At 37.1% G+C, this 105,376-nt stretch overlaps 3 protein-coding genes across 6 annotated transcripts; 1 reads left to right on the top strand and 2 right to left on the bottom strand.

Moving 5' to 3' along the window:
- Nucleotides 1-4,353: 4,353 nt before the first annotated feature.
- On the bottom strand, nucleotides 4,354-46,322 carry LOC121429450 (centromere protein I-like). 4 transcript variants are annotated; one of them, XR_005971935.1, is made up of 18 exons: nucleotides 46,227-46,322; nucleotides 41,024-41,217; nucleotides 39,305-39,442; nucleotides 24,750-24,868; nucleotides 23,554-23,661; nucleotides 22,248-22,343; nucleotides 19,796-20,020; nucleotides 18,025-18,171; nucleotides 17,531-17,651; nucleotides 15,250-15,329; nucleotides 13,015-13,132; nucleotides 12,213-12,429; nucleotides 11,606-11,759; nucleotides 10,168-10,292; nucleotides 7,460-7,514; nucleotides 6,505-6,714; nucleotides 5,680-6,037; nucleotides 4,354-5,502 (listed from the first exon to the last, which is right to left on the bottom strand). XR_005971935.1 is itself a non-coding variant. In XM_041626458.1 (17 exons), exons 2-17 carry the CDS (start codon nucleotides 41,139-41,141, stop codon nucleotides 5,852-5,854), a joined length of 2,217 nt encoding a protein of 738 aa, XP_041482392.1. In that variant the 5' UTR covers nucleotides 41,142-41,217; nucleotides 46,227-46,322; the 3' UTR covers nucleotides 4,354-5,851. The 4 variants fall into 4 exon arrangements, 1 of the variants encoding a protein (XP_041482392.1); XR_005971936.1 differs by having other exon boundaries at nucleotides 4,354-5,428; XR_005971937.1 differs by having other exon boundaries at nucleotides 4,354-5,325.
- A 3,933-nt stretch (nucleotides 46,323-50,255) lies between these two features.
- On the top strand, nucleotides 50,256-74,657 carry LOC121429989. Its single transcript, XM_041627259.1, has 11 exons — nucleotides 50,256-50,421; nucleotides 59,203-59,902; nucleotides 60,910-61,111; nucleotides 62,211-62,287; nucleotides 62,953-63,041; nucleotides 65,103-65,186; nucleotides 67,529-67,680; nucleotides 68,020-68,100; nucleotides 71,294-71,441; nucleotides 72,640-72,731; nucleotides 74,029-74,657. Exons 1-11 carry the CDS (start codon nucleotides 50,392-50,394, stop codon nucleotides 74,237-74,239), a joined length of 1,866 nt encoding a protein of 621 aa, XP_041483193.1. The 5' UTR covers nucleotides 50,256-50,391; the 3' UTR covers nucleotides 74,240-74,657.
- Nucleotides 74,658-80,299: 5,642 nt separating this feature from the next.
- On the bottom strand, nucleotides 80,300-104,854 carry LOC121429730 (arylacetamide deacetylase-like). The gene is made up of 6 exons (XM_041626928.1): nucleotides 104,465-104,854; nucleotides 103,594-103,825; nucleotides 101,835-101,898; nucleotides 95,571-95,787; nucleotides 94,144-94,736; nucleotides 80,300-80,484 (listed from the first exon to the last, which is right to left on the bottom strand). Exons 1-5 carry the CDS (start codon nucleotides 104,627-104,629, stop codon nucleotides 94,146-94,148), a joined length of 1,269 nt encoding a protein of 422 aa, XP_041482862.1. The 5' UTR covers nucleotides 104,630-104,854; the 3' UTR covers nucleotides 80,300-80,484; nucleotides 94,144-94,145.
- Nucleotides 104,855-105,376: the final 522 nt, after the last annotated feature.

The following is a 105,376-nucleotide window of genomic DNA, read 5'->3' as shown; positions in this document are numbered from 1 at the left end:
AGTCCATCAACAAATAGCTAAGAGAAAAATCCAACAAGCACAACACTAAAAATTTTATTAAAATTAGATGTAAAATAAGAAAATTATGACATCCCGGTCGGTATGCAAATGAGGGAAGTGATGACATCACTCACTATTTCTTTTGTATATATGAAATATGAAATATTCTAATTTTCTCCTCATTTTCCTGTGAAACAAAGTTTTAATTTGCCCCGAACATTGTGGAATTACCATTATTCAACATTTTATGGTTCAGTTGGTCCTTATTAAGTTGGTCCTTATTGTCAAATCTGTAAAAATTGAAATATTGTATGAAATTTAAAACAATAAAAAAAACAAAAGAAAGTGAATGAGGGACATCATCGATTCTCTCATTTGCATGTGACTAAAAAGTGCATGTATTTTTTGAAATATAAGCGAAATTTAAAAATGTCATAAATTTCTTTTCATCCGATTTTGATGAAATTTTCACCATGATGCTTTTCTAATTTTCCTCTATATTTTATTCGAATCAACATTTTTCTGAGGGGACTTGACCTTTAAGAAAAGAAGCTGAGGGTAAAAACACTCATTTAATGTACAAGGTTACAAACATTGTTCTCCGTGACTCCCTGTGTGGGGGAAATAAGGTTGGCAATGTCTGGCTCATTCTCTTTTGTTCTTGGCGACAAATGCTTGATTTTTTTAAAACTGTTTCCATTACAACTATTCATATTATAATTTGGCTCTTAAAGGTCAAGTCCACCTCAGAAAAATGTTGATTTGAATCAAAAGAGAAAAATCAGACAAGCACAATGCTGAAAATTTCATCAAAATCGGATGTTAAATAAGAAAGTTATGATATTTCAAAGTTTCGCTTACTTTTAACAAAATAGTTATATGAACAAGCCAGTTACATCCAAATGAGAGAGTCGATTTTCACTATTTCTTTTTTTATTGTATGAATTATACAATATTTCAATTTTTACGAATTTGACGATTAGGACCTCCTAGCCTGAAGCATAAAATGTTAAAATAATGGAATTCCAGGTGTTAAGGAGGAATGAAACTTCATTTCACATGATAATAACGAGAAAATAGAAATATTTCATATTTCATATAATAAAATGCAAAATAAATAGTGAGCGAGTGATGTCATCAGTTCCTCATTTGCACACCGACGGAGATGTGCATATAAATGTTTGTGAAATGAAACAAAACCTTAAGATGCCATAACTTTCTTATTTTACATCTGATTTTGATGAAATTTTCAGTGTTATGCTTGTTGAATTTTTCTTTTATTCAAATCAAGTTTTTGTTGGGGTAGACTTGTCCTTTAAGTAAATTGAATTCCTTTAATTAATTTTTCTAAATTAGAGGGGGAATCCACTCAACCCAAATCAAAACTTGATTTTAAAGGAAAGGGAAAAATCAGATGGAGTTGATAAGTGAAATTTGAACAATATCAGACAAACAATGAGAAAGTTATGAATTTTTTATAAGTTGTAAATATTGGAAATAATAATAGTATGCAACATTTATATAGCACTTAATACAAATGTTTCTAAGTGCTGCATACTATTACCCCGGCTTTAGCACGGCTACCCTGATCGGGCGCAACAAACATTTAAGGAATTCCTTCCTACAGGATACCCATTTACTACACCTGGGTTGAGAGTGGCAAATATAGATAAACGCCTTGCCAAAAGACGTTAGTGCTGCGGTGGGATTTGAACCCCAGACCTTGTGGTTCAACACCTACCATATCAATATCAATATCAAATTAATATACCCATGGAAAATTCAGATTGGCCGCATATGTGATGTCATAGTGATGTAAGGCAAGGACTACTCTTCCAAGTACTCCATTACATAAAATGGCTAAAATGTCATTTTTCAAAAGTTTTACTTTAAATTATATTTCTTCTTTCATGAGGACATAAAACAATATGATTACTGCCCCAGGGGAATGGGTACTTCAGAGAAAACCACAAACCCTGCATGGCCTATGGGAAAGTTGTGCTTTCTCCTTGTCATAGTAAAACCCAGTTGCCAATTTGAAATCTCACAGTCCTAGGGATCTCAATTTTAAAGCAGCCATAACTTTCTTATTGCTTGTCAAATTTCCTTCAAACTTTCACAATTCTGATTTATTAATTGTTCTCCTCTGCAACACAACATTTTATGACCAAGGCTGGCTTCCCCTTTAAAAATAGAGATTGTGGAATGACAATTTTCTTGCAATTTTCTTTCCCACCAATAAAGAGCCTACCCAAAAATATGCACAAAATTCAAGTTTTTGAGCGCTCTAATGACTACAAAAATGATCCCCAAGTTAATATTGAAAAATAAATTGCAACTTTACGGAAATGAGTATTTTGGGTTACAAAAGTGGTATTTTAATGAATTTTTTAAATGTAGATTCCCAACAGGCAGGGTGGTTGCTGTGAAAAAGTGTGTAAAAGGCAGGTAATGATGAGGAAAAGGGTAAAATAATGCAATGAGGTTCTACCAAATACCCTTTCATACAACAGGTCGAATTATACCTCAATATCTTCTGGCTTTATCTCTCTCTCCCTTGCATCCTTTCTCTGGTACGGATCAAGGTCTATGACGTCACCTCAACTGAAGACAGTTATGAGTTGTTAGAGCTAGAGATGTTGCCGAGGTCTCATTTTCTTCACTTGGCCAAATTTATTTTGAAATATTCATAAATTGAATTTTTCCAAGTATAGAGAGAAAACAGATCAATAAAGCAGTTAAAGGCCTACTTTACAGTGGTGTATGGATGGGGGAGCCCCCCCCAAAAAAAAAAAATCACGAGCACGAAAAAAAGACAGAAGGAAAAAAGTATGATTGATTTTTCTGAATATTTTGTTAAAATCTATCACAAAATTTATTTTTTTTGTATAAAAATGTATAAAATTTTGTTCGCTTCCTTAACTCGCTCGCAATACCCTTTTTTAAAGCCTTAATGGAAATCAGACAAAGTAGTAAATGGGTTAAATGACAATTAGGCCAAACATGTATAAGGGGGCAATTTACCTCAAAAGGAAACACTAAAAGGTAAAATGTATGTCTGTTAAAAAGCATAATAAAGATATTAATTTTATTGTTGCATATACATATTCACAATACTTACATTGAATATACAAAAAAAAGAAAAAACTTAAATAAACCATCTTGACATCACATCATATAGGTCTCATGTACTATATGGAAGATAATTATCCCATGAATTCCCATACATATATATATCCTAAGCAAAACACTAATTAAAAAAAAGACCTTTAAGTGTTATAACTTTTTAACTAAAATCAACAATTATGAATATACTATGACCTGCAGTATTCACCCAAAATATTTTCATAAGATATTCAATGACACTTGAATAGTACTTGTCAATATTGGTTTGTTGAATATGAAAATGGAAATGGAAATGAAGATGAAATTAAATAAAAATGGAAATGAAAATTAGCTTAAATGAAAATGATAATGAAATTAAATGAAAATGAAATTGAGAGTGAAAATGAAAATGAACTTAAATGAAAAAGAAAGCAAAAATGAAAATAAAAGTGAAAATGAAAATGGAAAAGAAAATGAAAGTGCAAATGAAATGAAAAGAGAATGAAAGTGAAAATAAAAATAAAAGTGATGAAACGATAAAGTGATACATATGAACCTTTTGGTGTTAGTACATAAAATACTATAACCCATGGGGGCCATATAAGAAAGCTTTTCATAAGAATGTAAAAATTATGTAGGGCATGACAGATGGCTCTTTTCTGTACAATCTGAGATTATACAAATTTTCAGCTTTATACTACCAAAAGTGACCTTTTCAAAACTCTCATTACCGGTAAATCTTGACAAAGAACACATTTTGCCCTCAAACGATTATTATCAACATACATTTTTCAAAATGCTTCTTGATAAAAACTTGTAATTAAAAAATTAAGATTTAAACTTCGACTGATAGGGACAAAATTATTGAGAATCTTCTTTTGCACAAGAAATAGTGACCAGTCATTAGTAATAGAGAGTAGCTTCCAAAAAGTTTTATGAAACACCTGGGGGTGTTTCACAAAGATTTAAGTATGACTTAAGTCGCACTTAAATGTCGACGCGTACATGATATGCAACGCGCAATCTTATTGATCAATACGCAGTAGTGCGCGTCCTCTTGGCATGATCTGACCAATGCTGTCATGCCTTTCATACTGCGCGCAACTCTAAGACTTAAATCTTTGTGAAACACCCCCCAGATATAAAAAGGCAAGATGGATCACTCACAAAAACCCAACAAGAAATCAAGTTCTGAAAACAGACACCTCATCGCAAACTTTTAGGTGCTCTGAATGTTTTTCACATAAATGGTATGTTCAACTAATTACAGAATTGAGGAAATAAACTTTCTAACTATAATACAATATCCCTTTTTCTCTAAATCAGCATTAACATCACCTACAATTTATAATAGATAGTGTTTTAGCAATACATTAAAAACGCGTATTTTGGTCTGCATCAACTGCCCGTGCATTATCAGAGCGCATCCCTAGATTTACTGTACAATTCCTGTACAGTTATCAAATACATGTAAGTCATTCACTACACCGGCCAGCATAATTTGGTATACAATCATATAGAAGACTCAAATTATAAAGGTTGAATGACAAGAACAGATATAAAGTAGTATAGTTCTTAACAAGTGAACCATTCAGCTGAGCATTGCAAGAACTTATAATAGGGTCAGAGTCCCTCCAATTTGTCATGTAAACGTCTGGATAAAGTTGATTCAGTCCGCTCTTCCTTAGTTCGTGTTAACCTTGTACCTAAGATTGATCAAGATTACCAAACATTTCAATCAATCCTATAAAGCTCTAATCCTTGGGAGGGAGTCATTGATCTTGACTATTGTCCCTTAGTTCTTGTTAACCTTACATGCTAGATTGATCAAGTTTACTGAATGTGGTCTAACTTCCTCTAGTCCGTCGGATGAATGTCTCGATACCGTCCACTCTTCTTAAGTTCTTTTAACCTTGCATGCTAGACTGATCAAGTTTACTGAATGTGGTCTGACTTTCTCCTGTACGTTGGATGAACGTCTTGATACTGTCCACTCTTCTTAAGTTCTTGTTAACCTTGCATGCAAGACTGATCAAGTTTACTAAACATAGTCTGACTTCCTCTAGTCCGTCGGATGAATGTCTCGATACCGTCCACTCTTCTTAAGTTCTTTTAACCTTGCATGCTAGACTGATCAAGTTTACTGAATGTGGTCTGACTTTCTCCTGTCCATCGGCTGAACGTCTCGATACTGTCCACTCTTCTTAAGTTCTTGTTAACCTTGCATGCTAGATTGATCAATATTACTGATTGTGGTCTGACTTCCTCTAGTCCGTCGGAAGAATGTCTCGATACTGTCATTCCTTCTTAAGTTTTTGTAAACCTTACATGCTAGATTGATCGCGTCCATCGGATGAACGTCTCAATACTGTCCACTCTTCTTAAGTTCTTGTTAACCTTGCATGCTAGACTGATCAAGTTTACTGAACATAGTCTGACTTCCTCTAGTCCGTCGGAAGAATGTCTCGATACTGTCATTTCTTCTTAAGTTTTTGTAAACTTTACATGCTAGATTGATCGCGTCCATCGGATGAACGTCTCGATACTGTCCACTCTTCTTAAGTTTTTGTCAACCTTGCATGCTAGATTGATCAAGTTTACCGAATGTGGTCTGACTTCCTCTAGTCCGTCGGAAGAATGTCTCGATACTGTCATTTCTTCTTAAGTTTTTGTAAACTTTACATGCTAGATTGATCGCGTCCATCGGATGAACGTCTCAATACTGTCCACTCTTCTTAAGTTCTTATTAACCTTGCATGCTGGATTGATCAATATTACTGATTGTGGTCTGACTTCCTCCTGTCCGTCGGATGAACGTCTGGATGAAGTTGACAATCCCATCCATCCTCTCCCTTTGTAAGAATTCCATGTAGACTGATTTGTGAGCACTCTTGATCATCTTCGGGTCTACTTTCTTACCTTCTGGTTGAGTCTGCAAGAGAAGGGAAATAGAACATGGAAATCCATACATCTATAAAAAAAAATATATCAAAATACCTATTAAGAATTACACTTGTTACACAAAACTTTTTGCACATCATCCCCTCAAATTAGGGTTCCCAGCTTTTCAAGAAAACAAAATTCCCTGATTTTTCCCTGATGAAATTTGAAAATTCCCTGATAATTATTCAAACCCATTCCCAGTTGTTGCAGTGAATAACATGCATTGTCAGTATCAAAATAATAATGTAAAACTAATAACCATTACCACTACCATTACAATCACTACCATAACCAAGGGAATATTTTATAAATTAAACGGTCAGTGACTTTCACCGACTGTTATAATCTACCAAATCCCTTGCTCCTGATTGGCTCTCAACAAATCCGTCGGTGAAAATCACTTTTTGTTTCATGAAACTATTCATTGCGAATCACTTTCCAGGTCAGCTGACTCACCTCCTCAAAGAACTTCTTACAGAAGCAAACCAGGGCCAGGCTGCCTTGCATGGAGAATATCTTATTGGGGTAGGGTAACCCAGTGGCTTCTATGGTCTCCATGGTAACGCCATGATCCATGTTGGTTTCAAAGGCCTTGGTCCTCCATAAACAGTTACAGAGCGTTAGGATGATGCTGTTCAGTTCGTTGATGCCCTTCTTAATCTCGCCCTATGAGGAAATGTGATTAAGGAAGTTTGAAGCGTTAAACAGTGCAATTTCAGGTGCATTATACATAAAGTTAGCTTATGAAATTAGAAAATAGACAACTGGGGGGTGTTTCACAAAGATTTAAGTATGACTTAAGTTGCACTTAAATGCCGACGCGTACATGATATGCAACGCGCGATCTTATTGATAGATACGCAGTAGTGTGTGTCCTCATGACACGATCTGACCAATGTGGTCAAGCCTTTCATACCGTATGCAACTCGGCATTTAAGTGCGACTCTAAGTCATACTTAAATCTTTGTGAAACACCCACCTGGAGACTTTACCTTATACCCAAAAACAATAATAATAAGAGCCAAATGAGCATCAAATCATATGACTGATCTGACTTCACTATTCAAAGCCAATAAGGCCTTTTATCAAACATGAATACTTAAATGCTAGAATTTTAATATCTGTGCATGAACTCGAGCAATCTTCTGTTCGAGGTCTATGTGTATATATGCAGTAATGCTACATTTATTGCAGACTTTTGCACTTAATTTCAAAAATCGGATCATAGCAAATTACATAGAGTGAGGCAAGCTTAAGTTGCATAAGACTTTATTCGAGCAGTCAGATAGCACCATTTCAGTAGCTTAAAAAGGTTTTTAACTTGACAATGTCATGACATCAAAGCTTTTGAAAGAAGAACACAATTTAGGAAATTTCACAGAGAATTTCAAAGAAGCCTTCATATGCTTACCCACTGCTGGTGGACATCATCATCTGCATGCAATGCAGTATATACTGTCTTGTAACTAGATAAAGAAATATCAAAATATAAGATAAAACAAATAAACAAATCTATAAACTTGCTGATGTGGTTTACGGTACACCATGTGGAGTGTTATAGAAGCAGTGGATAGAAGAAGAGAGGAAGTGGATAGGCGAGAAAGTGGAGATTTTGAGAATAGAGTATTCTTTCTTGAGAATAGTCCTGAAAAGGACTGTAAACCAGAAGGAATGTTGAGTGAGAACAGCTTGAGTAGTAGAGCTGATGAGGAGATGCTGGCTTGCGTCGGCGAGTAGAGATGATGAGTAGTAGAGAGACTCGACGTTTCGGACAGGTTGACTGTCCGTCTTCAGGAGTGAGTGTTCGCTCGGCGTGCGGCGGTACTTATGGCGTGCGTGCGGACGTGGGGAAAGCTCTAGGCCGGCGGTCACGGCGGGTTGACGTCGTAGGTGGCGCTCTGTGTGTGGGTCGGCGGTTTTGGCGGGAAACGAGTGGGCGTCGTATGCGGACGTGGTGAGTAGACGGCGGCGTGAGTTACGGCGGCGTGTGTGTGTGTCGGCGGTGTGTACATCAATGGTGGCGTTCTGTGCGTGTTGGTCGGCGGACTCGTCGGGTGAGCTTCGGCGGGAGTGAGTGGGTGGCCTGGTGTACGGATGAGGTGTTGGGTCGTCGGCGGAGGTTGTAGCGAGGTGTCGGTGGCGGTGGTGTGTGTGTCGGCGGAGTCCCTGGTTGAGTTGGTGATGCAATCAGACTGCTGTGTTGGGTGGGAGGGCTCGGTGGAGTGACGGTGGACGGCTGGTTGTTTGTGGATTGGTTAGAAGTTTGATGGTGACGTAGGATTGGGTGCCAGATGCTGTTGATGTGGAGGCCAGGGTCTTGAGGCACAGTGTTGTGTTGATGTATCTCAATGGCTTCCCTGACCCTTCTGGTATTCCAGTGCCGGATGTTGGTGATTAGGTGGCTCCTTTCCCATTCTATGCGGTGATTCTCTTGTTGTGCGTGCTTGACGATGGCGGATCGGTCCCAGTCGCTGCGTCGGTGGTGGGTCTTGTGTTCCTTGAGTCTGGTGTCGAAGTCTCGGCCGGTTTCCCCAATGTAGACTTTACCGCAGTCGCAGGGGATCTTGTAGACGCCTGGTTGTTTGTTGGATGGGTGCTTGTCCTTATGAGAGTGAAGGATGGAGTGTAGTTTTCGAGAGGATTGGTGTCTGACGAGGATGTTGGCAGAGTGAAGGATGCGTTGTAGTCGGTGTGAAGTCTTGCCGATGTAGGGTAGTACTATGGTGGCGACGGGCTTGGTTTCGGATGGGTTTTCGGTGTTGTCGGTGCTGGGTTGATGGTTGGGTGGTTGAGTCTTGATCCTTCTTCTGGGGTAGTGGTTGATGGTGGTGAGTGCATTGGTCACGTGCTTGAGTTCTTGATGTAAGTGTGCCTTGTCGCTGAGTTGGTGGGCTCGTCTGATGAGTGTGTTGGCGACTGATTGGTGGATGGACGGGTGGTGGTGTGAGCGGAAGTTGAGGTAGCGGTCTGTGTGGGTAGGTTTCCGGTACACCTGGTGAGATGGGAATCCAGACGGTGTCTTAGTGATGAGAACGTCTAGAAATGGAATTGAGTTGTCGCGTTGGGTCTCCATGGTGAACTTGATGCTGGGGTGCTGGTTGTTGAGGTGGTTGAGAAACTGGTGAAGGTCGGGTGTGCTGTGCGGCCAGATGACAAAGGTGTCGTCGACGTAGCGGAGCCAGAGTGAAGGAGGTTTGTCCGCAGGTTTGTCCGTCGAGTCTCTCTACTACTCATCATCTCTACTCGCCGACGCAAGCCAGCATCTCCTCATCAGCTCTACTACTCAAGCTGTTCTCACTCAACATTCCTTCTGGTTTACAGTCCTTTTCAGGACTATTCTCAAGAAAGAATACTCTATTCTCAAAATCTCCACTTTCTCGCCTATCCACTTCCTCTCTTCTTCTATCCACTGCTTCTATAACACTCCACATGGTGTACCGTAAACCACATCAGCAATTGTACATGCCACCATGCAAACCTTCAAACAACATCCAAATCTATAAAAATCTTTGAATTGCCAGTACTTTGGAAACATGGAGCTTTGTTTTCTATGCAACATTTACTTTCTCATTAAGCCAACCTGAAAAAAAACATTTTGATATTTTTAAAGCTGAAAATCAGTATTTTTGTGAGGAAATCAGTATTATCAAAGAAATATTATATGACAGCACATAATATATATATATATATATAAATCGTCGCTAGCACCATGAACTGTCCTCTCTGCGCACTTCGATGCGAAAGTTAAGCGCACTGTATCTATTCCACGAGCCGTCCACTCTGTTATGTTGCCCACTGTGGCGTAAATAATTAACTTCAAGAAAATATAAAGATACGGGATGAATCTTTGGAACGTGAACTTTTAACGAAGACACAGGTAAATAATTTGCTCTCCTTGTAGGTGCACTTATTGCTGGTTTAAAAACTTTTCTTTCCCATCGAAGTGCGCAGAGAGGACGGTTCGTGGTGCGTGCGACGAAATCAATATTTTGTATGAAACTTTCAGTTTTCTTCTCATTTTTCAGTACTTAATACTGAAAATCAATACTAGATGGCCGCCTCGTATACATATATTGAATACACTGAACCTCAAATAGAAAATGCAGAAATGAAACTTACTCGCAGATTATTTGGCATATTCTGGAGCATGCTGTTGGGTCAATACCAAACATGGCCCAATAGAAGATTATCTTGGATGGAATCTGGGAAAAGACGACACCGTGCTTTGTGTACACAGATGACACCTACGAAATGAAAAAGAAGACTGAATTACAATCAATGACAGTATGAGGGAGCATTTCATGAAACAGAGTGTAATTTCCACTAGTAACTGTTATAAGCTACTGAAATCCTTGCATCTCATTGGTCCAGAGTGAATGAGTTAGTGAAAATCACCAATAATCCTGTTCATGAAATGCTCCCGAGTATAGTGTCAATGGCAAAGGCATCAAGACTTTGATTTGAGGTAACGTTTGTATTTCTGTGGCACAGGGGTCACATTGATACTAAAACAATGAGACATTCAGAATTTGACAAAGTCTTCAGATTAACAGACAGCTTCCTTACTCATATTGTCTTAATCTTAGAGAAGGTATGTTGATTTATATTTTAATCTTAAAACCTGCAACATTTTGTACCTGCACTTCAGACCCACTGCAAAATGCTTCAAAACGAGACTGTGTGTATAAAACAATCTCACCATATTAATGAAAATAATCATTGCCCCCCCCCAAAAAAAAGTAAACAATTGCTTTAAATGACCTTTGATCTTGGTCATGTGACCTGAAACACGCAGAGGATGTCCAGGGATACGTGCTTACTCTTATTTCCAGGTTTCAAGAACGATATCCATAAATTGACAATTCCACAGATACCCCCAACATTATCAAAGTTATTGACCTAATATGACCTTTGACTTGGTCATGTGACCTGAAATATGCACAGGATGTTCAGGAATACTTGATTGCTCTTATGTGCAAGTGTCATGAACCAGATCCATAAAAGTTCAAAGTTATGACAATTCCACAAATACCCCCAACATGGCCAAAGATTGTTTACCCTAAGGTACCTTTGACATTGGTCATGTGACCTGAAACTCAGGCAGGATCTTCAGTGATACACTATTACCCTTATATCTAAGTTTCATGAACTAGATCCATAAACTTTCTAAGTTATGACATTTCAAAAAGTTAACCTTGGTTAAAATTTCGATATTGATTCCCCCAACATGGTCAAAGTTCATTGACCCTAAATGACCTTTGACCTGGAACATGTGACCTGAAACTCAGTCAAGATCTTTAGTGATACACTATTACCCTTAATTCCAAGTATTATGAACTGGGTCCATATACTTTCTAAGTAATGATGACATTTCAAAAACTTAACCTTGGTCAAGATTGCAATGTTGACGACGCCGCCACCGACTTTTGAAAAGTGGCGCCTTTAGTCTTGCTCTGCAATGCAGGCGAGACACACAAAAAAACAGAGAAAATAAATATAATTTTTTTTCACTCATCTAAGATTACTACCACAGCTGGCATTTCTGTTTAATACTCACTAGTTCAAAGAAGGTTAGTGTATGATGTAATAGAAGAGAATGATGATGATGGATCTGAAGAGCTACCGAACAGAGTCCATCAACAAACTCTACCAGCTTCTTCACTGTGATAACTGGGTCAAAATACGCCACTCGAACAGAGAACACAGAAGAACTGCATGGATTAAAAGGTTACATAGCCATTATTAGTCTTGTTTTATGTAATCCAATGGAGACTGAACCTTTATTTATGCGGGCTGGTGTTTATCGAAATAATGTGTTATAGCGATAACATAATGGCCCGATTTCACAAAGTGTTTTTTTTTAAATATCGGTTGAACCCATGGTTTCTGCAGATTTTTAGAATAGATTACACTTATTTCCCGCGTATTTTTAAAAAAAATGTCCAATGCTGATACGCGCTTTTGTCAGTGCGCCAAATTGATGCCTGTTGCCATCGTTAAGTACGCTATTTTATTCATGAGTCCACTGTTTGAAGTTCTTGTATTCTTATATTTTACGCAATCTACATTTATTTTGAACATCATCGAATGACAAGGAATTCACATTTTTTAAAGCAGAGACCACTTATCATTATTTTATTGTTGTGCCAAGTCCAAATACGTACCTTGAATGAAGAGAGGTTGCATCTACTTCATCGTCCAACAAGACCTTCTCCGTCTCTTGGACCTTCTGTCTCTGTGCCGTGTCCTGGTAGCGACTTATCTCATGGGTTACATAATTCCTTAGCAGTTCTGTCAAGGTGTGAAGGATCTGGCATTTGAAGTAGACGGAAGAACTGAAGAATAGAGTCCTGAGAGGTTCAAGGACCAGGTCATTGATAACTGGAATGAAAGATAATAATAATATCATAATAATAATAATATATAGCATTTATGAGGTGCCGACTATCTAGTTGCCTATTCAATGGCGCACTATATATTACCCTGGCTTTGGAGGTTCCAGGACCAGGTCGTTGATAACTGGAATGAAAGATAATAAGAATATCATAATAATAATAATATATAGCATTTATGAGGTGCCAACTATCAAGTTGCCTATTCAATGGCGCACTATGTATTACAATGGCTTTGGCCCCAGCTGCTAAAGACACCTGTTGCAATAATATTTAAACATCTTTGGCTTTCCATAATTTTAACACAGAGTTAGACAATGGTCTATTAATATTATTAGACCTGGGGGGCGTTTCATGAACATTTTTGTCTGACAAGTTGTCAGATCTGACATCTTTCCTTGATTCTGATTGGCTGAGAGGCACTGTTACTATAGTAACTGTCGGATAAAATGGGACTTGTCGGATAAAACGTCCGACAAGTCCTTTCATGAAACGCTCCCCAGACTTCAGAAAGGGGTCTGTGACTCACCCACACTAACAAATTCTCATGTTCATATCCTGATAAACAGCTTACCATGGAAAGGGTATATCCTAAATCTGCTGATCATCTTGAGTATGTAAGGCCTGTAATCTTGACCATTCCAAGTCAGTAGATACCTTGTCAAGAACTGTTCACAAACCGGGACACTCTCCTAGAGGAACAACAGGCAAGTAAGACAATCAGGGGCCTATTGCATCAAAGCATAATATCTCCAACTCGATGCCATGCTATGAAAAGTCAAGGTCAATAATAATCATTTGTGAATAGGTGTATGCTTTGCACCTGAAACTTCCTTGTATCTCAAAGACTTTTGTCTTAAAGGTATTGTTTAACTTTGTGAGCAGCCGATTAAAAAAATTCTCAAACCAAGATGAAACATGTGTACAAGTGCATGTATTAGAACTAATAAACCCTGAAAACAACCATTATTGAGAATGAAAAGCTAAAACTACAAGGCAAACCCCGATTTTGTAAATAGGCATCTTATAGACGCCAAAAGAGTACACATAACTGTATGGGATGAAATTAAGATGGTGTTTCCGGTCACTTTATAATTCAATTTTTGAAGCACTAAATAATGATTTTCGAACGCAATTTTTTCAGGGCTTCATTTTTTAAACATATCACAGACACAGGTGACAAGTGTGACCTTCTAGCTCAGATTTTTTAAAAGTCAAACCAATGTTAATCAATCACTTTAAGTAACCAATGATTTATTGTGTCATAAGCTACAGAGAGGTCAATAAAGGCTGCTCCAGTTATCAGCCCCTTCTCGAAATTAACTTCGATGTACTGTGTCAGATTCAGCCTAAAACTTAAAATTACATATTCTATGACTGTGATCAAACAGAACTATTCAGTAACGTATTCAGCACCTAACTCATGAGAAGCTAATTTACAACAGAGCATTGTATTCATAAAGACATTCATCTGTTTCACCAAAATAAGGCAAATTTTAAAATGCCCTTACTATGTTATTCCTTGTGCGATTATGAAAAAAAATTATGTTTGTTTGGGGTTTTTTTTAGTCTGATTTTCTTTTGTCTGTTTACATCACATCACGTTGCATTTTCAGCTTGGAGTATGCTTACTGATTTAAAGGGGAAGTTCACCCAGACAAAAAGTTTATTGTAAAAATAGCAGAAAAAATAATAAAAAATATTGCCGAATGTTTGAGAAAAATTCATCAAATAATTAAAAAGTTATTAGAAATTCAATTATTTGATTTGTGACGTCATATGCGAGCAGCATTCCTACATAGCGAATGGGAAAAAATCAATGAAATGTCATTTTCTCAGAAAATTGAAAATGGTTTTCACTGTAACTTTTGTATATCAATAGACAAATCATTTCACACCCGATCATGAAAAGAAAACAAAATTAAGTCATCAGGAACCATACAAAATTTGAAATTCATACATTTTATATTACATAACACATGGGGTAGCTGCTCGTTTATGACGTCACAAATCCAAAATTTTGAACTCTAATAACTTTCTTACCCTTTAACGGATTTTCCTCAAACCTTCACCAATATTTTTTCTGCTATTTTTGCTACAAAGTTTTCTTCAGGGTGAACTTCCCCTTTAAAGGGGAATCCAGCCTTGGCCATAAAATGGTGTGTTGGGAAGGAGAAAAATAAATTAAACAGAATGGTGAAAGTTTGAAAGAAATCGGTCAAGCAATAAGAAAGTTATTGCTGTTTTAAAATTGAGATCACTAATACTATGTAGATTTCAAATTGGCAACTGGGTAAGTAAATTATGACAAGGGGCAAGGACAACTTTCCCATAGGCCATGTACTTTATTATCAGGGATTTGTGGTTTTCTCCTAAGTACCCATTCCCCTGGGGCAGTAATCTAAATATAACCCAGATAGTATATTGTTTTATGTCCTCATGAAAGAAAAATATAATTTTGAATAAAACTTTTTGGAAAAATGACAATTTAGCCATAATATGTATTGGAGTACATGGAAGAGTAGTCCTTGCCTTACATCACTATGACATCCCATATGTGGCCAATTTGAAGTCTCCATGGGTATAGTGATTACCAATATTTACAACTTTTAAAAATTCTTAACTTTCTTGTTGTTTGTCCAATATTGTTCAAATTTTCAGCTATAAACTTGTCTGATTTTTCTTTTCCTTATAAAAGCAAGTTTTTATTTGGGTTGGATTCCCCTTTAAGCAATGACACAGTCAAGGAATACAGTAACAGTTTTTTGGGGGGAGGGTGGAGAGGGGGATTGTAAATGAATTATGATACCTGAATAAAATCCATGAAATTGATAAGGAGCTGGAGGAGCTGCTCTGTTCTCTCATTGCAACCTCCAGAGTCCATTAGTTCTACGGGAAAACAATTTAAAAAAAAACACAAAAAACATGTTATTCTTTGCCAAATTAAATATATTCTACAAGCTATTCTCAGCTCAAACTTGTCATATTATATTTCTTTATGTAAAAATTGTAATATATCACCTAATTGATTGGTTTGAATAAATTGAAATTGCACTTGACATACATGTACATCATGCTACCTAAAAGTCCAGATTCTGTCTTCCATAGCTTATATAATTTTTGAATAATTGATTGCAAGAGAGGAACATTAGGATAAAAGGCAAAAAGATCTGAAAATTACCCTGAGTTACTGTAGTAAACTTAAGTCTATCTAGGCCGGGGTATTTTGGGAGTTCATATGGTCGGGGGGGCCTCCCAGGTCCCCCCCTAAGATCTCGGCCGTCGACCGCGCGATCGCGCCGAAAATTGGCACGCGGGTTGCCTGGGACATAATGTACAAGATTGTATAGTTATTTATTTCATGCGAATTGCTATTAAGTGAATATGCTAATTTATGCGCAATTAGTATGCGAAATCATACTTTTTCCTATAACTCCCTAAATAAAGCTCCAAATATACTAATTCTTGGTATAGAAACTCTTTGTGGTGTTCTTAGCAAGTGTACATGAAAAAATTGCGATATCATATCATTTTCTTATGTATTATATTGTTTTTTGCAATTTCTTATGTATTTCTTTGTTTTTTATCTTTTGTTTTTCATTGTTTCTTCAATAAAATTTGTTGGGGACTCTTCTGTGATCATAAAAAGCATAAAATAAATACATTTAGACCACCAAAACTAAAAATAATCATGCATTTATGAATTTTGGTTGAAAACACATTTTGCATTGACTTTGTACACAAAATCACGTTTTTGAGCAATTTTTGGTCTGACATGCACTTACATAATGTTGCGTAATTTCGGAACCACGTACCCGGGTGACGCAAAATTGGTCTCAAAAGTTGCGCAAGACTTGAAAGTAAAAAGTCAGCCAGCAGCGCAGTCAAAAACTTTCGCGCTGCGAAAATATCGCGCGATTTGTTGAGGGGGGCCTCCGAGGCCCCCGGCCTAGATAGGGTTAAGTCTAGTATAAATCAAAGCAAAGATATTCGCATCTGAAAATTTCATTAAGCAGTAAACTTCAGTGTAGTACAAATCAATATGGTATTAATCAGGATTAAAATACTCTCCATAAAAACAGTTTCAATCTTCGAGTATAATCCCACATAATTATTGATGCCTTTGAGAATTCTTCTTATACACATTGTAAGGCAATTTAGTCAATATGGTGACTTAACCCTAAAAAGACTGGGGGGGGGGCTGATTCAGCCCCCCCCTCGACATTTTTCGCGATAAATCTGCCGCGCGAAATTTTTTGACCGCGTCGCTCGCTGACTTTTTAATTTCAAGTCTCGCGCAACTTTTGAGACCAAAATTGTGACCCCGGGGTACGCGGTTCCAAAATTACGCAACATTTCGTAAGTGCATGCAGACCAAAAATTACTCAAAAACGTGAATTTGTGTACAAATCCAATGCAAATAGTGTTCTTAGCCAAAATTCATAAATGTATCATTATTTTTCCTTTTACTGCTTAAAATCAATTAATTTTATCTTGTTTATGGTCAAAATAAAGTCCCCGACAATTTCCATCGAAAAAACAATAAAAAACAAAAAGTCGAAAAACAAAGAAATACATAAGAAATTTAGAAAACAATAGAATACATAAGAAAATAAATGTGATTTTGAAATTTTTTTTTAATCAATTTGATCAGATGCCTATCTAGAGTATATGAAACAAAAATTAGCATTTCAGGGGCATTATTTATTTAATTAGAGCAAACTTATGATTTTACGCATAAATTAGCATAATTAATGAGACTGAGATTTTTTTGCAGAATTTGATGTTATAGTTTTGTAGATAATGCCATGGGTAACGCGTGTGCCAATTTTCGTCGCGATCGCGCGATCAACGGCCGAGATCATGGGGGGGGGGCTGAATCAGCCCCCCCCCAGTCTTCTTAGGCGTCGAAATAGCCCAGTCTATTTAGGGTTTAAAAAAAAGTCCTTCTTCAATAAAAATATAAATTATGCTGGATAATATATTCGAAAAGCATGATTATATGCTTCCAACATATATTGTCTGTGTTCCTTGTAACAATTATCCAACATTCAATACAAAGCAAATATTTCAAGAGTTATTAAATGTACCTGTTTGTAACTTCTGAGAGAGCCAGAAATTGAGTCTTTGGGTAGTGGCTTGATCTCTTCGACAAGTAAGAAGATATTGCAAGACTGGCGACCTTAACACAGCTGCAGCCTGGCTTGGGAGCTGGGTCAAAGGTCAAAGATTAGAGATCCACTAAATTGCATTACTTTTACAGTAGATTAATCAAAGAAAGAAAGATGGATGGATGGGTGGGTGGTGGATGGATGGAATGATGGATGGATAGATAGATGGGTGTTTCACAAAGATTTAAGTTTGACGTAGAGTCGCACAACAAGTTGCGTACGGTATGAAAGGCTTGACCGCATCAGTAAGATCGTGTCACAAGGACACGCACTAATGCTTATCTATCAACAAGATTGCGCGATGCATATCATGCATGCGGCAACATTTAAGTGTGACTTAAATCGTACTTAAATCTTTGTGAAACACTCCCCTGAATACATAACGACAAAAGAGATAAGCATGTGTCCCTCACCTCAAGATGATCAAAGTTGTCTAGAAATTCTTCAAAAGACTTGACCTGCTCCAGGGGTACTTTGGTCATGACCTCTGCCCTGGGGTCAAGGGTCGTGTAAGCAGAGCGCAGGTCGGGTACAGGGTTCAGCTTCCTTCTCTTCCGCACCTGCGAGTAAGTATGATGATCACTCATAGATAAGTTAGCATAATGAATTAAATTTTAAAAATCTTATTTCAGAAAACAATACAGATATGATAATTGTACTGTACCATATCCACTTGAACATAATACCTGGTGGGTGTTTCATAAAGCTGTTCGTAAGTCAAGAGCGACTTTAAGAACGACTGGTGATCATTTCTTGTGGAAAATGGTGTATTCATTGGCGATGGTTTAGCGCGTAAGAAAGGATCACCAGTCGTTCTTAAAGTCACTCTTAACTTACGAACAGCTTTATGAAATAGCCCCCTGGCAGCCTTTACTGAGTTGACTATCAATAACTAGGGGACGTGGATCTAGGACACCCTACAGCATCAGTCGGCCCTACGTTTCTTTCTTCGTCCCAAGAACCTGCTAGGACTGGAATAACCTCTAGCAGGATCCAGTCCATTACCCCTCTGTTGATGTCTTCAATGCCTTCTTGAGTGGGATGCGGAAGTAAAACACCACAAACAAGAACGTCTACTTAAACGCACCTGCACTACAAGAACATAGCTTTTAATACCATATAGTTGTGAGAAAAGTTCCAAACATACACACAACCAGTGTGTTTTTTTCAGAATCTTACAGCAACACTCAAACTGTAGTGCCCCCCCCCCTCTGGGTCACATGCTTTACATGTTTTGTATACAGACCACTTCGTAGTTACATCATGGACAATACTGGTCAAATGACCTTTCATTTCTTTCATTATGATAGGCAGATTTCAAAGCAAGATAAAACATATGCATGCCTTACATAGCAGGGTGACTAGAATAACACATCAACGAAGACTCCATGAAGGTATTTGTTGCATTTCTACTTTGAACGCATATTATTGCATGCTGTGCAATGTACTTGGCATACTGCGAAACACCAGTCGTTCGTGAACACTTTTTTTATCTTTGTGGATGTAAATGAAAAACACTATTGTAAAGAACATATGAATAATCAACACACCAAAGTTGGTGCTTATCTCATTGAATTTTAAACCACCGAATCACTCTAGTACCAGTCACTTTCCTCTGATCATGCGCAGAATCTTCTGACCATGTGTAGAGTGCAACTAGGAACAGGCTTATTAAAGGGGAAGTTCACCCGGACAAAAAGTTTATTGTAAAAACAGCAGGAAAAATAATAAAAAATATTGCCGAAGGTTTGAGAAAAATTCATCAAGTGATTAAAAAGTTATTAGAATTTCAATAATTTGATTTGTGACGTCATATGCGAGCAGCATTCCTACATAGCGAATGGTAAAAAATCAATGAAATGTTTTTTTTCCCAGAAAATTAAAAATGATTTTCACTCTACCTTTTGTATATCAATAGGCAAATCATTTCACACCAGATCATGAATAGAAATCAAAATTAAGGCATCAGGAACCATAAAAAAATTGAATTTCAAGCATTTTATATTACATAACACATGGGGCAGCTGCTCGTTTATGACATCACAAATCCAAAACTTTGAACTCTAATAACTTTCGTACTCTTTAACGGATTTTCCTCCAACCTTCACCAATATTTCTTACTATTTTTTCTGCTATTTTTACAACAAAGTTTTCTTCAGGGTGAACTTCCCCTTTAAACCATACCATTGTTGTATCTGTAATAGTTCTGTGTGCTGTATTCCTGTGCATGCTCGTATTGGCAGGTCTCCTCTCTTGGATCCTCTCTCTCGCCTTGCGAACCTCCGACGTCCAGTTGCGATCCGTCAACCTGAAGTACACCCTCTGGGTTGACGGCAGGGACAGTGAAACCAGATGAGGAGCGAAAACCTTGTAGATTGATAGAAGACCTGTTATGTGAGGTTGGGTACCCTGAAATTGAATGGAAAATAGTAAAAGATAAAAGCTAGCTGTGTTTTCGACCTCAAAAGGAGTACGCCCTCTGGGTTGATGGCAGGGACAGTGAAACCTGATGAGGAGCGAAAACCTTGTAGATTGATAGAAGACCTGTAATATGAGGTTGTGTACCCTGAAATTGAAAGGAGCATAGGAAAATATAAAGCTAGCTTCGATATCTATCTCAAAATGAGTTTTTTATGTCAAATGATCTCAAATAAAATGCCCACCCAAGTGTTGGTATGTATACATGAAAAATTATGTGCCAAAGGATTTGGAAAGAAATTTCGAAATTGCTGTGAAACTAGCAAAATAAGCAGAGGAAAACCTAAAACAGTTACATTCATTTGGTGCATTTATTCAAATTCCATATTCACAAAGACATAATAACAATTTGCAGATATATACAAGGCAGATACAAGAACAATAGTTGGAATAGTGAAAAATACAATTAGTGGTGGGATCTACTGATAAACTAGGCTAGTGTGAAATGAAATCAAATCAAATGTTATGTTTGTAATTGTAGAAATATTTCCAATCAAATGCAAATTTCTGTTGGGAGTTTACAATTGATAGATGGATTTCAACTGTAGTAAATCAGTTTACACTCCTTGTTACAAGCAGCATACTCGCAATCAATCACAAATTTTCAATTAATTTTACAACATATGATTGATAAATCATGATAAATCCATAATTTATTGTTCGAAATACACATGAAATGAAATACTCCGAAAATTTGCTTTGCCCAATTGATCGTGGGCCCGGCAGCCACTGTGCAGCGCCGTATCGACGAGGCTCTATCCCTTTAATCATTGAACGCCAAACAGGGTAGCAGCAACTCCCATCTTTTAACGTCTTTTGGTCTGACGCGGCCGGGGTTTGAACCCCCGACCTCCCGGTTGTGAGACGGACGCTCTGCCAACTGAGCCAACACACCGGTCATGATTGATTGGGGACCCCCAAATAGACCTTGCAACTATATTACTTGCAACGATAACCAAAGTGAGTTACTTAATGAAAACCTTTATGAAACACCAATCTGGGCCCCATAACACAAAGCATAGCAATGATCATAGAAGAATATATTTATAATTGAATGCATTGACTACAATGTACAATCGATCATGAAAATCAAACATGTGATTGATCACTAACCTTTGTGTAATGGGACCAAGGACCCTTGCAGAAATATTTGTGATCAAACCCAACTCAAAAAATCAAACTTCAATGTCAAGTTCATGTCACATGATCAAGGTCAAAGGTCATGTAAGGTCAATGAACTTTGGCCATGTTGGGTTTTTTTTGTTGAATAACCATCATATCTCTGTAAGTTTATTGGTCTAGTTCATAAAAAGTGGACATAAGAGTAACCATGTATCACTGAACATCTTGTGCGAGTTAGAGTAGTATTCAAAGTCAGCACTGCTGCTATATTGAACCGCGTGATGCAGGTGAGACGGCCAGAGGCATTCCACTTGTTTTCTATCTCGGCGCTTCCCTCTTGAAAACTTTTAGATAATTATAATCTTATATCTGCCTTTTTCTTATTGTAATGTTTCATGATTTTATGCTTATTTATCTTGCTAATCATTTGTATATATTGTGATTGTTATGATTTATTTCAATAAAAACTTAAATTAAAAAAAAAAAAAAAAAAACTTCAATGTCAAGCAGTGAAACATGAGTATTGGGGACTTGGCATTTGATTTCTTGAGTTCTGTGTCTCTTCCAGGAATGGGTGATTTCAAGTCCGGTGTTGGCCTTGGTGTTGAAAGTTGGAGTGCTTTCCCTAGCTCCAAAACTTATTCAGAGTTTGTAAAACTGATCCAGATCACATTACTGACATCTCAACAACTAGTGGATAGCTCAGTCGGTAGAGCGGGGGATTCGTATTCCGGTGACCCGGGTTCGATTCTCACTTGGTGCGCTAGTGCCCTTTGGTAAGGCATTAATCCTCAGTACCAGGTCCTTCGGAGAGGACCTTAAGCCGTCGGTCCTCTGGTTGCTTGCTTACAAGCATTCATGCTTTCTTAGCAGTCAGGTAAAAAATCACCACCACTCATATCCAACTCATATTTTTGGGACCATCTTCATTCTATGTTTGGTGTTATACTCATGTAAAACTTTACCTAACACCAACATCAAAAGGTCAACACTGAACTTGAAATCACCCAATGTGCCCCTCGTGATAACAACTTACCACTCTCCTTTGTACACTAAGGAGTTTCCTTACTCGATGATCAATCACATCCTCTTTTCTTGTCAATAGATACAACAGATGGCAGGCATGCGGACACTGGAAATGAAGACAAACCAAAATGAGTTTTTCAGGATCCAATTTGCAGAATCAAATTCACTCTATTCACATCCATTAAAAAATATATCAAAATACATAAATTGCATAATACATCAAATATTACAATTGCTACATAGTAAATCAAACAACAGAGCATCATGGCCCAGTGGATTAGTCTCCAGACTTTGAAACAGTGGGTCGTGGATTCAAATCCCAGCCATGGTGTAATTTCCTTCAGCAAGGAATCCATCCACAGTGTGCTGCACTCGACCCAGGTGAGGTAAATGGGTACCGGCAGGAAGTAATTCCTTCAAAAAGCTGTGTGCACCTTAATAGGTAGCCTAGCTTAGCCAGGTAATAATAATAGCAGGGCCTGCTGGGAGAACAGTTTTCGGAACCGAAGTGGCTCCCCTGGGTAAACATACCGTTATTATTTTTATCATTATCATTATTACTGATAAAAGAAAGAAACTAGAAAATATCACCGAAGGTGATCAATACCCCATCCTATGCGTTTCCAAAACATTTAGATATTAGTATTAGTATAGTCTATTAAACAGAAAAACAAGTAGAAAAATAGCTTAATGCAGATCACAAAAAAAAAAAAAGAATTATATCACTTTAAGCTTTAAAAGTGGAAAATGTATCTATTTTCTGAGTTGGAAAGTGTGTACATCATTTGGTTTTCACAGACACGTAATTCTGCATGTTTGAAGCATTCAGAGAGAGAACTTTAAACTATCAATTAACTGAGTTTCATCGGTCTCCATGATAAATGATGTACACCATCGTGTTCTTATTTTCTCCTTTATTTAATTTGATATATGATTCTCCATTTTTATGATTTTCAATGTATTTCTACTTTAACACTTTCTTTACCAGAAGTCTCAAAGCGCTCTACAGTAATGCAGCATTATTACCCTGGCTTGAGCAGAGTAGCTGTTACGCGCGCTGCATTTCAAGGAATAAATTCATACCAGGGTCCGTTAACACAAAGGTTAGCGATTGATCGTACGCTTGATTTTCACGATTGATTTTACATTGTAGTCAATGGAATCATTTGTAGAAAAATGTTCTACGATCATTGCTAAGTTTTGTGTTAAGGGCCCCAGGTATAGGGAAAGGTAAGTCGCAACACAAGGCTTCTCCTGGTAATGATTGTTGGCAGTAGATGTCTAATGAAATGTACAAAGAAATAAAAGAAACTTACCAATGTATCATTCTCAATAAAGTAAAAGATCATGCCATATAAGGCATGTAGCTTCTCTGTTCCATCTAAAAGGTCAAAGGTCAATATAATCCACTTCAGGAGCAATGCCTGTAGAAAATAATAATGAAATTGCAAACAACTTTACTTCATCGCATGGTATACAATTTCATACGTTAATTTAGGAATGGAAAATATATTTTTTATTTTTATGAGAGGAGTTCAGATTTGGAAGTAGTAAATGATAATATCCAAAGATTCTTTCAAAGAGCATAGAGACATTTCAAGATAAAATGTGATTTGCACAATTCCAGAACTGATGATGATGATAATTATGATGGCGATAACGATGATGATGGCGATGATGAGGAGGGTGATGATGATGATGATGATAGTGATGGTGGTGGTGGTGATGATGACGATGGTAACGATGATGATGGTGATAATGATAATGGCCGATGATGTTGATGATGATGATGACTGTGATGATGATGATGAAGAAGATTACAAGGATGACAATTATGATTACAATGTTATAATCAATATTATTATCAAAATCAATGTCATCATCATCATTTATAATCATCGCCAACACTGCCACTACCATCATAAACATCACAATTATTATCATCATCATCATTACCATTATTATTATTATTATAAACAGAGATATTACAGTAAAACATAGCTGAACTTAATAAGCCAGTTCGTAGTTCCTTTCTGCGCATGATCAAAAGATTCCACGCATGATCAGAAGAAGGTCATATGTACTAAAGTGACATGGTGCTTTTAAATCTAATGAGATAAGCACCAATTTTGATGTCTTGATTATTCATATATTCTTTTGAATTGTCGTTTTCATTTACATCCACAAAAACAACAATGCTTCCATGAAAGACTGGTATTTCACAGTTTGTCAAGTACATTGTGCAACATGCTAAGATATGCATTCAAGGTAGGAATGCAACAAATACCTTCATCAAGTGTTCATTGGTGTGCTATTCTAGTCACCTGGTCTATTCAATTTCTTCATCCTGCTATGTAAGGCAAGCTTACGTAATATCTTGCTTTGAAATCTGCCTATCATGATGAAAGAAATGAAAGGTCATGTGACCAAAATTGCCCATGAAGTACTGACGAACTGGTCTATACATCTCTGTGACTATGGGACAGTGAGTGTGGACTCTAATTGTTCCTACCTGAATTTCATGAGATGGTTTATTGGTGCACATCCATGATATGCTCTGTATGGCTGCATCCTCAGGGATGCTATCCGATGGTAGTAGGTGTTTGATCAGACGGGAACTTGTTGAGTCAGCTGGAACGGCAAGTATAATAATAATAATAATAATAATAATGGTGGCTACTTATATAGCGCACAGGTCCACCTTTCGGTGCTCATGGCACTTTAAAAAGGCACTGCTATTATTATTACCCGGCTAAGCTAGGCAACCGATTACGGCGCACACAGCTTCTTTAGGAATTACTTCCTGCCGGTACCCATTTACATCACCTGGGTCGAGTGCAGCACACATTGGATGAATTTCTTGCTGAAGGAAATTACACGCCATGGCTGGGATTTGAACCCAGGACCCTCTGTTTCAAAGTCCGGAGACAAATCCACTGGGCCACAACGCTCCACATTATAGAAATTATATTACAAAATGGTGATATTGATCAACAATAGTCTCTCTTACACAACTCCAAAGAATGTTCTGTAATCTGATTTGTCTAAATCGGATCACATGATATTTAGCGAATTGCACTATTGCATCCAAAATGCACTATCCAGCACTCTGACGTCATACCAAATGCACCATCTTGCACTCTGACGTCAGAGTGCAGGATAGTGCGAGTTCTGGAATTATCTAGAATTTAGATCAAATATAGCATTCAAGGCAACTCAGTAACATGGGTGACGGGGGTGTATAAACCAAACGAGACACGCATTCTTGTGCTTAGAGGACCTAAATAATGAACTCTGTACTCGACCCGCCAAATGGATATACCGCTCTCGGTCCTGCGGACCTCGGTGCCGTATATCCTTCTCACACATTGTTCATTATTTTGCTCTGCATGCACGTCACGTACGTGAACCACCTATAGGCTATGTATCAACTCAGCGGAGCCCGCCATTATAAAAGCCCTCTCGCGGTAGGTCGCCTAGCAATCTTGTTAGCGACGCATGTGAGCACCGTCTTGCTCACTCTCCAAAATGTATGCGATATTAAAATCCTAACAAGTGGAATGCCTCTGGCCGTCTCACCTGCATCACGCGGTTCAATATAGCAGCAGTGCTGACTTTGAATACTACTCTAACTCGCACAAGATGTTCAGTGATACATGGTTACTCTTATGTCCACTTTTTATGAACTAGACCAATAAACTTACAGAGATATGATGGTTATTCACCAAAAAACCCCAACATGGCCAAAGTTCATTGACCTTACATGACCTTTGACCTTGATCATGTGACCTGAAACTCAAACAGGATATTCAGTGATACTTGATTACTCTTATGTACAAGTTTCATGAATCAGATCCATAAACTTTCAAAGTTATGATGGTAATTCAACAGATACACCCAATTCGGCCAAAGTTCATTGACCTTTGACCTTGGTCATGTGACCTGAAACGTGCACAGGATGTTCAGTGATACTTGATTACTCTAATGTCCAAGTTTAATGAACTAGCCCAATAAACTTCCAAAGTTATGATGGTAATTCAACAGATACCCCCGATTCAGCCAAAGTTCATTGACCCTAATGACCTTTGACCTTAATCATGAGACCTGAAACTTGCACAAAATTTTCAGTGATGCTTGATTACTATTATGTCCAAGTTTCATGAATCAGATCCATAAACTTTCAAAGTTATGATGGGAATTCAACAGATATCCCCAATTCGGCCAAAGTTCATTGACCCTAAATGACCTTTGACCTTGGTCATGTGACGTGAAACTCATGCAGGATGTTCAGTGATACTTGATTAACCTTATGTCCAAGTTTCATGAACTAGGTCCATATATTTTCTAAGTTATGATGACATTTCAAAAACTTAACCACAGGTTAAGATTTCGATGTTGATTCCTACAACATGGTCTAAGTTCATTGACCCTAAATGACCTTTGACCTTGGTCATGTGACATGAAACTCTAATAGGATGTTCAGTAATACTTGATTAACCTTATGGCCAAGTTTCATGAACTAGGTCCATATACTTTCTAAGTTATGATGTCATTTCAAAAACTTAACCTCAGGTTAAGATTTGATGTTGACGCCGCCGCCGCCGCCGTCGGAAAAGCGGCGCCTATAGTCTCACTTTGCTTCGCAGGTGAGACAAAAACTAATGGAATCATAAAAATTTAGTAAGGCTATGAATACTTATCATTTACATTGACTATCAGTGTATCAACCTATATCAGATTTACAAGCAAGTGTGGATAAGATTTCGAATTACCAGTAATTTTGATGAGTGATCCAATATGCCAAAATTTATGAAAATATAGCGTAAATTTCATATAGCATTTCAAAATCGTTATTTTCAATATCTTCACAATTTTTCATTGTTTTAAAAAACATCTTATTACTTTAATTATAATTTTCCCGAACTGATAACGTTGGTAGGCTATTTTCTCCATCGCTTAAAAGGAAATGTCGGGCTTTCGAAATCAGGTTAATTTTTGTTATATTTCTAAAAGAAAATCGTTAGATTCGAGCTACTATACCGTTGTTCTCCCGAAGAAGGGTTATCATCTCATAATGTTGTGTAAATGATACATAACAATACAACTTACGAGTGTAGCAATCCATGTTGGATAACATTTTTCAGTATGAGTTTCGTAATGAAGAGAAAAATTAGGTTCATTCTTAGCATGCTAGCCGCAGAATAATAAATTTTAGCGTGTGCAGACAGGGCTGATCGCCCTGACTGTCCGTTCGGATTATCCAGTCCGATACCGCGTCGGGTTATATTCCACGTACCTTTTCCCCTTGCGATGACCACTGTACAGTTTTAGTGTTTAATTTTGATACTCAATCTGTGAAATTAATAGTTTACCGATATCTAAAAAAGCTTGGAATATACCTGACACATAAATTATTTCATTTTCGGTAATTATTATTTCTTTCCTGAATTACAAAAAGTCAAACTGCCTAGTGTCAAGAATGTGTAACATTGACTGTATAGTTAAAAATTACATTATCAAGGTTTGGGAAATATCTTGTCATCAGTATCTCACGGTATATGTTAAACAGAAAATATAGAAAAAGTGTATATTTTGTAAATTCCACGGCCACCTTTTACCATCATGCGACATATAAAACCGACCTGCATGGCCGCCGGGGGGGGGGAGGTACTCAAATTATTTTAAAATCAAAGTAATAGCAATTTTATAGATCTGCAATATTCCTATCCATGCTCTCGTGATAATGACTTAAAATCATGGTGAGTTGCAATGGGGAGGGGTCGCTGAGGGATACTGAAAAGGGCCAAAATGACGGATTGCAGGCCGGTAAAAATAAGAGGGGCAAATATTAATAGGTTAGTTTTATTGGAGGAGAACTTGACCATAACAGATAGGAAGGAATAATTTATGAGACGGTTGAAATTTAGATTGGGAGAGCTGATCTTTGAGATATAAAATGTCACAAACACAAAAACAAAAGGAAGAGAGAACAGGGAGATTATAGGAGGAAAAGAGAAGCCCTTGCAATAAAATATATCAAACAGGCACTTGTCTGGGGCGAAAGTGAGTGATGATAACTTATGCCCGCCCCCCCCCCCCTCCCTCCACTCCCTAGTCAATCTTGGTAGCAGAGACACCGAGAAGATGATTGATGAAAAAGGGGCTAATGGGACCCACAGAAAAAAAATCAGTAATCTTGAACAGGACAGCTTGAAAACTTATAGTAGGATCCTCATATTGTATAGAATTATAATTATGATAAAAGGTAAAATTCCACGATAAACAACAGGAATTAATATTAGAAAATAAGGTTATTTGAAAGAGAGTGGGAAAAGGACCCCCCCCCCCCTTTCTCCCGATCCGCTTGAGACACCTGAACCCGGCTCCCGGCCCTTCCTCTTCTTCTGTATATACCATCTCTTTAAGGCGACCGTGGAATTTACAAAAAATACAGTTCTATATTGTCTGTTTTACATACAGTGAGATATTGATGACATTCGGCAAACTTATATTTTCCAAATCTTGACAATTTCTATCATGATTCTTGACCTATAAGATTGACGTTTTGTAATTCATGCAGGAAAGAAATAATAATTCTCGAAAATGAAATCATTAATATGTGTCAGGTTTATTCCGGGCATTTTTCGATATCGGTATTTCACGGATTGAGTATCAAAATGAAGCACTATATAACTCAACAGAGGTCACTGCAAGGGGACAAGGTACGTGGAATATACCACCCGACACCAGTATGGGACTAGATAATCCCGCGCGACACACCAGGGGATCAGCCATGTCTGCGCGCGCTAAAAATTATCATTCTGCGGCTCGCGTGCTAAGAATGAACTTGATTTTTCTCTTCATTACGAAACTCATCCTTAAAAATGTTATCTAACATGGATTACTACACTCCTAAAATATATTGTAATGTATCATTTACACAACATTATGAGATGATAACCCTCCTTCGGGCAAACAGTTGGTATAGTAGTTCGAATCTAACAATTTTCTTTTAGAAATATAACAAAGATTAACCTGATTTTGAAGGCCTCCCATTTCCTCATAAAGCCGAGAAACAGTAATCTATCAACGTTATCAGTTCGGGAAAATTATACTAAATGTAATAAGATGTTTTTTAAAACAATGAAAAATTATGAAAATATTTAAATTAAGGATTTTGAAATGCTATACAAAATTTACACTATATTCTCATAAATTTTGGCACTTTGTATCACTCATTAAAATGGCTGATAATTCGTAATATAACCGTCACTTGCTGGTAAATTCGGTACGAGTTTGTACACCGATAGTCAATGTAAATGATAAACATTCACAGCCTTACTAAATTTAACGATTCTATTGGTTTTTAGGATTTTAATATCGCAGACATTATGGAGAGTGAGCAGAACGATGCTTACAGGCGTTGCTAACGGGGTTGCTAGGCGCGAAAATCCGATTTAGCTCCGCCCACTTTTTACACTGAGTTGGAGGGATTCACGTACGTGACGTGCTTACTTGCATTATTTGTATATCAATCACATCCACAGGATATATGATTTTGAAAATCATTTGGTTTGAAGGAGAAAATGGGTTCACGTTTTATGCAATAGATCCTATTAGATTCAAAGCTATAATATAAACATTTCAAAAACTGAACCTTAGTTAAAAAGATTTCAATGTTGATACAACATAGTGAAAGTTCATTGACCTTCAATAACCTTTTACCTTGATCATGTGACATGCAACTGATGCTAGATGATCAGTGATACTTGATTACCCTTACGCCCAAATTCATAAAAAATATATCCACATATAGTAGACTTGTTAACTGCAAAAAAAGGGGTGATCGCTGCATTTTTGAGTACAAATGTCCCACTTGGCACAAATGTTCCTTGAGTCAAAAGAAAAAGATTCATCCAAAGAGACACGCTGTATCTATGCAAATAAGCAAGTAATTTGCATAAATTTGCATATTATGTCGATATGTAAAAACAAGTAATTCAGAATATATATTTCACCAGAACTGCCCTAAAATTGGAAATAGAGACTTAGGGTAAGACAGGGAAGAAAATTGTCATAAAATAATTGGGATATCCTTGTTTATTATATACTAATTTACATAAATTATGCAAATTATAATTTAAAACAGAGTATTTTTTCAAGAATCCTGAACTGTTTTATAAATAACAGCAATTAATACAAAATGTCAACATTCTACATGAAAGAGAATATATTAGCGAAACCATCGATATGCTTCATGACAGTATTAGTGTCTTAATTTGCTTAGAAAGAGGGCAAATATGTCAAAATGTATGAAGTGATATTGCGCTAAAACGAGACCAAAACAACCTCTATGTCACAGTCACACTCACGAATCGGACAATAAAGCGATCAATGGTATGTCATTCGAGATAACACAATCTCAACACAATAGCTTCCATCGGCTTCTCGTATCGCTTTTGTTGGTGTGTCTGCCACACCGTAATCTGTGCTATATACGGGCAAAATGCATTTCGGTATCGGTAAAACACTATTAAGTTTGTTTTATTTGTTTCTAATTTGTTTCTCTTGGAAAATTTACAGGAGACATTGCTTTGCAGGTTACTGCTTAAATGAAGCTCTGGCACATGAATCATGACGAATGTACCCCACCTCAATCCATATTTTAACTTTGTTAAAATATATATCTTTTGGAGACCCCGAAGTGGCAAAACTGCATTCCCCCGCGGCATTCCCGCTACTTTACAAAACCAGTTTGACTTGCATTATCGACTTGGAAAAGACAGATGTATGAGACATCAGTTAACATGTTTCCTGAAGATTTTTTTTTTGTTTATTTAAGCCTACGTCCACGGGAGCCCTCCGAATTTACTCCATCCCCTCTCTGTATTTCGACACTAAATAAAAAAATATCGTGTTTAAAAGCCACCGGCAAGGCAAATTGCGTTTTTGGTATAATAAAGCAACTTTTATATCTATATTTCATATTTATCTTTATTAATATTATTATTAATGTTATTATTATTATTATTATTATTGTTGTTCTGCAGTTTGTAATAATGCTCTAGCACAGTAAAGGCTATAACCCAACAGGAGCATGCCTAGGATACCCTTTTCCCTTTTGGTTTTATGTATTCAAAAATAGTTTATTGTCTTTAGAACTCTTAAAAGATTACTTTTGTTTGTATTGATATCTTGGAATAGATTGAGAAGAAAATACTCTACAATTGACATGCAGAAGAGCTGTAGTACATTGAAAAAAGAAGCCATACGTAAGCTCTATAATACTCAAACCCCGTTATTGCTTCCACTCTATTTTAAATTCAAATATTTTCAGAGCCCATTCGGAAGAAAGATACATTTCTACTACACAGAGTAAAAGCCTCTTTACTTTCTCCTCTTGAAAAAAAAACATAGAAGGCATTGTTTTATATCGCATAAAATAAGTTCGTGTACATGACGGTGGCCTGTCGAAGTTGCCCAACCCTTTATTTTGTTTTGACAATATCGTCTAAATGAAGCCCTCATCTGGAAAAGGGCACTTATTAAAAGCAGCATCTACATTATATAGAGTAGGCCCTGGGGCTGAGACCCGCAAGATTTTCCGGAAGAGGGGGGGGGGGGTGCTGCGTGTATTATTCTCGATAGATAGCACCCCCTGGAATTCCGGCAGATGTGACAAAAAAAAGAAACGTTACCCAAAAAACTTCATTTTGTAGTGCAATCCTTTTTGTTTATTTGCCTGTAAAATTAATTGATGTAAATTTGAAAATCAAAAAAGGTTCAATGTAAAATTTTGGTCCCAAGAAATTAAACAAGCTTCAGCCCCCTCTTCCCAGTGCCAAGGCCTCCTCTATATAATGTAGATGCTGCCTTTAATAAGTGCCCTTTTCCAGATGAGGGCTTCATTTAGACGATATTCTAAATATATATTGTCAAAACAAAATAAACGGTTTTGGCAACTTCGACAGGCCACCGTCACGTACACGAACTTATTTTATAAGATATAAAACAATGCCTTCTATGGGCTTCTATGTTTGGTTTTTTTTCCAAGAGGAGAACGCAAAGAGGCTTGAATATGTGTAGTAGAAATGTATCTTTCTTCCGATTGGGCTCTCAAAATATTTAAATTCAACATAGACATGATAGAGTGGAATCAATAAAGGGCCGTGTGGCTGTTCTTCAATTTACCACAGCTCCTCTACATGTCAGTTGAATAGTATTTTCTCCTCAATCTATTCCAAGGTATCAAACAAAAGTAATCTTTTAAGAGTTCTAAAGACAATAAACTATTTTTAATACATAAAACCAAAAAGGGAAAGGGTATCCTAGGCATGCTCCTGTTGGGTTATAGCCTTTACTGTGCTAGAGCACTTTTACAAACGGCAGAACAATAATAGTAATCATAATTATAATAATATTAACGATAATTATAATAATATCAATAATGATGAATGCAAATATAAAAATATAGATATAAAAGTTGCTTTATTATACAACAAGTGGAATGCCTCTGGCCGTCTCACCTGCATCACGCGGTTCAATATAGCAGCAGTGCTGACTTTGAACACTACTCTAACTCGCACAAGATGTTCAGTGATACATGGTTACTCTTATGTCCACTTTTTATGAACTAGACCAATAAACTTACAGAGATATGATGGTTATTCAACAAAAAAACCCAACATGGCCAAAGTTCATTGACCTTACATGACCTTTGACCTTGATCATGTGACCTGAAACTGGAACAGGATGTTCAGTGATACTTGATTACTCTTATGTACAAGTTTCATGAATCAGATCCATAAACTTTCAAAGTTATGATGGTAATTCAACAGATACACCCTATTCGGCCAAAGTTCATTGACCTTTGACCTTGGTCATGTGACCTGAAACGCGCACAGGATGTTCAGTGATACTTGATTACTCTAATGTCCAAGTTTAATGAACTAGACAAATAAACTTTCAAAGTTATGATGGTAATTCAACAGAAACCCCCGATTCGGCCAAAGTTCATTGACCCTAAATGACCTTTGACCTTAATCATGAGACCTGAAACTTGCACAAAATTTTCAGTGATGCATGATTACTATTATGTCCAAGTTTCATGAATCAGATCCATAAACTTTCAGAGTTATGATGGGAATTCAACAGATATCCCCAATTCGGCCAAAGTTCATTGACCCTAAATGACCTTTGACCTTGGTCATGTGACGTGAAACTCATGCAGGATGTTTAGTGATACTTGATTAAGCTTATGTCCAAGTTTCATGAACTAGGTCCATATATTTTCTAAGTTATGATGACATTTCAAAAACTTAACCTCAGGTTAAGATTTCGATGTTGATTCCTCCAACATGGTCTAAGTTCATTGACCCTAAATGACCTTTGACCTTGGTCATGTGACATGAAACTCTAATAGGATGTTCAGTAATACTTGATTAACCTTATGGCCAAGTTTTATTAACTAGGTCCATATACTTTCTAAGTTATGGCGTCATTTCAAAAACTTAACCTCAGGTTAAGATTTGATGTTGACGCCGCCGCCGCCGCCGCCGCCGTCGCCGTCGCCGTCGGAAAAGCGGCGCCTATAGTCTCACTTTGCTTCGCAGGTGAGACAAAAACCGCAATTTGCCTTGCCGATGCATGCTTTGAAACATGATATTTTTTTTATTTAAAGTCGAAATACGGAGAGGGGATGGGGTAAATTCGGAGGGCTCCCGTGGGCTTAAAGGTAAATGCTAGTTTTGGTAACGATAAGCTTAAACGATATCAAAATGAGTTCGTACAGAATCCAATGAAAAGACCACAAAGTGTTTGTATGAATAAAACGCATGTGCCAAACAATTCTGGAAGAAATTGTGTAATTGCTGAGAAATCAGCAAATAAGCACAGGAATCGGGTAGGGCGTCGGGCTCGACGCCCTAAGCAATAATTATACATTGTCCCACGTGCGCTTATCTGTGTTGGGGATCTTCGGTGTGAACATTTTTCCGCGTAGATTTCAAGATTTCACAAAGTTCAGTTAATGTAACTGTACCAGATCTAGATCCTCGATGATATACTGACAATTAAGCCTTGTTTTACAGACTTTCTCATGAAATCAGTGTTTACTGCAACTACTGGAATTTCTCTTTAAATAAACAAAAATAATTTTTTTTTTTTTTCAGGAAACATGTTGTCTGATGTCCCATATATCTGTGTTTTCCAAGTTGATAATACAAGTCAAACTGGTTTTGTAAAGTAGCGGAAAGATATATATTTTAACAAAGTTAATATATGGATTGAGGTGGGGTACATTCGTCATGATTCATGTGCCAGAGCTTCATTAAAGCAGTAACCTGCAAAGCAATGTCTCCTGTAAATTTTCCAAGAGAAACAAATAAAACAAACTTAATAGTGTTTTACCGATACCGAAATGCATTTTGCCCGTATATAGCACAGATTACGGTGTGGCAGACACACCAACAAAAGCGATACGAGAAGCCGATGGAAGCTATTGTGTTGAGATTGTGTTATCTCGAATGACATACCATTGATCGCTTTATTGTCCGATTCGTGAGTGTGACTGTGATATAGAGGTTGTTTTGGTCTCGTTTTAGCGCAATATCACTTCATACATTTTGACATATTTGCCCTCTTTCTAAGCAAATTAAGACACTAATACTGTCATGAAGCATATCGATGTTTTCGCTAATATATTCTCTTTCATGTAGAATGTTGACATTTTGTATTAATTGCTTTTATTTATAAAACAGTTCAGGATTCTTGAAAAAATACTCTGTTTTAAATTATAATTTGCATAATTTATGTAAATTAGGTAATATTAAACAAGGATATCCCAATTATTTTATGACAATTTTCTTCCCTGTCTTACCCTAAGTCTTTATTTCCAATTTTAGGGCAGTTCTGGTGAAATATATATTCTGAATTACTTGTTTTTACATATCGACATAATATGCAAATTTATGCAAATTACTTGCTTATTTGCATAGATACAGCGTGTCTCTTTGGATGAATCTTTTTCTTTTGACTCAAGGAACATTTGTGCCAAGTGGGACATTTGTACTCAAAAATGCAGCGTTCAACCTCTTAACAAGTCTACTAATACTTTCTACTAAAATTGTGACATTCAAAAACTTAATCTTGGTAAAGATTTCAATGTTGGTACAACATGGTGAAAGTTCATTGACCCTCAATAACCTTTAATCTTAGTCATGTGACCTGAAACTCATGCAAGATGATAAGTGATACTTGATAACCCTGCAGTCCAAGTTCCATGAAATAGGTAAATAGGTCATATAGGGCGATTCCACACTAGAACTTCAAAAATATCATAAATTTCAACATGCTTTCAATAAGTCATAAGTAGTGTAATATTTTACTATGATACCTAAATTTTATGAAAATTATGAGTTTTAACCAAAAGTGAAGACAGATATAGTTTTTTGGGGGGAGAACAATGGAATTTTGAATTTTCAATAATTTTGCTCATTGAATAGTCAAGTACAAATTCCACCTGAAACAATTATTTGCAAAGCAAGAGAAGATTGAAAATATTGCAGGTCAGTAGAATAATATATCATTGATGGTTCCAAATAATATCTACAACATTTTCATGATCCATAATAGGGGCAGCCCTGATTTTTCCGAACCTATTTTTGGCAATGTCCCGTACGACACATGACAATGCAAAAGTTTTTCCTACAATTTTATTTTTGATGATGCAATTTCATAAAATGAGTTTCTCTTTGTTTGACCCATGGGTGATCGATTTATCCCATAAGGATCTAATTACTGCCCTTCATTTTTCAATTATTGTCCTATTAAAAAATGTCCCGTACGACACACAATATAATAATGCATTTAATTGCAGGATTTGGATTCAGAAACCATAAATAGTAGGCATATTTAAAATTTTAAATTCATTTAATTGATTTAACATAAACTGAACTGAAAAAGTACTTTGTTTATCTCCACAGAACATGAAATAGGTGATTCTAAACATTTTAATTGATTTCATGTAGGCTTATTCTTTTGTGAATCCCTTCAGCTAAACTGGTGATTTTCACTGATCAGAGCAGGTTAATTTCTTTTCATGAGCATGAAAAGAAAACTTTTATAATTATTTCAACCTAGCCTGGAAGATGACCCCCTTTTGCATGCTAATGTGGAATTATTATAAGATGTAAAAAAATACATATCAATCATCATGATCATCTATTTGGACCTCCCTTGATGATCACTATTTTTTATATACAGTACTGGAACTCCTTACTTTTTTCAAGATGTAAAAAAATCTGGAAAATAAGACAAACCATATGGTTTCATGAAATGCAGATGGGTTTGAAAAAGTAGAACCGCATTTCTTTAGAAAACAAGTGGAATGCCTCTGGCCGTCTCACCTGCATCACACGGTTCAATATAGCAGCAGTGCTGACTTTGCATACTACTCTAACTCGCACAAGATGTTCAGTGATACATGGTTACTCTTATGTCCTCTTTTTATGAACTAGACCAATAAACTTACAGAGATATGATGGTTATTCAACAAAAAAACCCCAACATGGCCAAAGTTCATTGACCTTACATGACCTTTGACCTTGATCATGTGACCTAAAACTGGAACAGGATGTTCAGTGATACTTGATTACTCTTATGTACAAGTTTCATGAATCAGATCCATAAACTTTCAAAGTTATGATGGTAATTCAACAGATACACCCAATTCGGCTAAAGTTCATTGACCTTTGACCTTGGACATGTGACCTGAAACACGCACAGGATGTTCAGTGATACTTGGTTACTCTAATGTCCAAGTTTAACGAACTAGACCAATAAACTTTCAAAGTTATGATGGTAATTCAACAGATACCCCCGATTCGGCCAAAGTTCATTGACCCTAAATGACCTTTGACCTTAATCATAAGACCTGAAACTTGCACAAAATGTTCAGTGATGCTTGATTACTATTATGTCCAAGTTTCATGAATCAGATCCATAAACTTTCAAAGTTATGATGGGAATTCAACAGATATCCCCAATTCGGCCAAAGTTCATTGACCCTAAATTACCTTTGACCTTGATCATGTGACCTGAAACTTGCACAAAATGTTCAGTGATGCTTGATTACTATTATGTCCAAGTTTCATGAATCAGATCCATAAACTTTCAAAGTTATGATGGGAATTCAACAGATATCCCCAATTCGTCCAAAGTTCATTGACCCTAAATGACCTTTGACCTTGGTCATGTGACGTGAAACTCATGCAGGATGTTCATTGATACTTGATTAACCTTATGTCCAAGTTTCATGAACTAGGTCCATATATTTTCTAAGTTATGATGACATTTCAAAAACTTAACCTAAGGTTAAGATTTCGATGTTGATTCCTCCAACATGGTCTAAGTTCATTGACCCTAAATGACCTTTGACCTTGGTCATGTGACATGAAACTCTAATAGGATGTTCAGTAATACTTGATTAACCTTATGGCCAAGTTTTATTAACTAGGTCCATATACTTTCTAAGTTATGATGTCATTTCAAAAACTTAACCTCAGGTTAAGATTTGATGTTGACGCCGCCGTCGGAAAAGCGGCGCCTATAGTCTCACTTTGCTTCGCAGGTGAGACAAAAATTATTACCAAAAAAAGCAGAAAAGGTGACAGTTGTGACATATATCATGTAGATATACATTTTATATAAAAAAATCATAACATCATCATTTTAGCCCCATAATTTATACAAAGTTTCATTCATTTATTGTTTAAATAGTGTTTGGAAATCATCAATATTAGTTCCCTAAAATATAACTTCACACAAAACCTGAAGTTTTTCAGCTCGTAAAAATGCTGTGAACACTTGTACATTTCCCATCATGAAAAATTATAACATATTGCTCCCAATTGTATATATTGAGGTTACTTAATTGTATTGTCCTGAATGACTGCTTATTAAAAGATTATTCATAAATAAGCAAGAATTTAGGGGTAATGCTCCTTCTGATTGATAAAAAGTTCATGTTTATTTATTCAGGCTGCCCAGTACAACACGCAAGTGCCTGTACAACACACAAGTGTCCCGTACGACACACAAGTGTCCCGTACGACACAGAAGTGTCCTGTACGACACACAATTGTCCCGTACGACACATTATTTTGTTTATGATATATTGACAGAAATATTCACCTAATAGCGGTTTCTAACCTAATGAATGTCTTAGTTTGATGGAATTATCATTATCATCAGCCAAATAATGTAATTGAAGAAGTCAAAGTGACATAAAGTAAGAAAGTTTGGCTTCAATTTAGAGATGTCCCGTACGACACATTTTGAATGTCCCGTACGCCACAATGTTCTCGAAAATTATTATTTGCTTTATTTATTCATGAATGTTTATTTTGCTTTCTTTTATAAATGTGTTTGTTCTTGGGTAATTGAGTGTCGATTTGAGTTCAGTTTCTGTGAAATTTATCTGCCCAACTCACAGACTTTTGAGTACAAACTTGAGGTTTCTAAAAAAGCCACTTTTTCTGCGTCCGTACGACACATTACTATTTTTAATCTGTATTATACAGGATGTGAATTCAAGTCATGTTAGTCTTGGTTTTTCTTACACTCTGGTAGTAGTTGATGACCACCTATAGTTACTGGAATATTTTTTGTTTTTTCTTGTCAAAAACTGTCAAATGTTCTCTAAATGTCCCGTACGACACGTATGGAGTCACTCTATACTTCGAAATTATGATATTTCAAAATCTGAACATTGGTTAAGATTACAATGTTGACCCTGCAGCAACCAGAAAAGCAGTGCCTATAGTCTTGCTCTGTTACTGCAGGTAAGACAATGATGAATAATGAAAATATTAGAAAAATAGAGTTGCCATTGCTTACATGCACAGTAATTTGCAGAATGATATACGGTTTTGTTTTCTTGAATTTTGTATTGATTTAAACGATTTCCTAAATCAATATTTGGGCGATTTCTAATGTTTGTTTTTCTTCATAATCGAGAAACTTTGCACATTAATCTACAGCATACATGTACTTGTGAGAATTACTAACCAAACTTTCCTGACGCTGCTATATCAACAAGATCTTGGATGATCCCCTCACTCAAGCCGTTCCTTTGAGCTTCTTTAGTGATGGCATCTAGGGCATTGCTCAGCTTGATGTTGGCCCGAACTCTAGTGTCGCTTGCCGCTGTTGGAAAAGAAGATATGACATGGAAAGTATTAAATGGGAAGTTCACCTTGGTGTGAAATTGGTTTTCATAAAAACAGAAAAATAAAATGTGAAAGTCCTGAGCCCGAGGGTACAAACTTGACATCTAGATTGACTTATTGGAAATGTTAATATATAGAACATGAATGACACATTCTGGTGAAGCCAACAATAATCTTGGCAAAATGGTTGCAAATGGTAAATTGTTAATTTGAACAGTATTGAAATGTTTTGACTCAGCCCTTTTTAAGAAAAGTCAAAACTAAATGTAAGATTCTTTTATTCAATTTCAAAATGGTTGAGAGATCTTGATAATGTAAAATGTACTGAGAGGAAATGGCATTTGATTTATTTTCAAAACAAGGTAGTTCATTAACTACGAGTCCCGCCTGATATCATTATTGATAAAATATATAAGATCTTTTGACCCATCGATGACCTTTGACCTTATCATCCTCATGAACACACCTGTAGTATTACCCAATGGTTATTTTGTAGTAAGTGTAAAGAAATGAGAGCATTTTGAATAGGTTTGGCCTTTGACCCCTAGACGACCTTTTACCCCATCATCCCCAACATACATGTGGTATTAGACAAGTTTTATTTGAACCAAGTGTGATGAAAATTGATGCAGAAATAAGGAAATGAGAGCTAGGTGAACAAAATTTCAGAAAAAAGGATGAAAATGACCTTGTATCACTTAAAGGAAAAGTCCATCCCAACAAAAAGTTGATTTGACTAAAACAACAAAAATCCAACAAGCACAACACTGAAAATTTTATCAAAATAGGATGTAAAATAAGAAAGTTATGACATTTTAAAATTTTGCTTAATTTCACAAAACAGTTATTTGCACGTCCTGGTGGGAATGCACATGAGGAGACTGATGATGTTATCCACTCACTATTTCTTTTGTATATTATTATAAGAAATATTCTATTTTTCTACTCATTGTCGAGTGAAACGATTAAGTCGTCCCTGAACATGTGGAATGAGCAATGATTAATACTGTATGATTCAGTCAAGTTGGTCCTTATTGTCAAATCTATAAAAATGAAATATTGTATAATTCAAACATTAAGAAACAAAAGAAATAGTGAGTGAGGGACATCATCGACTGTCTCAATGTACATATCACTGTTTTGTGAAAAATAAGCAAAACTTTAAAATGCCATAACTTTCTTATTTTACATCCGATTTTGATGAAATTTTCAGCGCTTTACTAGTTTGATTTTTCTCTACTTATTCTCTACTTATTCAAATCAACATTTTTCTGGGGTGGACTTGACCTTTACGTTTCCACCCCTCGATGACATTTGACCTCATCATTCTCATAGAGCTCATATGTGGTATTACCCAAGAAATATACATTGTATGTATCAAGTATGAACTTAATTGATGGAGAAATAAAGAAATGAGAGCAAGTTGAACAAAAAATTTAATATATTTGTGACAGGCTAACAAATGTACAGACCAACAGACTAACAGGAAAGGTGATCACTAGGTCTCTGCCGAACAGAATATTCACCACTATTATTGGATCATTTACTGTATACTTACGATCTTTAAAGAATTTAATGGCTTCTTCAAGTTGTTTTGAAATCTCTTTTTCCTTCTTCCTCGGGGATTTCACCAAGGAGTTGTGAGGGGTACCACTTTGCGCTGACTTGGCAGCCATTTCGGGTTGCTCATTGGATGTGGTTGATGCTCAGGACAAATTTATTGTCATCTTCATGGGCTATCTCAAACTCTTTCTGAAAACGAAGGAGAAACAAAAGGGGAAAGTGATGACCTGAATTTATATGATCTGGCCAAAGCAAATGCACCACAATGTAAACCTAGCCATGATCAGTTCCAAGATTGCATATCTGTCAAGTGATGGTATCGATATCGCAGCAATGGTTACAACACAAGGGTTACGACCTGGGGCCTGTTTCATGTCGATACATAGTGATTTAGAGCCAGCACCGTTTTCCTCACACGTATTAATTCACTGCCGATTCCAAAACATTGCAAATGCAAATTGCGCGTGCACGGAAATTGCAGCTCAATTCATGAATATTCATGATAGGAGTATACATAAATATCGGGATTGTTTTGCATTTGCATCAGATCTCGATCTATATACTGAATTCAAATGAATATTCATGAGTAGGAGTCTCCTACTCATGAATATTCATTTGAATTCAACGCATGCGTAATTTGCATTTACGATGTTTTGGAATTGGCAGTGATTTACGTGTGAGGAAAGCGATACTGGCTCTAAATCACAAATTTTGAGACTGATAAAAGTGTGAAAAAGAAGTGAAACTTTGACTATGTGAAATGTACGATGAGTTGTTAAAATATGAATTGTATGGTCATTTTGTTGCATGATTTTCTCGGACTCATCAGAGCAAGATTTGTACCTTGATGTTCGGGTAGGTGTAGCAGAAGTGCGGTAAGCATGCACACGAGAGAGGTGTCGCATTTTTTTGGTGCTCCCAACGAGCAAAATCTCCTCTAAGTTCTATTATTTTTGTCTTAGTATTATTTCTTTTTTATTCTACTTACCAAGATAGCAGTATAATACTAACATTATTGGATTGATTTCTATTGGTTGTTGAAGCGAGGATTGATTTAAACCAATATAATTCAAACTTCACCATGTAGGTATGTTGCAAAAGCGCCCTCTAGGTGCATTCTGAATGAGGCATTGAGTGTGCTGGCTAGAATTGCAGGGCGACTGTGGGGGCATTGCTTTGTATTGTTTTTGCATGTGCAAGGAAAGGTTATTCCCCATGGCATCATTGTTTTTACGTAGTTGAATGTTTATGGCAGCTGTATAGACTTGAAAAAAATTCTCACTTGGTGATCTTGCGACTCTGTGTGCTACTGGAACTTTGGCCTCGCTTTCAACCTCTTGCTATTCACATTTACAGGTATCATCCCACTCTAAAATGTATTCTTCCCGATAGAGCAACATTTAAACTATATTGTGGTGAAATTTGAATGAAATCTACTGACGCTAAAGATGTTTTTTATGTCCCTGTTTCGGCGGCGTCTGTTATTTTTGGGAGTGTTTTGGGGCACTTCCATATGCAAATGCATGCGCATTGCTGTTTTCTATTAGTGCACCTTGGTCCCAGTTAAGATCACAACTTTTGGCTTAAAAAACAAAGGAATACATAAGAATTGAATAGGCGATTTATATGACCTTAAAACTGCAATAACTTTCTTATTTCTGGGGCTATTGAGATAAATGAGGTGTTAAATTAAAGGTCTTGATGAGCTCTAAATGATGCCATGAAGAAAACATCTTATTTCTGAGATTTATTTTTTTTGCAACATACCTACCCGGTACACCATGTTCCCATTGGCTTTTACAACATGACTGGGCTAGATCAAAAGCATCAGCCTCTGTTATGTTGGATGTTCTGCTGAACTCTGCTGGCTCCACTCAACAAATACAGACTTAAGTTCTAGCTCAATCTGTCATGTCTTATGTAGATAAAACCAGGAAGTGACACTCAAGGGTTCATTTCTATTCTGCCTGTGGGGAATCTACAGGTAGGACTATGGTATGCCAATGTTGTCCAGAGCACACACTTTAAAAGTCATCAAAATATCACTTTTGTGACCAAAATTACTAATTTCCGTACAGTTGCAATTTATTTTTCATTAGTAACTTGGGAATAATTTTTGTATTCACCAGAGCACTCAAAAACTTGAATTTTGGGCATATTTTTGTGTACGCCCTCTATTGGTGGAAAGTAATATGGCAAGAAAATTATAGTTTTTCAACCTCTATTTTCAATCAATAAAAAAATAATTTTTAAAGAATCAAATTAACTAAAAGCCAAGTTATCTGATGAATAGATGTAATGGAACCTGACAGTGTCAAAAAATAAAGCATTTGTCCCACAGAAAAGAGAAAATAAGCCAAACATTGCCAACCTTATTTCACCACACAAGGAAGTGTATGTCTAAGACACAGAGAACAAGGACATCCTATCATAACCCACTCATGGTTTCAAATCGTCTCGTGTGTGAAGGATTAATATGCACCTGGTGCACGCGAATCTTTCACACCCTTTTTACTAAAATAACTATGACTTTACATCATAGCTAAGAATTCTACTTTTTCTATAACACTTACCGAACCATATGGATCGTTTGTTGAATTCTCTTTGCTGTTTTTTTTAATAAAATAATGAAAACGTCAAAGTCCACTATGAAACCACATGCGTTGTGCGAGGTTAGTATTACTAACCTCGCATGTTGTGTGAGTGATCATAACCTTGTCCTTGTTCATCATACAAGAGTGGGGAAGTGAAGTTGCACTATGTACAGCCGAAGTCAGTCACTGTTGTTTCCCCTTTTAAGTTTATTTTTCCTCGTTTTGGTGTATTTCAGGCCAAAACGGAATAATTTTTAAGACTAATAACGTTAATCATCATGTTATTATTTAAATAATTGTTATTATATTTTGAAAAAATAAAAAAAAATGTTGAAAACTCCTCAAAACAGTAGCTATATTACATGATTTTTTTTTTTTAAATACAGACAAATTATACATCACTTGAAAGGTTTTTTCAAGACAAATTCAATGGTGAAGACCAAATTACAATTGGAGCACCATAACTGAAGATATGGCCTCTTAAAGGGACGCTATACGCGGAACTTTTCTGCCACCCAAGACAAGTACCCATTGGGTGGCAGATCTACAGGTTCTTGTAGATCTAAGAAACTTCCATACTTTTTTTAGCAATTTACGCAAAATATAGTTGTATGAATTCATATTTTTCTTATTCAAACAGCTTCTATTTGTGAAAATATAGTATACAAGAAGAAAGATAACAAATTAGAATAAGACAAGAGAAGTGCATGGGACGCTTTGCGTTGTTAAAAAAAATTAATCAACTCTTGGGGGTCTCATTCCTCAACAGACTTTAATCAGAAAATAAAAATGAATGTCCCACTATACTTCCCGGTATCTGTAAGATTTATATCATTCAAAAGTAGAATTTGCAAGTAAATTTTTTTTTCTGTTTGTCCATGTTCACTCTGTATTCTGTATAATTACCATGATGTCTCAAACTTGTTTGCAGATCCGAGAATGCGAGATCAGACAGCTGGAGCTGCAACAGTAGCTAGAAATGTACTCCACTGCTTAGAATTATAGAATATATTAACATTAAATATATTGGAATATATAAAGTTAAAAAGCAAGTCTCTGACATTATCTGAATTTCTACTACATTTAAAATCACATTTACAAAATAATCTCCCTCCTAGTAAACATAATAAAACAGGGACCCATTATTGTGTACATCATGTGAATTGATGAGACAGCTTATTGATATGATGACACAAAACAACAGAATATAGATATAGTCATGTATCTATTCATTTTAATACCAGTACCAGGCAGCAGTCAATGCATGGTCTGCGCCTGTACACCATGAAAAAAAATGAGACTGGAATTAAACATGCTTTAATTCCCGCCTGTTTTTTTTTCTTGAAATATTAAGTTGAAATTATCATTAATTTATCATCAATACACATAATTCATGCAGAAATCAAATGCACAACTTATCACCTACAACTAATTTCAATGGGTTTAACAATAACATACATGCATCAAGTACCACACCCACGGCCACCACGCCCACTCACTCCTTTCGGTCAGCCATGGCACCAAAATCACACTCTAGGCGGCACAACATGGGCTTGCATTCGCCTCTTGTGCAGCTATGCGACACATTCTTATAAAAAAAAAAAAGTTATATATCAAAATTAGATTTTCTGATACAAATACACTTCAAAGAATTAATTTATATCTGATATTTGACTGTTCCCTGGGAAATTTTCTGTTTATACGGCTTTGAAGTAAGAAAATAGAAACATGATTTACCTTAAGTGTCCAAAAAACTCCTTTTTGTAAGGAAAAACATTGCCCACATTGAACTGAAATCGTAACTAACTTGTAGAAGAAAGTCTGCCGATTTTAATGATACATAACACATGGTTATTTGATGCCCCTAGAGGGCGTCAACAAGTAAAAGTAACTTGCAAGATTAACCCGGTTCTGGAGTCAGGCTGGAGTCATATTTTCCATAATGGCGACTTCCATCGTGTGACGACGGACAGGTGGTGCTCTCGAAAACGGCCTTAAAAACAACATTTTGGCGATGCAAATGTGAGTAAATTGACTAGAAATAAGAAGTTAAGAACTTTAGATATAATAGAAAAAGATCGTAACATTTTATGAAAAAAGGATTTGAAATGTTGATACACTGGCTCAATGAATTTTGCCCATTTTGTGTGTTGGCAGAATAGGAAATGTGTTAAACGCGAACCCGTTGCGATCGCTAAAAAGTAAAAACAGACAGCTGCCGCGCCGGCTGTCTACAGACTACTGTCTAGACTAGGCAGTAGGCAAGCCATCACAATACACGGCGTGCGCGTGAAGAATAAGCATACGTTAGTAAATGATTTTTACTCTCTAGCCTCCTGGCTAGGCAAGCGCCAGGCCCGGCCGCTGGGCCCAGCCTGGGCCGGGCTTGGCTTCAACAAATTCCCGCTGTCCCACACGCTTCAAATTGTGTTTGTAATCATTAACTTCACCTAGCAATAACACACGATTATGCATATCTTACAATAATTTCAATTAACGAAATCGCATCACTTATTCCTTTATCTTAAAGTTTATACCAACGCAAATTTATGTGTTTTTAAAAGAACAGGTCTAAACATAAAAACAGATCTACCGGTATCTTACCTGAACTTGAAGCTAAAAAGCTAACGTTAATTTAAATTAACGGTACGATCGCGCGCGCCATTCATATCTCGCGCATTACTCAAAATCTCGTTTATCGCGATTAATACTGAAGTTACCGATCGTCGTTTTGCTGTTTTGCATATTTTCCTGATAAATTATTACAATATTCACAAAATGTATTCTCTCTTTAATTCTACGGAAATACCAATCATTAAAAACCTGGCTGTCTTCACCAAATTGGTGATAAATGCATTTAAATAACTTAATAAGTACATGTGTATAACCGTGATATTACACATATTGTTTTAAATGAAGTTTCCAACTTTATTTGTTAAGTAGATCATTATGTTAAAAAAAAAAAAAAAAAAAAGCTGTCTAGTTTGATGGAATAGCACTCAGTTTTATAGTTATCACTCTTTATGTATCTTGCCATGTTTATTATCGTTTATACTTCACTTGTCATGCTGCTGTGAATGACCCCTGAGCCCACCCACACATGACCTCTCCACTATGACTATCATTGCTTGATTCCACATCGACCTCATATGCTCCAGTGTGGAAGGTATGAGTGGGCTGCCTCAGAGCAGGGATATGTCCCTGCTCAGAGGTTATGTTATTTCATTTGTTGTATCCTTGTACACCCCTTCGGGATTTTATTTGAAGGATCGTTAATAAATTTGAAACTTGAACTTGAAACTTGATAGTAGACCGGCCAAAACGATACTTTGGACGGCAAACTAATGCATGGTCACGTGTATAAGAGATCAGTGATAAGAGATCAGTGGGTGTATCCCATGGCATGAACGTTAAAACTTAGCCGTAGCCAGGGGGTCCCTTCTGCGGAACCTAGTGTCACTTGCCAACAGCAACAACTGGGGCAACAACAAAAAAGAAGAAAAAAGGCAAAGAAAAGGGATTTTAAAAAAGTGAACCGTTAGGGGATGAGGGAAAGGGGAAATGAATCATGATAAACAACTCATTTCTATCAGATGACATATTTTATTTTACATTCAATTGGTGGGAAATATGGCACTTTATTACATTAAAATCACTCAAATAAACCATCCATAGTTAGGAATATGTATTGGGATAATGGGTTAATGGGAAATTTTTATAGTACCCGGGTGGATTACAAAGGCGTCGCATCAGTGGGTGATGATATCAAGAATTTCCGCCCAGAATATAATAAAGGGCACATTAAGGCAATTAGAACCATGGAGATTGGTTAATAAGGAAATAGGGCACTTTTATCATCAAATGAGAGGATCGAGATTTTCTTTGTGATAGTGATGTCGATCCGAAGAGCAAACCTAAACTCGACGTGCATTCAACATAATAGGGCTGGGCAGAGCTTTTACGTCGGTGTGTTGTTCAGTCACAGCGGTTTTCTAGCTCTTTCCATTGCAGTGCTGAACATTTTATTAGGAATATATAAATATATATACCTTGCCAGTCCGAACAAGGGATATAAATATATCAGATACCATGCACTTTGTTATTTTTGCCAACAAAAATCAATTTTATTCTCTGAAAGTTGGATATGTCTCTGAATGTTGTGACGGGTCCATGATTATGTATATACGAGGGGTGCATCCTAGCTTACCACTGCATAGGTAAGTCTGAAAAATAAGTTTTGCTTATTCCTTTCACTTCATAATGATGTTTTAAATGTTTAAACAACGATAATTTACGAAATTGACACAAAATATTGCGAATCAACGCTGAAACATTATTTGTATATACATCCCTCTGTAATGCTATTTCCCCCATAAAGCCGCAATGAAACAATCTGCACCACTAGTCATACGATGATCGCGAGGTCTGCAAACGTCGTCAGCTAAGTTTTTTTACATGTCCGGGACACTGTATGCAAGTTTTCGATATGCGCTTCGCGCTCGCAATAATTGATTAGTGAGATGACGCACGTGATAATACGAAGACTACAAAAGTAATTCTTGTGTTTAGATGTAATTCTAAGAAAATCAGCAAGCGCTTGGCACTCGCATAAGCTAGATGACTATGGTGAGATATGTATACTCTTAATGGATTTCTTTAAAAAATAGTCCTTAAAATATGCCTGTTTGGGGTCAATATAAAACCTCAGCTCGCGCTTAATTCGCGCTCGCATTATTTGATCAGTCAGATGACCGTTTAATATGACACGTTCTTTAAAATATCTCCATTAGGTCAGTATATGTGGCAACTGAGCGTGCTTCGCGTTCTCAGTAAGTGACTCAAATTTTTTTGCTGGTGCCCCTTCCAAATGCCGTGACCCACGGTACGATAATGGTTAGTCGCGTGCATTTGAGTGTCCGAATTCCACACACACAGCTTAACTTGACATGCAGGGAACAGTGGTTTCCATGAACGTAACATTGCAGAAATCTGGGTTTATAACTATTAAAGGACAAGTCGGCCACAAGTTGATTTGAATAACAAGATAAAAATCTATCAAGCAAACACTGAAAATTTCATCAAAATTCGGAGGTTTGAAATAAGAAAGTTATAGCATTTAAGTTCGCTTAATTTCACAAAGCAGTTATCTGCACATCCTGGTTAATTGGTATGCAAATGAGGAGACTGATGAAATCATACATTCTTTTGTATTTCATTATGAAGTATGAAATATGCTAATGTTCTTCTCATTATCAAGTGAAATAATAATTAATTCCCCTCTGAACATGTGAAATTAGCATAGGCGGGGGATGGGGGGACAAATCCAAAAAAAAATTTGAGGTGGGGGGGGACGATCCCCCCTAAAATTTTAGTTGATACCCGTTTTTTTTTTTGCTTGTCAATTTGTTTTTCTTCATATGGACCCTCCTAAATTGTGTTTTGTCCCCCCCCCTAAAATTTAGATGGATCACAAGTTTCTTTTTTTTTTTGCTTGTCAAAGTTTTTACCTGTGTCCATCACAAAATTCAGGTGGACCCCTCCTAATTTTGTTGGCTTCCGCCGCCATTGGAAATTAGCATTTTTGATATGGTTCAGTCAAGTTGTTCCCTATTGTCAAATCTGTAAAAAGTGAAATATTGTATAATTAAAACAATGAAACAAAAGAAATAGTGAGTGATGGAAATCATCGAATGACTCATTTGCATGTCACTGAGTTGTGCATATCTCTGTTTTGTGAAATGCGAAACTTTAAAATGCCATCATTATTTTACATCCGATTTTTATGACATTTTCAGCTTCATGCTAGTTTGATTTTTCTCTGTCAATTCAAATCAACGTTTTTCTGGGGTGAACTTGACCTTTAATAATCTCACACTATATCTTATTCCATTAATGTGATGTAAATGTTATCGCAATTAATGCACTATTTACGTCTCGCTGTTCATTTGAAAGTGTCCATGTCCACAACTCTAGTACGGCAAACTGTCTGAAACCACCCATATTTTTGAGACACTGGCACCTTTGTTTTCCCAATGGAATATCACTAAGGGTCAAAAAGTTGATTGTCATCTCAATGTTAAATAAATTACCTACAGTTTGATGTATAATACTTTATGACTGGTACAATGCGGGGTACATCTTATTTTTCTCCCAAACTTTGAGATCGAACAGGCAGAACATGGTGTATATATTTCTGTCATTCTGTGTACAAACTATAAAAGCTGTACACTTCAAGAACATTTGAATCACCCACAAGCTCATTCTTTCTTCTTGTATTCTGTTGTTTTGTCTAACTTTATAATTTTAGTATGCGAGTGTTTGCAAACACAATAACCGGGAAAGGAAAAAGTGCCGTATAGGGTTTTTTTTTTACTATACAAATGTAATCCATCGGATCACACACTTTTTATACTTATTTAACTTTGCCAATCTATATATAAGCTAAAGTAATCACGCAATGTTTTAAAAAAATATGTTCTGCAAAAACTTATCTATAAACTTCTACTCTATTTGCAGATCATTTTTTTGTCTTCTCTTGACCGCACTTGAACGTCGGTCCAACGATGGATCCCGACGAGCTGTACATTGTAGCTACATTGTGCGTTGTAGCTCGTTAGAAAACTCATCGCTAATTTCAGCTAGCTCGACTTGCTTCGAACGAGATTTCGACGAAGCTCAAGCGAGTAACCACGGAGACGAGCATAAACGAATAATAGAAATGACATTAATTGAACTATGAAGTCAAATATTACGAAACTGGTATATTACGATGACAACTAAAACCCAGTCCAACATGACGGTAAGTCTACAAAGCGGGAGAAAATGTTTCACACTGAGTTTTTGACGTCCAATTTACATCTTGTTATTCTCGAAAGACATCGTAGGGCCTATCCGAAGTCCCATGTATTGAATATTATGTAGGTTACTACCCAGGCCAGGGAGCTCCCGCCCGCTACGCGGTCGGCACTCCTAGTACCAATGAGGTCCAAACATTAACATGTATGGACCTCATAGGCGACATTACCCAAAATTATGGGTTAGACAATTCAGTTCTGATTTCAAACCCAAGACTTTGGTAAATGTACGCCTTAATACAAATTGGAGTTATGCGATATGACTTTCATTTGGTGGGAAGCCTTTAAATACTTCAAAAAATGAGTTGAAATTAAAATGAATTACTATTAAACTTACATTTCAGGCCCTTTTTGTTGATTTTCGGTGAGCGTTCCACACAGCTGCGATGAGTGATCAACTCCGAAGTGATACGCGAACTGGTCAGCTGATCGGTCAGGTGATCGGTAGATTATCTTTTTGTCAGACGTTCATAATTTATGTAAAGCGTATCAATCTTCAGTATCTTGATTTCAAAGTATCAGTATTGCAGATAAATGTCATTATTGATTGGAATCAGTGGCGGATCGGGGGGGGGGGGGGGGAGTGAGCATTTCTGCCCAATCCCCCTATTGAGATTTGTAGTAAATATTTTGGAATTAAATACGTTGTTCATACTAGTTATGCGACCCCTCCCTTATGATGATCACAGGATTCTTTACAGGCAGTGTATACAGCCACACGCGTGTGTCTTTACCATCCAGCCACACGCGTGTGGTTATATCCAGAACACCTATCTGTGGATACCGCCACACGCCGCCAGTAATAACAGTAAAACACGTACCGGGTATGTAGGTCTGACCGTCTATATCACGATCAAAATAACCTCATTTCTTCATTAAATTCTTACATTCTAAACCCCTTTGATATCCTTAGATCGTTTCAATTTCATTCTCATCTTGCTTTTCTTGTCTTGTTACAAACGGTCGTCTGTTTAACAGCAAATTCTCTTTTTCTACTTGTGTCGATTCTGGCTTCCTTCGCGGTGGCAGACATACACAGTTTGGGTTTACGTTTGGTACGAATTATGAACTGTGTATGTCTACTACTGCGCTGCGCTAACGCTGTATGGGTCTGCCACCGCGAAGGAAGCCAGAATCGACACAAGTAGAAAAAGAGAATTTGCTGTTAAACAGACGACCGTTTGTAACAAGACAAGAAAAGCAAGGAGAGAAGACGGTGAGAATGAAATTGAAACGATCTAAGGATATCAAAGGGGTTTAGAATGTAAGAATTTAATGAAGAAATGAGGTTATTTTGATCGTGATATAGACGGTCAGACCTACATACCGGTACGTGTTTTACTGTTATTACTGGCGGCGTGTGGCGGTATCCACAGATAGGTGTTCTGGATATAACCACACGCGTGTGGCTGGATGGTAAAGACACACGCGTGTGGCTGTATACACTGCCTTATTTGTAATGGGGATATTTCGTTCATATTTTTGTCTCTTCTTTTTCTTTTTAGCCTTTTTTTGCTTGTTAAAACCCTTTTTCCTTTTTTTTTGGGGGGGGCTCGCCAAATTTTACGTGGGTCAAAATTACCTTCATTTTTTTAGTGACAATCTTTTTTTCATTTGTCCAGTTCTACGCGAGACAAAATTACCTTCGATCATTATTATAGTTAAAAACTTTTTTTTTTTTTTATTTATTTATTATTTTTTTTTGGGGGGGGGGTTGCCAAATATCACGCGAACGTTTTTCAGCTTTTACTGTTTTATTCGACTTATAATCAAATATTAAATGGGGCTTACCACAGTTTTTTTTAAGTCAATTCATAAAAATATTCCTCCTCTGGATTTGAGCTTTCTTTCATGAAATATTTTAATGTTGATCAACTTTATGCTTTTAATGAATTCCTAAAAACACTAAATTCTCAGATCATCAATTTTGTCGCAATCGAATATTTCGATTGCGTCTCTCTATCAGTTTTGAATATTCATAAAAAATATCAGCTCGTGCTTTTTGCTCATAATATTTTGATTAGTAAATTCTTCTCTTATATAATCGAGTCGGATAGATAGATAACTAGAGAGAGAGAGAGTTGGGGGGGTCCCTCAGCTACTTGTCCTCGCTTATTCCCAATTTGTTATTATGCTCATGTTGTGAGAGCTTTGTGTTTTCATATTTTTTTCTTGTTCAACCTTTTTATTGTCTCGGAGCTTCCCTCTATTTCTTTACACTATGATGTAGTCCTTTTTACCTCATTGTTTCAACCATTGGCAGCGGAAGCCCCAAATTTTAGGAGGGGACAACCCAAAAAATTTTGACAAGCAAAAAAAAAAGGGCTCTCAACCCAAACATTTTAGGGGGGGACGTAGGAAAATAAATTGACAAAAAAAAAAAAAAGGTCAACAACAAATTTAGGGGGGAACGTCCCCCCCCCCCCGCTTCCGCCGCCTATGGTTTCAATTCTTTTTTTGTTCTCATTTCAATGAAAACATTATTAAACTGACGTAGAAGACTTTATTACGAAATTTTGACATTGTTTTGTCTCATTTGTTTGGCTTTCTTTTTTTCTTCACCTCATCTTCTTTTTCTTCTTACTTTTTCCCTTTCCTTATTTTCTCTTTTATTTCATTTTATGAGGTATCCGCCAATTTATACAACACCAAGCATATAGAGGCGGATAATCAGTGAGGGAGCGTGACGGTGTGCCGCTCTAAAAAAAAGGAGGAATATTGGAAGAAAAAAAAGAAGGGATGGGGAAAAAATAAAGGAAAAAAAAAGAAAGATGATGATGGCAATGATGATGATGAAAATTATCTTGGTGATGATGATGGTTGTGGTGATGATGGTGATGCTAATGATAGTGGTGATGATGATGATGACGAGATGTAATTTTGTTATTTTGTCTTTGAAAAAATTAAGTAGTGCAAAGTTGAATTCATTTAAAGTTTATTATGAAAATAGCAGAAAAAAAATAAAAAATTGGTATGCGTTCGAGGAAAATCCATCCCCCACCAATTTTTTTTAAAAGGTAAGATTTTTTTTTGTGATGGCGTAGGCCTTTGCAAGCAGCTATTATTATGGTAAAAAGTAAATGAAATGTCAAGAAATACATGATAATGATTTTTATGGTACATTTAGTATATCAATAGATAACTTCATACTTGTTATCAAAAAGAAAAAAAGTGGGTCGTTACGGACCATTAAAAATGGGAAATTTGGGCATTTTATATTTAGGATAGAACAACTGCTCGTTATAGACGTCACAATAAATCAAGCATTCTAAATTCTATCAACTCCATTTTTGTCAAATAACACCTTCATCGATATTTTGAAATGATTTTTCTCATATTTTCATCATCTTTTTATCAGGGTGAAATTCCCCTTTAATTTACAAAACAGATTCGCAAACAATATCAAGAGTAGTGGGAGGCAAGGGCGGAAATCTAAGGTAGGGGACCAGGGGCTGGAAAACAGGCAAAAAAAAACAACAAAAACAAACTAACAAAAAAAAAGAAGGTTTATCACCCCCAAAAGAAGGTCGTCTCGTCCATTTACTTCGATTTAAATGATGTAGGCCTATTTCTTTCCATCATATATAAAAGAACAAAAATAGTAGGGGGACATTTGATAATGTGCCCCCTACTATTTTGGGTTAGGGGGAAGTGTCCCCCTGGGATTTGCGCCCATGTGGGTGGGGGGTGTTGCACCTCCATTCGGAATCATTATGGAACAGTTGAATAGTCGCTGTGATTTCGATCTCATACCTATAAAAAAAAAAAGAACAGAAGAACGCCTTGACCACAGGCCAAAATGCCTAACAATTTTTCCGCGGCATTAGCGACTCTCGTAAGGGGCGCTCCATTTATAAATAAAGTTGCATGTGTAGCTGTCTATGGCGACAGAATTTATCGCAGAATTGCAGTTAGAAGCGTGGGAAATTTCCAGAAAATTCAAGAAAAGAACCGGTGAGTACCGATTTAACAGTACTAATGTAATTAGTAACATTTATTGAATTATAAGAATATTCAATTTTTCGTGAAACAAAGCTTAGTTCTAAGCTAGGGCGGCCCAAATGCGCGTGAGTGGAGTCCCAGTTTCTTAACACAAGTATTGCGGTGTCGCCTAGAGTGCGCGGTCGGGAGCCCAGGACCGTAAGTGTAATTTGGCATACTCACCTGACAAGCGTGAAGTATGGTCAAAATAATTCCCTGAATAAATAGATCTAGTTAAAACAGAAATCAAGCACTTACCACGATTATATGGATGAAGGTCTAACGAGCTACGAGTGGCAGTTTCCTGACATCTGGTAGGTATGTGACAAAAAAAAAATGAAAATCATCAAATATGAATAAATTTGGTATCACTTAAGTTGAAAGCTCTTAAAAAGACCTTTCAAATGATACCAAGAACTTTAATTTTCATCAAGAAATAATATATGTTATTCCAGTTTAAGTCGCGCATATTCATCCAAATTTGTGGTCATTGTCTTTATGTAAAGTCAATCAGTAGAGGCGCACGGCCAATATGGGAGACTCTCTCCAATAGGGGAGACAATCTCCCACATTGGAGACTTCCTTTGCAAATGGACAAAAGTAACCATACTAACAAAAGCATGATTTTTTCCACCCAAAATTTTGTCTCACTGAGGTCAGAAGCCCATTTGTTTTGTGTGTGATTGACAACAAAAATCCTTATCAAACAAAAGTAGATGGTGAAAAGGGGTAATTTTTCACGAGGAATCTGCTTATCACATTTTTATTTGCCGCCAAGGTAATCCTCTTGCCGCAAATGTAAATAAAGGAAATTAATCTCCAAAACTGGACACTGTCTCTGAAATTGGATACCCAAATTCTTTACAAAAGTCTCTGATATTGGAGATAATTTCCCACATTGGAGACAGTCTCCAATATTGGCCGTGCGCCTCTACTGTCAATGGAGTACAGAACCGCTTTTTTGTGACCATTTTGAACACAAGTCTTCAACAGGCTCTAACTTCTTTGTTTTTGAGCCCGATGAAGTAATTTAGGTATCAATGGAAAGGTGAGAGAAGGTTCAATTGATGTGTAACAATTCATCTTGTAATTTTTCTTATTAGGCCTATTTCTTCTAATATCAATTTTAATTAATTATGCAAATAGCACAAAATTACAATTACTCCCCTCTTTTTTGCCAAATGAAGGTGATCATGATAGATAATTCATATAATTTAGTTGGCATCAAAACAGCATCATGTAGATAATTTCCTAACTGAATTTGTCTAAAGTATTGTTTTTGTAATTTCTAATGTATTTCTTTGTTTTTCTGATATAAATTACAAGCTCTTTTTCAACATTGTATTGTAATTTTGTATATGTGTATGTACGGGGGTACTTTTTTACGTATAAAAAAAATTCTTTTGTATTTTGTATGACCAAATAAAAATATGTGTGCTTTTTTCTGATGTATTTGATTGTTTCACCAATTCCTTATGTATTCTATTGTTTTAACAATTTGTTTACATGTATAATATGTAGCTTTTGATTTTAGAGACAATGGACATCTGATTACATATTTTTAGGAGGAATGAGTAGCTGAGTGTAAAATATGTATGTAGAATTGTATGCAATTTATTTCAAGTATCAAGAAGGATAAAAATTAAGTTTTAATATATTCTATCAGTTGTTAATGTATTTCTTAGATTTGTATACATACATTGTATTACAAAGGCCCTGTTTGAGCTTTCTTTTTTTAAAGAAAAATAAATAAATTCAAATTATTAGTTGAAGCCTAAAGAAAAGGAAAAGAGAGGTCTATTTCTTTCAAAGCAAAACTAAAAACAACCAGGAAAAAATATAACAAAGCTCTAAACAACAACATAACATACATCAAAGCTCCAAACAAACTCTAAAAACAAGAGAAACAAAAGTGACACAAACACTTATACCATTCCCATATATTTTCCAATTCAAAACACAACCCCCAACTGCACCCCTAATGAAAAAAAGAAAAGTAAATAGTAAAATTAATTATAAAAAACATAAATACAAGACTTAGACCCATCTGGAAATGAAATATTATTTCCTCTGAGTTTTTATGTATTTTCTTACAAGAGTGAAAAATGTTACAAAAAAAACAAACATATAGTTTGTGCATTTTAATAGAAAAATCAACATTTAAGATATTCTCCTTTCAAAAACAAATCCAGTCTCCAAATAATGAAACATGACAAAAAAAATGAAAAAATAAACAATATTACAAAACGTTAAAAAGAAACTAAAAAATATATATATAAAAAATAAACTAATTTTTTTTTAAATAAACATAATTTTTGCATTTTAATTAGAAGTCAACATTTATGATATTCCCCTTTCAAAATCAAATCCAGTCTTAAAATAATGAAACATGTTTGAAAAGTTTCAAAATATATTTTTTTCTACAAAATAAAAAGAAACACTATAGATTTTGCATTTTAATTTAATAAGTCAACATTGATATTCCACTTCCAAAAGAATCCAGTTTCCAATTGATGAAACATCATTGAACAATCAAACATCTCGACTCTATAACCTTGGGAGGAAAGAATGTTTTTGTGACAAATATTTTAATCAATATCAGCATAATAATCTATGGTATGGCACAATATTATCAAGTGAAAACAATACAGATCCAGTTCAATCCAGCATGAACGACTCACTATCGACCGCTGCCTTCACCAAGCCCTCCGCATCGGGTACCGGTAGCTCAACTGCCGAGAGACCGGCTGTGATAAGGGTAGCTGGCACCTCTTATATCTGGACTGCGGCATGTCAGAATGGTATCATTTTAGATTTTTTGGCAATTTGAATATATTTAAAGTCAATTCTGATACCTAATTGGAAAGTTCTTCTACTTACCATCAAAAAATTTCGAACATTTACGCGTCCAAAAATTTGATGAACTTTCAAGCTCCGATATCCACACTTTACAGGCGAGTATCCACATTGAAACTTATATGTACAGAAAGTGCACATCTTCAACTGTCTGTTAAAAGGCACGAGATTGCATCTAATATGTGCGCATGCGCATTAAACCCCATTTTCGATGAGCCGCCCAGACAGAGGCGATGCCACTTGCAGCAAAACCCGCGCGAAAACCGTGCCACCAAAACCAGCGCTCGCGATGCCCCGTATTCGCACATACCTACATCTGGGCACAAACTGGAACCTAAAAAAACGAAAAGTTCTCTCCTACTCCCGTCTTGATCGGCCATTTTTGTTATGAATAGTTACAAAATGGCCGATCGAGACTCGGGTAGAAGGAGAGAACTTTTCGTTTTTTTGAGGTTCCAGTTTGTGCCCAGATGTCAGGTAACTGCCACTCGTTAGACCTTCATCCATATAATCGTGGTAAGTGCTTGATTTCTGTTTTAACTATTTATTCAGAGAATTATTTTGACCATACTTCATGCTTGTTAGGTGAGTATGCCTTACATGTAAGGCCCTGGGCTCCCGCCCGCTATGCTATGCGGGCGGGAGCCCAGGGGCTTACCGTGTATTTGACCATACTCACGGGACTAGCGTGATTTATGGTCTAAATAGTTCTCCAAATGAATTGTGAAAATAGAAATTATGCACTTACCATGATTATATGGATGAAGGCCTAACGAGTGGCAGTTTCCTGACATCTGGGCACAAACAGGAACCTCAAGAAACGAAAAGTTCTCTCCTACCCCAGTCTCGATTGGCCATTTTGTTACGATTCATAACAAAAATGGCCGATCCAGACGGGGTAGAAGGAGAGCTCCCTGGGTTACTCTAATGGTAGGTTCGTTTAACAGACAAACCTCGCGAACGCAACAGCAATGCCAACTCTTAATTTTTTATAAATAATATTAATAAATGAAAATTATCCAAAAACCTGAAAGAACATGAAAATTAGTGAGGCCATATTCTAATATGTTATTATTGATGACTAAGTTAGGGCTAGGCTTACATGTACATGTATGTCACAGCTGGCAGCTATCTGTTTCGAGGAGTTAATAACATTTTTATTTTAAATTTCTCCTTGTTCACAGACAGCTCACTATCATGCAGCCACCATTAGGGGGTTAATGAAAAATCCCCGCGACGGGGCTCATCGATTTTTGTCTTCATTTCATAAAAGAACTGTACCAAAATAAATATTCTGTTTTGCTTTTGGCCTGAAATGCACGAAAACAGGAAAAAATAAAAGGGGAAAAAACAGTGACTTGATACAGCTGTCGCACAACTTCACTTCCCTGTTTTATCTGAACTTAATACATAAACGAATGGCCATTGAGTCCCTGCACAGATCAAACTAGTTGAAACTGAAGTTGAAACTTCGGTCTCTGTATTTGGTGAGTTGAGCCAACGGAGTTCAGCATAACAACCAGAGACCGAAGCTTTGGTCTAATGTCACATCGGGTATGGGCCCTATGGCTATGGAGTATGGGGGCATATTGTCTGCGCACCAGCCTAGGACTCGTCCATGGAAAACTAGGCAGACATATACTCTCCAAAATGGGGTAGATTGGGGTCGCAATAGCACTCCAGATAAAATGGAAAAAATAAATTATGCACTTACCTCAATTATATGAAGGTCGATCGTAACACAGAAATCCTGACATCGAGGCACAAACTGGACCATCAAATAAAAGGAAAAATTCTGTCTTGTTCGTTTTCCTTCTGTTAATCATTAACAGAAGAAAATAATTTTAATAGTGGGTAATTGATATTTAATTTTTTCCTCTTTGCAATAGAAAAATTCTTCTAAACCCGTTCAAGTTCTTCTGCGAAGGCCAATCGCTCCACCAATTCCACCCAAGCCTGTTCTTCCAGAGAAACCGAAGATTGGAGCACCATCGTTCCAGCCATTCCAGAGTCAGAGTATTCCATCTTTCCTGGAGCTCAGTCAAGAATTCAGTGAGCACCACCAACTTCTAGCTCCATCACTGCCAAGCGATGCCCAGTCCGTGGCATCCGATCTTAACGAGGATGTGTACGCACCGCAGAACACACCACGGGCCAAGGAGATGGTACGCTCCAACGAGAGCCCGTCCTTCCAGTCCATCGATGAACCTCCAGATTGGAAGTTCATCATTGAATCCCGTTATAACATGAACAAAGGAAACGCGCAAGGAAGGACGCTTGAATCGGACTCTCTTGTCAAACCGTACAAACCTCGCGGGCCTGATCCGTTTCCGCTTCGGCAATCGAAGCAACCATCAGAAATTCGTCCAGAACTCCTCTATGCAGATGTCGATGACCCGAGGTTCTTTGAGATACCAGAGTTCACTCTCAATGACTTCTGTTATGATCTGTCAAGAGTCTATGCCTTACCCAGGGATAGAGTGAAGAATATTGTCTTCTCAAAACAAAACTTTAAGAAGATGACAACACTTTTTGGGTCATTCACAAAAGAGAAGAGACAAGAGAAAGTGAACACTGTGACACTTAAAGGTAAGGATAATGTGATATTGAAGATTCATGTCAATTGTTAATGTTTGAAGTAAAGTACAAAGTAAAGGACTCTTCCATAGTAGTTAATAAATGACAAGAATATTTTAGTATTGTAAACTTATTATTTGAAATTCGCTACCACTTTTCCATCCATTAAATGTCAGAATTGCTGAGTGATTTTAGTTTTAGATGGCATAGAAGATTAAATTAGATATCTTTCATGCTCAAATTAATTACAGACTGAAAAAAATTGATACAATCCAAAGATTAACATTAAAGTTTCATTAATTTATAAGGGCATGTTTACTGTAAGGTACAAACCTTGATTATTTGTGACCTTTTTCAGATACTGTATTTGATAACTTCTGTTTCTTTTTAAAAGTTTAGGAATCATTGATTATTGGAGATAGATCTGCAGTATATCTCTTTATTTTGTCAATTCATACAATAAAATATAAAAGAAGAAGTGAGTGACATCATTGACTATAACTGTTTTGTAAACAATTGATTTTAAAATGTCATAATTTTCTTATTTTATATCTGATTTCGATGAAATTTTTTTGCACTAGATGCTGATTTGATTTGTTATCTTTTTATTCAACTCAATGATTGTTTTGTTGGTCTTTGACTTTGAACTGGACCTCGGAATACAGAGCAGATTCTTTTTTCTTTTTTTTTTCATTGTTCTTTGGGCCTGATTTTGCCATCATGAACTGAAGAAAAGTGGCCAGTGACTGCCAAATAAAACCATAATTAATAATGTGACAGAAGTAATAAGATGGAATGGGCACTCAACCCAAGCCAAATAGAGCCAGGGGCCAAAGCCACTTGCTCTTCGGACTAAAACAGGGCTCCCCCGTCACAGTCCGTATGGATGCAAGCAAGGGTTTGTCATCCCCAAAGGGAGGCTGGTCAGCTAGGAGCCAACCTCGCCAAGCGAGCAGCCCCGACTTCTAGCCTCCCCGATTGGAGATTTGAGATTTTCATTATATTTAACTCCTTTATAGGTGAAGATATCCCGACCTTTGAGAACCGAGTGCCTCAGCATCAGATCCTTCTAGAGATGGCATGCGCCATTGAAGATCAGATGAGACACCTGATGTTAGAAGATGTCCAGAGTCAGCTTCACAGCACCACAAAGTCCAAGAGGACACCGGGGTCTCCAGGGTCAATGAGTGTCGACGGGAAGTCATTGCCTCCAATCAAAAGGTACACCCTTCGTTCAAAATCCAAGCTCCTCTTTGTAGCAAATTTTGCCACTGAAAAGTGGTCGTAATTGTGATGGAGATTGATTGATTGATACATCATTTTCAACATTATGTAACATTTATATTGGTATAATCATTTTATTATATGAAGAGCTTTATTCCAAAAGGAGCTAAATCCACTTTTGACCAAAATTAATTTTTTTTTAAGCACAAATATATGTATCTTTGATGTACATGTAGGAATCAAATGCAACACATTGCATTTGAAACTTTGTTGGACTTGGAAAGGTTGGTAGAAATAGATTGTAAATTTGAGTTTTGTTTCAAAAGGAGCTAAATCCACTATGCGGTTATTTACAATTGGTTAATTTTCTTACTTTACAGAAAGTTATGCATTCATATTTTTAGGTACATGTTGTGGATACAAGTTTACACCATCAGTGCATATTTTGCTGAAAACAGCAGAATTTTACAATATTTATGAACATTTTTGGATTTAACTCCTGTTGGAAAAAAATTTAGTCGCTGTCCTAAGAAAAGATGACAAAATATATATTTTTTTTCTCTTTTAAATTTTCAATGGATTTATGTCAGAAAACATGTGAAATGTATTCTGCTAGCCATATTTATGTGTTTTTAATTTCAGTCTCCAAGATGATTGTGATTTAAAAAAAAATCTGATTTAGAAACCTTTTTAGTGAGGGCACTAGTTCTTGTACATCAACGGAAAGAGAAATTGTCCATAATCATGTTTATCATTACTACATGTACATGTAAATCTGTCAAATAAATTGCATTTCATAACATATTAATACATGTAGTTGTTCTTGGATCTCCCTTTTAACCCACCCCAAACCATTATGTATTTAATTTTAGGATCAGCTTTCTTTAATCTTTTTGTTATTTTGCTGACACCTCATTCAACATTTATTCATGATTTATCTTATTTTGTTAATCATCACTTTTGTTGCTTTTTCTATTTGAATTTTATTATGACTTGACACTTACATTGTATATGTTTCTTATGAAGAGGAGAATAAATACCTGTGCAGTCATTGTTATCGAAGTATTTTAAACTGCTTTTATTTTCAATATTCCAGAGACAAGGATTCATCATTATTCAGTGCTCCGGTTTCAAAATATTTTCAAGGATCTCGGAGATCTAATGAACCCTTTGGTGAGTACAGTATAATTTTTTATCACTGTGATAAAATAATGATTTTGTGATATGACGATAATAACAGTGATGACGATGAAGATGATGATGATGAATGATGATGATGATGATGATGATGATGATTATGATGATGATGATGATGATGATGATGATGATGATGATGATGATGATGATGATGGTGGTGGTGGTGGTGATGGTGGTGATGATGATAGTGGTGATGTTGTTGATAGCAATGATGGTGGTGATCATAGTGATGATGACTGATGTTGTTGTTGGTAGTGATAATGGTGATGATGATATCTTGTTTACCAATGTCACATATCAATCATATCTAAAAATAGTAATTTACCTCTTTATCCAGGAAAGAAATATTGTCCTGTGTCATAAAATTTATCGTCAGTGTGCAGTTACCATCCATCAAAATAGGCTTCAAGAAAGATACTTACTGATTGGCAAGGAACAATTTTATCATTGAACTTTGAACATCTGTTATTGATATAGGTTTTGTGCAACAGGGGCCTCATAGAGTATAGCTTTGTCACACTGCCATTTCTCGGCTGATGACAATTTTAAAATGTCCAGATTAATAAAAAAATATATATATATATATATATCTTGAAAGCAATATATTTGTATTTAATCTTTTCTTTTTATCCTCCATTTAGATGGAAGTGATTCTGAAACCCAGATCAATCCATCGGAGCTTGCTCTCCTAGAATGTCTCGTCAACGGAGGACTAGCACTCAGTTTGAAGGTAAGATTTGGGGTCTGCAACAAGATTTTCTACAGGGCGCGGTCTTACAAAGAGTTACGATTGATCCAATCAACCGTAACTCTATGGAAATCCATCGTTGTCATAAATTTTTCTACAGGAACTTTGCACAATGTCCTTTGTAAACAAAGAGAAGCACAGTGAATTTTTAAAGAAAACAATTAATGCGTGAATATACATCATAGCTAGAAAATATTTTGAACGAACATACATAATACATGTTGACGCTGCTGGCCATCCATAGTTGCGATTGATCGGATCAGTCACAACTCTTTGTAAGACGGGGCCCAGAAATATGGGCTTCGAATGTCACAGGGAATGAGATAAAGACGTCCTTCCAGAGCCCTTTTATACAGTGCCTCCCACAAAACAATCAAAACCAAGAATTATAGTTCATTTAACATTACTTAATCACAAAAAGAATAGACAAACGACCTTACATTGTAAAGCTTTAAAGCCTCTTCTTTTATGTGGTATAGGTTTATAGGTGATTCCCTTTTCACACATTTCATCTCCAGTACAAAGCTATATTTTCCGTCAGCACTGGGCTCATTGGGCATAATATAATCCTTTGGGGAGGTTTAACTCTATCAGGGGAATGAAATGTTATACGTATATTTAGCCTCAAGGCAAGCAATGACTTAAAATGTTTAAATTCAGTTTACTGTACCCCACCCCCTCATTAAAAGAGTGGTTAGCACCCCGCAGCTTCCAATGAGAGATTATGGCCCGAATTCACAAAGGTGGTCTCTGCAACATCCGCGGATTCTAGAATCCGCGGATTTTTTAGTCCATGGATTCTGGAAAATCCGCGGATTCTGCAGTTTGTGATTCACCAACAGTGGACTAAAAAATCCGCGGATTCCACCAGACCCACGGTTGAGTCCATGGATTCAACCGTGGACTCAACTGAATCCGCGGATTCAACCATGGATTTTGAATCAAATCTAGGGATTTCCCCTTTTTTGAGACTGCACTGAGCATGCTCAGTGTCATAAAAAAATAAACATCAGCAGCATATACACAATAAACCAAAAATACATTATTCTAAAATACATGTTTGCTGGTACAGACCCCCCCCCCATCTCCAAAGAATTATGTTTGCTGGCATTGGTTGTTGTGTATCTTTACACACACACACACTGTACACACACAAAATAGAACACATCATCAGCTGGCTGCACCTAGGTCTAATTAACAATGGCCTTGAAGTGGCAAAAGGCGGAAATTAATTATTTACTTGAATTAATCGCTGACAGACAAGAAGAGATTTGCAATAGAGAAACTCATCACAAGGCCAATGAGGCGAAAAATGCAGCATGGAATGAGGTTGAGGAGCAGTTTAATGCTCGATTCGGGAGGCGGTGGCCCCTCAACAAAATGAAGGAGCAGTGTATAATAATCGTCTGACGGGTCAGTAACGGAGCTCTGTTAGGCAGTGTCACAGAGCTCGCGAAAGACCAACACAGAAATGCACTTATGGGGCTACGCAAAACCATTTCCGCGAGAAAATTATTCACTAACTCGACTCTCATGACCGCACCTAAGATACATGCATTTTATGACATAAATTCCTACATTACTTCACATATCAATGCATAAAAAGTTACGAAACATATTGCTCATCAAAACAAAATGTCAAATTACTCACAATTTTCTCGGAGCTCGGTCCAGCATACATGGGGGGGGGTTGTGCAGGTGGATCACTACTTTTGGAGTGCAGTGGGTTCTTAACATGCAAAGTTGGTGACTCTCCTCTACATGGGGCCTCTGTTTAATGTCCTATCCGAGGAACGGAGTGTTGTCCATTGTAACATAGCTTGCATCCTTGAACCATGGGAGAGACGTTTATTCACAAAGCACTGGATTTAGTCATCTGCCCGGGGTGGAATGGGACCTTGGTTCAACGGGCAGATGAGCCAACAATGCTTACTGAACCTCAGTTGTCCCTTAGTGGTGAAAAGCAAAAACAGGTTTCGGGTATAGACACAAGGTTTTTGTCATGTTTTCCCTTTTAGTTTTATTTTCTCATGTTTATTTCAGGCGCATTTTATCTCCACCTTACCCCAACTCAAACCAATCCTGAAAACTCTGACGTATCTCAACTTGTCTTTCAATGATTTCAAGGTAAGTGAAAAATAACTTTTATTCATCTTCTAAAAAGACTGGGCTATTTTTTTTTTTGGGGGGGGCTTAACCCTCCCCCCTATGATCTCAGCTATCGATTGCACAATAGCAAGGGAAATTGGCATGTGCGTTACCCATGACATAATCTACAAAATGGTAAGATCAAATTTTGCGAAAAAGCTTGTTGCTAAATAATTATGTTAATTTATGCGTGAAATCAAAAGTTTGCTCTAATTGACTAAAAAAATGCCCCTGAAATGCTTATTTTAGGTTAACAGACTCTATAGGATTCTGATCAAATGTACTTGAAAATTTTTTCAATACCACATTTATTTTTTTATGTAGGCCTATTCTATGTTTACATGTATATGAATTTCCTATGTATTTCTTTTTTTTACTTTTTGTTTTTTAATGTTTTTTCAATGGAAATTGTCAGGGACTATTTTTATACCATAAGCAGGCTGTTTTGATTAGTAATATACAATTAATGCACATTTATGAGTGTGTTATGACGATGCAGCACACTCGAGGGTATTTACAATTATGCGAAAGCAAGAGGCGCTTGCGCCGAGTGCTTTTGCATAATATTGTGAATGCCCGAGAGTTGCTCGCATCGGCACTAACATCACAAATCTTAAAATGTGCATTAATTGTTTTATAAAACGGGTCGGCAAAATGATTTTTTCATGGAAATCTTGTTCAAATCCCTCCAACTTGTGTACGATCGCACAGACGAAGAGACCACAAGACTGTCAATTATGACATCACAGGCGTATCTACTATGCGCGCCTAAGTAAGCGCATCAAAATCCTAGCCAGCCTCTTTTACTGAACGCGTATCAGTTTTTACGCGCTACTGGAACTAATGCTGCACAAAAATTGCACGGTGTTGCACAAAAAATGCACAGTGCTGCACGAAAAATGCACGACTGGAAGGTTGCGCATAATTAAAGCATGAACACGTGACTTGAATACGCACTCACCATTGGCTACATCCTTGAACCCGTTTTATAAAAGAAAATATAATGATTTTGGCTAAAACACTATTTGCATTGGATTTGTTTTGATTAGTAAAAGGAAATATAATGATTTTGGCTAAAAACACTATTTGCATTGGATTTGTACATGAATTTACGTTTTTGAGCAATTTGGGGTCTGCATGCACTTGTTGGGTAACTTTGGAACCGCATTCCTGGGTGTCTCAAAAGTTGCGCAAGACTTGAAAGTAAAGTCAGCAAGCCATGCGGTCAAAAAAATTTGCGCTGCGGATTTATCTTAAAAAATGTTGAGGGGGGCAGTATCAGCCACCCCCCGTCTTATTAGAATTTTTGAAAAAGTTGGTTTAAAGCATTTTTCACTAGATTCTCTAAATTTGTTTTATTATCTGTATATGTTCAATCATTTCATGAGAGGCCTTTTAGTAGTCAATCAAAATACTTTTCCCTAGTTTCAGGTAATTATCTTCATTAGATATGAAACCACTTATATTATTGTATTTGTATGTATTTAGTGCTGTGCATTTAAGGAATTAATTTTGCCTGATACCCATCTGGGTCGAGTGCAGAGCATTGTGGGTGAATTTCTTCTTGAAGTAAAACATGCCTTGGCTGGGACCCAAACCTATGACCCACTGGTTGAAAGATGAGAGTCAGAACTAATAGACCACGGCACTCCCACACAAATCTATTTAGATGCTTCCATAGTTGATAAGGGATATGTTTTAGAGGATGTATTTCAAGGTTAGATGCTAGAGCTGTGTGCTATCAATCACACATATCAATTGTATAATTGATCTCTCAGCTTTGTCCCCGACTCTCAATTATTGAAATTGCAGAGGATGCAAAACACCTGTGCAAGGCTTATATTTGATTGTACGTCATATACACGCATCACACCAATACTAAGAAACCTACATTGGTTGCCAATACGGCAATGAATAGCATTCAAAATCTTACTAATTGTGTACAAAGCACTTCTTGGTCAAGCTCCTGGCTACATTACAGAATTATTGAGGTATAAAACCAGTAATCATGGTCTTAATTTTCGCAGTTCAACGGGGCATCCTCTGCTTTTACAGATCCAATACTTCAAGGCAAAAGCAACGCTAGGTGATCGAGCATTTGCTTGTGCAGCCCCCAAGCTTTAGAATAGCTTACCCCTGGAAGTTAGGAAAGCACCATCCATAAAAAACTTTAAATCAAAGCTCAAAACACATCTATTTGATTAATAAAAAAATTTTAGGAATCCTAAATAGCACAGTAGAATGTATACTTTTAATTTATATTAATATTTTGTATTTTTTTGCAGGACCTAACTTTCCGTTTTCTTCTCCTTTCTTTGCAGTCCATACCGATGATAGTCTTTGACATTGAGAATCTTCAGATACTGAAGCTGAGGAATAACCCAATCCGAGAGATTCCCTATGAGATCGGTCAGCTCACCAAATTAAGAACATTGGTCCTGTCCTTCTGTATACTATCGGAATTACCTCCCACGTAAGTATCAGGGAAGAAAAATTACACGGCAATTTAACCGACAGAGATATATTTTCGCATTTTATCTTAATCCTGACAATTACACATGGAATATGATTTGTAATTGAAAAATGTGCTGAAAAATATGAAACCATTTTCAGTGTGTGTGTGTGTTGTTCCTGAATATGATGACACTTTTACTTTGCAACATGATGAAAATATAAAAAATTACTCTTCAAAAAGTTCAAACTGGGAGCTTTTGGTTCAATTAATTTTCACTCTCATTTTTAAATTTTCGAAGTGTGCATAAGTTGAAGTGTATTGAAATAATTAAGATTCTTCTTTCCTTCTTGTCTGCAGCCTTTTCACACTGCCTCTGAAGTACCTAGATTTGTCCTACAATAAGCTTACATTCTTGCCAAATGAAATGAGACATCTCAAGTAAGTAATGGCCGAGAGATAAATGAAAATTGTCTATTGGACCAATTAATGGAAAGATTTTTTTTTTACAAATTAATTTAATTACCGAGGAATACAAAATTCCTATAATTAGTATGAATGATGCACTAATGATTGAATCACTTTTTTCTGTATGTTTTTTAATTGAATCCCTGGGCCCCGTCTTACAAAGAATTGTGATTGATCTGATCAATCACAACTATCGATGGCCAGACACATCAACATCTATTATGCATAGTTGTTCAAACTATTTTCTAACTACGATTTATATTCATGCATTCCATGTTTTCTTGAAAATTCACCGTGCTTCTCTTTGTTTACCAAGGACACTGCAAATTTCCTGTAGAAAAAATTATGACTCTGATGGATTTCCATAGAGTTACGACTGATTGGATCAATCATAACTCTTTGTAAGACGGGGCTCTAATTTTCTTCTCAAATGTGATTGGATGTCTGGTTTAAGATAAAAAGCTTTCAACTATGTTCTTTTCAGTCTTGTGTAAAAAATTGCCACACCAAAGACATGTTTGTGTAGCAGACATAAAACAAAATGTGGAGTAAATTGCAATGAGATACTAGGAAAATTATTTTCTGGTGCATGGATTTGTATCGTTTAGACTTGGTTTGGTTTGTTTTAAAAACATAGCAAACAATCATCTCATTGTTGTTTTTAACAAGCAAGAATTGATTATTAATGTAATAATACAAATGTGAACATGTATTATATGAACCAGCTAAAAAGAAATTATAATGTGACATTGGTTTAAAAAAAGACAAGCTACTGAGAAACAATTTATACAATGAATTCTTTAACTTCCCTGTATTGTATTTTAAAATTGACAAAAAACATATGAACATAAACAGCAAATTACATATAATAGTGTTAAAAGTGTTGGGGCTTAGTGCAGGGGCGGATCCAGGATTTTCCGCCATGAGGGCACATTTTCCCGAGGACAAATTTGACAAGCAAAAATAAATAAGAAGTTTTCAACCCAAAATTTGGTACACTTAGTTTACAAAATTATTTGACAAGCAAAAGAAAAAAGCTCTTCGCTTTCAAAAAGGGGGGGGGGCACACTTGTGTTTTAAAATCATTTTTGTCTCACCTGCGAAGCAAAGTGAGACTATAGGCGCCGCTTTTCCGACGGCGACGGCGGCGGCGACGGCGGCGGCGACGGCGGCGGCGACGGCGGCGGCGGCGGCGGCGTCGTCAACATCAAATCTTAACCTGAGGTTAAGTTTTTGAAATGACGCCATAACTTAGAAAGTATATGGACCTAGTTAATAAAACTTGGCCATAAGGTTAATCAAGTATTACTGAACATCCTATTAGAGTTTCATGTCACATGACCAAGGTCAAAGGTCATTTAGGGTCAATGAACTTAGACCATGTTGGAGGAATCAACATCGAAATCTTAACCGGAGGTTAAGTTTTTGAAATGTCATCATAACTTAGAAAATATATGGACCTAGTTCATGAAACTTGGACATAAGCTTAATCAAGTATCACTAAACATCCTGCATGAGTTTCACGTCACATGACCAAGGTCAAAGGTCATTTAGGGTCAATGAACTTTGGCCGAATTGGGGATATCTGTTGAATTCCCATCATAACTTTGAAAGTTTATGGATCTGATTCATGAAACTTGGACATAATAGTAATCATGCATCACTGAAAATTTTGTGCAAGTTTCAGGTCTCATGATTAAGGTCAAAGGTCATTTAGGGTCAATGAACTTTGGCCGAATCGGGGGTTTCTGTTGAATTACCATCATAACTTTGAAAGTTTATTTGTCTAGTTCATTAAACTTGGACATTAGAGTAATCAAGTATCACTGAACATCCTGTGCGCGTTTCAGGTCACATGACCAAGGTCAAAGGTCAATGAACTTTGGCCGAATAGGGTGTATCTGTTGAATTACCATCATAACTTTGAAAGTTTATGGATCTGATTCATGAAACTTGTACATAAGAGTAATCAAGTATCACTGAACATCCTGTTCGAGTTTCAGGTCACATGATCAAGGTCAAAGGTCATGTAAGGTCAATGAACTTTGGCCATGTTGGGTTTTTTTGTTGAATAACCATCATATCTCTGTAAGTTTATTGGTCTAGTTCATAAAAAGTGGACATAAGAGTAACCATGTATCACTGAACATCTTGTGCGAGTTAGAGTAGTGTTCAAAGTCAGCACTGCTGCTATATTGAACCGCGTGATGCAGGTGAGACGGCCAGAGGCATTCCACTTGTTACATTAAAGATTTTAATTGTGCTTCTCAAAAGGGGGGGGCACAAGCCCGCTTATCAGAATAAGTGATAATTTCCTCGGACAACTGCTAGATCAACTTGTATTAGACTCAAGTCCACAGTTATCTCTGATACTGAAAATGAGAAAAATAACAGAAATTTCCCAGAAATGTAGTTTTTCAGACCCTAAATATTGAATTTCAAAATGAAAAGAAAAATTGTTAAAATTTAATTAACCAAACTATAAATCCGATGAAAACCTGTAGGTCAAACCTTTTTGCAGTGCTTGGCATGTATCCACCAAGTTCATATAAAGGTAATTACTGGAATGCATGTGTAAAATGGAAACTTAATGTTTTACAAAAAAAATCACTATTTTCAATTGCATTAGATGTCACCAATTTAGAACACTTCAGAACACTAATGAACATGGAATCTACATTTCAGAAAAGATACTCCTCAGACCTGTACATCAGATTAAGTATTTATCAACAAACTTCAAAGTCATTAATAGTTTTCATACTCTTTCTCAGTGAATGGCAGACCTCCTAAAAGTTCGCCAATCAATGTACAACACTCACATATCTTCACATCCCTCGGACATTCAGATCAATAGGTGATGGGTCATTTTCTGTGTTTGCCCCAAAATATAGGAATAGATTACCCCATAAACTTAGACAATTTCCTTCTATTTATGTGTTTAAGAAGATGCTTAAATCTTGTTTTAATGTTTTGTTTAATATATTGCAAGTAGCATTTCATTTTGTGTAGTTTTATTTAATTTTTTACCAATTGTATTTGTTTTGTCATTTATACAGCACTTTGTAACTTAAAAAAAGTGCTTGATAACAAGTAATTATTATATTTCATTATTATGTTGTTTAGAATTTCATTTGTTCTTTATGATGGTTATAATTATTTTCATCAGGAGATTACGAGCGCTAAATCTTGAAGGTAACCAGCTACCTGCTCTGCCGTGCGGGATGCTCAAACTGAGAGATCTTCGCTACCTGAGGGTCATCAATAACTTCATGCATCCCCTCCTATGGAGAGAAAACTCCCAGAACAACCCTCAGGTTTGTCATTTTAATCCTGATGCCATTTCATGGAAGTTTTCAGCACTTACAAATTGTGAATCCCTGATAATTACCATAGAAACTGTCAGAGACATGGGTCCTGATTCATAAATACTTTAATTATGATCAATTTGCTGTTGAGGAAACCTGGCCCCATGCATGTATGTTCAAAAACTTTTCTTGATATGAATGAATATCCACAAATTCATTGATTTCATGACAATTTAGTGTGTTCTCCTTTGTTTACAAAGGACATTTTGCAATTTCCTGTATAAAAAGTTATGACACTGATGGATTTCCATAGAGTTATGTTGATTGGATCAATCATAATTCTTTGTAAAATGGGACCCTGAATGGTGTTTGGCTGATGAGCCATGTGACCATAGTCCTAACTCTTCATGAAACTGGTCCCAGTGCTTGTCGCCCGATATAAAAAAAAAAAAAGGATTTCACTGAAATTGACATAGCTGACAACTTTCATGAAATGATTTTGTTTGTTTTTTGTTGTTGTTTTTTTAAACTGTTGCAATTTGATTTATTTTATTCCCTTTGTGGAAAGCCTGAATCACAGTAATTCCTGTATCTAAACATAATTCATATAAATTGAATGCATCATTATTCAAGTTACCTAAGAAGGAACATTATTTATTGCTCATGGTCTAACCTGATAAAGGATTAGAAATGAATAAGTGATAATTATTAAAGAGAAATTCTAGTAGTTGCAGTACACACTGATTTCATGAGAAAGTCTGTAAAACCAGGCTTAATTGTCAGTATATCATCGAGGATCTAGATCTGGTACAGTCACATTAACTGAACTTTGTGAAATCTTGAAATCTACGCTGAAAAATGTTCACACTGAAGATCACCAACACAGATAGGCACACGTGGGACAGTGTATTATTATTGCTGGAATAAAGACCCGACGGAAGTGACCGAATCCGCGCTCATTTTGCTTATTTCTCAGCAATTACACAATTTCTTCCCGAATCCTTTGGCACATATTTTTTATTCATACAAACAGACACTTGGGTGGTCATTATATTAGATTCTGTAAAAATTCATTTTGAGATCATTACCAATACTGGAATTTATCTTCAATATATTATGTTTTATAGAATGAAGACCTACTACCTAATTAAGTTTGGTGAATCAGGATTTTGATTATAACTTTGTATGTTCTCATTTTGATTGACAGAGGTTATCTGACATGTCAGCCCTGGTTTGTAAACAAGAGGGTCTGGACTGTGTAGAGGGACTACATGATTCACTCATGGTCTACCTAAACAGGTAAAGTTCTCTTTAATTTCCATGAAAATTTGTAGTTTTTTTTGTCTCACCTGCATAGCAGAGTGAGACTATAGGCGTCACTTTTCTGACGGCGATGTCGGCGGCGTCAACACCAAATCTTAACGGAAGGTTAAGTTTTTGAAATGGCATTATAACTTAGAAAGTATACGCGAATAGTTCATGAAGCTTGGACATAAGGGTAATCAAGTATCACTGAACATCCTGCATGAGTTTCAGGTCACATGACCAAGGTAAAAGGTCACTTAGGTTCAATGAACTTTGGCCAAGTTGGGGGTATCTGTTGAATTACCATCATAACTTTGAAAGTTAATGGATCTGATTCATGAAACTTGGACATAAGAGTAATCAACTGCTAATATGACTCTGAATAGCATCCAAAACAAAAATAAAATACATGTAGCGTTATGAAAATGACAAATAGACATGAGTGCTGTCGTACAGAGTCCTTTGACGGGTCTTTCTGACTCATTCCACAGAGATGACAAATTTCATCGATCTTGGAGACTGCTGTAAGACCTTGCCAATTGTTGGTCTTTGAAAGGTCCTTCAAAGTTCTCCCCTCTGTGGAATGGGGGCCTTACAAATGAAGTGAACGAAAGATGCTCTAATCATTGAAATGTCTCCTTTTCACCCACTTCCATTGATGAGTGGGTACCATGCGTGACCATGGGGTCTCGAAAAGCACCCTAAACACATATTTTCAAAATTTTGAATATGCACCCCTTAACAAGTATTGGCATCAATACTCTTGGCAAAATTTCCCTGAATCGACCCCCTAAACAAGTACAGCGATATTTTTATTATGTCACGGACGTCAGTCATAGATATCATTGGGTTTAGCACCACCTCCCACATCTCACACAAATCATACTCTAAACACGTATAGTGTTGACTCTTTGGGCAAAAAGTACATCCTTTCTAAAACATTTTAGTTTTAATGTTTTATACCCTCGCAAATTTGACCCTAAACACATGCTAGCCTAGCGAAGTATTTTTGACACCCTTATTACGTTATGTACGCAACGTGCCCTATCTTGAAAAAGACATACTTTTTACATGTTTTTTTTTTGTCGCGCATGGTATCCACTCTTCAATGTAAGTGGTCCCCCGGGCTTTTCAGAGCTGCATGGAATCTGATATTTTTTAAAGTTTTCACTATTTCCTCTTGCTTAATCATATGTTTTGTCGACAAAGAACATGGAAATGAAAACAGGAAAGTGGGGTCTTTATCACTAGTCTCTAGCTAACAGAGTTGTATGATACTTTTTCCCCTCAGCTATACGACCTGTGACTGCTGTGGTGGGCCTCTCTATGGCCCAGGGCTGCGCATCATCCGACCTTGTCGCCGGGCCTACGGGGTCAAGCAGGTCCCTTTCATCTTTATCTCTTGTTCCCCTGCCTGCCGTGATTTCTTCATGGTCAATACTCAGTCGTTGTCGGATCTCCTCTATGAAGACGAATCAGACGAGGAGTTTGTGGAGTATTAGGGCTCAATGCATTTCTAATAAAAGGCATACAAATGATGATATTGCTTAATTAAGAATGTGTACTGGATGGCATGTCTTGTTTACAAGTTATGCATTACTCAGAGTTGCCAACTTTTAAGAAAAAGTCACAATTTTCATGTCAAATTACGCAAATAGGCTTTTGACCTTAATTATTATGCTTTTGAGGTAAAATAGAAATGTACATTTGATATACACATAGTAATACTTTGCACAGTGGTGAAATTTACTTGCCTGACTCAACAGCTAGTGCTTCACAAAAGTTATGTAGCACCCTAGATGAATATACCTGACAACCATCATGTAGGGTTGGCAAAACTTTTGCATTAAAGGTCAAGTCCACCTCAGAAAAATGTTGATTTGAATCAATAGAGAAAAGTCAGACAAGCACAATGCTGAAAATTTCATCAAAATCAGATGTAAAATAAGAAAGTTATGACATTTCAAACTTTCGCTTATTTTTAACAAATAGTTATATGAACGAGCCAGTTACATCCAAATGAAAGAGTCGATGATGTCACTCACTATTTCTTTTGTTTCTTATTGTTTGAACTATACAATATTTCAATTTTTACGAATTTGACGATAAGGACCTCCTTGCCTGAAACACAGTGAGTGATGTCATCATTTCCTCATTTGCATACCGACCGTGATGTGCATATAACTGTTTTGTGAAATGAAGCGAAACTTTAAAATGCCATAACTTTCTTACTTTACATCTGATTTTGATGAAATTTTCAGTGTTATGCTTGTTGAATTTTTCTCTTTTTTTTTCAAATCAAGTTTTTGTTGGGGTGGACTTGTCCTTTAATGAACATTGTGCATCTCTTTATTTAATACCTGTTTTAAGACATTTATGATACCACATATGAAATTATGACTTTTATCTCAGAATTATGATTTTTAAGCTTCTTGATTACTACTTTTTACTTTCAAAGGTTGGCAGAGCTGATTACTTTCCACCTGACTGGTGACCCTTTTTCCTGGTTAATCAGATTCTTGATAATTAGTATTTCCATAGACCCAGGGGGTGTTTCACAAAGATTTAAAGTGATTGGTTAACATTGGTTTGACTTTTAAAAAATCTGAGCTAGAAGATCACATTTGTCACCTGTGTCTGTGATATGTTCCAAAAATGAAGCCCAGAAAAAAATTCGTTCGAAAATGATTATTTAGTGCTTCAAAAATTGAAATATAAAGTGACCGGAAACACCATCTTAATTTCATCCCATACACTTATGTGTACTATTTAGGTGTCTATAAGACGCCTATTTACAAAATCGGGGTCTGCCTTGTAGATTTAGCTTTTAATTCTCAATAATGGTTGTTTTCAGGGTTTATTAGTTCTAATACATGCACCTGTACACTTGTTTCATCTTGGTTTGAAAATTTTTTAAATCGGCTGCTCACAAAGTTAAACAATACCTTTAAAGGGGAATGAAACCTTTGGAACAAGTAGGCTTGTGTCGAAACAGAAAATCAAAGAATAAGAACAAAGAAAGTTGGAGAAAAAGCGGACAAATAATGAGAAAGTTTTGAGCATTTGAATATTGCAATCACTAGTGCTATGGAGATCCTCCTGTTGGCAATGCGACAAGGATGTGTGATGTCACATGTGAACAACTTTCCCTTTGATGGACTATAAAATACCCTCAAAATGTCTCTTTTTCCTTTTTCTAATGGTGATACAAACTCTCTCTATCCATGATGTATTTTAAAATCTGTATTACATGCCTCCTAAAGAAAGAACACATGATCTACTGATAGATGTGATAAAAGAGGCAATTTAAGTGAAATGTACACTAAAGGAACAAGGAAAGGGGAGAGTTGTTCACAAGTGATCACACATGTCTTTTCAATACATAACATTTCAACTTCCCTCTGAAGCTATATTTTTCCCTCGTGAGAATATTTTCCTCAAGTGCTTTGGGCAAAATAAAATCCCTCATTTTTGGGAAATGAAATGTTATATTCAAAATCTAGGAAGACAATTTCTGTATACTATCACAAGATCAAATTCAGTAATCCTCCCCATATCTTTAAAAGAAAATGAATGGTGCATATACAAGAAAATAAAAATCTATTTAAGACATGTATACTTCACTTTCAGATTAAATATATTTCATTAGAAATATTCTTTGGAAATTTGTAGTTCATCAGAATTCACGAGACATATCTATGCAATAAATCAAATATCATATAAATTTATGCAATTAAGCTGAATTATTAAAGTTATTTTCACACACAATGTTACAGATATACAATCATTTTATCATCAGTATTGAATACAAAGATAATTATTACTCTTATTCATTTTAATGCTATAAATTTCAGCATTTCATTTAAATGTATTGATTCACTCTAATTTATATGTAGGGGAAGGCGGGGTAAGTTGTGCCAGTTTTTGCTTTTTGCATGTTAGAATTGATATGATTAATAATCTTGTCGAAATAAGTACCTTGCCTTGAAATTTAATTCTTCTGGAATATTTTCCACCTATATATAACTTTTTATCCCCACACTGAAAGTCATCATGACCTTTGAAAAAAATGATGTCAAATGGCTCAACTTGCCCCATATATGGGGTAAGTTTGAGCCACCTTCTGGGGTAAGTTGAGCCACAAAAACTATGTACAAAATGAATGGGGGAGAACCAGCATGTCAATTTTTTGTTTAAAGTCTTTTCACTTGCTAATTCTCTATAAATACTAACATCCTGTAAAAGGAAAAGAGCAGTCATGTAAATTTGCTCCTTTCAGCCTGCATTTCAATCGATTTTTATGGTTTGTTTGTTTTTAAGATACATTACCATAGGAATTACCATGGCTCAACTTGCCCCATGCTGTTTGGCTCAACTTACCCCAGTCCGAACTTAGTGCGATAATTTTGTATCCACACATTTATAATGCATCCATCATATAAAAGACTATGACAAGAATGAAGATCCATACCTGGACTAATAATGTTGTTATCATGTCTTTATTATATTTAAAGACGTGTGTGTTTATAAAGCACTTATCTATTTCACACTCTTTTTTACTTTTTTGGCTGAAATTCATATTTTTTCCTCTAAAAAAATACTTTTTGTTTCAAAGTTGGAAACAATGTGGTGGGGTTAGGGGTTATGCTATGGGTCATCAATACATGACACCACCACAATGTCTGACTCATTCATTATTGGCCTGGGGCTGGTGGCTCAACTTGCCCCTATGCTCAACTTACCCCGCCTTCCCCTACAGTAAATGCATCACAATTCGGCTTGGCCGCCATGGTGTCTGATTTTTATCAAATAAACCATCTATCTGTAATAAAATCAATTCAACAGATCAAAATTTGATCAAATGTATTTATGATAGGCCAGTTTATGGTTGAAAGGGGAATTCAACCTTGGCAGTAAAATGATTGATTTAGGTGGAAGAAGATTATCAGTAAAATGAATAAAGTTTGAAAGAGATTATACCAGGAATTAGAAACTTATGATCGTTTCTGAATGAGATCACTAAGCTAATGTTCATCTCAAATTGGCAACTTGGTGAAGAGGCAAATCTCTCATTCATCATGTACTCAATTCTTAGGAATGTTTGCATTTTCTTCTGACCACAATTACCCTCATAAAACAAAACCTTGATAGTATTCATATACTGTATATGTTCTCATCATTGTGAGTTTGAAGATAAGAGAAATGGTGACATTTTATTGATAGATACAGTGGCCCGTATTCTGAAGTCGGGTTTAACTTAAACTCGGGTTTAAAGTTGTGGTTTAAGTATGGACAGCCAATTGCTACATAAATCACTAACAGAAGAGACATCATACTTCAACTCAATCGGCTCTCAAATCATGTATAATTGTGTAGAAAGGATATATAAATGATTGTCTTCAATATCGATGATTCAGGAAAGAGCAAAGTAAACAGTAAGAAACATACATTTAATTAAAATTTTGATACTTTGGGCTTTCCATACTTAAACCACAACTTTAAACCTGAGTTTAAGTTGAACCCGACTTCAGAATACGGGCCAGTGTCTCTATCCTACATCACAATGAGACAACCTATACATCCAAATTGAAATCTGCATAAAAAGGTCATTATTGTATGAATTTGCTTGACAGATTTTTCTCCTTTTTTTCCTTTCAAGAACTTTCCACTTGGGGTGATTTCCCCTTTAAAAGGAATTGAGCACACGATTGAAAACAAATGGAAGAGAGTTATATCTTAACTATGCAGACTGTATTTGAACAAAAAATAAATATTTATTCATATATAGTATAGAATGTATATTTTATTGTTTATTTTGATGTAAAGATAATGTATATAAATGTATATAGCAATGTTTATGTATTTCAAAGTACAAATGAATATGAAAGTTAAAAACGTGAAGCACAATAAATCATACCCTGCAGATCATAATACCATGGTTTATTTCCATTTCTTAAAAGTAAGGTACCGTACTCTGAGCAATGTGAACCCATGCCTACAAATGCCTATATTAAAGACCCAGACCGTACTCTGTAATTAACAATTTATATACTAATCAAATGCTTATAAACTACTAACAAGTGGAATGCCTCTGGCCGTCTCACCTGCATCACGCGGTTCAATATAGCAGCAGTGCTGACTTTGAAAACTACTCTAACTCGCACAAGATGTTCAGTGATACATGGTTACTCTTATGTCCACTTTTTATGAACTGGACCAATAAACTTACAGAGATATGATGGTTATTCAACAAAAAAACCCAACATGGCCAAAGTTCATTGACCTTACATGACCTTTGACCTTGATCATGTGACCTGAAACTCGCACAGGATGTTCAGTGATACTTGATTACTCTTATGTCCAAGATTCATGAATCAGATCCATAAACTTTCAAAGTTATGATGGTAATTCAACAGATACCGTACACCCAATTCGGCCAAAGTTCATTGACCTTTGACCTTGGTCATGTGACCTGAAATGCGCACAGGATGTTCAGTGATACTTGATTACTCTAATGTCCAAGTTTAACGAACTAGACCAATAAACTTTCAAAGTTATGATGGTAATTCAACAGATACCCCCAATTCGGCCAAAGTTCATTGACCCTAAATGACCTTTGACCTTGGTCATGTGACATAAAACTCACGCAGGATGTTTAGTGATGATTGATTAACCTTATGTCCAAGTTTCATGAACTAGGTTCATATATTTTCTAAGTTATGATGACATTTCAAAAACTTAACCTCAGGTTAAGATTTTGATGTTGATTCCTCCAACATGGTCTAAGTTCATTGACCCTAAATGACCTTTGACCTTGGTCATGTGACATGAAACTCTACTAGGATGTTCAGTAATACTTGATTAACCTTATGGCCAAGTTTCATGAACTAGGTCCATATACTTTCTAAGTTATGATGTCATTTCAAAAACTTAACCTCAGGTTAAGATTTGATGTTGACGCTGCCGTCGGAAAAGCGGCGCCTATAGTCTCACTCTGCTAAGCAGGTGAGACAAAAACAGCAATGCAAGCCTCATGCATTTTCACTGATTACCAGCCAAGTAATTTGCTTTATTAAGAATAGATCCAATTATCGAGCCTGGAAAAATAGTTATTCTTTTGCTTTTCACTGGCCTCGAGACCATGTCATGTGCTAGAAGCATTATAATTCTATAGGCTTGTACACAGAAAAAACTTTGTGAATTTTCAGATTATACATTTTACTTTTTTCAGTTCTATCACATAAAAAATAGTAAATATCTATTTCTGCAGGCTTGAATTGATGAAATCTAGACCTTTTTACTAGTTCTTGCCACATTTTATTTTCTGCTCATTTAGCACATAACTACATATTATATAACGTGTCAAGCTGTAGCGAATTAGTTCGCTACTTTTCTGATCTTCTTTACTTATACACGACGGAAATTGTTGCAAACTAGTTCGCAATTTCTCATCTCCTCTATATATTTTGGAACGTTTCAAACCGTAGCGAACTAGTTCACAATTTTTCTGATCTCCTCTACATATATATCTATACGATGGGGGATATTGTTGCAAAATTTGATTTGGGGGTGAGCATTCCGTGGATACGTTGGGTAATCCACATCGGATGTCCTCTCAACATTCCAGTGTGGGTTCAGGCTGCTGGGAGAGCAGGAAGAGATATGGCCTGCCAGCAAATGTTGTCATCTACTTCGCTGAGCACCACGACCTCCAGACTGAGGGTCAAGTTCTGGACCAAGAATGATGCTGTAGGCGAGAAGATAAAGGAAAAAAGCACAGTTTAAAGATGTTCTTCTCTATCTCTACACCACAATGGCTGGGAAATGCCTCCAGGAGCGACAACTTGCTGTGTTTGGAGAACAACACCAATGCGATGACACAAGGGGAACATGTCGTGATGGATGCGAGATAAAGAGAAATGTGTGTAGTGTTGACGCAAGGAAAGAAATTGTACAGATCCAGGAAGCCCTTACAGAGCTAAAAAAGACCGAGGGTTGTCGTGTGTGAGTGAGACGAAGCTATGTGAGTAGTTGAATGGCAAAGAAATGCAGTGGATGGGCAAATATACACCTACTGACAATCAACCAGAGGCTGCTTCATTTGGCAGTCTGACCAAAAAGCCTGATGTGCTGGGTATAATTTTGAGGCAAGCAGCAGCCTTAGACTTAGTATCGCTAGTCATCCTGGAGTCACGAAAGGATGGGAGAGTGGACCTAATTAACCTAGTGAGTAAGAACTCACTAGGTAAGGTGAATGTAGATCAGTAAAAGCAATGTCTGGCTAGGTGGCGACTTTAACCCACATGTAGGTGACATCATTTGGGCTTCACAAACCGTAAAGCCAGGGTCGCAGAAGGCATCAATGTGTCGAGACCTCGATATAGCTAACGACAATGGCCTTGAGCAAATTGTTACGAAACCCACTCGTAGGGATAACATTCTTGATTTATTTTTCATTATGAATCTACTATTGTTCCAGGAATGAGTGATCATGATGGTGTTCCTATGATTCTTGTAAACACTACACCCCTGATAAGTAGACAAAAACCAAGGAAAGTCTTTCTGTACAACAAGCCACGACACACAGGTTCAAGTACAGAATGAAAGTTCTGTCGACAAAGTATGGAGCAACCTCAAAGATAAACTTATTAAAGTGGTAGATGAGACTGTCCCATCTAGAATGGTAGGCAAAAAGAATACCACCCCCTGGATGAACCAGTCCATCAAGAGATTATACTAGCGTAAACAAAGGGCCTATAACAAGGCAAACAAAACGGGTAAGCCTGATGACTGGGAATTGTACAAAAAGCTTAGGAAAGAAACAAAAAAGAAAACAAGAAACACTCATAGGAAATATATCCAGAAAAAGTGCATGGAGTCGCCCAAACAATTCTGGTCATTTGTCAAGTCACTGAGAAAAGACTCCATGGGCATACCAGCTCTAAAAGACAAATCTACTGGTGAGCTGGTAACTGACAGTAAACAAAAAGCAAACTTGTTGAACAAGCAGTATCAAGATCAGTTCACAAAAGAAAGACTCCATGATGTACCAAGACCTCATGATTTGGGCTTACCCTACAATGCCAGATATTGAAATACATGTAAATGTAACAGGTGTTATTAAACTACTGAAAGATCTCAACCCACACAAAGCTACAGGTCCGGATGAAATATCACCTTGGGTCCTACGGCAAACAGCTGAAGAAATAGCACCTGCACTCACATGTATATTTCAATTATCCCTTTCAACAGGTGAAATTCCAGAAGACTGGCGTCGTGCTAATATCACCCCAATATTCAAGAAAGGAGACAAAACCGACCCATCTAATTACAGATCAATAAACCTTACTTCTATTTGTAGCAAAGTAATGGAACACATTATCCATACAAGCATAATGAATCATCTGGATAGCCACAGCATTCTGAATGAACACCAGCACGGCTATAGGAAGAACCACTCCTGTGAAACACAGCTTATCTCTACCATACAGGATATAGCAAAGGAAGTGGACCATAAGAAACAGATCGATCTAATAGTAATGGATTTCCAAAAAGCATTTGACAAGGTACCACATCAAAGGCTCCTCTCTCACTAAACGTAAATCCACCAGAATTCAGGAAAAGAAACTGTCAACCCCTGAAAACGTGAGCTCATCACAGAACGTAATAGATGGGACTGAATCAACCAAATCCACGGCAGAAGGTTCACGTGTGAGAGGTGGATCTACACTGGAGGCACAGGGCCGCGCACCGGAGGATAACGGCAGGGAGCATGACCGTACTAGCGACACAGATGGAGAAGGGAAGCAGGGTAGTGTACATGAGAAGTTGGACCGAATAATGATTATGCTGGAAGGAGTTGTTGGTCGTCTGGATAAATTGGAAGCTAAATTCAACAGGCTGGAAGCAGAATACAATGTAAGGGGAAAATAGATTCAGTAGAGCACAGTCGAGAGTTTGTTGTAAATGAGGTTGAGGATCTGAAAGAGAAGTGTACCCAGGAGCAAGACAACATTAGGGGAGCTCTGGAAAGGAGATGTGATGACTTAGAAAATCGTTCCAAAAGAAACAATTTGGTGTTCTGGGGCATCCCTGAAGGAAGTGAGGATCAGTTTGAGAGTTGTGCTGAATTTGTAGTTGAGGAGATGCTAAAAAATATCATGAAGATAGAGAGAGCAGATGAGATCGAAATTGAGCGTGCACATAGAACCCCATCAGGAAAGAAAGCTAGAGCGCAATTTGAGCAGACAGCACCCAGACCCATAAAATTGCCTTCCTACGTTTTCAAGACAGAGAGCGGATTCTCCGATCGGCTGCAAAGGCGCTGAAAGGGAAGAAAATCAACGGCAAAGTTGTGTATGTCACAGATGATGTCTCAAAATCCATCCGTGCAGACCGCAAAAAGCTGATACCAACAAAGAACAAGTTGAGAGCAGAAGGTCACTTTGCAGTCACCCCATACAGCGTACCAGCTTATGTTCTGTACAAGTCAAACGAGGGAAACTTCAAGAAGATTTTGGTCAAATATGTATAACATTCCAGATTGACTACTACATCGTGTATCAGTAAGAAAGTTTCAGAGCTAGTTAAAATTCTTGATGAATTAGCTGTGGAGTCTGAGCTGAAGATACCATGCAGACATTTATGCAAGACTTTTTGGATATGAACAATATGCCAAGGTCTATGAACACTTTTGGACTTATTCTTACGTATTCTTTATTTGCATTTTTTGAAGAATTTTCTGTTTTACATTTTTATAGCTTGGTGCTACATGTTGGGAAATGTTATGAAATAAAGCTGCCCTTAGATGGTCAGAATGGAGAATATTACAATGAATATGATGTCTGAATGTAAGAGGGTTGCAAAATGCAGTTAAAAGGCGAAGTATTTTTAACTGGTTTAGGAATATGAAGATGGATATTATGATACAAGAAAGTCACAGATCTTCAAAAAATGAAGTAGTATGGACAAGTGAATGGGGTAACAAAATGTTGTTCTCCCATGGTTCAACAAACAGTAAAGGGGTGTTAATTTTGTTTAATAGTAGATTAAATTTGAAAATACATAGAGTATTTAGAGATGAATCAGGGAGAGTTATATGTGTTCATTTGAATATTGAAAATACAGACAGTTTTCTTATTTTGAATTTATATGCTCCAAATGTGGAAAATTCACAAGTACAGTTTTATAGACATTTATTAAAAATATTAGAAACAGAATGGGATGGAAAGGAAAACTTTATCATTGGAGGAGATTTTAACTGTATTTTAGATCCACAACTAGACAAAAAAGGTGAGACACATTTGGTCAAGAAAAAGGTTGTGCAAAAGATTAAAGACATTATGGTCCCTTTTGAATTGATCGACATATGGCGCACCAGAAATATTAATTGCAGACAATTCACTTGGAGACAAAACAAACCTCTTATTCAGTGCCGGCTGGATTATTTTTTAATTAACAGAGATTTGAAACATAAAGTTAAAAAGGTGAATATTGTTAGTGCATTACGCACAGACCATTCAGGTGTGAACCTAGAAATATGTTTGAATAAAAACAAGCGTGGGAAAGGATATTGTAAACTTAATACCTCATTTCTCTTAGATGAAGAATATATTAAGGTTATGAAGGAAAATATCAATAATTGGAAAAAAGAGTATTCATCCTTGGAACCAAGAATAAAGTGGGATTGGATCAAGTATAAGATACGATGTTTTAGTGTGAAATATTCTAGTCACATACAAAAGCAGATATCTGTCATTGAACAACAATTAAGAAGTAAATTGAATTTACTTGAAAATAGACTTGCCATCAGTGAAGAAGAGGGTATTATTAATCAGATAGAAAAGATAAAGGAAGAATTGATAGAAATAGACAAGAGTAGCTGGGCTAATGGTTAGGTCAAGGAGTTGATGGTACGAAAAGGGAGAAAAGAGTAACGAGTACTTTCTAGGATTAGAAAAGAGGAATAATGTAAAGAAGCGGTGTTATGAAATATATGTAGAAGGCCAGTTGATTACAAATTTTAAGGGTATTTTATCTGCTCAAAAGCAGTATTATGAAAAGTTATACACTACGAAAGTAAGGTTTGGAGCTGGAGAACAATGTAATTCGTTTCTACAAAATATTTGTGTTCCCATATTAAATACTGAAGAAAGGGAAAAGTTGGAAAAACCCATTTCTAAAAGAGAATGTAGAGAAGTACTGAATGATTTGGCCAAAAACAAGAGCCAAGGAAACGATGGTATTCCAGTGGAATTTTATTTAAGTTTTTGGAATGAGTTAGAAGATATTTCTATGGAATTGGTAGGGGAAGGCGGGGTAAGTTGTGACACTTTTTGCATTTTGCATGTTAGAATTGATATGACTAGTACTATTGTAGAAATAAGTACCTTGCCTTTAAATTTGATTCTTGGGAAATGTTTTTCACCTACATATAACTTTCTACCACCACACTGAAAGTCATCGTGACCTTTGAAAAAAAAACGATGTCAAATGGCTCAACTTGCCCCATATATGGGGTAAGTTGTGCCACCGTCTGGGGTTGAGCCACAAAAACTACGTACAAAATGTATGGGGGGAGAACCAGCATGTCAATTTTTTGTTTAAAGTCTTTTCACTTGCTAATTCTCTATAAATACTAACATCCTTTAAAAGGAAAAGAGCAGTCATGTAAATTTGCTCCTTTCAGCCTGCATTTCAATCAATTTTTATGGTTTGTTTTTTTTAAGATACATTACCATAAGAATTACCATGGCTCAACTTGCCCCATGCTGTTTGGCTCAACTTACCCCAGTCCGAACTTAGTGCGATAATTTTGTATCCACACATTTATTATGCATCCATCATATAAAAGACTATGACAAGAATGAAGATCCATACCTGGACTAACAATGTTGTTATCATGTCTTTACTATAATTAAACACATGTGTGAATAAAGAAAATTGATATTTTGTTTGGTATATCTGATGGAAGACCACATAAATCACTTATGAATCAATGCTTAGTTGTAGCTAAACAAATGATGTATACATGCAGACATTTGAATATTTTACCGTCCTTTGATTTGTTCTTTGTAAAGCTTAAACGAATATACAAAATAGAAAAACAAATTGGCATTCAGAATAAACAATTATCAAAGTTTGAAAAGAAATGGAAAACTCTACAGCCCTTTTTCATGTAATAGTTTGGGCAGCTTCATGGAAAACTAAATCAAATGTGTCGTCATAACCATTCAATCCTGAAATGTTTTCTTTTGTTTTTTTCTTCTTCTCTTTTTTTTCATTTTAATTTGTTTTGTATTTTATTTCATTTTGTATATAATATGTATAAGGTATAATGATTATGTTTGTTATATGTATATGAAGTTATGAATAATAAAATTCATTGAAAGAGAAAAAAAATGTATATATATACAAATTAAATTGAAATGTATCAAGTTCAGGGAAAATGCTTGATGTTTCAACTGAAGCAGAGCGTTATAGGAAGGGGAACAATACAATTTAAAATGGGCAATAATGAAAAAATCCAACTTGCCATGCGTAGAAGTGGAATCTGCAACCTATGCTTCCACGAAAAACTCATTATCGCAACTCACAAGAAAAACTCACTCAATCGAAGGTCCGAACTAATCAGTACATACCGTCACAAAAGAAGGAACAAAGAACCGCAGGACCGTGAAATGCATTCATTGCCCCAACCGAGGGCCCCCACCAAATCCAACTAGCTTCAGTGTCCTGATGAGCAGCCTGTGACCGAGGCGCAAAACCATTGGTAGACCAGAGGTGAGGAAAATTCATAAATATATGAAGGCCCCACTGGCCGAACGCTAGCAATAAAAGAGACATTTGGAAGCAACGTCTAGCAGCAATGCTTGAATTATTTACGCCTATTTCTATATACATATATATATATACATACATATATATATATATATATATATATATATATATATATATATATGACGTTTTAAAGCATCATATATATATATATGACGTTTTAAAGCGTCATATATATATGACACTTTAATAAAAACAACTGTCATTCGAACTTGTCACAATTCACGAATCTTCCCTGAAGAAGGTAGAGGTCTACCGAAAATTTGGAGAGTGAATAAAAGAACTTAATTGTTGGCATTACAAAAACTGCATTACTCTTGAATTTGTTTCGCATTCCTGATGTCTTAATATTGCCAATACGTGGAAAACCAAGATGCTTATACATATATATACATATATTTATATATATCATGATAGGCTTAAGGTGTATAATGGAGAACCTCCAAAGAACTGGCCGGCAGTTAGACGTAAAAATCCACAACGAACTAGACGATTACCCGAGAAGTACTTGGAATAAGGATGTTGCTTTCCTTTTCTTATCCCTTTTCTCATTACTGCAGACATGATGCTACTGTGTAAGCATTGTAGCTCCGGTTATACTACCACAGGGGCCTTCCACATGCATTTACGGTCAGCGCACAATATTCCAATAACTTTGAAGTGCGAACACTGTACATATGAGACGGAGTCGATGGCACGTATGAAACGTCACTACATCAAGACTGAGAAACTCTCTGCTACGCAGTGCATATCAATCCCACTGACAGAGGCCTCGAGCGGATATATCAAGAACCAATAAGTGAAGCAGAAGAGACAACGAGAAAAGAACCAATCACGTGCTGGAGAAGAGTTGGTGGTAGAGGCAAGGAAGGCGATGCGACGAGTTCCCCCCCCCTCCCCCTGAAGATGAAGATTTCATCACCGACACTTTCAGTAGATGCGAGTTATCCATCCTTGGATGAAGATGAGCAGTCCCAAGCTAAGGAAGTTGAAGAGACCCCAATAAGTACGGCCCAGGTTGAAGAGATGGGAGAGCCAATCGAAGAAACCACTGAGGAGCCAGTCACTCAGCCAGATATCCGGGTAGTCCAAGACTGTGAGTCTGATGATGATGATGAAAGCCAACAAGGAAATGTGCAAACAACAACAACTTACTTTGATTACGAAAAATTTGAATACGAAGAACTTTTCCATTGATAACTGATGCTCTATTAAATTAATTCAACAAATTAATGTGAATAAAAACAAATGATATATTGATATATGCTATCATTTATTGAAAAGTTTTATGGAATGTTTATTGTTAAATTGTTTGACCAATTGCTGGGACAGCAATTTTATTAAGGCGGGGGTAATGTGGCGGATTTCATCCTCCTTTTAATCATTTAAAACTTCAAGATTCTCTGAGGCAAAATTTTGGATACCACTTGGAAATGATCAACTTCTACCATAAAAAAATTTGGTATTTTCTGGAATAATTCTTCACCGTTTGGAAGACAATTTAGAACTAATTATACCCGTCAATTAATAAAGAAAATTGTTGATACCCATGCAATTGATCTGAGCATTAAATGAGGTTGGTAAATAAGACTTGGCTGAGTTCCTAATAGTTAATGCCTTGACTTCACTGCGTGAAGCAACAGCTGTGTAATACGTCATAATGAGTATCATACGTCACAATGAACAATTAAGCTAGTAGGGAAATGGGGTTAATTACATGAATAATTCATGCGCGTAATTAGTAAACGCAGAATTCAACCCAATTATCATACAGTTAACTGCGTTGTAGTCAAGTTGTTTGATACCATACAAAAGCAGCAATGCCCCCCTCAAATCAAAGAGCTAATACCATTCGAAAATGACTTGTTACACAGCGAGTTCCAAGACAAGCTTAAAGAAGACATCACTAGCATCAAAAGGTCGTAGAAATTACTAATCCCTGCTGACAAGACACGAAACCTCTACGAAATGGACCAGCCGTTATGCAACAAACTTCTGCCGGACAACATAACAAAGTGTTACCAATCATCCAGCACCGAAACAGTGAATGGTATCAACGCCGAGGCACGGTCAATCGCCGCCGACTTAAAGATTGACGAAAGAATGGAAACTATGGCACAGAAGCAAGCTTTCATCACCCTAAAGGACCAAAAGGACAATTTCGAAAACACACTTCCATGCAGACTTCTCAACCCTGCAAAAAGTGAAACCGGGAGAATCAGTAAATCAATACTCGGCAATATCAACAATACCATCAGAAGGGCGACATGTGTTAACCAATGGCAGAAAACCAGTGCCGTTATCGAGTGGTTCAAGAACATAAAAGAGAAAGAGAAACATACTTTCATCAGCTTCGACGTGGTCAGCTTTTACCCGTCCATATCAGAAAAACTACTGAGACAGGCCATCGAATTTGCAAAGGAGTACATAAACATCCCAGCCAGAGACATAAAGATTATCATACACGCAAAGAAGTCTGTCCTGTTCAACAAAGACACCCCATGGAAGAAAAAGGATAGCGGGAGCCTGTTCGACGTCACCATGGGCAGCTTTGACGGAGCAGAGGTCTGCGAACTTGTGGGCCTCTATATTCTGAGCATCCTTTCCAAACAGTATGGCAAGGAGCACGTTGGCCTCTACAGAGATGATGGTTTGGCCGTCTTCAAAAGCATCTCCGGTAGTGAAGCTGATCGCATCAGGAAGAACTTGACGAAAACCTTCCAGCAGCTCGGCCTAAAAATTACCATCAGCTGTAACCTCAAGATCGTGAACTTCCTCGACATCACTCTCACTTTCAACGGCAAGTTCTACCCGTACCGGAAGCCAAATGACCAACCCATGTACGTCCACAGACAATCCAACCATCCACCATCAATCATCAAGAACTTACCAGCTTCCGTAAGCAGACGAGTATCAAACACCTCCTGTGATGAAGAGACCTTCAAGAAAGCCGCACCAATGTATGACAACGCTCTGAGATCCAGTGGATATGAAGATAGCCTGTCCTACACGAATGACCAACCAAGACGGAAAAGAAAAAACAGGCAGCGTAATATTATCGGGTTTAACCCACCATTCAGCAAGAACGTATCAACCAACATCGGCTGCATCTTCTTAAAGCTGGTCGACAAACACTTCCCAAAGAAATCCAAACTCAATCGCATCTTCAATAGAAACACGCTCAAAGTGAGTTACAGCTGCATGCCGAACGTCGCCAGCATCATCAAAACTCACAACAAGCAAGTCATGAAGGTAGAAAATAAGTCAAACAGCAATACATGCAACTGCCGGAATAAAGACCTCTGCCCTCTCCAAAGGAATTGCTTGGCTACCAACATCATCTACAACGCGGAAGTAACAACCCCAGACAAGAGGAGGATGACCTACATTGGCCTCACGGAGCCCCCCTTCAAGTCCAGGTACTATAACCACCTCCAATCCTTCCGACACGAACGGTACCGGAACAGCACGGAACTTTCGAAGTTCATCTGGGACCTGAAACAATGCGACACGCTGTATACCATCAAGTGGTCCATCACCAGCCATGCGCAAGCATACTCCGAGACAAAGAGATGTGACCTGTGCCTCACAGAAAAACTTATTATGAATGCTGATAAGCAGTCACTGTTCAACAAACGCCCAGAGCTCGTTTCCAAATGCCGCCACCAAAACAAGTTCAAGTTATGCAATTTCAAAGACAATCTTTCGTAATCACCATGCACGCACATCGTAAAATGCAGAGACATCACCAATACTAGTGATGCAGCTTTATAGGCATAATTTTCATTTCCACTCATTATTTTCAATTCTATGGCATCTTCTCTAATTATCGATTAATTGATCAACCACCCATTGCGGAGTATGGATTATTTGAAAACATTTGAAAACATTCAAATTACAAAAACTACAGCGCGCACTGGTTACCAAGTTTTTCTGCGCCCGCTATGTGCGTGTTTGGTGTAACGCGCTTTGCGCGACATATGCATTGTTCAATGGTATTGGAAAGTTTTATCAGTTGCCTGAAGATCGCACCTCACGTAAGGTTGCGTGAAACTCAGAGTTGCAAATAAAATTTGATGAACCTCCAGTCAGCCTTGTGACTTTGTGTTTATTATATATATATATATACAGAGGCATTGTGGTAAGAGCAGTAGTCTCTGGCACAGAATTCCACTCTAATTGTTTACAAGTTAAATATAGCCCATTTGCCCTTAAAATTTGCTCATCAAGTACAGTAAGCCAATTCCAAAGAGACTAGACCATAATGGAACCAAATATGGAAACATTGTAGCAAAAAGTTATGATAGGTAACCTTGATTTTACGAAATTGACAGCCACTCAACTAAGCACCAAACTCTGTATTATTTTAACCTATTAGAAATAATGTAAACCAGGGGTTCTCAAACTTTTTCTTTGAAGGGCCAGATGAGACTCGAAATAAACCTCAAAGGGCCAGGGTGAAGTGGATATTTAGAAGGGAAACTGTGCGCGAAGCGCAAAGACCCTTGCGGTCGGGGTCCTAGATGCTCTCTTGTGGAATCTGGTCCTTATTTTGGGAGAATTTAATCGAACAAATTTATGAATGTTTCATATGGAACACAGGCAAAATTAGAAAAGATTTCAAAATACAGCGACATTCAATAGTATAGATAACAAAATTGTAGTACTTTGTTAAAAGGAATGTACATTGTACATTTGTCAATTTTTGACACATGCATACAATTTAAGAGACAGATAATGTTTTGTAGTAGGCCTATCAATATTTTTTGTGGTCAAAGTAGATTGGCCAACCCATTGGCCTTGAGCTCGATTGCGGCAAAATGAATGCATATACTTGTCTGTCCATTCTTCATGGAAAACACGATTTTCAGCATCCACCTTTCTTTTCTTTGCAGAATGTGATGCCATCTTGACCTGGCTAACAATTAATGATGACTAATGTACCCCTGAGAAAATCTGCAGAACTGAACTGGCAATTAAGTTTACGTTTTAACCAAATTGATGGCGTGTTGGAATGTGGGCGCACATGTTTTCAAATGCAACGTCTTATCCGACGTTTGATGTGAAACTACATACTTTCTTCAATGTAGCGCCGCGCTGGTCATCTAATAAGAATGTAGAACAGACAGAAAAGACTCCATTAAACTTTGTTTAAAATTCAAATTAATTTGACTGCCATTACTTTTATTACGGTTTCATGGATACACAATATAATCATATTGAGCTGTTTCATATTTGTGACTTAAAAGTGATTTTAAAAAACCCAGCAGAGTCTCGCGGGCCGGACAGAGAAGCTCCGCAGGCCGGATCCGGCCCGTAGTTTGAGAACCCCTGATGTAAACCAAAATACATTCGAAACAATCATGTTTATCATTAATGATACTCTACAAGAGTGAATATCATTCGTCTTATTTTTCATATTTTCTGGGACGCCCTGAAATTATGAGTCATGGTATAGACTGAACCATATTGTTTGGAGTTGATGCTGATAAAAAACAACCAATTCCTATGTCGTGAGGTATCTGCCAGAGAGACATGCACATCATCATTTGCCTCAAATCCCGGGGGGGCCACTTACATTGACGAGTGGATACCATGCGCGACCAAAAAAACACGTAAAAAGGATGTCCTTTTCACGATAGGGCACGTTACGTACGTAATGTGAAAAGGGTGTCAAAAACACAAAAATAATGAAGGGTATCTATTTCGCTAGGAAAATTACGTGTTTAGGGTCGAATTTACGTACGTAATGTGAAAAGGGTGTCAAAAACACAAAAATAATGAAGGGTATCTATTTCGCTAGGAAAATTACGTGTTTAGGGTCGAATTTACGGGGATGATAAAACAAAATTAAAATGTTTTATAAAGGATGTCCTTTTTGCCCCAACACTACGTGTTTAGAGTCCTATTTGCGGGAGGTGTAAAAGGTGGGGTCGTACTAAACCAAATAAGGTAAAGCCGACAACCAAAGGACCCGTAACAATAAAACATTCCTGTTTAGGGGTTCATTTCAGGGAATATTTGACAAGAGTATCGTTTTTGTCTCCATACTTGTTAAGGGTAGGGTTTCACACGCCAATACTTGTTAAGGGGTGCATTTTCAGAATGTGGAAATTACGTGTTTAGGGTGCTTTTCGAGACCCCATGGTCGCGCATGGTATCCACTCGTGAATGGAAGTGGCCCCCCCGGGCCTCAAATGGAACAAGGATTTACCTTAGATTTGCGCTTACATGTACATGTATATGATCTGTAGGGGGGGGGAACGCGTCACCCTCTGCGATTAGTAATCCGAACACAGTGAAGTCACAAAGTTTAAAGAAGCAACTGTAAAAAAAAAAAGAAAGGACAAAAAAAGAGAGATGAGAAATTGCGAACTAGTTGGTTCGCAATCTCATGTATATGTAGCGGATATCAGTAAACTTGTGAGCTAGTTCACTACAGTTTGCCACGTTGTATAATGTACAGAGAGATGAGAAATTGCAAACTAGTTCGCAACAATTTTCCGTTGTGTATAGATTATGTAGAGATCAGAAAAATAGCGAACTAGTTCGCTGCAATGCCCTCTCGTATATATATATATATATATAGAGGAGATCCGAAAAATAGAGAACTAGTTCGCTACAATTCCCCCTCGTGTATATACATGTATAGAGGAGATCCGAAAAATTGCGAACTAGTTTGCTACAGTTTGACACGTCGCATAGACTAGTACAAGAAGATGGCTACAAATTTTGAAGCTTATATATAAGCGTTGAAGATCAATATATTTGCCATCTATAAAACACCAATTTTATTAATGGTAAAATTAAAGTCCTAATGGTTTCCTGCATGTACGATTTTGATAGTTTTAACTTTACTCATGAAATATTTAAAAATCGTATCTACTTCAATTTATAACTAATTATAATAATAATAATCAAATAATAATTGGCATTTATATTGCACTTTATCAATCTATGACTGCTCAAAGCGTTTCACAATTATCATTACCCGGTCACTGGATTCATAGCATTTCAAGCAGCCTGTTATGCCCACACTAAAACCAACCACAATGACGGTTGTTTCCAACCGGTACCCAATTGGCATCTGGGTGAGAGTGGCAAAGTTTGGAATGACGCCTTGCCAAAGGACGCTAGGCCATGGTGGGATTCCAACACACGACCCTCTGATTACAAGGCAAGAGTCAGAACCGCTACACCACGACGCTTCCACAACTTACTATTATTTTTTTTCATGTTAAAGTATTTACAGGGTCATTTTCGTGGTGCACTTTGGATGATTGCATTCAAAGTTAATTTTCTACAGGTACCCCTTTAGGGATGCCTGGATACATTACCTATTTTTCTGATTGTATTTCTCCTTACTGAAATTAAGTGCACTGTGAGAGTGACCCATTGATTTAATTTCCTATGTTAATACTGTATATTTTTTACTGTCTTGTAATTCTTCTTATTTGTAATTCATGTTCATTTCAGTTTGTACTGCGAGACATGATGTTTTTAATAAAATACATTTATCTATCTATCTATCCATCTATCTAAGTAGAAACTTAACAAGTGCACATAATACCATCATAGTACATCACTGAGATGGGCATACAACTTCTTTCTTGCGATCAAACCCCACTTGAACTGAGGGAAGAACAGCAACCCATGAAGCGCTCCACAGCAGTTGTCTAGCACAGCCTTCACCCCAGCCTGTTTGAGCCTCTCCGCATACATGACCCCATCATCTCTCAGTACATCAAAGTCACAAGTGATGATGTAGGCTGGTGGGAGTCTACTCAGGTCTTCCTTGTACAGAGGCATGACCCTGGTGTCCAGGACAAATGGTTTGAACCCGTCCCAAACCGCCTTGATGGATGGATCAACGTCAGTCATCGATGGCGTTGCATACGCTTCGCATTTGAGCTTGGCTGGGACCGAGTCGTGACTCAGCATGTCCTTCAGGGTATCATTCTCCCGAGCGGCAAAGCTGTGGAGGGCGCCCTTCATGAGAGCCGCGGTAAGGCTGCCGTCTTTCTTGCCTGTCAGGTAGCGGGGTGTCATCCAGCCCAGGGAGGATGTCGGTAAGAACCCACCAGAGACCCCGAAGACTGCATCGTGTCTCTGATATGAAGGCGTCTTAAGATCCAGCATCTGAAGAAGTGGGTACAAAAGGATCTACAAAAAAAAACAAATTGACAGTAGTTCTTGATATCTTCCAAAGACTCATGACAAATTACAGGAAGCAAAGAAAAACTACACTTTGGCTCAATGTAACTTCATCTTGAAATGCTTAAAAGAGCCCTGAAAAATAAAAGCACCTGGGGTCCGCAACAAAAAGGTTAGCGATTGATCGTACACTTGATTTTCACGATTGATTGTACATTGTAGTCAATGCAATCGATCGTAGAAAAATGTTCCACGATCATTGCATAGCTTTGTGTTACGGGCCCCTGATAAGAGATGAGAATACCCCAAAATCCCCCATTCATTCCAACATTAAAAGCTTGCAGATTTGCGTAGATTGAAAACCACCCCCCTGACTGATGGGTAGTTATTATGAAGAGGATGAATTCAAATTCATCACGGATCAAAACTATTACTTCAACTTGTATATATGTTTCACCATGGGGTAAAAAGCACCTATCTATTTGATACTTTCATACTTTTTTGGCTGAAATTTTTATTTTTCTCTTTGAAAAACTACTTTCTGTTACAATGTTGTTATAACAATGTGATGGGGTTAGAGGTTATGCAATGGGTCATCAATTTAATGTCACCACCACAATGTCTAAGTCATTCATTATTGGCCTGGGGGTGATGGCTCAACTTACCCCGCCTTCCCTTACTGATTTAAAGAAATTCTATTGAGCTTTTCTGTTGATGTGGAAGAGTCAACTTTTCTTTTCCAGGGGGCATTGTTCCAATGAACTCATTCTCAAATTAATCTAACATGAGCAAATAAAATGCTAACATTTTTATTCAAAGAATCCAACCCTCAGTAATCCGTACCTGAAGCTTTGGTCTGCATATTCCTTGTGCAGGGTTAGTCTTATAACACAGCTCCTGGACCACACCAGCAGCCAGGTTTCCTCCAGCACTGTCCCCACATATAGCAACTCGTGTTGGGTCCACCCCAAACTCCTTACAATGCTTGAAGAAGTGCTTGGTGGCCGTCATGCAATCATCAAACCCAGCGGGGAACGGATGCTCAGGGGCAAGGCGATAACTGAACAAGAATATTTAAAATGATTTATCAATATATGAAGGAATAAAAAAAACATTCAATATAATAAAAACAACTTTAACAGAGAGGCCTAAATTCACTTATTTCAAACCTGAAAGATATAGGAAATATTGATCTATCACAGACTACAGAATAAGTTACAATAAAGAATAGATAAAGTCCCTAAATATATTACTTTCCCTACATAGATGATTTTTGGGGGGATGATTAAACTCTAAGTAAAGTGTATGAAATAAATTTCTGATGCATAAATGCATATGTACTGTAAAACAAGGCCCGTTGGGATATTGAGTATTTCAATAAGTAAGAGCTGATTCAGGTGAATACGGTGAATACATTTTCAAGAATAATAATAATTGACAACATTTATATAGCGCTTATCACAAAGAATGTCTCTAAGCGCTTAAGGAAAATAAATAGGAAGACAAGAAATTTCAGCTAAAATTAAATTATACATGTTGACAGTTGAAAGTAGACAGTTGAAGCGGCATATGCTAAGGACGATCTATTTAACAAAAAGGTGAGTTTTTAACATAGATTTGAATTTGTCAGTCGAGTCTGCTTGTTTTATGCTTTGAGGTAGGTTGTTCCAAAGTTGAGGGGATGCTGAACAAAAAGATCGGGAACCATAAGACTGGGTGTTGATGGCAGGAACTGCTAAGAGTGATTTTTTGCATGAGCGCAAGTTGCGGGAGGGCGAGTATTCTGATATTAATTGTTGAAGATAGACTGGAGCTGATTTTATCAAACATTGGAAAGTAAGCAAGAGGATCTTAAAATCAATTCGTTCACGAACCCTTAGCATATGAAGCTCCCTTAGCAGTGGAGTGACAGACTCACGTGAACGACGTTTAGCAATAAGCCTAGCTGCTGAATTTTGTATTCTCTGCAGTTTGTTAATCTGTGAATCAGGTAGACCATACAGAAGACTGTTGCAAAAGTCAATGCGAGACATGACTAGTGCCTGAACAAGCCTCTGGGTGGTCTTTTTTGTAAGAAATTGACGGATGCTACCAATTTTATGCAATGCAAACGAGGCAGATCTGCATACGTTGTTCACATGGGTCTTTAGAGACATATTATTATCAAACATGACCCCTAGGTTTCTAGCAGCCGCAGAGCATTTTATATCAGTACCATCAAAAGAAATATTGCCAATCGGACTACAAGTCCTATGCCTGCTCACAAAGTGTAAACATTCTGTTTTACGTTCATTTAACTTTAATCCATTCTGTATGGACCAATTCTTAATGTCTGTAAAACATGCACTGAGTCTTTGTAGCGCCACAGCATGGTTCTCCTTCTTCAACACTAGATAAATTTGAGTATCATCTGCATAAGTCATACATGATATTCCATGGTGTTTGATGACATCCTCTAATGGAGATGAGAAGAGTGTAAATGCAATCGGACCGATGACGGACCCTTGAGGTACTCCGAAGTTAGAAGAGCTGACAATCGATTCAGAGCCATTCACAAAAACAGACTGGGTTCTATTAGCGAGGTAAGAACGAAACCATTCTAGGGCTGAGTTGTCAAGTCCAAATCTTTCATGTAAACGACTTAGAAGGGCATCATGACTCACCGTGTCAAAGGCTGCAGAGTAATCCAACAGCATCAGAATCGCTTCATTGCCTTTATCGAGGGAAAGAAGGATATCGTTCGAAACTCTAAGCAAGGCAGTTTCACAACTATGATGCGGTCGGTATCCTGACTGCTTCTCAGAATATAGATTATGCTCAGACAAATACTCCTGGAGCTGTTTTAACACAAGTCTCTCTACAGTCTTTCCCAGGAACTGAAGATTGGAGACAGGTCTGTAGCTCTTTAGATCATCAGAACTCAGTTTTGTGGACTTCAAGAGTGGAGTTACATGAGCATGCTTTAGTGAATCAGGAAAATGACCATTGATGAGGGAAGCATTCACAATAGCTGTTATAACAGGAGTTAACTCATTAATGCAGTTCTTAAGTAGCCAAGTGGGTATTGGGTCAAGTCGGGTGGAAGTTGAACGAGATTCTTTGATAGCTCTGTTAACTTGGCCCTGTGTTACAGGAGAAAAAGCATTAAATCGATGATGGGTGCTTCGAAAATTGACGTGGTCGAGATTGCTTGATGGTAGACTCTCAAGGGACCTGACAAGGACATCAATCTTCGCACTGAAGAAATTTGAAAAACGATCAGCAAGAGATCGATGAGGGTCATCATCTGATGGTAGGATGTTCCTTGCTGATGTAGAAGACAAACGATCAACTCTTTGAAAAAGCTGATGAGCATCACAGTCGTCAAGTTGTTCAGAGTAATACTCTGTTTTAGCCTTGGCAAGTTGGTTGCTATAAAGACGACATTCATCCTTCAGGATCTGGCGGTCGATTTCTGCTTTGGAGTGACGATATCTTCTCTCTAGTTGTCTAACCCTCTGCTTACTTTTCCGAAGACCGTCAGTGAACCAACGTGAGTGAGGCCTAGCAGTTACACATCTAGTAATCAGAGGGGCATGCTTATCGAGTATAGCTTGTAGTACCCTGTTATACTGAACAACCTGCTGTTCAAGGTCATAAGCAGGTGATCTGTAAAGTTCAGATTCTAGGATGTCCTCACGGAAAGCTTGGATATCAATGTCTCTCAGTTTGCGAAAACTGATCTCAATTTTTATTGAATCCGGCTTCTTGATGTTAAGTTGGCAGCAGACAGATGAATGGTCAGAAGGAAGAAAGTTTGATGATGAGACATTAGAAATTACATCATCAGATGCTCTTGTAAGTATCAAGTCCAAAGTATGACCCTTCTGATGGGTAGGAAAGTCAATGTGCTGGTTCAAGTTGGCAGATGAAATCAGGTCAAGAAACAAAACTGCCTCTCGATCTCTATCATCGTTGACATGAAAATTAAAGTCACCGCAAATCACAAGATGGTTGGGTTCAGAAGCCAGTCCTTCAAGAAATGTAGCAAATTCATCAAGAAAGATGGAAGATGTTGATCGTCGATCTTTAGTTCTCTGTGGTCTGTAGATTACGACCAGGCGAAGAGGCTTTTGATGTTCAGCTGAAATGAGAACATTGAGATATTCAAACGATTCTAGAGTGCCAAAATCTTTTCCAAGAATGGTGAAATTTCGATGAAGGCATACACCGACACCACCACCCGATCTCTTTATTCTTGGTGAGCTAATGAACTGGTGAGATGGGAGGTCACTGGAGAAATCAGACAAGACCCGGCCGTCACGTTCATCACCTGTCAGCCATGTTTCAGTAAGTGCCAGGATATCCACATGTTGTGACATTACTAAGTCAGTCACCATGTGCATTTTCTTCTTGAGAGATCTCGCATTCCAAAGCACCATATGACATTGTCCAGAGCCCAGAGATGGAACAGAATGATCTTGGGAGGAATTGGAAGCCTTGTTACAGGTTTCAGCATGCCTTCGTATGCGTCTGCCTCCTTTGCAGCCCCTGTGTCTAGGACGTCTATTCAAGATGCCAAGTGTATTGATTGCTTTCCAAGTACATGGGTCAATTCGATGCATGCAGCGTAGATTCAACAGTTCAGCTCTACTATACACAACTCTACGGGTGGTGTTATATATAACGCTCCGTGTAGACGATGAAGAAGAAACTCCATTATCCTCAGCATTTTCACCAGGGCCAGGATTGGGATGTACATCACCAGCTTTTGTCAACTCAGTGCGAAATGTGCAGGTTGAATTGCTGTAGTATAAAATCCTCTTCCCTGTATAGTGATGACAATGGTGGTAGTAATGACTCCTATTCACAGACCAGGTATGAATAGATGAAGAAACAAGATCCTCATTCAAGGTGTTGGACAAACACAAAAGAACCAGTGAAAGGAAGAGGCAAATGCTGAGATCTTTCATTGTGTTCAATGTCCCCTTGGTGAACCACAATAGACTGTAGTGAAGTGAAGGTATGGCTCCAAGCCAGTGCTATGGGTATAGTACAGCCCAAAACTTGAAAAATTGAAACCAGAATATCAAATCCAACCAAGGACAATAAAACTCCCAAATTGTCCTGTTGAGCCAGAAAACTTGTACAGTCAAACTGGTAACAATCTTATAACTAAATTCCAGCTGAACAAGAAAAATCAAGTGAAAGTTGCAAGAGCAGTAGGAGGACAGCTGTAAGGCGCACTCACCACGGTATTGCAAAAAAAAAAAAAAAAAAAAAAAAAAAAAAAAAAAAAAAAAAAAAAAAAAGATTTCAGGGACTATGTTTTTTTTTGTAAACATTCTGGAATATTGTTTGTGGCCAAACTCCGGGTGAATCTACAAAAGAAGGTTGCCTCAAACCCTTATATTCAGGGATTTCTAGCGGTGGTATTGGCTGTGATGATAATGGGGGCAAAATGCCACGTCACCCTTGTGTACTTCTAATGCTAGATCAAATGAAAAGTCACATTGAACAACTACTTTACTCATACGCTGTAATTAGTGCTTGATAACTAGCGAGGGCAATTGCTGCCAGTTGCTGTGGTGAAAATCTCAAATGAGTTTAAGTAAACCAGAAAACAATAAAATGACCATCAAAGTATATACTGTATAGTGCATTGTACTCAACTCAATGATTCTGGTAAATGAAAAATGGACAACATTAGCATGGTATTCCAGAGAAATGCGTATTTTCAAGCAATAGATACATGTATACACTATCACCAATGTGCTTATCTTTGTTTTTCAATAAACCCTCAGAGGGATGATTTTCTACTAGATTTCCAAGAGTTACACCTACTGTGAACATGTAAATGCAAATCTGTGAAATTTAACAATTAACAGGTCTTCATATGAAAATTGTTTTTGGTGAGGTCAAATGTTGATGTGGAAGAGGTTCATCGTGGTGAAGGATTGAGTAGAAGAAATAACCAGTTGTCTCACGATGTAGCAAACGTAGTAGGACAGCGACGTTTCGTCTGCAAGCTGCTAGACTTCGTCAGGCAATGAGCAAAGACGCTGCTGCGCACGGGTTATATAGCGTCGGGAGCTATTGTCTGGCTCCACTCGGGCGTGAGCCGCGCTGTGATTGGCCGGAGCCGCTGGCCAATCAGGGTCCGCGCTGGTGCTTGGTGCCCGCTCGGGCGTGCACCGCGCGCTGTGATTGGCCGATGCAGCCGGCCAATCAGCGTCCGCGCTGGTGTCAGGCACCCGCTGGTGCGGGCGCCGCGCGCTGTGAACCGTGGATGCAGTATGCCGTCGGATGGTAGGTAACCATTCATCAGGGATCTCAATGCCGCTGTCCCTGTTGATATTGCTCGGGTGCAAACGGATCTGGATCGCTTCCTTAATGCGCCGCGTATACCAATGCTTATCATTAGCGATGCAGCTGACCTCATCCCAGTTAGGTGGATGATCGGAGTCCCAAGCATGTTCTGCAACAGCAGAGCTATCGGTGCGCCTAAGCCGAACATCACGGCGATGTTCCTTCATGCGTTCCCCCACAGGTCTACCAGTCTCACCGATGTAGACTTTGTCGCAGGTCGAGCAAGGGATCTTGCGTTTGCTACGTTTGCTACATCGTGAGACAACTGGTTATTTCTTCTGCTGAGGTCAAATGTTGTTTGCTGGAACTACTGTTACTTATGTTTAAAGAAGAATAAAATAATTGGGAAAAGTTAGCTTGTGAGAAAATCAAAGAAAAAATATCAAAGTTTGAGATGTAAACATTGTCCCATTGGCAAAGCAACCAAGATTTGTGATGTCACACATGTACAACTCTACCCTTTCTACATTGAAAATATATGACAAATTATACAAGCAATAAATGTGACACAAACTTCTTGGTTGCATTGCCAATGTGAAGATGTCCATTTAACATTAGTGATTTCAACACCAAAAATGCTCACAATATTCATATTATTAATTCAATATTTCTCAAAGATCAATTGATTTGTCTTATATAGATCTGCCAATTTATTCAATGGTTTCATTCCCCTTTAATTCAATTGTTGAGTTCAATGTGCATTGACCAGGGTTAAAGGGCAATATCAGTCAAATAAAACAGATCTAGAGATAAACTTACTCTACTGATATGACTACACCACCAATCACTTCAGCCATTTTCCTTGTGACTTGGTCATACATGCCTGTGTATAAAAAAAATCAATAGTCAATTTCAATTAATCACTGAAGAATCATGATTCAGATTATCTCTAAAAAATGGATATTGCTCTGAATAGGCATTTCTTTTCATTTATTTCATTAATATGATACCAAGTATCAAAGCGCAGTTGAGAATATGCACATAATAACTGCACTATATATGGACATATTTTATCTTGCAAGTATGAGTTTACAATACGTCATTACAGCCATTTATTTTGATTTTCACACAGCACACTAATCTCTTATAAATGAAGAAATTACGAATTGCCTTTGGTTTTGCCTTTTTTTCTTTCAAATGGATATTATTTGTAAAATAAGCAGATGGTTTAAATGTGACTCTAAGCTAAGAAGAGAAACCATCAGTGACAGTCCATGGAATATGAAACAAAACATTTCTTAAAATGAAAACCTATAAATGAAAATGTGAGGGAATCATATACATCTTTTTTTAATTACTATTTTTATTCATTTATTTTTTTTGGGGGGGGGGCTCTTTTTATTCTGAAAATTGCATCAATAATGATGAAAATATTTAAGAAACATGATTCACATCTGTACATCATAGTACCTTACACTGAAAAGGTTACATAAAACTCAATAGCAGAGCTGCCAACCTGAACAAGTACATTTCAGTATTTTAAAAGCTAAAAATCAGTATTTGGTGAGGAAATCAGTATTTTCAAAGATATGCAATAGGACAAAACATAAAACTGAACTTTAGAAATCAGTATTTTGCATGAAACCATCAGTATTCTTCTCATTTTTCAGTACTAAATACTGAAAATCAGTACTACTTGGCAGCTATGCAATAGATAACATGTATTTCTAAAATCAGACAGGAAAACAAATAATGCAGATTTTTATTATTACAGAAATAAGATCCAGGTGCATCTTACAAGTGTGCATACTGATAACTTTACAAAAAAACTTTTTGGTATGTTTTCCAAATATTGGGCGCTGCAATTCCAAGGCATTTGCCAATGAGTGTGAAGTGGAATCTTGGTTCCAAAGTTACTTTGAATGCAGAGAATTTTCTTAAAATGGAATGTACATAAGACATTGTGGGCGCATCGTGGTCTAGTGGTTCTGACTCTCAAACAGAGGGTTGTGGGTTCGAATCCTAGACATGGAGTGTTTTCCTTCAGCAAGAAATTTATCCACACTGTGCTGCACTCGACCCAGGTGAGGTGAATGGGTACCCGGCAGGATTAATTCTTTGAATGCACGACCGTTGAAAGGCAGCTCGAGCTAAAGCCGGGGTAATAATAGTAATAACAATGTGCCTCGGAATAGATGTTTCTAGATAGATGGCGCAAATGCCTATTATTATTATTATTACATTGTACTTTGAAAACTATCACACATAAGTTTTGTAAATTTCTGAAAGTCTACAGAAGGGCTATAGGGCCTTAATATGCCATTCACTGTAATCAGCAAATGCCATTTTTTCAGAGTCTATATTTAATTGTTTTATTAATAACGAAAAAAGGAATCACTCCCGAGACAATAATGCTAAACCTCTCGACCACAAGCTGAACTGAACAATGGAATCACTCATGCATGCAATGCAATGCACTCCTCAAAATGCAAGAAGCATAATAGCATGAAAATGAAAATTACATGAAAAGTGGATGCACAGATATGTGTTAATCACACGTTAAGGGTTCAGGACTTACCAGCGCTTCCAAACATGAATCCTCCGCCATGTATGAAGACAAGTCCCGGTAGATCATTCCTCTCTTTTACTATGGGTTCATAAAACCTCACCGCTACTCCGCTAAAGTCCCGCACACTTGATTTGACTGTAGACCCAGTCACAATTGAAGGTTTCGGTTTCAGCCATGTGTTTGCCGATTCCCTTGCATTGACAAGAAAGTTTTTCCCATTCAATTTTCCTTTCATCTTAACCTGGATGAAGAGAAAAATAAGTTTAAAAGAACAAATGAGAAGTTTTCAATCAATTATTGATGAAACGTGATTAATTTTTAACAAATGATATTGCTAAAGAATATAGAGAAATTAGAAAGCAGTAAAAAATTAGACTACTAATTTACAAAGGAAACATAAGACTTTTTTGGCAGTCTCTCACCTGCAACGTTACGCGACGCAAGCGTCCGTATCGTAGGTGAAAAACAAAAGAAAACAAGATGGCGGCGTAAACATCAGGCAAGTCTCTATACTGTCTTTTCATGACCTTTTTCTCATTTTTTTATGAATACTTGTTTAAAAATAAAATCCATAGTGTAGAAATGTCGGAAATGAAGTTGTATCCCATCATGTGATTTAGGGCTAGATCTTTTAGAAAGAAAGTAGAAATCTCAAGGCGAGTTTCAGGTTTGTTGGTGGTGAACGCAAATGGATAGAAAGGAAGACCTGGCTTCGTTGAGAATAACCTTACGTTAGTAAATGATTTTTACTCTCTAGGCCTACTAGAAGCCTCCTGCCTGGCTACTTACCCTGGAGGTGTAGACAGAAACAAGTCTACTCTAGCTCTAGTAATGTATTACTAGCTCCCAGAATTTACCCCATTTCTAGCATTATACTTACAAACAATGCAAAGAGTCCACTCTGTATCAAGAATATCTGGGTTTTTCTTCTGCTGTCAATTTCAGGAGGAAGTTTCGGAAGTTTGAACATGATGAACACAACAAGCAGGATACCAGCGAGAGCAAGTAGGCCGACCAGGCCGATGCACACGGCGAGCACAGCCATCCACACTCGCAGTCACAGCCGCTGCTACCTAGCCACCTAGGCTAAAAGTAAAACTTTTGACGTGCTGATGAGTGATGTGGAATCTTCAGTGGGTTCTATGTTAGCCTAGGTGAGCTAAGCCGGAATTTGTCGATCAGAAATGGACTATGTTCATCTTATGTTCCTTATATTAAGCTAATGGGTTCTTTTTCAGCTGAAAAAACAAGAAAATGGTACTAATATTCTCTGTTGCTGGAAGTGATGAAGGCCCAAAAAATCTTTAGCAGCGGTATGCGGTGATATTTTGAGTGGGCGCGGCATCACGTGGAGAGGAGGGCGTTGCGAAGGGAATTTCCCTAATGTCAACAAAAACGCGCATGCGCCAAATCCGATGAAAAAATAAAAACTGATTATTTGATGAGGGTAGGCAAGAGAATTACGATCTAAATCAAAATGTTACTTTATATCGTTTTTTTATGTTATGTTATATATACATATATTTTTTTTTTTTGGGGGGGGGAGTTTAAGGGGGGAGGAGCTACCAGTTTAATCATTGGGGTGATATCAAGTTTACACAATCTCGTGTTTTTATCTTCTTTTTTCGCCCTTCGTTTTCTTTTCTTCCATTTTGCATGGGGGGGGGGGATTCTCCTTTTTTCTCTACTTGAAAAAAAAATCACTGAAACATAATTTTCCCAATATTATGGATACTGAATTGGTGTCAATTTGTTTTGTGGTTTGTCTTTTTATCATACTACCTTTATCAAT

Source organism: Lytechinus variegatus, chromosome 16 (genome assembly GCF_018143015.1).
Source record: "Lytechinus variegatus isolate NC3 chromosome 16, Lvar_3.0, whole genome shotgun sequence".
NCBI classification, from domain to species: domain Eukaryota; kingdom Metazoa; phylum Echinodermata; class Echinoidea; order Temnopleuroida; family Toxopneustidae; genus Lytechinus; species Lytechinus variegatus.
The sequence above is the reverse complement of the archived record's forward strand: the minus strand, read 5'-3'. Positions and strand labels throughout refer to the sequence as shown.

Bases quoted from the DNA above. Each gene is read 5' to 3' on its own strand.
- LOC121429450 (XM_041626458.1), bottom strand. From the start codon at position 41,141: ATGGCTGCCAAGTCAGCGCAAAGTGGTACCCCTCACAACTCCTTGGTG. The intron at 7,515-10,167 runs GTAAGTTTCATT...TTCTTTATCTAG, and splicing joins ATATGCCAAATAATCTGCGA to TTACAAGACAGTATATACTG. The intron at 6,715-7,459 runs GTAAGCATATGA...ATTTCCTCATAG, and splicing joins ATGATGTCCACCAGCAGTGG to GGCGAGATTAAGAAGGGCAT.
- LOC121429730 (XM_041626928.1), bottom strand. From the start codon at position 104,629: ATGGCTGTGCTCGCCGTGTGCATCGGCCTGGTCGGCCTACTTGCTCTC. The intron at 101,899-103,593 runs GTAAGTCCTGAA...TTTTATACACAG, and splicing joins ATTCATGTTTGGAAGCGCTG to GCATGTATGACCAAGTCACA. The intron at 95,788-101,834 runs GTAAGTTTATCT...ATTCTTGTTCAG, and splicing joins GGTGTAGTCATATCAGTAGA to TTATCGCCTTGCCCCTGAGC.
- LOC121429989 (XM_041627259.1), top strand. From the start codon at position 50,392: ATGACAACTAAAACCCAGTCCAACATGACG. The intron at 59,903-60,909 runs GTAAGGATAATG...ACTCCTTTATAG, and splicing joins GAACACTGTGACACTTAAAG to GTGAAGATATCCCGACCTTT. The intron at 72,732-74,028 runs GTAAAGTTCTCT...TTTTCCCCTCAG, and splicing joins CTCATGGTCTACCTAAACAG to CTATACGACCTGTGACTGCT.